Source organism: Pyrus communis, chromosome 17 (genome assembly GCF_041283825.1).
Source record: "Pyrus communis isolate YQ-2024b chromosome 17, ASM4128382v1, whole genome shotgun sequence".
NCBI classification, from domain to species: Eukaryota; Viridiplantae; Streptophyta; class Magnoliopsida; order Rosales; family Rosaceae; genus Pyrus; species Pyrus communis.
Genome location: NC_142581.1, coordinates 23523867 through 23664236, shown reverse-complemented (window position 1 = coordinate 23664236; position 140370 = coordinate 23523867). Strand labels below are relative to the sequence as shown.

Below are 140370 nucleotides of genomic sequence, written 5' to 3'. Positions count from 1 at the left end.
GAGATAATATCAAGTGGTGGTACTGTTCTTTTACCCTTGTCGACAAACGTCTCTTCAATTTCTGAGCAAACGGCTCTTCGATTTCTGAACGGACGCCCCTTCGATTTCTGCACAGGCGCCCCTTCGCTTTCTGAACGACACGTGGTAGTGCGGATGCGGCTCTGTCAGAGCTCTTTTGACAAAGTTGCACGCGTTTTCTGAAAAGCAAAGAAAGCGTCGCCGAAATTTACGCTTGTCGGCAAAAGTGTAGCTTCGATGATGACCTCCACGTGAACTTTTGACAAAGTTGAACGCGTTTTCTGAAAAGCAGAGAAAGCGTCGCCGAACTTCCGCCGGAAATTCCAGCGTTTTGAATCGGTGGACGCGTCGCCTTGGCTTCTTATAGAGGTATCGATCATCGCCAACAAACACACTCTGAAGATTTCCCATTCTTGAACATCGTCTCCGGCCCTTTGAAATTTTAACTCCATCCATCCCTTCTCTTTTGAACACTTTTAAAAAAAAATGGCAAACCCATCGAACCTTAGCTTAGAATTGAGTCTCAGCAGTGATACGGGCGCGCCGCGTCAAGGTAACGTATGGCGCCCTTCTTTCTTATCTTCTAACGGTCCTCTTACAGGTGAAGACTCTGTGATGCAGGACGCCACAACAGCTACAATAGTAGCTAGGAACCTCCTCACTCCAAAAGATAGTAGGCTGCTGTCAGGACGGTCCGATGAGTTGGCCGTTCAAGAGTCCCTCGCTCTCAGCGTTCAGTGTGCAGGCTCTGTGTCCAACATGGGCCAACGCCTACTTGCTCGCTCCCGTCAGGTGGAATCATTGATGGCAGAGGTGGAAAGTCTCAAGCAGGAGATCAAACTGCTTAAGCACGAGAATAGAAGTTTGCACGTGCTTGCCAACAACTATTCGACGGGTATGAAGAGGAAGCTTGATGAGCTGCAAGAATCCAATGGTCGGATGCAAAGTGACCGTCAAAGTGACCGTCAAAGGCTTGCGGCTTACTTCCAGAGGCACATTTTTCCTGGCTCGTCCAGCGTTTGGCCAAGTATTGAGGCCTGGAATGCTCCTGCTCCGATGCCTTCCGCTCTGATGCCTCCCGCATCTATGCCTTCCGCTTCTATGCCTTCCGCTTCTAGAGTTTTGCCCAGTAGTGGGGCTTCAAGCAAACAACCTCTGTGAAGGCTCCATCTTTCTCCATGTTTAGTATCTTTTTTTTTTTTTTTTTTTTTTTTTTTTTATGAACATGCTTTGTTTTATTCAGTGCATTGGGTTGCCTCCCAAGTAGCGCTTTCTTTTACGTCTTGCAGCCGGACGAAGAACCCAATCACTCCAGGATATGTTCACGAATCGGATGAGAACTCCGAGTCATAAACTAGTACCTAAAACAAGAAACAAAACAAGATTAAGAATCTGGAATAAAATAAAAACAAACGAAAATAAAACAATCCAAGGAATTAGCAAATTTTCTAATCCCCGGCAACGGCGCCAAAATTTGATGCGAAAATAGTTAAGCATACAAATTAACCCTCTTTTTGTCAATTGTAGTATAAGTATAAGTAGGGATCGTTCTGGACCGGGGATTAGGAGGGATTGTTAACCACTTGGATTTGACTCAAAAACGTAAAATAACAATATGAAACACTATACTAGACTCAAAGAATGCAAAACTAAACTTTAAAACACTAAGACAAACCAAAAGACTCAAAACAACACAAACATACTCAAATCTGCCTAAAAACCACTTTCTGGGCAGATTTGAGCACAAACACAAATTTGGACGAAATTAAGTAATAACTTGACTCAAGAACGTAAAAACACAAACTAAAACACTAAACTAACTCAAGGAATGTAAAACTAAACACTTAAAACATTAAAACAAACCAAAAGACTCAAACATCACCCAAAACACTCAAAACTGCCTTAAAATCACTTTCTGGGCAGTTTTGAGCACTTTGGTGAATTTGGACGAAATTGGGAAATAAAATGAATCAAAACACTCATAAACACAAACTAAATTGATTTATAACTAAATTGGACATTAAAGTAAAGGGGGATTTAGATTTATACGAAAATTGAAATAACAAAACAAGTTAATAAACTAAACAGATTGTAAAACGAATTTGATGGAATGGAATGAATGGATGATAGAATGGCTAAGGGATTCATCTCCATACATGTTATACTTGCATAATAAAATGATTTCCAATTGCATTTCAATAAACCATGAAACTCAACACCCCGGGTTAACCGTGATGCACTAATTAACCTTCAAATCTTCCTAACGTTATTGAATTGGATGGGTTAGCGCATACAACAATTCAAAACATTCCCCACAAGTCCTCAACATGAATGCATAGAAGAGATACAAGCAAGAATCATTACGCTCTATGAAAATTATAAGTGTTGACGAGGCATTCGTTACTATGGATTGCATGAAACTTATGCCAAGAATTCATTTAACGCGATTGTTTATAAGCAACCTCCACTACTTGTGAATATAAGTTCATAACGATTAGGTGAAACTCACTTATATTCTAGCGTCATATTCATGCATGAAAATTAAGTGTGCACTCTCAATGAACATACATAAATAAGTTATCAATCAAACAGTTAAACGAATTGAATCCACATCTTATGAAACGCAATTAGAAGTATTCAAATCAAAATGCAAGCATAAACATATATTCGAATCACCCCCTAACCAAGGGGGGTTTAGTTCCTCATGGTACAAAACAAAGAGAATCAAAGAAACACCTAAACATTCCAACAACTCAAACTTGAATTGTATGAACGTTTAGGCCCTCTTATCTTCCATTCCTCATTCGTACAAAACAAAGAGTATTGACATTAAACCTTGAAATCAAAGAAACACCTAAACATTCCAACAACTCAAACTTGAATTGTATGAACGTTTAGGCACTCTTCTCTTCCTCTTCGTTGTAGCACAAGGTCTAGGGATAGTTTGATGGTGTGAATGGTTTGGGGAGTGGTGGAAATGGAAGGATGGTGTTTGGATTGTAAGGGAGAGCACGGCACAAGGGAGTTTGATGGTCTACATTTCTGCAATGGATGAGTGTTTGAATGGAATGGATGGACTTTGTGAAGGGCACGGCCCCAAGGGACCAATTTCTGTTGTGAAATGAATTGTGAATGAATGAGTGTGAATGAATGAGTATTTATAGGTGAAATGGGGGGAACATGACAGCTAGGTTGCATGTGCTAATGCTGGAATGGTATGGTGAGTGAATGTGCATGGCAATGAGTGTTGTTGGTGCTGAAAATGCATGTGTGTGCATATGAAATCTGCCAAGATGCATGTGAAAGTGTATGAATGTGCACGGCATGGGATGTTTGTGGAGTGGATTGTGCATGTGGGTTGCTGGAACAAAGATGGAATGCATGTGATTAAAGGGTGGAATCAATGGAATGCAATCTGAAATGCATGTGAATTAAAACTAGAGTGATGATGATGAATGCATGTGCAAAGGAAGTGGATTTTCTGCAAATGCAAGGTGAATGTGCATGGCTGAAAATGCATGTGAAAACATGTGAATTAAATGGATGTGGGTGGAAATGTGGCTGCAATGATGAAGTGAATGCATGTGGAATGGATGCAAAGGGAATTAGGCTCGGCAATGATGGTGTTTTTCTGTGGTGAATGGTAATGCAATGTGTTTGCATGTGAATTAAAGCTATGTGAATGATTAGGGTGAGTGTGCATGTGCTTTGACAGCTAGGATGAATTAATTAAAGGAAGTGCATGTGATTGCAAAATGTGAATGATTATGAGTGTATGTGAGTGAATTAAAGGATGGAATGCATGTGAAATGAATGAAATGCAATCTGAAATGGGATAGGATGTGGGTGGAAATGCATGTGGGTGAATGTGTGGCTGCATGGATTAAAGAATGGGAGTGCATGTGTTGAATGATTAAAGTGCATGTGCAATGTTTTAAAGGATGGAATGATGGAGGAACAAGTGCATGTGAATGCATGGTGATAGCATGTGCACGGTTTTGATTGGAATGATGGCAGATTGTGTGGGTGAGTGATTAGGTTGGAAATGCATGTGCAATGGATAAAGGAAAGGTTTAAATGTCCTAGAACTAAAGGGAACAAGGTTCCAACACTTTGGTCTTCAATTTCGTCCAACACTTTGGCTCCAAGCATAGGCTATCCATCCTTAGCCCAAAAGTGCTCCAAAAGTCTCCAAAATGCATCTTTTTGCTCCTTTAGCCCTTTGGACCTACAAACACACGAATATAGCTTAAAGTACTAAAATAACTAAAGAAACATAACGTAAATGCACGAGAACAAGCCATTTAAGTCGCATGAATATGCTCCTATCACCCCCTTGCCGAGAACTTTATGGACGGCTATCACTTTCCAACCCATGGATTAACGTAAAACTTGGTTCCAAAACGTGAATCACACCTTAATTATAAGCTTAACTAATATAATTAAGAATGTGACATGAAATAAAAGCATGTATAACTCGCTTGGAATAAAATTAACTGAACAACATATCATTATTTGAAAGTTTCAGCCAAAATTACTAACTTATAAACTACTCAGAGTTCACACAAAAGTAGTTCTTTATTCAAACAAGAGAGCAAAAGCTAACAAGCTCATCTTTTTGTTTCTTTATACACAACTACACAACAGACAGCAAGCAAACTTTTAGGTTTCTGGTTCTGTACCTGTAAAATTTAGTTAGGGTGGCTTAAAAAGCTCAATAGTGACCTATACCTTCATTACTAAAATAATAAAGTACAATTAACATAGCAGAGTTTAAACCATAATCAGAATGATGCTTAAGAATGCAATGCAAATGCCTTAACTATACCCGTTAATCCACATAACTAAATGGCTAGACCTTGTACGTCTCATTCCGTACTTAGACCACTTGATCCCGAGTTTTTAAATATATGAACTAACCCTCATCCCTAAACACCCCCGAACTCCCCTTTTGTTAGTCATCTTGCCTAAACTCTTCGTCTCCAGTCCCGAATTAACCTTAAAGAATCTCTGCACTGTGGGCTCGCCTGAGACCTGGTACCTACTAAGAGTCTGGCTCAATTACACAAAAGCTAATAGTCACTACCTTAGATTCCTAAAGTTCTTTCCGACAATCCAACTTTACTCTCATATCATGGATCTAAATTGCATCTCAAACATTTATACACAAATAACCTTTAGAAACAATATTCATATTCAATTAGAATTCAATATGTATATCAAACTTGTATGTCTACTTAAGTAAGCAATAATTAAATTAATATATATAGAAGGCTTCCCAGAACCCCCTACCTTGAATTCGATTAATTTTGTTCCTCTGAAGAACCTAATCGGAACACAAAAGTACAACCAAAAGTATAAATACAAGTAACACACATTAGTAACCAAACTAAGAGTTTAATCACAAAATTAATATTATCTAAAGAAAATACATAAATTATGGCATCTTATAACTCAAATAATGTCACTCAAATAAAGTAAAGAAGACTAGAAAGGAATCTGGAAAAGAAATTAGGTGTGGTAAAAATAGTACTTTGCATCTCCACAAAATCTGCAGAAAAAACAACACTATTGACCAAGTTTAGGCTCCTTTTCGAACATTCAAAACTAAACAAAATCGTATAATGTTACATGGGTTTTGAAATTTGTGTTCTTACTTTTAAAAGCGTATAAAGTTTGTAGAAAACAGAGCTCTAAATTGGAAACCCAGTTTTCTAAAATGGAGTCTTGAAACTGGAAACCCAGTTTTCTGCTGTTGTTTGGCAGCTCGCGACCCAAGTTTCAATAAGGTTTTGATCAGCCAAAACTCAATGGAAAGAGTGAAAACAATTGGGTTACGATCATGGGCATATGTATTTTCAAAACACTAAAAATTTTCTCCAAATGAGCACATAAAGACCTATAAATTAAGAACAAAATAAGTCCACTCGAAACTTGAGTTTTCTCTGCAAAGAAATTAATTTTCTGCAACCTACATAACAGTACACTTCCAATTCATATAACATAACCCAAAATACTTCCAAGTAGTCCAAAAGTCATGTATACAACACCGAAATATAACGTGACTCAAAATTAACAAGAAATTAACCTTTTGAACCAAACCCTTGATCAAGAAATTTGATCTACACACCCAATCCAAATTACCCAACTCTAATTCAAGTTTAGATTGGTTCATTGAATGGTAGAGAACCCTAAATAAAACTAAAAACTCAAAATATATCATGGCAGTTTCAATTCAACTTAAGGAAATTAAATTCGAAAGAAATCAAAATAATCAAGGAACAAGAAATTTACCCTTCAAATCTTTGAATCCTTCCTTCACAAAGGGGGTGGGCACGGGCCGGGCCCAATTTTGAAGGGACCAGACCGAACCCGGGTTCAATGAACCTGGGTCGGGCCGGGCCTAGGATTACATACTCTAATACAAGAACCGGACCTTACCCAGCCCGGTTGAAATGGGCCGATTCGGGCTGGGTCCATGGGTCCTTGGTGTTTTTTTTCTTTCTTCTTTTTTTCTTCAACTCTCTGGATCATCGGGAACCGGACCACCACCTTCTTCCTGGACATCCTCGTGTAGTCATCTTCTTGCAGAGCTTCCTCGTCGTGGTTTTGAGCAGCGGTTTCGTGCAGTGGCGACGGATGCTGCAACATTAGTACTTGATGCTGAGTCCAAACTATGTCCCAAACTAGAAGAGCGCTCCCACCGCCACTCGTGGCTGTGCTGTTCGAAATCGAACACGAAGAGGCCTGCAACTGCCCATCTCTACTGCCAACTCTCCAGATCAATAATCATTCACCTTACATTAGCTTCACATCGATCAAACACAATAAATACCCAAATCGAAAAAAATTGAATTGCTAAAGATATAAAATTGCAAAAGAAAAATGAAAAACCCTAACCCATCGATCAAACCCCTAAATCAGTAACCCTAGGCGCTAAAACAACACATTGACCCCAATCCCAAAATCAAAAAAACTCTAACCTAACCAAATCCCAAATTATGAAACCCTAGAATCAAACCAAATTTTGATCCCAGGCCTTGAGATCGTCCTCGAATTTCTTCTCGTCGGGCTCGGCAGCGTCGACATGCTGTTGTCAGCACAATTGTCCTCGATCATGTACTTGATGGTCTACGACTCCAGTGCCATTGCCTCCTCAACCTCGAACGACTCGCCATCCAAGCTCTTGAGGGTGATCTTCTTCGACGACGACATGGTTGGTGATGGTGAGACTTGAAAGGGGTGATTGGTGAGATTGGGTTGTTGCTCCAGTCCTCGCAGCGCCAGCAATCGTCGATTGATTGGGTTGACGACATGGCACTGACTTTAGAAAGAGACATAATCGAATTCGAGAACTTGAGTCGAGTGACAGAGTCGAGGTCGAGGACGAGGAAACCTCAAAACTAACGGTTAAGATTAGATGGAGAGATGATCTCTTCAATCTCGTCCATCCATTTCAATCACAAACGGGCCGGTCCGGGTACCCGTAGTTCTTATACTTCAGGAACTAGCCCGAAACGAAAATTACAAAGGCCCGGCCCGTTTCTCTTTTTTTAAATTAAGAACCGGCCTGTACCCACCCTGAACCTTGATTATCCGCCCCGACCCGTGGTTCCTATACCTGCTTGCCTACCCCTACTTCACATTCACGTTCTCTAACTCTCAATTTCTCTACCCCTTTTTTTATTTATGATGTTTTACCACTTCTCTACAATCCTTTTTATAGTTTCTCTAATCCTACTCAATCCTATTATAGCCATGATGAAAACCTACCTTCCTAGGCCATCCACCTCCTGCTTATAGACCTCTGTGGCTCTTCTCAATTCATCATGTGCCGAACACCGTCCTTGGTGCAATAGGAGATGAACAATTTTGTATAACACACTCCTTTGATCAATCAAAGGTCGACCTATCACAAGATTTCCTAACCTTTATCCATTTTGAATGTGAAGAAAAAAGATTTTTTTTTTCTTTCTAAAGTTGTAGAAGAGCCACCTTCTCCCACCTTCTTTGTTTCCCTCGCACAGAAAAGAAGAACGTGAAAGAACGTTCTTTTCCTTTCTTTTGTAAATATATATATATATATATATATATATATATATTAAATACTACTTCATTGCTATACCAAAAATAAAAAAAATCCTTATTTGTACCCTAAAACAATAATAATAACAAAAATAAGAGATAAAAAGTATAGTATTAAAAGGTAATAAACAAATTAATAAAAACTAAGCAAACTAAAATTTTGAATAAAAATAATTATAATCACACTTCACTCTTACAGGCAACACAGTCTGCCAAACTAACTCTCCTTCACCGAACGTTTTGTGTCTGACTCGTTGGTTATAGGCTTGCTCGACAATCTTTTTCTGTGCCACCAACAAATTATAAGCATCAAGCTGAGCTTCCTCCAAGTCTTCTAACTCTTGTCCCATGGATTGATTGTATTCAGCGCTGAACATACTACTTTGTTCAATTACTCGCAACGAATTTATACCTAACTCGACTAGTAACATTGCGTCATGTCCATAAGTTAACGTATACGGGGTCGTCCCTATTGCCAAACGGAGCGAAGTCTGATATGTCTATAACCTCGTTTAATTTTAAATGCCACATACCAGGCTTCTCTTTTATCATTTTTTCAAGAATGCCGATCAACACTTTATTACTTCCTTCGGCCTATCCATTTACTTGTGGGTAAAGCGGCGTGGACCGTTCGAGCCGAATTTTTAAACTTGCTGTGTACTCTTTGAACTTGTCGAACGTAAAGATTGTACCATTGTTCGTTATGATTGTTTCTAGTACGCCGAATTTGGTTATGATATTTTCTTCCACAAAATTACAAACCTTTTTAGACCTTAACTCAACGTATGACTTTGCTTCGATCCATTTGGTGAAGTAGTCTATTATGACAAGTATCCATGCATGCTTAGTTGATCTAGAAGACGGTGTAATTTTGCTGATTACATCCATGGCCCATCCTTTGAACAACCAGGGTTTGGTGATCGAGTGAAGGAATTTGGCCGGGGCTCGTTGTATAGGCCCATGAATTTGACATTCTACACATTGTTGTGCGTGCTCGATACAATCTTTCAATATACTCGGCCAAAAATAGAAGTGTCGTCAAAGCAGCCAACGCATCTTGTGCCTATATTGATGAGCCCCACAAATTCCTTCATGTACTTCTGCAATTGCTTGGGCAACCTCTCGCGGGCTGAGGCATAATAACAATAAACCATCCTTACCTTTCCAGTACAACTCACTCTAATACAACACATAATTTGTGGCATGGACCCTTGTCCTGCGGTCGTGTTTATCACTGAGGTTATCAAGATATCGTATGACTGACCTTCTCAAGTCATTTGGTAATGTCTCGACAGCGCAGATGTCTACAAAGTCTCTTCGTTCTAACAACGAAGGTAAGGACATTACTCGTGTACGGATCATGTGATCATCGTTCTATAGATAGGGCTTCATATTCGGCCTAATTATTTGTACAATCAAAATCAAGCTTGAGAGAAAAATACCAGCGGTGTTGATCTGGGGATTGAATAACCAACACCAACCGAGGCTGAAGTACTGGAACCATCAAAATACATTGTCCAGCAATTGTCATGTGTTTCCACCATGCCGATTTTGACGTCATTGCCCCCGAAACCATATGGATAAGGATGTTGAGCTAAGAAATTGGCAAATGCTTACCCATTGACGGCTTTCTGTGGCATGTATTGCAAACTGAATTCAGACAGTGCCATTGCCCATTTCCCAATTCGGCCTTTGACCATTGGTCGAGTGAGCATATACCGAATAACATCAATATGGGCAATAACCTAAGTGACGACAAGAAGCATGTAATGCTGGAGTTTAGACGCAGCAAAAACAATGCTAGGCAGAGCTTTTCTACGGCTGAATAATTGATTTCAAGGGAGTTAAGATTCCAGCTGAGATAAAAGATAGCATGTTCACGCCCGACATCATTGACTTGTGCGAAAAGGCAACCAATAAACTCTTCGGTCGTCGAAATGTATAGCTTAAGAGGTTTACCACGTTGAGGTGGTACAAGGACGGGTGGGGTTGTAAGGGAAACCTTGATTTGTGTGAAAGCCGCTTGATGTTCTTCACGCAACTCAAACTTGTCCGAATCCTTGAGTTTCAAAAGGGTAGAGAACACCTTCATTTTTCTTGTTGAATTAGCTATGAATCGAATGAGAAAGTTTATCTGGCCGAGCAAATACTGAAGTTGCTTTTTGGTCGTCAGGGGTGGAGCGCCGATGATTGTGTGAGCTTTGTTTTCATCCACCTCTATGCCACAATGATGCAAAAGGAAACCTAAGAAATTACCAGCTGATATGCAGAAAGCGCATTTGGCTGGGTTCATTTTAAGGCCATGCTGGTGCATACGGAGAAAAGCTTGCCGAAGGTCATCTAAATGGGTTTGGCGGCATTTCAATTTGACAACTATGTTGTCGATATATACCTCTATGATTGTACCAATCAGGTCATGAAAGATGATATTCATGGCATGTTGGTGCGTGGCACCAACGTTTTTAAGGCCGAATTGCATGACTACCCATTCGTATGTCCCAAGTGCCCTCGGACAACGAAAGGCAGCTTTGTGAACATCAGCTTCGGAGATAAATATCTGATTGTAGCCAGCATGGCTGTCCATGAAGGACAACATTTCATGATTGACCGCGGCGTCAATTAACAAATCTGAAATTGGCATCGGATATTCATCTTTGGGGGTTGCCAGATTCAAATTACGAAAATCAATGCAAATGCGTACAGCACCGTTTTCTTTAACACTGGTAAAATATTTGCCAACCATTCGACGTATCGAACTATCCGAATGAACCCGCCTTTTAAAAGCCGAACTAGTTCTTCTTTTATGCCGAGTTGTACTTCAGTCGAAAATCACCGAGAGGGTTGGCGAAAAGGCTTATAACCAGCTTTTATGCATAATTCATGCTCGACAAGGGTTCGATTTAGACCAGGCATGGTAACTCCAAGCAAAACAATCTTTAAACTCATTGAGCAATTTACAAAGTTCAGTTTTCATGGATAGGGGTAACAATGCACTAACAAATAACGGTCGAGGGTAATCTACCGTTCCAACATTTATTTCCTCTAATGGGTCTTTGACTTGGGGCCAACTGTCTTCGAGCTTGGCCGGGGCAACTTGAACTTTATCAAAGGATAGGACAGGACCATTATCTCCTTCAATGAGAAACTCCACGAGGTTTACCCTCGGATTCGGCTGTTTGGAAATAGTATACCAGTAGGCCAGCAATCGTTCCATAGTAGATGAAACCGCAGCCCAACGTTCGGCGTGTTTGATATCAAACATCGGGATTGGTAATGAGGTTAGTGAACCTAAGTTTCGTTGAATCCTATTGAACAGTCTCAGGCCAACCTCGATGGCTTTTTGAATCGAAATCCGAGTCGGTCGTCCTTCATCGTTGAGACCGTGCAAGGTGATGTAGTCGACGTGGTCGTCGTAGTAACGTGCCTAGATCATGTTAGCTTCAAATGGCCGACTATCAGCCGGATGAACCACGACCAATTTGTCGTCTCATAATATGAGGACTTGATACAACGATGAAGGGATATATCTTGTGTGATGTATCCAATGCCGACCGAGCAATGCGTTATATTCAGTCTTCGAGTCAACGATGAAGAATGCAGTTATGGATTGCAACCTACAATATTGACTTCTAACGGAAATACCCTCTTGGTCTGGGATTTATCTCCGACGAAGCTACTCATGGTGACTCCTGATGGGATAAGTTCATTGTTAGAGTGACGTAGTGATTTCATGATGGAGATGGGCATGATGTTGACCGTTGCTCTGCAATCGATGAAGATTTTGGAGACTGGATATCCTTCGACGTGAGTTGTGACATACAACGACTTTAAATGATAGAGATTGGCTGAGGAAGAGCGGGGAAACAACTCGACAAGAGCTGCATTGAGTTTGTCTTCTTTGCTTACTTGCTCATCTTCCTCCATGAAGATAAAGTCGACTTGCGTTGCTTCTTTGGCAACCTCATCACCATCCAAGAAATTTGGTTGAGACGTGGTTGGCTGAAATTCAATAGGTAGAACATGGACCATGCTAATTTCTATGTTGTCGAGAACTGAATGGCCCATTAGGTTATGTTCATCGTCTACCGGACTATCAAGCAAAGTGTCATGTTTTGGAGTGTCCTCAACTTGATCATATTTCTTTTCAAGTAATTTTTCCTGTGGTGCATCCAACATTCCCGTTTCATTATGATTACTATCCCCGAGTTCACTCGACATTGGAGATCGATTTTATCCTTACGACGCCTTATGGGCATGCTCCTGATAGGCAATTCGGGCATCCCTCATGTCTAGGTAAGCATCTAGCCGTGCCACACGTTCTTTCTTATAGGTCGTCTGGCCAAAAAGAGACATGGCTGAGAAAACTTCAAAATGGTATCGTAAATATTGGAGGTCTTCGAGGGAGAAAAGAAGCTCGGTAGTATCTATATCAGTATATGGGTCGACTTCGAAACCAAGAACTCAAGCTTCTCATATATGCTGGAACCTGGCCTTCATTCCCGGATTAGTAGTATTTTGAATAATCTGCTTGGCATCAGGGCAAGTTAGTGCCAAGTCGAGAACCTCTTGACACACTTTTGGTAAACCATACAGGTTATTAGCGGAATATTTTTTGTGAAATTCCTACATGTACTCCAAGGCTTCACCGAGAAATAGGGGGTGTAGATTTCGTCGGACCTTTATTAATGGCTCGTGTGAAGGCAATTGAGGAAGTTTGTTTTCCACTTCCTTCCTAAGATGTTCCAAACGAGCCTTCATTTCCCCAGGCCGGAGAAGGAGTTTGATGCGCTTCTCAGACTCTTCTATCGTAGTCTCAAAATTTTGATCAACCGCCTTCTTTCCGTGAAGTAATTCGACCATGATTGCTCGGGGTTGTCGATCATCTTCGTTATCTGTTATTTCTTTCGTCTGCCATTTGGTAACCGAGGTAGCCTAAGCTGCTTGTCGACGGACCATGTAATTTATTCACTGGCATTGGCATTTCTACGATTTAGAGAGTGGGTTATACACGTCCGTAGCAGAATTATAACTATACCACCATTAGTCGCGTGGCTCGGGCAGCTTGAAGGTATTTTAGCTCAAAGAAGAACTCAAGCTGCTAGAGTTGCGCGTATAATAATCCTCGTTATAAAACGGTGTTTCGAAATCAAGGTGTCGTCCGGCTGAAGGTTGCTCATCGATCCGTGTCTGAGGGCCGAGCCTATCGAAAACTCTCTGGCGTTGTCCTGTGCCAAACACCCTTTGAGGCGTCGTTATAGCCATATGAGGCGGCCGTTGTATTATAGCCTGAGGTGGTTTTTCTTTTAGCTCAGTGAAGATGACATTTGTCTTACACCGACTACATAAAATCATCGGCCATCCGCTTCTTCTGAGCTGGAGTTTGACATGGGCTAGACGACAACTGGTCCTGAAAAATCTCTAAGTGGCTCGTTTAAAAATGAATCAATCTTGAGCCGTTGTCAAGAGTTCTACTTTGGGACATGTTGCATTGGAACAAACTCGGCATTTTCTTTGCCTTTGTCTTTAGGCAGATGAGCATTTACCACATTTATTATCACCGTAGGAAATGGGTCAATGTCGATGCCCATTTTCTTTTCTGAAAACTTGAGTTTACCATTATGAATCCAGCTTTAGATGACGTCTCGAAACATGACGCAGTTGTTTGTCGTGTGTTTATTCGGGTTTGGGGATATTATGCGCAGGCCGAAGTTTGATAATTTTGGCTAGTAGCAGGTGATCGAAGATGGTGTCAGCCTTAGTAATGTCGAAAGTATAAACTTTTGCTATTTTGACGGGAGACTCTTTAAGGGCCGAGCGAGTCTTGGCATCTTTGGGATTGGAATGAGCAAACGCCTTGCATATATATGGTTTGTCGATTATTATTTTGGCCATGTCTATACTAGCATATTCTTCAGCTTCGCTAACACATAACTGACCGGAGGGTTTTTGTAAATTGTTCCTCTGGACGGGGACTTCGAAGCCTTCTTTTCTCTGAGTAAATAATCGTATTGCTCGACATGTTGAGCTAGTTCATACATGTCACGAAAGTTTGCCCCTAAGAATTTCTTCTTGTACTCCACGTCCAACCTATTCAAAGCGAGCCTAACAAATTCGACTTCAGGGAGAGGTACTCGGCACCAATTTTTGGCCGATTTAAACCTTGTAAGATAATCCATAATGACTCATCAGATGCTTGAGCCATCTTGGCTAATGAAGAAACTGACATTTCCATCCCCGGTCGATAAAATTGCTCATGGAATTTTTTTACCAGTTCCTCCCAACTTTGGATGGAGTTAGGTGGGAGGTTGATGTACCACGCGAATGCCGAGCCTGTCAATGAAAAGTTGAATAGTTACAGTTTATGGAAGTTATTATTAACATCTCTGCATTGTGCAGTGAACTGAGTTATATGGTCTAACGAGGACAAAGACGATTCTCCAGCAAAAAGGCTGAAATTTGGGATCTTAAAGCCTTTAGGATATTTGAACTTCTCTACATAAGCTGGGTATGGATGGATGAATTTCAGAAACTTCGGCCTGTTTCAAGGCCAAATCGATCATTCTTTAGACCTTGATCATATCGACGGATGTTGTTTCTTCTCTTTGGTCGAATCCGTCTAATCTACTACTTGATCCTCCTTTTTTTCCCAAGTCGATTGTTTTGAGCCGAGCAGATCCTGTCTCGGCCTGTATTGTTAATAATGGATTACTTTAAGTGGAAGTTGTCGGGAACGATCAACGGGTCCACCTTCGTAAACTTTACTAACCAATAGTTCGAGCAATTTGTTGTGTGACTTGCCATTACTGCGTATTACCTTAAATATGCTTTTTACTTCTCGACTGAAATTCTGAGATTGCCTTTCAAGTCTTCTCCGGAGAAACTATCTAGTCGGTGGATCAGAACCTTCGCCACCATCCTCATCGCAGTCCTCGATTATTCCTTCGACAAAAATTGCTTTTGTCGCTCTAGTGGTGATCTTCGCATCACGAGCTTGTCCGCCAAGACTAACTTCCTTTTCTCGGCGTGTCGCACTTGTAGCTTTAGATGTGATGACAACAAGAGGATTCTGTGCTTGTAACACTCCAACCCCATTTTTGTTTAAAAGTGGGTTTTTAATTCTTAGTTGGTGTACTCAAGAGGGCCCATCTTCTGTTTTTATGTCCCCCATTCTCGTCACTCTTCCATCTCTCTCCCTATCCTTCTTCCCGATACCGTATGCCTTATTTTTTTCTTTCCTTCAACTCTTTGCACTTTCCCGTATCTCTCAAAACCCTCTCACCCCACGACCCACAACCGTGTTCATCCATCACCACACCACCCTCCCTGGTGTCAGCAGTGTCGTCATCATCATCATCATCATCATCCTGCCATCTCTCTCTCTCTCTTGTCGCATGCGAAGAACGGCGAAACCGAGGAGCACTCTGGCGATATTTTCTTATTGTTCCGGTTATGTAAGCCTTGGTTTTCTCTCTAATCCTTTTAGAGGAGGTATGGATGAGTTTTAATGAGTTTTATTTCGTCATTTCCAAGGTTTTTAGAGCAAGATCAACTCGAGAGAAAACTCACCCAACTCCGGCGAGCCCATAAGTGTTGAGAAGCTTTCCGTCTATCTTAGGTCGTTGCACGGCGAACCAAAGGTATAAAAACACTCATCTCGTCTAGTACTTCATTTTGGTGCCTAGATCGGAGCCAAAGTATACGTTTGCAGTCAGCCGGAGCTGTAGAAGCTCCGGCGTTCTTCTCCATTTGTTTCCGTCAGCATGCAGGTCCTTAAGGCTGTTCAGGACACCCACGGGCCTTGGGCCCGTAGACCTAACCCAACTCATTCTTGTCTTTTAATTAATTTTTATTATTTATTTTAATGACCCAAAGGGCTTTGGGCCATTTTTATTTAGAAATGGCTTAAAGCCCGGCCCCGTGTGTGAGGCCTTTGGGCTGTGCAGTGCGTGAGTGTGTGCGTGTGTATGTGGACTCTGTGTGTGTATGTGTATGCATGTCGTGCATGCATATACATGTTGTGCATGTATGTGTGTATGTGTGCCCGTGTGAGTGTGTGCACGTGTGTGAATGTGTGCACGTGTGTGAGTGTGTGCACGTGTGTGTGTGTGTGTTGTGCCGTGTGTGTGTATGTTTATGTGGGTTTGGGTTTAAGGCCCAAACCACCCCTTTTCACCCAACCCTTTTTAACCAAAAACCTTAGAACCCGAAAAACCCAAAATCTCTCCTAGACCAATTTTGATGTTCCGAATCCGTTTTTGGCGTCCATTTCCTAGAATTCTACCGTTTGGGCATAGTTTGATAAATTGTACATTTTTGTGCTTAGGTGAACTTGCTAGTAGGGATTTCCTTAATCCTTTTCCGCACAACTCTGCTGCTACAGAGTATCTGTGAGTGTACCCTTTTTAAAATTACATGATTTCATAGTTTAACTGCATAAATGAAAAGCATGCCTTACGAGTTTATGGATTGATTTTATGTTAAGCATGTTTATTGAAATGTTGATTATCATCTCGTTATTTTGTAAGGAATTAATTGTTGGCCTATATTGAGTTATATTTTTATATATCGTATTTTCTATAAAAACCATGAACTGGTAGACTATCTGATGGATGACAATAGGATGCTAGAACATTTTTGAGAAACCTCTCTTTATAGTATAGATGATGGATGACCTTATATTATGAAGTGGTTATTTATGAGAGGCGTAACTATTTGTGCGTACCTAGAGGACACTATGCCGCCTGGGGCGAGGATCTGGTGTTGGCAGTTAGGCCAGGAGAAATAATCCCTAGCTACAGGCTGAGGGACACGGAGCAGGCATTGGGCCGAGAATTGGTAATCTCTGGCTACGGGCGCAGAGACCACGGTGCTGGCATAAGGCCGGGAGTTATATTTATTCAATGATCTTACTAGCAGCACACCGCGCTTACGAGACGATCTGTGAGACGATTGATATTTTGATTTCCGCGATGTTTTTCCACGATATGTCTTTTGAGATGTTTTTGGCATGCTAGGGTTTTCAGTAAACCTATCACTTATTATGCTAGTAGTTTTCTTTATATAAACTGTGGGGGTTAGTATCTTGGTAACTGTTTTATTATTATTGTATATATAACTTGGTCCACTCACCTTTGTTTTGCGCCCCCATTCAGGTCTTAGAATCGAGGCACACAATCCCAGTGTCAAGGCACTTCAACGTCGGCATCTTCGAGCCGTCTCGGTGTAGGACCCACTCCTTTATTGATTCAATTTTATATTATTTCTTTTAGTGTTCTAATTAGCTATATGCTCTTAACACGTTCCTAAGTTGTTAATTCATTGTATTTCAATTCATAACCCTTATTTATTTCTCATTCTTAGCTTTTGTATCCATTAATGGCTTTCGTCACCCTCGGGTGTCGGCCAGCACGTGTCTATCCTGGTATTCAAGCAATATCAGGGTTGGGGCATGTCAGTGCTTATGACAGGCCATCATGATCTGGGTTTTGGACCATAGGTGGAAGGTTAGTCGCTGATTTACCCATCCCTATTTTCTTTTTTACTGACCGTGTCTCAATGGTCATGAACTTCGTAGCTTTAGTGCTGGGTCTCACCGGGCATGCCAAAATGTTGACTCTAAAAACTACCAAGCCTACGTGGCATGCAAGCCGAGTAATTAAAAAGCTAACTACGTCCTTCGATTGTTTACGGGGCATGCCAACTCGACGGCTGAGTTATGCCGGGGAGTAAAATATATTGATGTTGCGTTGAGTGCACCACTAACTTCTTGATCTTGCGACTGCGGTCGAGAAAGGAACACGTCTCGACCTTCGGGTTCTAAAGCCTGAAGACAAGGCTATTAGTCTTGTGAAGTTCACGGATCGTCGGCGCCGGGTTCGGTTACAGTGATTATATTCGTGAGAGTATAAGCACGCCGAATTAGCACCAGACTATACGAACACAAGTACTCAAAGAAGATATATGTCTTGATGGTAAATGTGGTTCGGCCTTCAGAATGCCAAACTCTAAAACTTACTTGTGAATATCTAATCATAAACAATTTTTTACTCGGCGTTCAATGTGCCGAGCCCAGTAATCTGTAACACCTCACTTCGCCAAGAAGGCTAATGAGATGACCTCTATCAACAACAACTCGAAAATCCTTCTTGGCCATGACTTAGGTAGATAACCAATCGGCCTCGACGTTGTGCTGTTTATCCAAACTGAAGGTGCTCCGGGGTTGGCTAATTCTGCGGCAACAGTGTTGTTTATCCAAACTGAAGATGTCACCGGTTGCCTTCACAATGCTGTTTATCCAAACTGAAGATCTATTGGCGGAAAAAGAAAATAAAAATCTCAAGGTTGTTGAGAGGTTTCGCATAGAGCGAGAGTTTGCGCAGGACAGTTTGTATGTTGAATTGAAGGGGCTTTGAATGGTGTGATCCCTCTTCTATTTATAATAGTGAACCTGCTCCTGGCCGAGTTAGAACCACACCCGGACTCGGACTCCTTATCCTAATCTAACTAGGACTCAGCTAGTCCTAATTCAATTGGGACTTTGAACCCACCTCCATAATGAACCAGATTCATTCCCTGACTCTCAGTGCCTTCAGCTTTAACACCTCTGGTGGTATAAGGATTCAACCTTCGCCTTTATCCGAATCAATCCTTCTCGCAAAAAAACTCGACCGAAAACCGACTAGACAACTCCTGGTGCCTAGCCGGCCCATGATACCCCCAGAAAACTGTTGGACCAAGAGTCTTGGCCCATTTTGTTACTCTTAGCCTCAAGTTGTCATTTTGGACCCTAACAGATACATGGCACAATGAGAGTTAGAAATTTGAGCCTAGATTTTTAATAAATAATGACATGTGGTGCACTGAGAGACGTTGAAAATCTAAGCCAATAATGTGACATGGATGATGAGATTTACTTAGACTATTTAAACAATTTTGATTTGTGTATAGTAACTGTCTGGGCAACTCATAAACTGGTGGAGTTTAGGTCTATAAAAAGGACCAAGCCACGATGAGGTGGCCCGAGCCTAACCCCATTTTTTAGGTTGTGGGTTGGCCTGACCCAGTCAGTTAAATATTGCAATAAATCAATTGTGATTATTGTTCATGCCCAACCCATTTTTCATTAGATGCAAGTTGAAAAAACATTCAAACGATAGAATGGAATTCACGAACAATCTCAAGGACATCTATAGTTGCTGAAAACATTTTAATCATGTTTACTGGAGTTACCAAGCGTCATCCCCACCGTGTATCACAAGATCGTTGAACTTTAGTTTCTTGGTTAACTTCTTTTTCCACATAAATGGTCTCTCTTCTTGATTGATTCAGCATCTGCATCTCTAAGCATGCACCAATTGGTCAATGTTGCAACGACATGAGAAACTAATGCAAAATTTGTTAATATATTTATTCTGTCGATAACTTTATAACCATACAATTGCAAAGGCAACGAATAAACTGGCTATTTTTGAACTCGTCAATTCTTTGTTATGCAGGTCACTTAATTTAGCAAGACAATACTTACAACGACTAGTTGCTGGTAATTAGTTGAACACATTCATACGACAGTCAATATGTTTTTGAACAGTAAGTCGCCATGATGATAGGTAAAATAAAATTAACCCAAGAGACTTGTGTAAAATCAAGTTTAAACAGAAGAAACTAATTCGTATTAAGTATGCTAGAAGGAGTAGTTAATTGGTTTGTGAGAGCATGTATGTTTTGCTTCCAAGGCAATGCCAACAGATGCCAGCACGAATTAAGTATACTAGTTAGAAACTGATCTCTAAGTTTAATAAAAAGCTTAATTGCTTAATTTCTGAGTATCTGAGTTTCTGAAACCAAGCTCAGCAGCTGGTTCAATTGTTTATTGGAGAGCTTTGAATTAATTAATTTTTTTGATGGAAATTAATTAAGAGAGAACTATTAGTTACTGTAATGTCGAGGATTGTTAGAGGGCACGGAGGAAAGAGAAAAGAGTCGGTGGCGGTGGCCATAGACAAGGACAAAGGAAGTGAACATGCCATCAAATGGGCAGTTGATCATCTTCTCACCAGAGGCCAGCCTCTCACATTGCTCCATGTTAACCAAACAGGCTCCGACCCCAAACAAACCCAAGGGCTCTTTCTTTCTTTCCGTTCCTTGTGCTCCAAAAAGAATGTAAGTGCTTTCCTGCCATATCTATGCCGCTTCATTAATTTCTATTTCCATCTTCTACGTGGTAATCATGCACCCGATATGTTTACTCACATGGAATGAGAATAGGTTAGTAGGCGAGAAAGAATTCGGAATTAGTATCTATCTCATTCAAGATTGAGAGGAGAGATACCACTAAGTCAGGATGACATTTTCGAAATGTCTATAACAACTTCCTTGTCATGTTTGAGACAGATAAAATGCAATGAAGTCGTAATCAAGGACACTGACATTCCAAACGCAATCATCGATTATGTTACGGCCAACACTGTTGAGATTTTGGTACTTGGCGCACCATCCAAAAGCGGCCTTTTCAGGTGATCATTAACTATTTCCTCATCATTTTCTCATACATCTGTTCGATATTTTTCTTCTGTATCTAATATATACACCTTAATCAGTTCTAATATTGGAGCCCTAATTGCATCAACTTTTTTTTCTTGTTTCTCTTCTTCCGTTTTTTGTTCCACAAAAGATTTAAGCTCACAGACGTTCCAAGCACAGTGTCAAAAGGGGCACCGGATTTTTGCTCTGTTTATGTGATTGGCAAAGGAAAGGTCTCGTACATGCGATGTGCTACTTCTGCACCCCAAAAATCTGCCCAACTTTATCAAGTACAACGCCAACCAAGCCCTAATTCTGAAGCCAGATCTTCAGGTTTGTTTTCCACCTCATGGTATCATAATATCGTGCTTTTCATTAGTTACTAATTAACTGAGTTTATTTGATGGATTCAGCATTGAATAGGATGCAGAACTATTCTGCTCGTAACCAGCCAGATGGTGACATCCAAATCAAGTAAGCCCTAATTTCTTGGTCCTATCCCACTTGAGTGAATAGGTATATCTATATTCTGGAAATGCGTGTGTATATATATGTATAAGTTGAGAGTTTATCCCTCATTGGCAACTAATTGGTTTTGGATTTGCATGCTTTAATTCTATTAAATACAATGCGTGGATGAGTTCTGTTAGGGTACTGTAGATATACAAACTCATGCTTTGCCCTTTCCAGCCGGAGTTCTAAAAGACTATATGTTTGTGTGAACTATGGAAAAGGGAATACATGTGTAATAAATGAGAGGGGCTAACCAAACAAAAATGATTTACAGGTCACCGTTCGCAAGAGGAAGACCCTCCATGGACAAATCATATGAGCTTTCACCAGAAACTGATATATCATTTGTAAGCAGTGGAAGGCCAAGCATTGATCGCATGTCACCTCGCTGTGACTTTGGTGTAGAATCAGGAATGAACTCTCGACTTTCAATCGGCTCAGACGGGGACAACAGAAGCTCCACATCGTCTTACTCAAGACACAAGTTTTTAGATATGGGCTCTTTACAATATGAAATGTCTTCATGCTCAACTGACAGTGGAAAATCATGGTCATCGTCAAAAAACATGGTACTTAAGATAATTTCCCGGGATATTTTGTAGACATTAGAATTTTCATGCCCACCTACTATAAACCTTTCATCAAAAGCTCATACGGTTCTCATTTGCATCGACAATAACAGGACGATGTGGAAGCTGAGATGAGGAGGCTCAAGCTAGAGCTTAAGCAAACAATGGAAATGTACAGTACAGCGTGCAAGGAAGCTCTGACAGCGAAAGACAAGGTATATATGATGTGGTACCTTATTCAAGCGTAGAATTAATTTTTGCATATGTTCTAACAACAAAATCATCACAGGAAAAAGAAATTAACAGGTGGAAATTGGAAGATGAACAAAGGCTAGAAGTGGCGCGACATGCTGAGGAAGCTGCTTTGGCACTTGTGGAGAGGGAAAAAGCAAAATGTAAGGCAGCCATTGAGGCAGCTAAAGCAGCTCAAAGGATTGCTGAATTGGAAGCACAAAAAAGAAAGGTTGCAGAAATGAAAGCCCATAAAGAATCCGAAGAGAAGAACAAGGCACTTCAAGCAAGGTCATATGATCCTAGGTACAGGAAATACACAATTGAGGAGATTGAATCGGCAACAAATGATTTCTCACAAGCTCGAAAAATCGGTGAAGGAGGCTATGGACCAGTGTACAGAGGTGAACTAGACCACACACGAGTGGCAATAAAAGTTCTACGTCCAGATGCAGCTCAAGGACAGTCGCAGTTCAAGCAGGAGGTGTGTGACGTGGAACATGATCAAGGCTTAACTATTATATATCTTCAAATATACAACAGTATCTTCATATGCTTAGATCATAAACAACACAACCAAGGGAAACTACTAATATTAAATTGTTGAGAGTGAACCCACATCGGAGAAAGAAGGGATCTTGCATGTGCTTATAAGTAGTTTAGCTACTTCCCATATTGCCAATTTGTTTTATGGTGGAAACTCAACTTTCCTTATGGTACTAGAGCAGGTTGTCCCATATGTGAAGCCCAGCTCCATGTTACCCGATTTGTGTTGTTCACATGAGGGGCATTGTAGACAACATGTTCTGATATCATGAAAAAAGTTGGAGTTCCACCATACTAGTAACAATATAGGGAGTAGCTTAATTTCTTATAAGCACATACAAAGTCTTTCATTCCCAATGTGGGATTCACTCTCAATAGCAATTACCATGTTGAATCTGATCATGAATGGATTAAAGATTACATTCAAACTTGTTTCCATAATGAGACCACATTGTTTGAAAATTAAAACGATCGGGTAGTGTTCTTGTGACAGAAGTAAAGGAAAACATAGATAATGTTAGAAAAATCTTAATAAACTAAATGAGAAAGAATATAATATGAACTTCGCTCGTATGAGTAGTTTCTCATGCAGTGACCCTCTTAGATCGCATTAGTTGAATTATAGATTATAGAATTATTGACGCTCATTAATCTCAATGGGGATTCAATCTTTTGATCATGTATTAGTGTGGATATTTATCTGACAGCCCTTAGTTTTGCAGGTTGAAGTATTAAGCAGTATACGACATCCAAACATGGTTCTCCTCCTTGGAGCTTGTCCAGAGTACGGTTGCTTGGTCTACGAGTACATGTCTAATGGGAGCTTGGAAGATCGTCTCTTCTGCAGAGGTAACACCCCAGTTATTCCTTGGCAGATAAGGTTCCGAATCGCTGCAGAAATCGGGACAGGGCTTTTGTTCTTTCATCAGGCCAAGCCAGAACCCCTTGTACATCGTGACCTAAAACCTGGAAACATCTTGCTAGACCATAACTATGTGAGCAAGATCAGTGATGTAGGTTTAGCTAGGCTTGTCCCTCCATCTGTAGCCAACTCTGTCACTCAGTATCACATGACATCAACAGCCGGAACATTTTGCTACATCGACCCAGAATATCAGCAAACTGGCATGCTTGGGACAAAATCTGATATCTACTCACTTGGCGTCATGCTTCTACAACTAATAACAGCCAAGCCACCAATGGGGTTGACTCATCATGTTGAGCGGGCTATTGAGACGGGAACTTTTGCTGAGATGCTTGACCCTGCTGTTCCTGATTGGCCAGTTGAGGAAGCCTTGAAGTTTGCCAAGCTTTGTTTACAATGTGCTGAAATGAGGCGAAAGGACAGACCAGATCTTGGCAAGGTTGTGTTGCCTGAACTTAACAGATTGAAAGCACTCGCAGACGAGAGCTTCAATTGTGTCATGTTTGGTGCTGGTGGAGTATTCTCACCGAGGCAACGCTCGAATCCCTCAATGCAAGTGAGTAACATAACATAAACATGAACTGCATACTTTTTTCTGTTTTCTTCAAGTTTATTTGTTTAATTCATTTTTTTCTTGTATTTAGGATGTGATAAGTCAACAATCCGGATGTGAAAGCTCAAGGAGCCGTTCAAGCACATCATCATTTCCTGGAAAGATGGAGTTCTCAAGTTGACAAAACATTCCTCATCCAAAGTGAAACAAATTCACATTATCTTAACCCTTATCATCTTGACTATCCCAGCTGCATAATTGGAGTTGTTCTTCAGTGCGTTATAAAGTTTTTATTGGAAGTTGTTTCACAAAAAGAGGAAAAGATTGTATGAAAGAGAAATCAACTGTGTATATTTGGAACTCATTGATAATTTGATGATACAGAAATTTTAATTTCATAAAGGCTTCATTTAGAGATTTCAAGTTTCTATATCTAACCTCTAGAACTCGTTTGGTGCCTACGAAATGGTATATATTCGATAACTCATTATATTCAAAGTATGTTGAAGGAAGAAATGAAGAAATTTGTCCGAGTTGTTGGTAGAATACAGATAACTCACCATATTCATGTTGAAGGAAGAAATGAAGAAATTTGTCCACGTTGTTGGTAGAATACAGATAACGCACCATATTCAAACTATGAAGACGATGACGCCGTACGTCAGGAGAGGCCACAGGGTAAGCAGCTCTGCTACAAGCACGCGGAGCAAATAGAAACATCATCGCCCTTAGATGCTTTGCTATTGCTACTCTCTCTCCTTCTGATAATAAATTAAAATTTGAATGTATCTTGTTGTCAGTGGCGGATCCACAGAGGGACCTGAGAGGTCCCAGGACCCTTCGACGACCCTAAATCGCTACTAGAAATTTTCTGAGGACCCCTCGTGCAGTGCAGGTTGCAGATACGACATCTTCTTGTCGGAGAAGATGACCGGAGAAGAAAGAAAATAATTGGCCCAAAACAACAGAGTTTTGGCCAATTGTTTTAAATTATTTTTTAAATCCCACCCAAAGTGTTTGCCCATTATTTTAAATCCCTCCCCTAACCCACATCATTCCCCACTGTCCCACCCTTCCCCCGTTTCCCGCTGTTCTGCTTCCCCCAATGCCCAATAACATATTCACCCAAATTTCTTTTCTGCTTCCCCCAATGCCCAGCTTTAACATATTCATCCAATTTCCAATCTCCAACTCCTCAGATTTCAAAACCCTAAAATTCTAAATCCCACACCCAATCCCATATTATAATTTTATTACTCTAATATCATACCTCCCCAAATCTCTAGGTCACCGCTATTTGGTTCACAATTCAAGTAAGTTTTTTGGTATTCTAATCTAATCTCAATTAAATTATATTAGATATTGATGAAGATTTTTAGTCTATTATTGATATGATTGTTGATATGTTTTATGTTTATACTCATTTGATCATTAGAATTTAGATGGAAATTTTGTTTATTGGGTAATTGGTATATGTTTGTATTTTTTGTTAAATGTGTAGTTTAGAAATAAGAAATAAGGAATTTTTGTTTATTGGTTGATTGGTATATGTTTTGTGTTTTTGGTTAAATGTGTAGTTTAGAAATAAGAAATATGGAAATATTTTTCAAGCCAAAGCCAATAGCACCATCTACTTGTTCGGGTAGTTCGAGCTCAAGACAAATTGAGTGTGACATTGATTTTAATAATCTTGAGAGAGACCCGGGAAAAAGAATTCGAATGAAGGACTATCCTTCTAATATTCAAGATGAGGTCCGCAGAGCATTTTCCGGTTGCAACTGCTTCAGTGGAGAGGGCATTTTCCGCTATGAATATCATTAAGGGTCCACTTCGCAACAAAATGGGAGATCAATGGTTGAGTGACAGCTTAGTTGTTTACATTGAGAAAGATGTTTTTTCATGTATTGGTAATGAAGCTATCATGGAACATTTTCAGACCATGAAACCTCGTCGTGAACGCTTGAATTAGGATTTTATAGCTTGTAATATTGTTATGCAAATGATTTTTGAATAAAATGTATTATATTTAATTTTTCAATGTTATTTTTGTCTATAAATTTTTTAACCTTTATTATTGGGACTCCCCGAGTTTAAAATCCTGGATCCGCCACTGCTTGTTGTGCTTGACAACATCAAAGTTATTAATTCAAATCAAAACCACATAAGTTAAATTAATGTGAGTTATTCTGCTTCAAACAATACAAAGAAATTGATAAAAGCCCAGCATGATGAGGTAGATGGCGACCATTGACTAGGTTGGTCGACAGATGGTGAAGGAAGAGGGAGGAGAGAATTATTGTCTACAAAACTCATGAAAAAGGGGCTTCAGACAACAAATTTTAAACTTATTTACGATCAGTCATTGTCTCCGACTTCAACTTATTTATGACATTGCCTTCAAACTGCAAACTTATTTACTGCCGCTGCCCCTTGTCAGTATTATTAATAAAAGAGTTTTTTTTTTTTCATTAAAAAAATTGTCAAATTTGAATGATTTTATGTATTCAATTGTTAAATTTATATCATCAAATCAGTTTATTTGCAAATACGCGATATGTGAATCCAATGGCGGGTGTATGATTCGAATTTTGGGAATTTCAGTGTTAAAGTTCTAAGTTTTTTAATTAGAAATAGAGCACAAAGGGCGTAAAATAAAAACTCAATTTATTCACTGAGAGTTTGAGACATTTGGTCAAAGATTTGGTAGGATTGTTGTCGTCAATCAAACCATGTTTCGCACATGTCACTAGATATCGACATATTCCCAAACAATCTGATGAGTGACATCAACATAATTCGTCTAGTGTTATACCTAGCAGGCATTACATCAACACATAATAGATAAAAAAAAATATTCAAAAGGTCGTTGGTGAAGAAAATTGAGATTCCACCATTAAACCAATTGGCAATATGGGGAGTAATTCAACCTCTTATAAGCCCATGCAAGGTTCTTCTCCTATCAATGTGGGACTCATTCTCAACATGCCCACTCAAGTGTGACGAATTTTCAAACTAAACACATGGACAACACAATGGGGTGACATGAAGTGCGTATGGTCATTTGACTTCACACGTGAGACAACCTGCTCTGATACCATGAAGAAAGTTGAGGTTCTACTATAAAACCAATTGGCAATATGGGAAGTAGCCCAACCTCTTATAAACCCATGTAAAATCATTTCTCCCATCAATGTAGGACTCATTTTCAACCGTTGGAAGACCTTCTGAGTATATTTTTCAGACTCCGAAAAATTTACGGGACCAACAACAAAGAAGAAAGGGATGTGCTATCCACACACCTCATTTTACTTCTCACACACCCCTTGATAATTTATGTCCGTTGATCTTTTTCAATTCATCCGATCCAATGGCCGAAAATTAAAAAAATATGTGAGAAGTAAAATAGGATGTGTGGATATTACACCCGAAAAGAAAAAGAGTTTTAATGAATCCTTGGAGGTCAACATCTTCTTTCCATAAAGTGATACACGACTTGGAGTATTCGATGGGTTAATTAAACCTAAGTGAAGACAAAACAGCAGCAGCAAATACTGATCATTTTGGAGTCTAACAAGCAGATTTCTTCATCAAATATAGGGTTGGCCTACAGTGGGTTGCCTATCCGGAAATGACAAACTTTTGTTGTTGAAATATTACAACTCATGTCACTGACCGCGCAGAAGATCTGTTCTATAAAAATTATCTTGGGTAAAAGGATGTTCATTTTAGTTGCAGAGATAGAAGTGTGAAGATGAAGAAGATTGAGGAAAATTATCCACGATATATTTATTAAGGGTACAAGTGTAATACGGTTAGAAATATAGTTATTAACTAAATAATGCCCGCGCGTTGCTGCGGGATTACAAATTGTAAGAATAATTATGTTTGAACGACTACCAAAGTTTAATCTAATATAGTCAGCTGATTTTTTATTTTCAGCTATATGAACACATGTTGGAAAAAAAAAATAATTAGTTGGTTTCATGAGAAAATGCAGCTGATTTTTTAATCTAATAATTACTTGGTGAATTACTAAATCATGAGAAAATGAAGGGTTTGCAATTAGATGCAACCAAACCCATTAGGCCAAAATGCTAAAACAATACTAAAAATACAAACCAGAGTTTTTAAATTTGATAAAAAAACGATTAACATCAGAAACAACAAACAACACATTCGAGTATATTTTGTAAATATGATGTTCTCCTTAAGTCTTAACTAAGACATCATTTTCAACTGCAAACAAACTCAATCAATGAATACCAAAGGATAGAAAAAACCTTGCAATCCTTTTCTGCAACTTTGGAGGTGATGTGTGTCAGCTACAAAGACTGGAAATGCATCAAACAAAATAAATAGCAAACTTAGTTATAAGCCTTGAGCTTTATCCAAGCTAAACAATAGTCAAAATTTAATTAGGCACTCCAAAAAATGAGAGAAAAATTAATGAGAGTAACATAATTTACACCAATAAACTACCATTGAATTTTAAGTTTGGAATGACTTTTCTCCATATTCTCCAGATCATTAAAACAATCTTATTTACATCATGTGAAAATCTATTTACAACCCTAAAAAGTGTTTTAACTACAGCATAACAAAAGCGTTTTGCAAGAATCTTAGTAGGAATTAACTAATTGAACTAATAAATGTATCTCTAAGTTTCCAAAAGTGTTTAAATTGAAACTAACATATCGATGACTTAGGTTTCAAAGTGCACTATAAAATTGATTAATTTAAACAGAACAAACTCAGCAAAGCAAACATTTTTATATCCTCCAGAAATTTATCTGTTCTGTTACCTACCAAAGCTAATTTGTTCCAAAAGATTGAAAGCAAATGGTTTTCAACTTTGAAATCCCACAGCATAAGTAGATTAAAGAAAGAGTTTCTCCAAAATCACAATAACAAAATTTGAACAGAAAATCTATTTATAAATCCAAATTACACTTTTAAAAACTTCGGCAGTTGCTGTTGTTTGTTTCATTTTGGTTTTGGTTTTGGTTTCGGTTTCGATCCACATCGAATATTTCATTCATTTAATTGGAGGTTCGCACATACTTAGGTCAATTAATTTCATCTTATGAAGTCACTTTTGGGATTATGTGTGAAGGTATTTTGATTAAATTTTAATTGCACTCTTGCAGTGGTTGCAAAGAGAAACAAAAGAGCTCTCTATGAAACTCTTGACAAACTGATCATATTTCTAAGACCCTGTCAAGAATCACTTAGTTGAGAACTCCATTGCTCAAATAAGAACATAAATTACGTACTTATCGGTTTCAAACAATTATAGTCATATAAATTCTTTTTCTTGGTCAATGTAGTTTTTGTTTTTTTTTTAACTTCAAAAAACTTGAAAAGGAAGGGCAATCATATTGCCTGTAAAGCAACCATCTGAATGTTCATATGATTTTCTATCTTTATGCAATAGGATTTCCACGTATTATCATGAGAGTCTTGGGTGAACCACCATTCTAGACCCACCAAAGCATCAATTTATTATATTAACGTTTCATAACCATCAATTATCATGATATTATCAAATTGACTTAACCTCTATTTGGATAAATATTATCATGATTCAGCAACATCCCTAAACTTTCAAAAACCCAAATAGAAACAAAAGCATTGGTGTAAATTAACTATCTAACTGAAGAAATCAAAACAAAAGTATATACCTCAAAATGTCAAGCAGCCAAATTCTTCCTCCAACGACCCAAAATTCTGAAAATTCCATGAAAAAGGTAAACCCATTAGCAATTCATAGATTTTATAATAGCTAAAAAATGGGACAATGGTAAAGACGTGGTGAGAACCATCCCTCTTTTTGCTTATGTATTTGAAAATATATTTTATAAGCAGTTTATAGAGTCATTTTGATCATGTTGCATGTAAATGCCTTTCCACAGAGTTTAAAAAATATGGCAGTTTATGGTATCAGTTGAACAACACGGTTGAAAGATTTAAAACGGATACATTCAATTTTTATGTCAAACTATAACATATAGCTAAAGATGTTGGGTCTATATACCCATATCAATCATGTGCTAATTAAAAGTTTATCGATGTAAATAGATGATTTCAATCATGTGATAATATAGTTTGCTTCAACCTAAATGCATGTGCATGCAGATGTTTGTTAATGCATCTCTAAGTAGATGGTTAATCAATTCAAAAGACTATTCTGTCAATTTGCTACTGAACTTTATGATCACTGTCACTTAAATTATTTTAATTAGCCAATTTACTCACTCTCCGTTAAATTTCTATACACTCCATCCATGTCAGTGTTAAAATTTTGCAGCAGCTCCAATTACTTGTGCAAAATGCCCAAAAATTTTCTGCAAACAAAAGATTCAAGTGTTAGACAATCGGTATGAGATAACCACGATGAAGTGTAAAGAAGAAAGTCAATTGGCAGATCCGTAAAATAGCATGGTCAAAATCAGCAAGATTGTTAAAGTTATTGGCTGAATTGAGTGTAATTGTACATGTAAAGTGAATGATTTCATGTGCAACTGTTTTTCAGCGAGGTTTAAGTAATCAGGCTTTAGAAAAATATTATTCCAAAAATTTCAACAAACATAATTAATTTGGTGATTAGCAATAGCCTGCATTGATAGAAACAGAACTTGAATTCCAATGTCATGATGATTCAGTTCCCATATGCAATTGTGATTCTTATATCATCTATGCGATCAAAATAAGATGAAGATTAATCCAGCCGGTTTCTTCACTCCTATAATGGAAGATCAAAATACCCACATCAGCACTACATAAGTCCTCTAATTTGTATGGAAAACTTGTATTTAACCAACCTACTCTTTTCAAATGGAATTTGGCGTATAAAAAAAATGAGAAAATCAAAAACTTTGCAGCAGAAATATAAAAAAAATAAATTAAAAAAAAACCTTACCATGTATTAAGACTTTAATTCCAATTGCCAATTCAAGATCCCTAGCTTTTGATCCATCATGGTCATACTCATAAAACCTTGAACATGAAACCAAAATCATTACTTTGACAAATAAATATAACCAACAACAAAAACAACTAAATTTTCAAATGCCAAAACTTACCAGCTGAGTTACTGAACACCACGATATCAGGTCTACCTCATCTCTCTTCCTCTTATGCTCCAACGCAGTTGAAATCCTGACCATTTCCACCCATCAAAACATAGAAATAATTAGATTTCATTTTTGCGTTTACGGAATCAATCAGATATCAATCAAACTAAAAAGGTTACAACAAAGCAAAGATTCTTTGGTTCTCACACATTGTCCCTGTCGAATCTTCCCACGAAAAGCCGGCTTTTGTGGCGATGGTGCTCTTTTCTTCCACACTATTGGAATACCATCTCATACTTGGCTTGCAAATTATTCTTCTCCATCTCCTTCGCATGTATCTTTTCCTCCAGTTTAGTATAGAACCGGCCAAAGTAATTGTAAACACGAAAAATTCCTGAAACAAGAAACAAGAATACGTGCACAAAATATATTTTTGTGTTTAATGATTTTGGGGTTACAATCTCTTTGTAATTTGATCCTCTGATTCTATCTTCGTAGGGTGTGGGTTTGTGGATGAGTTATTGATCCAAAAGGCCGTCGGGGCTTGATCTAAGGATGAACAGTTGATGAATGGATCTTCAAGGGGCGTTGGGCTTGATCTTGAAGAATGGGTGTATGAGTTTGTTGAGGTTGTTGATCCAAAGGGCCGTTGCGCCTTGATCTTAGGATGAACGATGAACACTTTCTTCAAGGGCCGTCGGGGCTTGATCTTGAATAATGGTTGTGTGGATTTCTTCAAGGGCTTTTGGGCTTGATCTTGAATGAACGGATGATGAACGATGAACACTTTCTTCAAGGGCCGTCGGGGCTTGATCTTGAATAATGGTTGTGTGGATTTCTTCAAGGGCTTTTGGGCTTGATCTTGAAGGTTGATGGATGAACGGATCTTCAAGGCTTTTGGGCTTAATCTTGAAGAACGATTGGATGTGTGGATTTGTTGAGGTTATTGATCCAAAGGGCCGTTGGGGCTTGATCTTAGGATGAACGGATGATGAATGATGAACACTTTCTTCAAGGGCCGTCGGGGCTTGATCTTGAATAATGGTTGTGTGGATTTCTTCAAGGGCCGTTGGGGCTTGACCTTGAAGGAGGATTTGACGAAGAACGAAGAGTGCTTTCTTGATCCTTCGGGATTTGCTTGAGAGCTTTAGAGTTTCAAGGCTTCAAGGTTTTGGTGTGATGTGAATTCCTTTCTTTTTTTCTTCTCTTCCTTCTTTCTTTTTTTCTTTTCTCCTCCCCAAAAAATGAATGCCTTGGCTTCCTATTTATAGAATTCCAAAACTTGATTTTTGGATTTAAATAATCAGATGAAATAAATCATTTCTGTCAGGTATTGACACGTGTCCTATTTGATGACTTTTCCAATTTATTTCAATTTTTCGTTGAGTCACACGCTACATGTAAAATTTATGTGACACGTGAGTGCTGAAATTTTAATTATTGGTCAACATTCATTTCACCGAAATTTTGATGTCTACAAATGCCCCCACTTCAAGGCGCGTCGTAGACATGTGTTTGTCACGTGTAGGAGATGCGTTTTGAAGTTCCTTAATGTAGATGTCAACCCAAGGGCCGTCGGGGCTTGATCTTGAATTGGGCTGGAAATTTCTTCAAGGGTCATCGAGGCTTGATCTTGAGTTCGACTGGAAGATTTTCTGGTTTCCTCCAATCGTTGATTTTCCACAAGCTTAATCTTGAACTGGGCTGGAAGATTCTTTTGGTCTCCTCCACTCGTTGATTTTCCTTTGTGCTACTCTTGAACTGAGCAGCAGGATTCTTTTGGTCTCCCCCCGAAGGTCTACGAGCGGTTTCAGGATATGGCAGGCAAGTACGAGGTGGAGGTGCTGACCTGTTTCTTTGTTCAATCTTTCCAATTTGTATTGAATACGAATCGGAAAGATTGAAGTTTCCTTGTCTCTTCTCTGGCAGTGTATCAACCGTTGAAGATGACTACTCGAGAGCAATACTAGGTAAGCAATCAGGAATAGATTCCAGGTAGTCGGTTCCAGATCGGAAGACTGACTCCAAGTGCCGCTGACTGCTCTCTTTCACTTTGCCATGCGAGTAATAACAAAGACAAAGGAAAAGACAGGGAAAAAGCATGATATGAGATACCTTTGCTTTCGCCCTTGATGATATGAGATACTTTTGCTTTTGAAGAAGCAGCGAATGAATCAGCACATATATTTGTTGCGCTTATCTCCACATGCTTCGATCTACCATTTCCTCCTGCCTCATCTGTACTCCAAGCATCTGGTATCTTCAAAGGTTGAATAGGTTTTCTCAAGGGAAGAAGAAGAATTGAGTATTTCGAGAGGCTTTGCTGGGAGTGCGCCCTCAGAGGTGAGGAAGAGTTGGGCATTTTCTTCAGGTCTGCCTTGCCATAAGAGACGAAGGTCGACACATATAGGGATTTCTTAATAGCAAGTGATGGTACCGTTCTTTTACCCTTGTCGACAAACGTCTCTTCGATATCTGAACGACGCCTCTTCGATTTCTGAACGACGCCTCTTCGATTTCTGAACGAGCGCCACTTTTGACAAAGTTGCACGCGTTTTCTGAAAAGCAGAGAAAGCGTCGCCGAACTTTGCGCTTGTCGGCTAAAGACGTGTAGTTGCGATGATGGCCTCCACGTGTTCTCGACTTTGTCAGATATCTTTTGACAAAGTTGAACGCGTTCTCTGAAAAGCCGCGAACGCGTCGCCGAACTTCACGCAGGAAAATCCGGATTTTTGAATCGGTGGTCGTGTCGCTTGGCTTTTTACAGAGGTATCGATCACTCCAACATACACACTCTGAAAATTGCCCATTCTTGAAAATCGTCTCCGGCCTTTTGAGAATTATCTCCATCCACCCCTTCTCTCTGAACACCTTTGAAAAATGACTAACTCATCGAACCTTTGCTTAGATTTGAGTCTCAGCAACGATCCGGTTGCACCCTGTCAAGGTAATGTATGGCGCCCTTCTTTTTTATCTTCTAACGGTCCTCTTACAGGTGAAGACTCCATGATGACGGATGCAACAACAGCTACGATAGTAGCTAGAAACCTCCTCACTCCTAAGGATAGTAGGCTGCTTTCAGGACGGTCCGATGAGTTGGCCGTTCAAGAGTCTCTCGCTCTCAGCGTTCAGTGTGCAGGCTCTGTGTCCAACATGGGCCAACGCCTACTTGCTCGCTCCCGTCAGGTTGAATCGTTGATGGCAGAGGTGGAAAGTCTCAAGCAAAAGATCAAGCAGCTGAAGTATGAGAATAGAAGTTTGCACGTGCTTGCAAACAACTATTCGACGGGCATGAAGAGGAAGCTTGATGAGCTGCAAGAGTCTGAAGGTCGGATTCAAAGTGACCGTCAAAGGTTTTCGTCTTTCCTCCAGAGGCACCTTTTTCCTGGGTCTTCCAGCGTTTGGCCAAGTATTGAGGCCTGGAATGCTCTAGCTTCAATGCCTCCCGCTCCGATGCCTTCTGCTCCGATGCCTTCCGCTTCTAGAGTTTTGCCAAGTAATGGGGTTTCACGTGAACATCCTTTGTGAAAGCTCCATCTTTTTTTTTTTTTTTTTTTTTTTTTTTTTGCACACTTGTAATTTCTTGGAGATTAATGGACATGCTTTATTTTATTCAGTGTATTGTGCTAAATACAGATAAAACATATACATCATCGTCCATCATCATTCCTTTTTATTTTATTTTATTATTTATTTTTTTACTTTTCTTTTGCTTTCGGTGGCACTGATCCACCAAGATAGATCCCTTTTTTTTTATTATATATTTTTTTCTTTGCTTTCGGTGGTGCTGATCCACCAAGATAGATCCCTTTTTTTTTTTTTTTTTTTTAATATTTTTTTTATATATATATTCCCCACATGGTGCAGGGAGGAAATGCAGAGGAGCTTGGAGTAGTAGGAGGTAAGAGACGGAGAAAGTCTTTGGGTGTGAGTTGGCAAACTTTAGTTTTTGTCAATCACATTCAAAGGCAACAGCAGAGGCAAGCAGATGTGAGTTGACAAACTTTGTTTTTGTTAATCACATTCAACAGGTAGCGACCATGGCGGAAGTGCAGAAGCAGCCAGAGCTTGAAGTAGTGCAAAGCGTCGAACTTCACGATCGGCTAGTCGTTTGACAGCGGTCACTAAAGTTCTTCGCCGATTTTGACCACGGTGGCCAGGATGACGAGCTCGAGGTTTGTTGGCAGCGTGAGGAGACAGAGGAAAAAAAACTCCACCATCACCATTACGATTCAAACCAATGCCGCCACCATAATCAATGCCATCAAAGCCATGAGCGTCCTCCTGTTCCCATCCGCAATCAATGTGCAGGCGCTGAATCCGATCACGAATGGGCTCCAAAGCCCGCAATGATGCGGCGGCATCCAAGTTCTTGCAACCAGAGATCCCAACATCCACTAAAGTCTTCTTCAACAAACAAGCCATCGTCCTCACCCCTTAACCGTAATTCTCTTACATCCAATGACTTCAAACTTGGCCAATCTACAGCACCCTCTCGCAATCTCAATCAGCCCCATGTCCGTCAAATCGGCCGAGTTCTTAATCGACAGCGACTCTAGCCCTGCACACAACGCAATGTCGTCGAGCTCGGACCCAATAGCTGAGCAAATCGCATGGAACTGGCCCAGCTTGAGCAGTCTCAGCCTGGGGCACTTGGACCCGAGCACTTCCAGCGCCAACCCACTGTCTCTCACGTTGTTACACACACCCAGCTCCAACTCTTCCAGAAGCGGAAGCCCCGAGAAGAAGTCGACTAACGCCGCCGTGATGGATTTGATCTCGTTGGCCTTGAAACCTTCGGTAAACGACGTCGTCAAGAGATTGAGCTTGGTGAGAGATCGAGCCACGCCGGGATGGATTTCGATGGTGTGGGTCCTCACGCCGTCGCCGATATTATCGGCTTCGGCGACGAATCGGAAGCAATCGGGATTCTCCTGGACCAGAACTTCAGTGTCGGACCGAAAGGGGAGCTCCAGGATCCGGCTGAAGACATGGGGGAGACGGCGGAGCTTCTTATGGGTCAGACCCAAAAGTGCCTGCGCTTCAGAAAGTGGGTTTCTTGATCTGTATTGGACGGTGATGTTGCGCTTCCTGGGCATGGGGTGGACCTTCATGGTTGGCGGCTTCAGTGACAGCTGCTGGGTAGATTTCTGCGCGTAATCCAATCCTACGGTGGGTGAAATGTGCTGGGTTTGAGGAAGAGAGATGTTGAAAAACTTCTTTAGACACCCAAGAGGCTGCAGGAAGCTGTGGGAATACGGTTTGCTGCTGTGTTTTTGTGAAATCTCCGCGCTAGAGAAGCTTGTCGACGTCAACAGCAGAGACGAAGAAGATGGAGTTGTTGAAGTAAAGGATCAGCGAGCAGGGGAATGAGTGCTTGGAGAGAAATCTTTGACGGCAAGAAAGAGAAAGTTCGATTGAAGATGAAGCCCATTTTGATCATGGTGGAGACCTCCCTCGATTTCAGCGTGTCCTTGGAAGTCATTGGAGATCCGAGAGCTCGATATCAGATTCAATTATCTCATTTTTCGACATGGACTTGAGCAGCTTCAGTATCCGTCATGTCGCCGTCATTCTCCTCTACCACATAGCTCTTCGATTTGGAATTGTCTTGCTTTTGAGCAGGGGCAGGGAAAGGTCGCCAGGGGTCGATAGAGCTGAGCTTTCTCTTTTTCGCCATTACAGGAGGGGAACAGGGATTTGGGACTTGGTGTGCAACATGTGGGCCTAGCTATTGGGTCGTGTTCCTTAGCTGGGGCTTGTGTGCGGATGGGCCTCATGCGAGGGACACATACATAACACATATACACATTTTTTATTTTATTTTATTTTATATTATCTTCTTTTTTTTTTTTTTCTTTTTTTTTTTTTTTTAATACAAAGTAATTTTTTTTTTCCTTGTAATAAAATTGACTTTTATTTGTAAGTCTTTAATAAAAACCCTTATTTATTTATTATTATTATTATTTTTAATGTAATGAAATTGACTTTCAATAGTCAAACATTTAATAAAACCCTTTTGTTTTTTTTTTTTTTTTGATGATGATTTTGCCGTACACAGTTTATGCTCTTGCGGGCCAGGAGCGTTTTGTTGTCACCTTTTATGCTCGTGCGGACAAGGAGCTTTGGTTGTCGCCTTTTAGGCTCGTGCGAACGAGGAGCGTTTGGAATTTGTCAAACGATCTTAGAGAGGCATTCCTTGCAATCTTTATAGCAAGGAGCCTTGACTGAGTGATTGAAGAAGTCTTCTGGGAAGAAATCGCGCATCGTAATGGCAACGGACGATCTTTGTGTCATAATTTCATCATCCTCAACATTTTCATGTAGCTTTGAAGGTTGACGGTAGCTGCTTTGCCCCCTTTTCGATTGGTGAACTTGTGGAGGAGACCTATGTTTCTTGTGCATTTTCTTTGGAGTGACATAAGTCCATCCTTCAACTTCACTTGACTTGACTGACATGGTTTTGGAGCATGCCCCCAGCGGTTGAGGTGAAGATTTTGAGTTCAAAGAGCCAGAAGTGATGGTGGTATAGTCTGACTTCACCACATCATTAAGATCTAGCTCGATGATCACTTTCTGAGCCAACTTCATGATGAGATCTTTTAGCACAAAGCACTTTTCCGTCGGATGACCAATGAAGCGGTGGAATTTACAGTACCTTGGACTGTCAGTACGGTTCATCTCTTCCGACCGTTTATACTCAGGTAGGTTGATCACCTTTTTTTCCAGCAAGTCATCTAACATGGCAACCACGTCAGAGTCGGGGAATGGATAAGTCTTCTCCTCAAGCTCCTTCAAAGTGCGTCTACGTATCTCTTGATCACGAAAAGCTTCGGTTTGAATCGCCTTGCCTCGTGTATGGGTTTTGACTGGAGTTGTGTTGAGCGTCATTGCTTCCTTGGTGGGTTTCCACGCAGCCTTATCCACCTTGGGCCCCAAAACTTTGTCATTCTTGTAGTCGGCGATCTGTTCTTTCTTCCCATGACGGGTGATGCTTAACTCCATATCATGGGCGCGGGTGGCTAACTCCTCAAATGTTCGTGGTTTGATGCCTTGAAGGATGTAGTGTAGTCCCCACTGCATGCCTTGAACGCACATCTCAATGGCAGAGGTTTCAGAAAGCCGATCTTTGCAATCCAGACTTAAGGAGCGCCATCTATTTATGTAGTCGACGACAGGTTCATCTCTCCACTGTTTCGTACTGGTCAGCTCTAGCATGCTTACAGTACGACGAGTGCTGTAGAAACGGTTGAGGAATTCCCTTTCTAGCTGGTCCCAACTGTTGATAGACTCAGGTTCGAGGTCAGTGTACCAGTCAAAAGCGTTACTTTTCAGCGAACGAACGAACTGTTTGACAAGGTAGTCCCCCTCTGTCCCAGCATTGTTGCAAGTTTCAATGAAATGGGCGACATGTTGCTTTGGGTTGCCTTTTCCATCGAACTGCACGAATTTTGGGGGCTGATAACCCCTTGGCATCTTCAAAGCATCAATCTTCTTGGAGTAAGGCTTTGAGTACAGTACGGAGTCATGCGAGCTTCCTTCGTACTGTGTCTTGACAGTGCTTGCGATCATCTCCTGTAGCTGCTGGATAGAGAGAGATCCCATGAATGCCGTTGCTTGGTCTAGCTTCGGCTTCTCTTCAACTTTCTCCACTGGTGGCTCCTCTTCTTCGTCGTCTTCTTTCTTTAATAGGCCAATATGTGGGTCGACTTTCACGTCGGGCAGCGCATCTAGTTGGTTGACAAGTGCGGCAATCTGCAAATCCTTCTCTTCCACAGTCTGTGTAAGCTTTGCAATTGCTTCGCTCATTTGAGCCAGTTGTTCTTCAACAGAGGTGACGCCGATGGTCATGACTTGTGCAGCCAATAGACATGACTTTCCTTCAGACATCCATAGTGCTGATGAAGAACCCCATTGGCTATTTTGGGGTGTCATCTTGTGTGCCTCAATAGCATGCTTTGGTGCCCCCAGCAAGGTCAGGTAGATGACCGACTCACGCCTTTGATGCTGCTCTTGCTTGCTTAGCAGTACCAACTTTGCAGCGGCATGTTGAGGAGTGGTTGTGGCACCAATGGATGCTCCATTTGTGGTGGAAGTGCTTATGCTTCTTCCCTTGGTGGTTGCAAGAACGGCTTGTCCCTTGCTTGATGCCATTGATTTTGGAGGTGTGCTTTGGTTGTTGTCAACTCCGTAACCATGCTCCTTCAACTTCTTTTGAGTTTTGGTGAGGTCGCGATCTTTGTCGTTGACGGTGTTTGAAACCTTCTTTCCAAGATTTGAAGAGGAAGCAAAGTCATGCCTAGCCTTTGACATGAGTTCGTAGGCATTTGGGTTGAAGCCTTCTTCGGTCCTCTTAGTTGGAAAAGAGCTTGGTTTCACTATGACACCATGTTGCGCCTCCAGACGGTTGATGAGTCCGGCGGTTTGCAAGTTTTTCTCCTCTGCAGTCTTTATCAGCCTTGCAATTGTTTCCTTCATCTGAACCAGCTGTTTTTCAATGGAGGTAGTGCCGATAGTCATGACTTGTTCTTTGTTTGAAGCCATGGACTGTGCTTGAATATCTTGAACGGAGACAGAGATGAGAGGTAGAGATGGTCCCACTGGGCGTGCCAAATTTGTAAACACGAAAAATTCCTGAAACAAGAAACAAGAATACGTGCACAAAATATATTTTTGTGTTTAATGATTTTGGGGTTACAATCTTTTTGTAATTTGATCCTCTGATTCTATCTTCGTAGGGTGTGGGTTTGTGGATGAGTTGTTGATCCAAAAGGCCGTCGGGGCTTGATCTAAGGATGAACAGTTGATGAATGGATCTTCAAGGGGCGTTGGGCTTGATCTTGAAGAATGGGTGTATGAGTTTGTTGAGGTTGTTGATCCAAAGGGCCGTTGCGGCTTGATCTTAGGATGAACGATGAACACTTTCTTCTAGGGCCGTCGGGGCTTGATCTTGAATAATGGTTGTGTGGATTTCTTCAAGGGCTTTTGGGCTTGATCTTGAATGAACGGATGATGAACGATGAACACTTTCTTCAAGGGCCGTCGGGGCTTGATCTTGAATAATGGTTGTGTGGATTTCTTCAAGGGCTTTTGGGCTTGATCTTGAAGGTTGATGGATGAACGGATCTTCAAGGCTTTTGGGTTTAATCTTGAAGAACGATTGGATGTGTGGATTTGTTGAGGTTATTGATCCAAAGGGCCGTTGGGGCTTGATCTTAGAATGAACGGATGATGAATGATGAACACTTTCTTCAAGGGCCGTCGGGGCTTGATCTTGAATAATGGTTGTGTGGATTTCTTCAAGGGCCGTTGGGGCTTGACCTTGAAGGAGGATTTGACGAAGAACGAAGAGTGTTTTCTTGATCCTTCGGGATTTGCTTGAGAGCTTTAGAGTTTCAAGGCTTCAAGGTTTTGGTGTGATGTGAATTCCTTTCTTTTTTTCTTCTCTTCCTTCTTTCTTTTTTTCTTTTCTCCTCCCCAAAAAATGAATGCCTTGGCTTCCTATTTATAGAATTCCAAAACTTGATTTTTGGATTTAAATAATCAGATGAAATAAATCATTTCTGCCAGGTATTGACACGTGTCCTATTTGATGACTTTTCCAATTTATTTCGATTTTTCGTTGAGTCACACGCTACATGTAAAATTTATGTGACACGTGAGCGCTGAAATTTTAATTATTGGTCAACATTCATTTCACCGAAATTTTGATGTCTACAGTAATTGTAAACGTTACTTCGCTAACAGATTAGCACACTGCAAAGGAAAAAATCAGAAAGATGCAAATGCAGAAACAACCACCCAAAAATTCAATATCCATTTTCCCTTCTGATGCTATTTTTAAGAAAACTATCATCTCCCTCAACAGATTTATTCATGAGATAATTTAAAAAATAAAATAACTTTCACCATTAACTGTGAATATCCTCATATGGTACCGATTCTCAAAATTAATCCCTACCTACCTCCCATCCAGGATTAAACTTAGTTTTCCAAAAACAAATTATACTGATTGATTAGTAGTTAGGAGCAATATGGGCATATGCAATAACACACTCATAATTTGTGAGTTTTATGTAAATGATCCATTAATTTTCTATCTTAACAGTTAAAACATAAGAAAAGCTAAAATATATTTACTCAGATTGATCAAATTGCTTAGTCTAATTCCCAAACTATGTAATGTCATGATCATCTTATACAATTATCATGGAACAAACCACAACCAAATTGGTGGATTTTAATTTAAAAATCAAAGGTCAAACATATGGTAAAAATTACACTATGTATGGACATTGCATTAAAAACAAAAAACAAAAAGAATGGATCACTTACCGTCCAGTTGATATTGGACTCTCTCATTACACTAATAAGGCCTTCTTCGTACTGCAGAGATAATAAACAAAGCTTAAGTCAACCAAACTTGAGGCAAAATAAGAAATAAATCATAATTAAAAAAATAAAAAACAAAAACAAAAAAGTCGATAAAATTTTGATCAAAGTGAACAGAAGATGATCTTACAATGCCATACCCTATGATCAATGATAATTTGATACAGTGTTGCATGTGGAAATTCCTCAGCCATCTACTGAAGACTGAATCTGTGAAAAAATAAGCTGCAGAAGAATAGTAAACCGAGCATAAGTTGAAAAAGAAAACTTGGTTGCAAATTACCAGATAGTTAAAAGTAAACTCATAACCAGGCCGTCTGCAAATGAACTGACTTTTCTCGATTGATTGAAGGCATAGTCTAGTGTCTGATTGATAGTAGACAGTCTGCATTGACATCATACTCAGACTACAAATTCAAATTCAAAACACAAAAGGAAAATTAAACACATAATTCACAACGCAAAATGATGCTTTCCAAAACCGATGTGTTATAACCCCACAATATTGACACATAATCTGTATTTGCGTGTAATCACAACATACCAAAAGGAGTAAATACTAAAGAAAATCTCCACAAACATATCCAAGAAAAGCTGTTTTTTTTTTCTTTCTCAATTTCCTTCCCCAGTTATTTTTATTATTAATTCAATAGAAAACAAATCTTCTCAAAAGAAAAGAAGGTGGACAGTGCAGCGGATAAGATATCAACTCAGCTAAGAAAACTATAATTGAATTCACTTACCCAGTCCATCAACTGATATCGCGAAACTACTTATCCATGAGTTCTAAAGAAATTGACACCCGTAATTATGCCCAGAAGTGTACCTGATGCAGAATAAGAAACCCGATCAGTTTCTTATTTTTTAAGATGTAAAAGAATTCACATGTTTATAACTATTGTTGTATGAAAAATAAACATGTTCAAAATATAATTAATGGGATTAAAAACTAATGAATGATACTAATATGGCAGACTCAGATATCAAAGCTTGTGATTTTAATGAAAAATTAAGCTGGTTCACCATCTGTTTAGGGAGCAGTCCAACTCATAGAGTTTGCTAACAAACAGCGACTAACATTTTTTCTAAATTATAATGCTTTTGTATTGTATAAAACTATGATTGAAGGGAGCATGACTGAGACCTGAATTGGTTCCTCTGCTTAGCCCAAATTTTTTTCAAGATTTACGGACAAAACCACAAATTCTAGCAAACCAAATAACAAACAGAGACAGAATCAGGAAGCAGCAGAGGCAGGAAACCATACCCAAAACAACTCATAATTTCCAGTGCCTAAAATCCAACCGAAACAGAAGATAGCAAACTAAACATATAAAGATGGTTCCAAATTCGTTGATTAAAAATAAAGCTAAGATCTCATTACAGCTTTGTAATCCACCACCTCACCAGCTAAATCTTACCCTCAAGTGCCGAGAAATGGTGCAGTGGCCAAGTTGTCCTTGTCTCTGTATAAACGAAACCTGCAAAACAAATGAATCAACCAAAAAAACCAAATCATAAATCTCAAAAAGGCCAATGAACAAAACCCATAACACGATCTGGGTTAAAAAATTCACACAAACAAAGATTTAACTTTTGATATTTTTATATGTAACAAAATCAAACCCGCAGTTTTGAACCAAAGAAAACTGAAAAGTTGAACAACCTTACACTGATTCGGTGCTTTCTGAGCAAACCAAGAGCCGCGAACGACAAAAAGCGGGATTTGAGAGCGACATAACACAAATTCGCGACCAACGGAAGCAAGGGTTTGAAAGGGAAAGAAAGTGAGGTCTAAAAGTGATAGAAAAGCAGAGACTAATATGGGAAGCAAAAGTAAAAATGGGAAGAATACGGGGGGAAAGGCAACAGCCTACGATGATCAACACGTGGGCTGGGCAAATGAATTGGAGTCACGCGTGGCCTAGAAGGGCAATGCCGTCATTTAACTGTGCAACAAAGAGAAAAAAGCTTGCTGGAAAACCAAACGGAGGGCATTTTCGCCACTCCACTGTCCGTGAACAGTATACTGGCGTTTGGGTTTTAGTATAGAAATAATATTGTTAGTAAGGTTGTTAGTATTTGGTTAAAGTAATTATGATTTCTCTGATAAAAACAATGTGTGTAATCTTCATTTAGATAGTTACTACAAACCCTATTTCTCTCTCTATACTCTCTCTCTAATATTTACGTGTTCATCCTTCCTTTCTTCTTGATTTTTCCTTCAATTCCCAAACATTTCAATGTAGTTAACATGGTATCAAAGCCACCAGGCTCATGCCTTTGATTCTGGTGGTTCCATTTCCCATTATTTTTCATTTGTTTCTAGTTTAGTTTCTCTTCAAACTTCCATTAGATTTTCAGTGCTTCCACGATTATTCTTGGGTTGATTTTTCTGCTATTATTGGGATCTCGATTGTTGTGATTGTTCTGGTTCATTGTTCTTGTTGGGTTGGTTGTTCTTGGGGCAGTAGTGTTGCGGCCTTGTTGACGACAGCCTTACCGTCGAGCCACTCGGTTTTGGCTATGCAGATAAAGAACTGAGATGCGTTGGTTTCGGAACCAGTGTTGGCCATGGACAAGATTCAGGGTCCGGTGTGCTTCTTGATGAAGGTCTTGTAGCCATAGCTAATTTCTTGGTGGTTTTCGTACGCATCGGAGTCCAGAACTAATGTCGGTGCTTCACACAAAAAGAAGTCAGCGTCTAAATGTGTATGCAATCAGCTTGTTATTTTCTGAGTATTTTGCATTTGTTGGTTATCTTAGTGGCAGGACAAAGACAAAGAAGTCGCCGTTGGAGACAACAAAAATGAAATCTTGAAGAATGGAAGTGGGGATATCTTCCAACTCTAATGTCTGACAAAGAATTTCAATATCCCTTAATTTTGCAAAGTAAGAGTACCTTTCTTTTTCAAAAAGGTCCACAAAGAGCTTGAGATCTGTAATCTCCTTAGACAAAGCCTAAACTTCTGAAGAATTAGCATCGCCTGCAGCTGCATAAGGTCTCCCTTGCTTTGGTCCTGAGGTCTTGTTAAGACCAACTGTATCTCCAAAGCCAGGGTTATGTAAATTGCTTGATTGCAGAGATTTTGAGATTTTCTGAGCACCTATGGGATGCCGATCCTTCCCACCCTTACTCCTTCGCTCCACAGGGTTATAGTTTTCATTCATCTTAGTGGTGTTTTGAGAGCAGTTTTCCGAATTCTATTTTTTGCGATTATGATCCGTGCTCTATTCTCTGGTATGGAAGAAATTTTAGACCTATGTGCAGCCTAAGTGTTTGACGAAATGCCCAGCTCAGAATTTTCATGTGAAGGTTAAGTTTTTCAGCCACTTCTTCTGAAATTCTTACGATGATTCTCTTAGTATTCTGTAAATCAATTAGTTTGTGGTTGTGGGCATGGAGTCATTCAATTTATATGTTAAGTAATAAAGAGCTCAGAGCCGTCTTTCTTGTGAAATTTTTCTAGGTTCTTCCAGTTGTTTGTGATATTTGCTTTCAAGATTCTTCATCTTATGATATTTGGGATATTTGGATTCAAGAATATTGGTCATTGCTGGATTGTGCAATTTGTATGGTGATGTCCAGTTCTTTCTCTACTTCACTGATATTCTGCAAGTTTATTGGGTTTGATCTTTCTGCAACTCTTGATATATTTTGGAGAAATGGGTGTGAATTCTTGCATTATGGCATGTATAATTTTGTGGTTGTTCGGATTATGGGTTGAGTAGGTAGACCACTTGCATGATCTTGGAGCCTTTACCACCTCTAATTCTTGAGCTTTCTCAACCTTTGTGTCTAGTTATCCAAGGTATCAATTGTATTGTTGTTTATGTCCTTTGCTCCCTCAGAATCAATCAAAGTGGGGTAGATTTCATGAATTGTTTGCTTAAAATTCATACCGAGAACCAAGCAGAGAGAGCTTATTATGTTTAGGTGGTCCATTATCAAATTCAAACGGTTTCTCTTCTCATCTTGATATTCAAGCAGCCGTCTACGCAATTCGTCTAGTCTCTTTAAAGACAATATGTTTTCCTATCACAGCCTATAATTTCAAAGTCTAACCAACTCAGTTGTTAGCATGAATCTACAGTAAATCCGGTTATATGATGAAGTTTGAAGAAGTTGTAAACGGTAAATCCCACGAAGGGTAATTCCGTGATGCGAATAGGTAAATCCCACGAAGGGTAGAAGCAGTTGTTAACGGTAAATCACATAAAGGGTAACCTGTGTTTTGAGTAGGTAAATCCCACGAAAGGTAATCCTACATACATGTTGATTTTCAATTGCTGAAATTGTGAAAACCGATGCCATTGTTCAAAGAAGTTGTTTTTTTTGTAAAATCCACAAAGGGCAATCCTGTGGTGCTATAGTTAAGGCCGATGATGCATTATAGTTTGTTAATTTTCTATTTTTGTAAATATTAAAGGCCGAAGCCAAGTTGAATGAGATTGTTAACGGTGAATCCCACGAAGGGTAATCTCGTATGAAGTTGTTATGCCAGCATGAGAGTGTGCTACAACTACTTTATAGAAGGTTGTTCTTGTGTAAAATTCCTGATAGAGGCAGATGAATACAGGGTGTCTTTATTTGAAAGGCAGTGGAAGAAATTTGGACAGACAGACAGAGGTTTTTGGTCAACAGCTACAAAGAGGTCATGGGGTACACTTGTTTGATTCAGGGCTCTGGGAAAGCTAGAAGCTTTGGTGATATGGTTTGAGTATATGCACTTACTCTCTGTTGTATGGTCATACATCTGCTTCAAGTTGTAAGAGATTCATTTGGAAATAAACCAATAGATGAATCTTATGCCAAGTCTTTTGAGCGTGCTTATCAAATGCTGACCAAACTAGAGGCACAATCAGTTATATCCCTTTTGTCTAATAATCCCGTTTTGCATAATTATTTTGTAGTGGAGATGGTTGTTTGGCTCGTTTTCTGCATGGCTTGCTGTTGAAGTGGTTTTGAAGTTAGCATTCACTGTGATGGTGTCTGAATAGTTACTTTTGTCAGATGGTGTTAGAGAATCTATCTGTTGATCAATGGAAGAAAGATCGTTATTTCAAAAACCTGTGTGAGAGCAGGTCTAGTTTTTCCAGCAAAATGAAGGATAATCAAGTCTTGTCTTTCTTGTTTGCAGCAGGCTAATCCAAAGTGGTGACTCTAGTCAAAGTGCTACATGTGGACAGATGTTTGGGTATCAATCCAATGGTGGTTTTCCTAAATCTACAATTTCAGTGCTACCATGTCTCAATTCTTCCAATCTCAAACTGAGTTTCCCCAGTTGAGATTGAGGGGGAGTATTAAGGGTACAAGTGTAATACAGTTAAAAATATAGTTAGTAAGGTTGTTAGTATTTGGTTAAAGTAGTTAGGATTTCTCTTATAAAAATAGTATGTGTAATCTTCATTTAGTTAGTTAATACAAATCCTATTTCTCTCTCTAAACTCTCTCTCTCTAATATTTCTATGTTCATCCTTCATTTCTTCTTAATTTTCCCTTCAATCCCCAAAAATTTCATTGTAGTTAACAATATTGACGATATAACAACCCATATGGATGATATACTCATAATATTTATGATATTTCAATACTATATATACACATGGATATCAATATGGACATTATATCAACAATATTCACCTATTTCAGTACTACAAGGACATCGTATTAGCAATATCTCAGTACTATATTTATACATGATTACTTTAGGCATTTCCTTATTTTATCTCTCTTTTTCAAACAAAATTAGCCACATATGCTCTCTGACCAAAATTGAATTCAATGGCCATTGATGAGTTAGGAATGGCATGTAAATTATACCTTTCAAAGCAACCAGTTCCTGCCAAAAAAGAAAAAAAAAAAACAAGCGTTCATATTTGTTTATTGTGCGATGTAGCGTAATAAATAAACATCCATGAGAGAGCATGGATAAATTCATTGTTATTCTAGAGTAATAAATATAATAGGATAGGAAGGATATCCAAACTGGAGGCAGAGAATCTGCCTCCAAGGTTTTAGTTTGAAATCGTGAGAAATAAAAAGGAAATAAAATGTTTATTTATTTTCTTGCAACAGAAATGAGCATCTGTTGCCTCATATGAATGACGCGTGTCCGCCCGCTGGTTTCAACCGAAAATGCAAAATGAATCAGTGCCAAGTGTCTATATATACATGCAATTGTATATCTATAGATCATCAAATTCTACTCACTCTTGTCGGAATTATTCCTTCAACTCAATCGGATCTCTCTCGCGCACACGCCCAAATCAAACCAATTAGTGAGTGTGATTCCTTCAATCCCTAGACCCTTTCTCATGTTGAATTTTCTCATCTTCTTGTCTATCAAATAATTATTAATAATTGCTTCACTCAGTTTAATTATTGTCATTCTGCTTGTGAGCCTGGAATTTGATTTTTTTATTATGTTTGAGTAATCTTTGTTGTTCGATTTGTTTGGTTGCCAAGAAAACGCGGGAAATTGTTTTGCTTCCAGTTGCACAAATTCAAGTGTTTAATCTCGATCCTGTACGGAAATTTCCTCCGTTTCAGCTGCATCATAGGAATTGGAAATGGTAGTTTAGTTATTGCGATTTCGATTTGGTTGCTAGATTTGGAAGAAGAAAAAAATTCATCAAGATGGTAGGCTTTTATTTTATGGATCATGAACTGATTGGGATATTTTTTATGAGAATTGCATAGCAAGCGAAGGATCCATTGATCAATTGATGTCGTCGTCTTCTGTGCATTTATTATTCTTGAGCCATTAATGCCGCCTGGGAATTAAGAAACTTTTGAATCTTGCAGTTTCTTCTGCGCCTACGTGCATGGACACGGTGGTATTCCCTCGTATCCCCGTGTCGTGTCATATTTCTTTGTGATCATACAGCAATTCTTCTTGTTAATTTGACGTATCCCCCTTGTCATATTGTATCCCCATGTCAGTGTCCGTGTGGATGCGTCGTAGTTCTGCGCAAATGGGTAGGGGATCTATGTACTATGTTGTCACAATATACATATATGTGAGCATGACCGCTCCCGTGCGTGTGGATTTGAAAATGACCTTGTTGTCCGATGATATGTATGATTGATGAGTTTGATAATGTTGTTGCAGCTGGAGATGGGAATATATCTCAGCGCTCCAAAAACTGATAAGGTCTCAGAAGATGGTGAGAATGACAGACTTCGATATGGGTCATCCTCCATGCAAGGGTGGCGTTCAACCATGGAAGATGCTGTAAGTAGGCTTTACGTTATTCTTCTTAATTTGCATACGCATTCCCTTTGATCAGGTTACTTGAGTAGTGAGATTTATATTTCACTTGCAATTGTCATACTTATTATCTCATGACATTTTGTCTGAACATGAAAGTGATATTCAGTTATTTATTGAGTATGCGGTATCCATATGCACCCGTTATATCCAATTCTATAAAATCCAATTATAGCATATCGGCATAACTTACATCCATATAGATACAGGTATATAATATATAGTGAATGCAGAGAGAGGAGGATTTTGCATGACTTGGTGGAAGTCGGTAACTTTATGACTGCTAGAAGTTTAGGCATCTAGCTAATGAGTGGAACCAGATATGCTCATTTTCATCTGATATATGTCCAAGGCTGTTCAAAGAATCGTAAGGATTCTTTTCAAACACGCCATGCTAAAAAGAGAGGAAGATAGTCTTTTATCCAGAGGGGTGTCTGGTGAACTAGTAGCTCTCAAATTTGCCATAGATTGTATACTGTTTTTCCCATTACCTACTAAAAGTTCTTGATTTTTGTTGTAGCATGCTGCTTATCCAGATTTTGACGGTTCAACATCTTTCTTTGGTGTTTATGATGGCCATGGAGGTTAGGTTTTTAAGTTTTGTAATTTAGCGTTTACTTTTTTATACTGTGATCTTTCATTTTGTAATTGGTTTTCATGTCCATGCTGGACTTCTCAAGTTGGTATACTCTTCATGATCACGTACTTGGAATCAACATTTATTTTGTGTTTTAGATAAACCTCCAAAACTAATCTAATCAATCTTGAACCAACACCTCCCCCACTCCCTTCTTCCCTCTCTTTTCTTTTCTCTACGTTGTTTCTTTGCCTTATGTTATCGGAAGCTAAAGACTTTATGGAAAGAAAGTTTAGGGTAGGAGTCAATAAAAAAAAGGTAATTGAAAATATGAAGATTACTTCAACATGCCTAACAGAGTATAGAGTATATTGCTAGGTTGTTGGTATGGTGTGCAGCCCAGCAATACGACCAAAACGAAAACAAGGCCACATAGGGTAACCATAAGTTGAAAACATACGGCAATACTATTCTCCCAATTCTCATTGAAAAAAGTTAAATGAAATAAATTCCAAAAAAAACTAATAAATTCCAACACCATGTGTGCGCAATACTTTGCATGAGGTTGGTAATAAAACCTAGTCCTGGAAATTTTGCTGTATATTTCTTGGATTTTCAGCTGCGAACCCTTCTTGAGTTGTCCCTTCCCACATCTTAGCCCTGCAGAAGAAGGGAGGTGTTGTTTAGCTAGACATGTTTGTGAGATGGGATTTCTTAATGTTTTAAGTTTTTATAGGTTGGTACCATGTGATGAGGCCTTATCATCACTAGTCCTGGATTTGCAGGTAAAGCAGTGGCAAATTTCTGCGCCAAGTATCTCCACCAACAAGTGCTCAAGGATGAAGCATATCTAGCTGGTGATTTAGGCAGTTCTCTGCAGAAAGCTTTCCTCAGGTGACTTAACCCCTTTGTATAATTAATGTTCACATCAGCAATTTCTAGCGCATGCATCTATGTTACCACTTTGTCCCAAAAACAAGGACGCAAGAACCTGTCTTTCTTCTGTATGTAATAAGTTGTAAGTCATCTTGCACCAATTCCCTAATATAGTTCATACTGACATACCATGTTCATTCTTTTACTTTTATTATTATCGAGTTTATAGGATGTTAAATGCTTGTGTACATTGATGGAGGAGCCAAGTTAAAATTTAATAAATGCAGTTTACACATGTAGTCTGCAAGTTCATTGTCTTTGAGTCTTTCTGTGTTACAATATTAATTTATTAGGTGTCATAAATTAGTCTTTAGAATTCCTAAGTATATTAATGTGGATCTTTCCTGATTCATGTACTAATTAGCCTATAAAAGGGCTACTTTGTAAGCTAAATAGTAGGGAAAAGAAATTCTGGGTTTCTTGCTTATGTGTGAGGCACAGCAACCTTGGAGTGATTCCAAGGAACTTTTGGTGTGAAGCTGAAGGCCCGTGAGATGCCGGAATTTTTAAAATTCTCAATTGGAGTGATTCCCATACACCTTTGGTGTGATGCCAAAGGCCGGAGTGAGTCTGGAATATGTTCTATATTTCCTATCCCTACCTATTGTCTACATCATTCATGTATAATAAAAGTCCCAAAACTAAAGAGATGGCAACCACATTCGGGGGCATGTAATTCTTATGAAGTTGTAATGTCAAATTCTATCGCAACATATGGGTGAAGCTTCATTTTGAATCGACTTCTAAAATTTACAATCTAATGATGGAAGACAATAAGTGGAAGAAAGTTGTAATTAGGGGTAGGAATAATTTGTATATTTTGTCATCTTAAATTGCTTTTAACTGAGGCAGGATGGATGAGATGATGCGTGGACAAAGAGGCTGGAGAGAATTAGCCATACTGGGAGATAAGATAGACAAAGTTTCTGGTCTTATAGAAGGGTTCATTTTTTCTCCGAAGAGTGTTGAAGCTAAGAGTAGTGCATTCAACGACCATGTTGATCAGTGGTCTTCTGAGGAGGTACTCTTTACACATCAGCTGCATTTAGCAATTGTACTATATTCTCCATTTCTTTTGGTAACCATATCACCAGATGCACAAATGTTTTAGTGGAGACTGGAGACAGATTTGGCTTGTAACTGAGAATGTTTTTTTTCTTGTTGTATAAGAGTTTGAGATCTCTTGTCCTAGTTCTTCTAAATTTTATGACTCTTGAAAATCTTCCTTATCAAATTATAGAAGTACTTCTTATAGTATGGAAGTCATCATGGCAAGGTTTTCACAAGCTTTGAAGGCCTTCACGAAAATTTTCATCTAATTTCTTCAGTTTAACATGATACACTTATCAAACTCAAGATGAGGTGAACAACAATCTATATGGCAGCGGGAGGGAGTGAATCATCATTAACTACCTGCCATTGACAGTTTGAGATGTTAGCCTTAATCCTATGATAAATATATCTGGAATTTAATTGGTGTTCTTAATTATTTTAAAATTTTAATATGTAACCGTATTTCATTAAGAAAAGTTTTTGGGTTTTACATCAGGGACCTCATTCTGATTTTGATGGACCAAATTCTGGAAGTACAGCTTGTGTTGCTATTATCCGAAACAAACAACTTCTTGTTGCCAATGCTGGTGATTCTCGCTGCGTAATATCCAGGAAGGGTGAGGTATGCTGCAGTTTCAATGAAATTTTTTACCTATGGAATATATGTAATGATGTGTATTATGAGGCAGCTTTGTTCGCTTTTTTGTAATATACTGTCGTAGTTATTTCAGTTCCCTTACGCAATACTCAAAGCTACATAGTTGTCTTTACTAGAGACTAGAGTGAAGTTTTGTCTCTTTTTCCTTAGCTCCTTAAGCTCCAATATCTTCCTCTCGTTCTCAAATCCCCTTACAATCTTCTTCCTTTAGTTTGCTCCTTAAGGTATCCATGAAACCTGAGGTTGGATTTTAACTCGTCATATAATCAATAGATGTTTTGGAAAGCCTCAATGTGTTCTTCCACCATCGCATTGTCCAAGCTATAATTGTTTCCAACTGTGTTTCCACCCATAAAGCATTTGGGGGCAGGTTTTGATTCTGTACTATCTCTGTGTGTGAGATGCCTGCTGTTCAAAATGTATTTTCAAGAGGTGTCAAACAAAGGATGGAAGATACCACAAAGTTACTTTTCTTTGTTAGTGAGTATAATAGGAATGGGGTACAATCAAAGTGTACCAGCTGTTATTAGACATAAAACAGATCAGCTAACTTAAAATGTTTGACACGGCAGCATCCTTCTAGACATTAAACTCAAACAAAAGCCTCCCAAACCACAATCAGGGAAATCGCCGAATGCAAAGGACGCTGAACCCAAAGATAGGAGAAAAACTTCAGTAGCGCAAGTGGGCCCTTGTTTTTGCCTCACTCTCTCTCACAAACCCCTGCAGCCGGCCCCCGGTGTCATGTTGATGTGTCAACTTCTTAGTGGCTTCCCCTATATGCCCGACCATGTAGCTCCTCTACCAAAGTTTCTCTCCATAGATAGGACCCAAAATGTAGCCTTATTTCATTTACAGTCCCCAATGTCTCCAACTTTTCCCTCAAACATCAGCTCAAAAGGATGGGTATAATCCCCCATCTGCTGCACTTTTCACTTCTGTAAAACTTCCTTAACAAACTTCCCCTGACCCCAACTTTTGTACCAAGGTTGTAGGAATAGATCAAATGAGTTTCTGCCATTCTGTTGCTTTACTGCTGAACCGCTGATCTTTATTAGGAATTTTGCCTGTGATTCCTTATTCAAGTTTTAAGTGCAGGCTTATAATTTGTCTAAAGATCATAAGCCTGACATTGAGAATGAGAAAGAAAGAATTTTGAAGGCTGGTGGATTTATCCAAGTTGGAAGGGTCAATGGAAGTTTGAACTTGGCAAGAGCAATTGGTACAAAAAACTTCCTTGCCCTTTGAAAGGAGAAACTGGGAAATAACCTCTTTTTTTTGTTTTTCATTTGAATTTCATGTATTTAATTGCTGTTGCTTGCAGGGGATGCGGAATTCAAGCAAAACAAGCAGTTGCCCGTTGAAAAGCAGATTGTGACTGCCAATCCAGACATAAATAGCGTATGCAGCATTTCATTTCAGTACTAAATGATGTGAACTTTGGATGAGAAATTTGAACCGTATATACTTACAATACAACCAATCTTATAAACAAAACCAAATTGTTTTTTTTTTAGGAGAAGTATTCCTGTCATCCAAGATATATAGTCTAGATGCTAGTCAGACTTCCAAAGTTAAAGAAAGAAAGTGCTCTGTTTGATTTTATTTCTTTTTTGTTTTTATTATTTTGACTTTGAATAATATTTTCATATAGACCTTTCTTCAGAACTTGCTTCAGTTTCACTAATTTATGTTTTTAATTAAAAATTCCCTTTCGTGTAGGTTGAGCTTTGCGATGATGATGAGTTTCTGGTCATAGCTTGTGATGGGATATGGTAAATTTTTCTGTGTAATACTTTCATATCAGAAAAATAAGTTCCTGTTGATTACAGTGTACATTTTATCTCCATCCGATATGTTCTCTAAAGGATATAGGGGTAAAACTAGAAATATTGGAAACGTCGAAGTACTTTATGGAGCGCAAATTAAGATGGAGTGTTGCTAAAAACTTAGCTAGAGGTACATCCTGGGGAACAACCAATCACTGTTTTATTTGGGATGAAGAATGAATTTAACGTATAGTCCAATGCCTGATGACAGTTGTCGTATATGAACAATTGTTGCAAGTCAGTTATGGTTATAAATGTACGAATAACCTGGTGAGCTTTTTGTTTGTCATAGGTTTTCCTTCAGAGTTTTTTTTTCATCTTCTTCAACTTGATACATTAAGATAATAACAGGCACACGTAGACTTTACATTCTGCTACTTTGTTGAAACGCTGATGCACGCTCTCTCCAGGGACTGCATGTCAAGTCAACAACTTGTGGACTATGTCCGGGAACAATTAAAACACGTAAGTTGACAAACTTCACTGAGATTTCCAAATATATACCAATTTGAGTGACATATGTTTTCGTACGACATTGCAGGAAAGTAAACTGTCAGTGGTTTGCGAGAGAGTGTTTGAAAGGTGCTTGGCGCCATCATCTGGTGGAGAGGGATGTGACAACATGACAATGATCCTGGTTCAGTTTAACAAACCTGTTGCTTCAGCTGCATCTGTTGGGAACCAGCCCGTCGCGTCTAATCTGCCATCCGAGAAGGAAAAAACCGCAGCAAACTAAATAAATCTTCTGGTGGCCCTAAAATGATGACTATATAGAATGACTGCATTTCTGCAAGTTATTCGAAGTTTGTTCAGATTAGGATGGCGTTCACATGACAGTACACGTTCATAGTATTTGTCAAATAGCAGTATAGCTTTGAGTTATGTACATGCCCGGGAGTTTGTCTTTCGGTTCTCTCCACAGGTTGAAATTTATAGGACGGAACATTTTCTTTGGATTGTAACCTGACCAAACAAAGATGATGAATGATATTCGTTTTTTCTTGTATTGCTTGTGAAGTTTGAGCAATAATTCATTGTGATCATGCAGTGGTTGCACTTTAAGTGCTTTTGCAACTTAAAAATATTTTCTCTAAACCAGTCAGGTTTTAGAAATATTGATCTATTATGCCAATAAATTCTTCATATAAGAGGGACCTTCAATTGAGGGACAGAGGGCTCACTATGTTTTTTGTATTTCAATGTTCCAACTGTCCAGTTTTTAGGTGTTCGCTCTCACATATTCTTGAAAAAAATCACTCAAATCTAAAACTGTTTGACTAGTCGATTACACAGCTGTCATTTTAGTGTTTTCTAGAAGTATCGTGCTTGTCTATTTTCCTAATTGTAATTAAATGGCTTGACGGTTTATGAAGAAGTTGAGGTTTTATCATAAAATCAGTTAAAAATAACCACAAAATATTAAACGGGAGAATTTAGCCTACACATTTAAGCGCAGTTATTGGCCTACGCACGGTAAGTCAGTAACATTTAAATTAAATTTTGTAAACTATATAGCGCAGTTATTGATGATTGAATTATTACTAAATATTGATTAACATGCTTATTTTCTATTAATGTCACGTTATATGATTTACAAATTTGGTCTGAAAAACTGGTCTACCTGACATTATCCGATTTGTTTTGACCCAAAAAACAAAACAAGAGAAATGGCAAGGAACCTTCTCGAAGTGAGAGGTTTTCTATAAATTTTCTGTCACCTCACAGTTTAACATCAATTTTCACGTTAATATGAAAAGCATTATGCAAAACACATGAGATAACAAATAATTCATTAAAAATCTCAATTTTGAGAGAATCTTGTTAGCATCTCTCAACAAAACAATAATTTGGTAACAAAACACTGCAATTATGTAAATTCAATTTGGAAGGTGGCCAGTGTGTGAATCCTCGTCCCAGCATCCCTTAAATTGAAGGGCAGCCTAGGATCCAAATGGAGGGCGGACCTCATTTGGTGCCACGCCTACATATCTTAATATCCACTCGTTTAAAACGGACGACTTCCTGCGCTGTGGACTCTGTCTTCGTCCGTTAATAAAAAATCGGACTCCAATATTACGGAGGCAGATTGCCCTCCTGTTGAGGAGAAAAACTTGTGTGGGGCTTGACATGCCACTAGACAATGCTGAGTGGTAGTTCCATACCATTCATAACTTGCCATGTGTTAAATATTGTTGCATTAGTATAATTTCTTATTTTTATTTTATATCATAATTCAAAATTTAATTAATAAAATATATATATGGAAAAGTAAATTGTTAGAAGGCCTGAACTTCAAGGACGCCACAATCACACGGTAAGAGAGGAATGCAGATCCGGGTGAAGTGCAGCTACGGAGAGGATTGTCGGGAATGGGCGATGGTGGAATTGCAAGGGGCGGTGGAAATTCAGCCACAATTTCAAGACCACCTCTTTTCGCAGCACCTGCCCTGGAAAACTGAGGCAGTTTCAACTCTTCCAGGAGTGATGGAATCGAAACAAATGTATTCGAATTTTGAATAATCGAATGTGTTTATGTATGTGACTCATGATTCACATAAAAAATAATCACAAGCTTATCTCTCTCTCACGGCCTTGCATGGCTGCTGGGAAATTGTGTAGATTTTAGGTAATTACTGGTTCAAAGGTTTATTAATCCATCAAAGCTGGATTAAGTTTCTGACTAACCTCATTATTTCAATTCAATAAAAAAAAAATCTCATTATTTCAATGTATTATCAAATTATTATTAAGGAAGGGCATATAAATTCTGGAGAAGAACCCAATTCTCAAAGCCAACTTCGTTCACCAGTAGTTTATCGTTTCCAATTTTCAAATATTAATAGACTATAGATGTAAAATTGAACGAGTTATAAGTAATTATTAGAGAGAGTTGAGAGATGGGAGATGAGAAACTTAATAAAGGGAGAGCCTGAAGAGCAAGGAAGAATTGACAGCGTTGTAGATCATTGGTGCCGACGAGAGAAAAGAGGCAGGTTCGCAGATGGAGGTAGATTTAACTGGGATTGTGAATTTTGTTTTTACCATTTTAGTTTTTTAAGAAATAATGATTTAAGTTTTTAATTTTATTTTCATATAAAACTAAAAATAAGAAATCATATTTAAGTTTAACACATGTCAATTTATGAGTGGCGTGTAGTGCCACTCAACATCATCCAGTGGCATGTCAAGCCCCACACAAGTTTTTCTCCCTGTTGAGGTACCCTTTCCATTTCTTTTTATTTTGTACGATCATGGTTAAACTACGTCAATATTTTATATTTTTTTTATAAAAATAATAAAACAGAAAATAATAAAAATATAAAATATTAACGTAACTTAACGGTGGCTGCACAAATAGAAAATGATGAGTAAGCTAGCCAAACAGTGCAGACAATCTGCCTCCCAATATTATCCAACCCCCTCTTACATTAATTTACGAGCCACGAGGTGAAATACTGCGTGCCTTTAGTATCGCCACAGAAATGTTGCCACGTGTCCATATGCAAGAATAATTTAAACTTTATGCCCCTTGATTCTTTCTCAATTCTGTTTGCTCCCCACTGGTTCTTGTTCTTCTCTGGTAACACCCCTAGATTTTTTGTTCTTCACAAACAAGAAGCAAGTGCGGTGTGACCTTTTCGTTTACGCCACCTGATTTTAGATAAATAATATTTTAATCCTTCCAAGTTGTAAATTTCAATCTTTGGTCCTCAATAACGATGGGTATATATTTTTTAATTAGGATGAGATATGGATTTGGTAAAATAACAAAGTTAAGCAAGGTTGATGATGACATATGATTGTGAAATATTAACTATATAACATAAATAATACAAGAATCATCCAAGGCTTGAGAGTTGAGTCTTGACATATTAACTGTATAACATAAATAATTATAATACAAGAACAATAAGTCAATCACCTTGCCCTAAACTGAAAGGGTACCATAAAAGTTAAATTACTACGTTATAAGTAAGAAGAGAAATGAGTTTCGAACTCGGAATGTAATGATTGAAAAGGCAAAACATTTTTCAATCAGAGCTAATAAAAAAGGTCAATTAATCAATTGTTGGTAAAAATTAAAATTTTAAACTAATTTAAATGTGACAAGAAAACAAAAAGGTCTAGTTAATATAAAAAATGTACATTTAGATGGTGAAATCATAACTCGAGCACGAGAGATTTTTCAGTGTATCAATACATACATCATATGTTATTATATAAGTAAAGGGACACTTGAAAAAAAAAATTATCTAATTGTATAAATTTATAATAACATATAGCGTACCGTTCCGTGTTTTAACGACATTGAAAAATCTCTCCTCGAGCACAAAGAATGAAGTTAAATTGACTTTACTATGGGCGTTAGAAATATAGTCATCTACCCATCTCTTTAGAAACGATATTTAACGAGTCGCACACTACAATTTGATAATTAAATATTCATTTGTGTAGAAAAATAGCAACCATTATTCAAATAAAAAAAATAAGAAAAAGGAGATGTAAGAATGAGAACATTTAGTCATTTATGCATGGCAAACAAATTGACGATCATTGTAACAAGTAGCATCATTGTGATGAGTCGTTTATGCTTGATGCATATAGATAACTAAAGGATTTTCAAATTTAGTGATATTTTGAAGAGATGATTTTTAGGTGATGGTAAAGCAAATGAATAGTTCAATTACAATACTTGTACAATGAAAACATGTTAATCACAAGAGGCCGAAAAAGTTGAATGTGATATGAACTACACTTGTTTCAGTTTGTCATACAAACTTAAATTTTCATGCGAATTGTCTTCTCAATTTCAGAAATTATTAATATGTTATCTCATACTAACTAAAATTTCATACAAACTTTTCGTCCAAAATAACTTATGTGCAAACTTAGTCGGAATCCTCGGCTCCTTTTCATAAGTTCTCTACTTATTTTTTGTATGATACCTTAGTTTCTCATTACTTTCAAGTTCAATTACACAAATTCTTTAAAATAGTTGAAAAGATTGGAATAACGCTGATCACAAGTCATGTGCAAGAGGCATGGGTTATTTTTTTAACAAAGTTGGTGTGAGATGACAAATTAATAATTTTGGAACATTGAGATGATAAACTACTTAAAATTTTAGTACGTATGACACAACAACTACGGGACTCGATATTACCACTTGGTTTTGAAACCTACACGTTGATGCTCACGATTTTAATAGTCGTACCACTGATTTGGAGAAGATCTTTCAAAATGTATTTAGTGTCCATTTTGGTCAACTCTCCAATAATGGTGAGGCCGAACACGGCTGTGGCTTATTTGGCATTACATCACAATTCATTCATTCTCGGACATAACTGTTTCATAATTTAGAATTTCTCAAGCAGTACGAGGAGAATGTACGAGGATAAAACTTCTTACAAGTTTCAAAACGTGGCACGAACATCTGCTGGCGGCCTGAGTCTCACATCTGAGGGAAAAACGTGTATAGTTTCATATGATAATTCAAAAATTTCCAAAAAAAAAAAGGGTCATGGACCACATTAAAAGATTATGAGAATGAAAGGTACCCATCAACAATAAATAGAAAAATTGGATTTGGTCAAATAAGATGCAGGAGGAAAATGCAAAAATTCTAAAATAGTGGGTAGCCAAAGAAGAATAACTCATAAACGAATATTCTCCAAATACGACTCGGATAAAACCAGATAAGCATCGCAAAGAGGTAGGAAGGAGGACCCTCTCTCCTCCTCTTCCTCCTCCTATCTTTTTATCCACAAAACAACACAATACACGTCACCCCTTGAAACGGACCCCGTGGGTTGATGGATAAGGACCCGCCTCCCTCTCCCTTCCCTCTATATATACACGCACCTTCCCCCTCCCTTTCTAAAAAACGAGTCCTCTTTCCCCAGTACCTCCATTTTTTTTATTCTGCAAATTGCAATCGTTGAGTTTCAAGGAAAAAGCTTCTGATTTTATTGATTGGGTCGCGTTCCCAACTCAAGAGGATCATTGGGTTTTCTTTAAATAGCCGGAGGATTGTTGGGTTTTCTGAGATTTTTGGAATGGCTTGCGTTGGAGCTGGTTTGATCGGGGGCAGTGGGTCGTCCTGGAATCTGTTGAAGGATAATAAGGCGAGGAGGAAGAAGATGGTGAATGATAAGAGGGGGATGGTTTCTTGTGTTGCTTCTTCTTCTTCTGTGATGGATCCTTACCGGACCTTGAAGATTCAACCTGGTGCCTCTGAATCTGAGGTCAGGAAGGCCTTCAGACAACTTGCTTTGAAGGTTTGTATTTTTTTTCTTTCTAAATCTGATATCTAATCTGTATTTTTTTCGTTTTTAGTTTTTTTTTTCCTATGTTTTATATAATTATAATTAATTAACTTTTGTGTATTTATAGAATTTTAAGGGATTTTTGTGGGACTTTTTTGGCTGATTGGGTTTTGATGAATTGCAGTATCATCCAGATGTATGCAGAGGAAACAATTGTAGAGTTCAGTTTCACCAGATCAATGAAGCCTATGATGTATGTAATTATATTCCCTCGTGTCTTATATTGTTTTTTTTTTTTTTTTTATATATTAAGCTTACTATTTATTTTTAGATACTAATCATGCTAGTTTAGACGAAAACTGGTTTTTCTTGTGTTGGATTATCAGAGAATTAAGGGTCCGTCCAGTAACATCTTACAAAACGATTTTTGAAAAACTCTTGTAAAACGAAAATGACAAATAAAATTTTACGTTTCTATGATTTGAAAATGCATCTGGTATTTTAGTCGAAAATGATTTAAAAAAAAAAAAAAAAAAAAAAAAAAAAAAAAAAAAACAAAAACTGTATTGGGTAGTAATGGTGGTAGGTATGCAGGTGACAATGAAGGTGTTAGTAGTGGTGGAATGTAGTAGGTGACAATAGCTTCAGGGAGCTATGATATAAACTGTGAATAAGATTAAATTACATACTAATAAAGTCTAATGAGTGCTTAGGCACTAAGCTAGTGGATATATAATAATTAATAGGACATATGTCATTAGTCCCTTGGCATTTGTCTGAAATTGTTTTCTGATGAATAAAACTTTGAAATTTAATGAAGAATGTTATTTAGTATTATGGTCTAGTAGGATTTCTTTTCATTTGTAAGTAAGCAGTCTTAAGTTCATTTCTCGTTAAAGGCGAATTTGAACTACATTATTACAATGTTAGCTGATTGTGAAGTTGAGCTACTCATTCCCCTTTAGTGTAGATAATATCGTTTGCTTTTTAAAAAAATGAAGAATTTGCAGCATCTTTGTGAATTGTGTTTGTTTTCAATGATGATATGTAATGGGGTTACATCTCACATTGAATTATATAGGCATCTTTTGAGATATTCGCAAGAAAGTCTCTGGTATTAGGTTCCGGGATAAGCCTCTGATTGAGATATTTCACCAAAGACTTATAACCAAAATGGTCATTGAGATGGACATCTTTGTTTTTTGAGATTAAAAAAGTGAAAAATCTCCGTTAAATGGAAAAATAAGGGACCACTTATATCGATTTTACCAAATACTCTTAAGTTAACGGAGATTTTCATGGAATGATCAGAATGATTGATAGTAGACAAAGTCAGGGACCATTTATATCGATTTTCAATCTCAATGATCAAATTGAGGAGTTACGCCAAATCTACCATTTTAGCTAAATAAAACCATCTCAAATGGTATGGTCCCATTACAATGTTTTGTGCACACCTGAATAATTATCTGATATATTTCTTTTGTCGATATGTCTGGTGCAGATTGTTATGAGCGATTTGAGAGGAGAGACAACGACTCCATCGCAGATGTATGAGACGTACGACGAAGGGGATGACGAGCCGATGAGGGGAATGAACGATCCAGATTGGGACATGTGGGAGGAATGGATGGGATGGGAAGGAGCTGGAATTAGGGACTACACATCTCACATTAATCCTTATATTTGAAGGGAAAGTTGTATTTAATCAATCGATACATGGGTTTAAAGCAAAATTAGTCCCATTGCAACCTAAAAATGGTTGTTCTTGTATACATGATGGAACTGAGGATCTAGTTGTCCTTTTTGTACATAGCTCTCTGAAGCCGAGCAATGCCTTGGCAAATCAAATGAAGAGTGTCGAGATTTCTCGTCTTACTATTGCAAATTGTGTTTATTTCTCTTTTTTTTTTTTTTTTTTTTTTTGAATGAACGATATTAATATTCTAAGCTAAATTAAAAGAATGAGAAAGTTATCAACTTGGATGTAAGTTTGTCATCTGCAAAAAGAATCTTTTGTGACAGATGTACACAACACACGATTCTGCTAACTTCATCCCACATTATATTTTGTTTCGAGAAGGATTCAAATTTACTAACCGTTTATTTTGTAAGTCTTCCTTTAAAGATTGTGTTTACAAAAAGAGGCTAAATAGCCAAAATGGTTTCTGAGATTTTCATAACTCATCACTTTGGTCATTGACATTGTCCATCATCCATCATTTTGATCATTCAGTTAAAAACTCGTTGGGCAATTTTCAAAGCTTCATAACTCAATCGTTTCTTAACCAAATTCGACCCATAATATATCAAAATGAAGATAGGAAAGTGTATAACAAGATTATACCTACTTGGAAGTCCAATGGTTGCCGGAGATGGCCGGAAAATAGCCTCAAAAGTGACTGGTCTGCGAGAAAACTGGAAAACTCGCCGGAAACTGGGTAAATTTAAACGTTCATAACTTCTTCAATACTGAATGAAATTGAGTGATTCAAAAACGAAAATCATACTTCTCTATGAGACGAAGAGAATGGTACATTTCTTGATTGCTAATTCACTGTGGGGTGCCCGGAAAACGGCTCGAAACTGGCTAACCATTTTCGAGTTAGCCACTTTCGAGTCATTTTCTGGCCAACCCATAGCCAGTTAGCTGTCAAGAAAGATACCATTCTCTTTGTCTCGTCGAGAAGTATGATTTTTGTTTTTGAATCACTCAATTTCGTTGATTATGGAAGAAGTTATGAACATTTAAAGTTTACCCAGTTTCTAGCGAGTTTTTCAGTTTTCCGGCTGACCAGTCACCTTTGAGGCTTTTTTCCCGCAACCTCCGACAACCATTGGGCTTCCAAATTGTATAATCTTTTTCTACACTTTCCTATCTTCATTTTGATATATTATGGGTCGAATTTGGTTAAGAAACGATTGAGTTACGAAGCTTTGAAAATTGCCCAAAGAGTTTTTAATGGAAGGACCAAAATGATGGATGATGGACAATCTCAGGGACCATTTCTATTGATTTTCAATCTCAGGAACCAAAGTGATGAGCTATGCAAATCTCATGGACCATTTTGGCTATTTAGCCTTACAAAAAATTATTCACATTTGAAACTATGTGGTTATTCGATTAAGGGCTTAGAGTTCTTTGTAAAACCGTATTTGTTTATTTTCTTTACTATAAACAAATGTCTTAATAAATTTATATTTGTCTAATTTTTTTAGGATAATCTATCAATAATGTTTAAAAAAATAAATGATTCAGATTATTGAAATACATAAAGAAGTGGATCATATAAAAACTTGTGTAAAAAAATTATGTAAAAAAATAGTATCACGAATCAAGCGGCTTCTAAAATTATGTTTTCAATATACAAACTGGAAATATAGTAGTATCTATTCTCTAGGAGGATTCGTTGCATATTTCGATAACTTGTTTTTTTGGGGGAGGGGGGGGGGGGGGGGGGGCGGAATTAGAGGTCGTTATATTCGCACTCTTAGTATCTCTATAAATAAATAATTAGATGCTCTCGAACTTCTCTTGCTTCCAATGCTTTTTGTTTAATAATATTTGGATGCTTTGTCACGGCATACATGTGCCACACCTGCGCCTGCATGCTTTGGCGTGAAGCACTCTCGTATTTTAAATGAAAATATTTAAAATAATTTATGATTGCATGATTTTTTATAAACGGATACGATTTGATGGGTGTAAGTTGACTTCACAAGTAGAGTTGGACCAAACAATTCCTCTCCTCAATTAAGTTTGAATTTCTAATTGTCCATTTTGTAGTGGCACATCCTCATCAGACTTGATTCTTTATTCGGGAGTTGCTAGTAACTTTCTTATTTCAACCGTCTTACTTTTATTTGGGTCACGTGTATTCCACCAGCATGCAAAATTAAAATTTTAAATAATTTTTAGCTGACAAACTAAAGTTTTGATAATACTAACAAAGAAAAACAAATAATGAAATTTTAATATGATTAAAATTTTAGATTTGTGTGATAGTAGTACACGTGACATGAGAAAAGATGTAAAATTTACTCTAAATGGCTTAATAGACTCTTTAAAAAAGTTTGAATTTCTTGTACATGCTATTTGGACACCCACAGGGAACATGATCTTAGAGAATATGTTCATCAAGATGGTCAACTTGAGGTTAGGATGCAGTACAGGACGATTTCGTTTTGCGCGCTGCAAAAAATATAAAGAGAAACATTTGACTTTCATACAAACTGTCATTTTGTCCTCTTTGGGTTCGTGGTGGTGGTGGTGATGGGGATGGGGATGGGGATGGCGGTGCAACCGTTTTTCTTGCCATCACTACGACCAACTCCGGCTGGAGGAATCGTTGGTGGCTCTTGGTACTTTTATGTTGGTTTTGGGGTGTGGAGCGTTCCGACGACTACGGTGGCACTGGCTGGATCTTCCTCCCCACCTCTCTGAGCTCGTCTCCGCTACAGCTGGCCGTTCACTCCTCCCGACATTCCTACAGGTGCCTCTGCCTTTGATACCCATACCTACTGCCAACTTGCAGCTGCATCTCCTTGTGGATCCATCACATGTCACCCTGTTCTTTTGTTTTTCAGTCTAGTTTTTATGACTATTCAGTGCTACTTCGGTAATTGGTTTGTGTCGCTGTTGCGATTTTGTAGCCTCGCTGTCTAGCATAGGTTTTGGTGAATGTTTCGGTGCTTAATATGCCATTTATGGGTCATATCAATCTCGGGACTTCTCATTGTAGTGGTGTGTTTTGAGTGATTGTCATACATGGGTTTTAAAATAATTTGTAATTTGTGCTCATTACCTATAGATCAAGAAATTGATCACTGGAGTTTATGTACCCATCTGGCATCCTTGTAAGTAGATGGCTTTGGTATCCTTGTAAGTGGTTGGTTATTAATGAAATTCTATCGTTTATTTCAACAAATGAAAAAAAGAAATACGAGTGTTTAGACAAAAAAAAAGGAGTATAGAAATGAGAATAGTAATGAATATGAATTATATCCATTACTCCTTCTAATTGATCAAATTCCTAGTCCGATAACGAATTTTAAAGCGAAACCTATATACTTTACGAATCCTTTATGTTTTTAAGCATGAAAAAGTCGGAAATTAGAATCATTTTTCTTTCTTTTCCTGTACTCATTCCTAATGAGTAAATATGTTAGAAAAAAAAATTAGTAAAGACACTTAATCAAAACAAAAGAAATGAAGAAGAAGAAAACAATTCAGTTGGATTGGGTATGGATGTTTTGTGTAGGCTTGCAAATGGGTCGCGTTAGTCGGGTCCGTGTCGTTTTTGTGTCATACTCGTTATCTTAAAAGGTCGTGTCGTATCTTACCCATTATCTTAACAAATTCTTAACATGTAACTAAATAACGACCCAATTCGTTAACGGGTCATGTCGTTTTGTGTTGAGTTAACGAGTCATGCAAGAAATTCTCATGTCTAACCTCTATATCCGACAAACAAAATTTTATCAAATTCTTAACGATTTCCCAATAACGACTTGACACGTTAACGAATTCTTAACGAATTTCCTGATAACGACCCCAACTTTTTAATAGGTTGATCCGAAATCCATTATCTTTGAATTGTCTAGCGTCCGATTAACGGATCGTCTAAAAAAATTGTCAGGCCTAGTTTTGGCTTTCATTTAAGGCCCGATTGACCCATTAAGCAGTTGAAGTAGGATCCAGAAAAAACGGGTAGAAACAAAAGCAGACAAAACTCACTCACATTCTTCCTACTTTCTACTCTGCACAAAACAAAACAAAACCATTAAATATTGATTTTATATTCAGAAAAAGAATTATTAATTTATTAATTATTTTAACCCTTTTGAAAGTAGAGGATTTTGTTTCCAGGACGTTGCCCTCCCATCCCATGATTCTTTTGGTTCCTCCTCCAACGAACCGGTAGACAAACCACCTGATACGCCCTCCGCGAATTTCAGTTAGCATCTCGATTGGGCATGCTGAAATCCTCTCGATTTCTGAATCTAGGGTTCTGATTCTTATTCAGGCCAATCGATTCTTCAATTTCGTCCGTAAGAATTGTTCAATTGTGAGCTGAGCTGCTGACGATCATCAACAACCACCAGCTTTTTGCAGCAACCGACATTTTATATCTCTTTACAGGTGATTTTCTTCTGCTCTATATTATGTGGGTGTGCTTGTTTACGTGTTTTTATGGTGTGGAAACTGGGATAGTGGACTTTGAGCCACCAAGCTTGTAGCTTTTGGATTTCTGATGCTTTCGTTTTTGTTTTGGTGGAAATGGGATTGGAGTTCATAGAATTTTGGTTTTAGATTTCCATGCTTTGTTGAATCATATGCTTATATCCCATAATTTATTTTCTTGAAATTTTGATGAATTGGGTCTCTTTATTTTAGTTTAAGATATATTCTTCAGCAGATAACAATCATATTTAGCACACATGAACTATAGAAAGTATTTTCCCTTATGGTGGAAATGATTTTCACACACCCCTGTTTATTTCTGGGACCGAAAATGGCTGTGAGGAATTTATTTCCCTTTATTTTAATCAAGAAGTTGTGCAATCGTTGGCCCTGGAATTGTATGCATGTAGATATAGACAAGTGTTACATCAAAATTAAAGTCGTTTGTTTTTTAACGTTGCAGCATTGAGAGCTCATACGTAATGGAGGACCTCAAAGAGAGGCTGCTTCCACCAAAAGTCCCAAAACCTGCATCAGCTGTAAACCTTCGCGAAGCATCTTATCGATCATCTGCCTTTGGAAGGCAACCTTTTCAAGGAGTAGATGTTCTGGGGCTGAAGAAGCGGGGCCAGGGCCTTCGGTCTTGGATTCGCGTTGATACGTCTGGCAATTCTCAGATCATTGAGGTTGATAAGTTCACCATGATGCGTCGTTGTGATCTTCCTGCTCGTGATCTACGCCTGCTTGATCCTTTATTTGTTTACCCTTCCACCATCCTTGGAAGAGAGAAAGCTATTGTGGTTAATCTAGAGCAGATTCGATGTATTATTACGGCCGATGAGGTTCTGCTTTTGAATTCCCTTGATAGCTATGTATTGCAGTATGTGGTGGAGCTTCAGAGAAGATTGACAACAAATGGAGTGGGTGATGTTTGGCAGTCTGATGGTTCTGGCTTGAGTCGGCAGAGAGGAAATAGAAATTTTGATAGTGTGTTTGGGAGCACATCACCTGATTATTTGCCATTTGAGTTTAGGGCTTTAGAAGTTGCTCTGGAGGCTGCCTGTACATTTCTCGATTCTCAGGTATGTAAGGGAACACAAGAATTTAGGATCTCTATCATTGCTCATTACTAGATGTGGACGATGACTGTTATTTCTGCAAGGACATATTTCTAAAAGTATTTTGATAACCTTGCAAGAGGACCGGTAAATACTTAATAGGTTTTGAAGACTTGTAAGTAATACAAAAAAGTGGAGTGCATAACCTAATAACCATATCTGTCACATTTTGTTTAGCTCAAGTACCACAGATGCTTGAGCTGGCATTGAGACATGGTGCAAAATTGGCTATAGAACCTCAGTGGATTTGTACAGTCCATTACGTAAGGATTTATATAGTTTTGAGTTCAGTTCCTTATTGGTGACTGATAATGATACTTGCCGCGTTGCCACAGCCGGTTATGTTGTTAAATTTTTTTTTCGTGATGATTGGAGCTAAGGACTTGGTTCCTTGTTGCTTTGAGGACCTTGTGCCCCTTACGTTTTATTCATCAAGCACTCAACATAGTGGTATCTTTGGTGTGGTGTTTGAAATTGAAAACATGAGGCTTTAGACAGTGAAGAACACTGATGGTTGAATAATCTTTTTGTCATTGATATTAGGATGATTTACGGTCATCATAATAGTGTTCCATTTACTCCCAGTTGTTTTGTATGGTATTGCTTCTACAATCCATGTCTGCTTAAGTGATCATATTGGAGTTCTTTAGCGGATTAAATAGAAAAATATGTGCTGTGATATCTGAATTGATAACACAACTTCTATCTTTTTGTAAGTACATGATGGGATTATAGGACCAAATAATTATCATGCCTTGTGTACCTGTTACTTGCAGTTATGCAATTACTGCGCACCTTTTCAGTTCTGTTGGTTACTTTAAGTTTTAAATAAATTGGTAAGTTATTGGAGGTAGAGTGAACCTTTTCGAATTAAATCAGCAGCACCCTTTTCTAGTTTTGGTAAGTGGGCACGAGACAGTGCAGACTTAGTTGGGGAAAAAGAAATGAGTTTATTCATTTCTCCCCCAATATTTTACTTGTAGTTCAACATTTTGCATCTCCTTTTACATTTTATTTCCGCACTCTTAGGATTTAGAGCCGTATCCTCATGGAAATTCCGCAGGGAGTAGTATACAGAACGTTGATGGATGCTATTAATTACAAAGTTCCTTTGATTATTGTTGTTGATTACAGCAGTTGCCATTTAGCCAAAAGAGAGATTGCATTCATTTGTACATTGATGTTTTATTTTTTTAATTTTTTGCATCATTTTTAATCACGTCAGAGTTCAAGAAATGCCCCAATATTGCTATTTTTTATGCTTAGAGAGTTGTTTTTGTCAAAACAAAATTACATCTTTTAGTTTCTTAGCTTCTAACTTCAGTATTCAGCAGACTTCTTGTCGTCTGTTTTGTATTCTTGCGAGATTAATCAATTTTAATAATATATTGTTTCTCTAAAAAGTAAAATATACATGGATTTGTTATATTTACAGTATGCCCGTTGATTATTAATGCTCTACACAATTTTGAAGACACCATCCGTAGTTTGAAGTATGAACTTGGATCATGTTCTTGGTGGCTAAACATTCTCCAAGTTAGTAACTCATTTATTAACGGTGTATTGTATAGGCAGCCGAACTAGAAATTGAAGCATATCCATTACTGGATGAGCTCACGTCAAAAATCAGTACACTAAACTTGGAACGTGCACGTCGTTTGAAAAGCAGACTTCTTGCCTTGACTCGGAGAGTTCAGAAGGTATTGTATTTTTATCTACTAATTAGCTTCATCCTGCTTAAGCCACCATGACAACCAAAACTGTATTCCAACGTTTGAGCTGCCTCTGTTTAGGTTCGGGATGAAATAGAGCAGCTCATGGATGATGATGGAGATATGGCTGAGATGTATCTCACTGAGAAGAAAAGTCGCATGGAGTCAGCATTTTATGGTGATCAATCTATGATGGGGTACAGATCGACCGACGGTCCATCTCTTTCTGCTCCTGTTTCTCCTGTTTCTTCACCTCCCGATGGCCGAAAGCTTGAGAAAAGCCTGAGCATTGCAAGGAGTAGACATGAAAGCATGAGGAGTTCAGAAAGTGCTAAGGAGAGTATAGAAGAGCTTGAGATGTTGCTGGAAGCATACTTTGTTGTCATTGATAGCACCCTCAATAAGCTGACATCGGTAAGCATAGAACTTGTTTTTTAAATTGGCACCACTATATGTATATCGATGACTATATCTAAACATTCCCTGGTCATATTAACTCGAGAAGAATACAAGCTTATGTTATTTCTGTCCCATGTCTCAGTTGAAAGAGTACATTGACGACACCGAAGATTTCATTAACATTCAGCTGGTAAGTGCCTTGTTATCCTGAATAAATTTCTCTGCCTGGTTTCATTGAACTTTCCTTGTATTGGTGGAACCGAATTTTAACACGAGGAAGTTTTTGCGCTCAGGATAACGTTCGAAACCAGCTGATTCAATTTGAGTTACTACTCACGACAGCAACGTTTGTTGTTGCCATATTTGGGGTTGTGGCAGGAATATTTGGGATGAATTTCGAAATAGCATTGTTTGATGAGCCTGCTGCATTTAAGTGGGTACTTATAATTACAGGAGTAACTGGCTTTTGCATATTCTCTGCATTTGTGTGGTTCTTCAAGTACCGAAGACTGATGCCACTTTAGATGTAAACTTAAACCTCAATCAAGGAATATTTGTTGCTATTTTATTTGTACCGTCTCAGATTAATCGAAAGTTGGCTCGATGCTTCAATTCTTTCGATATGATTCAGAAGTCTATTTGATCCGTGTAAGCTCGTTTCCATGTATACGAAATGTTCTCCCGGTCTTGATGAACAAGGGTGGAGACCGAAGAAGAAGAAGGTGTTGTATGTTCCGGGCAATGGAAAACTTTAGGTGTCACAAGTACGTCTTACATCCTTCTTGAAAGAAAGTGACACCAAGCAATGAAGGGCCTGTTGCCACGTTAAAAACATCTACATCAACCGATCAACAAATTGGACATTCACACAAAGGCGTCTTTGTTTTGGTTCGACAATCAAGACACCGGAGTTTTTAACCGAATGTTACCGAACAATCCAAGCTCAAGATGATGGATGCACCTCAACATGACAAGAAACACAAGTTCGGTTCTGCCTAATTATTCAAAACGATACCTCATAAGCGGTACATTTGTACCTATCGAAAAGAAAATAAGCAACAAAGATAGATTGCACCTTCCAAACATTATGGAAAACCAGAGGAAAGTTACACCCTTCAACATAAAAACTCCTGAAATCAATTAGCAGCGGCAGGTGCCCCGGAAGAAAGTCTTTGACTCCTTGCCTTATCAGCTTTTTCCAAGTAATCTTGATGAGATCGATGCCTTGCCCCTACAGGAGAGAGGATGAATTTTATTAGACTTGGCCGATGAGGAAACAGAGACGGGTAAAATGGTTAACACTTCCAACAGGTAACGGAAACAAAATCCCATAACGGAGTCTCAACTCCATCGGACAAAGCTTTACACTCAGATAACAACAAAAGAAACTGCCACGAAATCGATAACCTATATTTCGCTACAATAAGGTGGAATCAAAGTGGCATAATGCTGTGGAAAACAGTCCTTGTTGGCCCTGTTGTTCCTGTGGTTTTTGTGGTGGAAATGAAATCTTCGTTCAACTTCAAGGTTTGCAACCTTTTCACGAAGCTCCCTTTTGTTTTTGTCAATATTTCTCTTCACTGTCATTTAATTCATGTATAATTACAGCTAAACAATTTCTTTATCGTGGACCTTGTGATGCAGTTTAAGTGAGTTGGTACGATGGATGGGAGTGAAGGCGGAAGAGTTGGGGTAGAAATATATCCAGGCTTTGCTGCTATTGAGGTGTTCCTGTAACTTTCTTCCTGCTGTTGCTCAATGTACTGTACATTAGATACTTTTTTACAAGTTATCAAATTTGTCAGATATTATATGATACAAACGACACGGTTGTTGGCATTGGAACTAATAAAATGGGAATTGCCAAAGATGGTTCAAAGAAGGAAAACTTCCAGCGTGGCATAGAATTGAAAGGTAGCTCTCTCTCTCTCTCTCTCTCTCTCTCTCACACACACACACACACTATTCTGATTCTACCTTTATGGTCTCAGGTTTGGGAAATTGATGAAGGTTGGCCCCTGGATCCAAAGACATACGGGGGTTCATTTTTATACCACATGAAAGATAGACAGGTAGCCAAACTTTTTGATGAATAATTATCTATTTTGTAGCGTTGCTAATGTATTCTCTTTCGTACTCAGTAAAACAAGGTGATACTTCTTATATAGGGAGTGCAATATTAATGGGTTTCTTGCTTAACTTTTCAGATTTCTATTGGCTTTGTGGTTGCTTTGAATTAGCATAACCCTTTCTTGAACCCTTATGAAGAATTACAGGTAATTAAATCAGCGGTTCTTCTGAATGATCTAAATGCATCTGTTGCCCTTGGATCATATAATGCATCTCTCTTAATTGATCAAGGGTTTTGCACCATTTTTAGGTACTCAGAAATCAGAATTTTAGTGTTTCTAAATGTTTGTTCTGTACATGCGATTGGAGAAGTGATACACGGAGTTTAAACTTTCATTATTTTTTTTGCTGACTGTTTAGTGAATACAATACTTCCAAGTTCTTTGTCATTTATCTGACCTGAAAAAAATACTCGGTCCTAGTCCTAGGCTCACATTTATTGATTTTTTTTCATTCCTGATAGAAATTCAATCATAGTAATTTCATGTAATTCCTGATAGAAATTCAATCATAGTAATTCCTGATAGGAGGCTTTAAGAATAGAGTTTCCCATAGCTGGATCTCATTGTTGTCAATCATAGTAATTTCATGTAAGATGTAGTTAAAGCACGCTACAAGCAGAAGTAGACAATTTGTAATCCTTCTTCTCCTTGGTTTCTCAACTTTTGAATATATAGTGTAATGCCCTATTGCCAGACATTCTAGCGACATAGGCGCTTATGTTGCCAGACAGTGTATAGGGACCACACATTCAGGCAAAAGTTTACTTGATCAATGGTTTAGATTTACAGTTTGCATATGTGGTCAGACTATCATTCTGAACCATTGATAAGATGGGTGTTTGCTTAACGTGTGGTGCCAGATTTATAGTCTTGCGACATGGCTGCTATATTATAAGAGAACGGTACTCTCTCCGCTTCCTCTCTGCGTATTTATAATTATATAGACGTGTTCGTAACTATGTATGTATTTTTTTTTTCTGTTATACATGTTATACAAGTAGAAATACGATGATAGTTAAATTTCAGTCTATCCCGTATCCACTTTTCCCTGGAGAAGCCCTTATTGGATGTTCAGCTGGCTTTTTAAATGTACCCAAAATAAAAGGACTCGTACTGCAATGAAATCAGGTATCATTCACCAAATAGTTGTTCATCTGGTTTATGTTTTATCTTACTTCTATTCAGTATGCCTAATTATGTGAAAATAATTCAGCATGCTCAAAATTTTATTTGTTACAACAAATGCTGGTAGATGATATTTGTTAAGTTACGTTATACCTATTCACGGTTGATTGTTTCTGTTGGGAAGTCAAGTGGCCAAATGGTCCAGCTCATGGTACATATTTTTCATGGTGAAGCATGTATTAGTATTATGAATTGGAAAAATCAGAATTTTTTTATGCGTTACATAAGTGCCTGTACTTCTAAATTGCTTTTAAGTTCATGAAGATATCTAACTTATTAGTTATATTTCTACAGGCATGCTAGCTGCAGAAGCTACATTCAGTCTCCTTCATGAAGGCTCAAGCATGGTTAAATATTGGGATGCTTTAAGGAATTCTTGGATATGGGAAGAACTGTAGAGAGCTCGGAACTTCCGACCAGTTAGTATAAAAATCCATTTCTTTCTCCTTTGTTTATGGTTTCGGAGTTTATCTACTCCCTATTTTTGCCCTACAGTTCTGCAGTTGATAGGTTTTTATTGTAATCATTGGGGGATACCTAACTGCTTATCTAAGCGTATCACAGATTCACATTAGCAAAGAAAATAATCCATTAATCAAAGCGGAACTTTCTGTATGTTTATCTAACAAATAAAACATAAATCTCTACACATGTTAGAGCATAAAGGCATGAAGAATAGCTTGACTATGACCTTTAAATCTTCTTGGTAAGAATGTCAACTGAATACTGAAATCAATAATTCCTTTCTATACCATGTACCAGAAAACTAATTAGCCCCAGGCATTGGCTCCACTTAGAACTAGAGATTAGAGAAACCAAATGCCGGTGATTATTAAAGAGACCCTTCTATATTTCAACAAGTTCAAAAGAATAATTCACTACGGGTTCCTTCTCATAGCTAGCAGTTACATGATGAAACACATGGTGAAGCATAAGGGGTTCTTTTACGAAACAAAATCGCCTAGTAATGAGCCGCTAACATTTCAAAATATGCACACTCGGATGCGGTTGGTAAATATTAACACATAAACAAGAAACAAAAACATAGAACACAAATACCTACTCACAATGTAACCACAAAGAAAGGATGTTGAGTTTAAGTTTGGGTCATTTACTCTGTAGATTTACAACCAAAACACAAACATACCACTAATCAAATACAATTCCCAAGCACAAGTTAAACCAGAGAAACCAAGAAAACTAACTTATTTTCTCATAATGTTTGGATCCAAATTTACATCATCGGCCCGTGCAATCAAGGCCGTTGAGTGAGCATAACTCTCAATCGTCGGATGGAAAAGTGGAGATAATTTTTTATCAATATTAAAGGATAATATTATGGTTTTTATCATAATAATGATCTTTTAATATGAATTATCCTAGTATCTTTTTAAACTAGATAAATAGGTTGCGAATTACATCCCGAAGCAAGTGGAATAGTCCGATTTAATTTGGATTTGTTAGCAATGTACCGTGTGGATTAGAGCCACTCGGCTTGAATTCTGAACACGTAGCACAACATGGGATTTGCAAGGCTTGGATAATGGTGAGATGAGAAACCTAGGTAGGCTAGGTTTTTAATGCATGGTGATGGTGCATTAAGATGAGGTTTGAATAGTCAAGATGCATGGTTTTGGGATAATGTTGAAGTCAAGATAATGATGCAAATTGGAATGTCATTGGTACATGGAATTTGGATGACAGAGATCCACGGCATTTAAATATTATAACCAATCTTTGGATTAGATTGGTGTTCTGCAAAGATGAAGGGAGCACACGACATTGACCCGAGGAATCTTGACTTTAAGGGATATTATCAAAAAGGTTCTTTATCACAATATATGGACGCTAAGAGTTAGAATGGAACTGGAATACTTTATTTCAGTGGTTGAGCATTACAAAATCTATAAATATAAGCAGTGGCAACGACAAAAAGGACCTTCAATTCAACACACAACTGCCCTGCGCAAAACCTCTCAAACATCTTGAGATTTTTTTATTTTCTTTTTCCTGCTCACACATTTTCAGTTTGGATAAACAACACTGTGAAGGCAACCGGCGAACACCTTCAGTTTGGATAAACAACATTGTTGCCGTAGAATCAGTTGATCCAGGAACACCTTCAGTTTGGATAAACAGCACTACGTTGAGGCCGACTGGTTACCTATCCAAGTCTCGGTCGAGAAGGGTTTCCGAATCCTTATTTGCAGATGTCATCTTATTAGCCTTCTGGGCGAAGTAAAGTGTTACGAGTTACGACATTCGGCGCATTGAACGCCGAGTGATTTTATGATTGGATACTCATATGTGAGTTTCAGAGTTCGGCATTCTGACAGCCGAACCACATTCACCATCTAGACATACATCACCTTTGAATACTTATGTTCGTACAGTCTGGTGTCGATTCGACGTGCTTATACTTTCATGAATATAATCACTGTCAACGAATCTGGCGCCGACAATTTGTGAACTTCGCAGAACTAGCAGCCTTGTCTTCAAGCTCGAGAATCCAAAGGTTGAGATTTGTTCCTTCCTCAATTGCAGTCGCAAGATAAAGAAGTCAGCAACGCGCTCAACGCAACATCAACAAATTTTACTCTTCGGCCGAGCTCGGCCAACGAGTTGGCACGCCCCGCATCAACCGAATGACGTAGTTAGCTCATTAGTTACTCGGTCTGCGCGCCACGTAGGTTTTGTAATTTTTAAAGTCAACATTTTGGCACGCCCAATGGGACCCAGTGCTAAAACTACGAAGTTCATATGATATATCAAGATGTCAATCCGGCTCCATTTAGCCGATTGCACGAGCTTCTTGTGCAATTGAAAAGAACCAGAGTGGAGAATACACAACACCTTAAGGAGAATAGAAATCGCTTTGAGGAGGATAAAAAATCGTGGGAAGCGATAAAACTTCTTCATGGCGTGAGAGCCAGGTTGAGAATAAAAGCTCCTATTACCTTACAAGAGCAATGGGTAAACGAAGACAATGCTCGATTTAATGCCTGACTAGATGAAGAACATTTTCCTTACGTTTCTGATTACAGATCAATTCCATTTGAAAAATGGTTAAGTCCTAGGGTCCCGGGAGGGGGGGCAATTATTCGCTCCAGCCACAATCAAAATTCGGTCTCAGGAAACTGCCAATGCGGCCGAAGAAACACCTAGGTCACTTGTTGTCTCGGTTGAAACTGAAAGTGTGGTAGGCCTAGAAGAAAATGTTCAATTTTCTGAGCTAAAAATTGACTCAGAAAATGATTCATCAGAAGAGTATTCCAATGACGAACAAGATCGATACACAGCTTTAAACCATAAAACCACATCGATTGATATGGTAATTGGAGATACGGTCTTGGACGCCGAAACCATGACAGTCGATATGGTATTTGGCGATACAGCCGATATGGAGCAATCCCGTTCGGCTTAGTTGTTCGGGTTAAAAGCCGAAATTGGCGAAATTATTATGCCTGGGGGGCATAATAATTGTCCAACACATTCGGCAGCCGAAAATGAAAAATATTTTGCCGAGTCAAAAATCTTTGGAGAAAATTCTTTATTCGGCCTAGAGCAAAATCAATTTGAAAATTTTGTTATTACACGATCTCGACTTGGAATAAAGTATCGTTGGCCTCCTCCTGACTATGGTTCGGCCACTTTTCTTTTCGTTTGTTAATTATATGTTATTTTCTTAAACATACAGCTATGCAAGCCGATGTAAAAAAATGGGGGGCAGACTTTATAGGCCAAGTCTCAATAAGCTCCTCCTCGGTGACATTTAAGCAGTGAAGGCCTGATGCTTGGTGCAGTACTCGCCTGATGTTGTGCAGTGTGCAATTTGTTTGAAAGTTAAAGCCAACATCATTATGGCCCGATGCCGTGTGTGTATGTACATATCCTAAATGGTAGGCCACTTTTTAGTGGTCATTCAGCGCCATGATGTCCACTGTTGTTGCATCATTTCTCAGGGTAGGAAAGAGAGAATTAATGCAACTGAAATATGATAATGTTATCATTCGGTGGAATAGTCTCGGCCCCCAGCCAAAAAGAAAAGGTGACAGAAATATGCATGCCCGACAACATCATTCCAAGGCCAATAGGCCAAGTTTTGATTTTGTTTTTTTGTGGCTTTGGATATATATATATATATATATATATACGGCCACTTTAAGACCTCGGCCAACGATGAAGTTCCTCAGCTACCAGGCACATATAGCTAATGATTCTCGGACACTCTATATAAGACCTCGGCCAGCGAGGATGTTCTTCGGCCAATTTTTTGCCGATATATGTTAGCCAAAAAGTTTGGTCAATAATAGAAACTGGTCGTGGTCATTCGGCGGAATTATGAATTTCAAGGCCATCTAGCCGAAGTTGGGGAAAATTTTGATACCCGTTGACAAATAATTTCCTTGACCATTTGGCTCCTCGGCCGATGCTTAAGATGATAAAGAGGGTTGCGGAACATCCCATGCATCACAGTCGAGAGTCTATGTGATTGACGGTCTGGTAGTTCAATTCACACTAGGCGTGTTTAAATAAAAGTGGTTTTGCTGAGCTGAGGAACATCCCGTGCTCTGCCTATGTATATATCACATATGCCGAGCTCGGTGAACTGGTACTCGGCATGGGCCCAAATATATAGGCAGGCCGAGGCAATCATGTTATATATATGTATATAGGCAGGTCGAGCTCGGCCAAAGTTTGATTATCATGCTGAGCCAATATAAAACATATCATTTGCTCGACCCCAGTTTTTCTCTCGGCCCAGCTTTCTCGGTCCCATGCAGGCCACCATGTCCCAACCAAATCATCCACCAATTATACCAGGAATCAAGTTCTTCTCGGTGGGACTTCATGAAGGCCTGCACGCCACATGGTAGGCAAATTGGAATCTCGACCAACAAAGGGTAGCATGCAAAAAGGATATATCATGGCATGCGAAGGTTTTGTTAGCAATGGTCAAAGTCAGCGCATGTGAACTAAAGAACAAGCTTGGTGGAGGCCATTCAAATGCACAATATATATATGTTAACTGCATGTACAAATGTGTCACATCAAGTTTATATATATATATATAGGCAGGTCGAGCTCAGGAATGATTTTTATTGACCTTGACTCCAATTACTCTCGACCTCGGCCCCGTTTTACAACATTGGCAAAACAGAGATGGCTTTAATGCTGAGGAACAAAATTTGTTTCGGCAATACGATGAAATGTTGTTGGCGACGAACGGTTAGTTTCCTTAGACATTCGGCTTACGGGCCGAAGTTCAAGGAAACTGGGGGGCAATGTTTGGATCCAAATTTACACCATTAGCCCGTGCAATCAAGACCGTTGAGTGAGCATACCTCTCAATCGTTGGATGGAAAAGTGGAGATAATTTTTTATCATTATTAAAGGATAATATTATTATTTTTATCATAATCATTATCTTTTAATATGAATTATCCTAGCATCTTTTTCAACCAAATAAATAGGGTGCAAATTATATCCCGAAGCAAATGAAATAGTCCGATTTAATTTGGATTTGTTAGCAGTGTATTGTGTGAATTAGAGCAACTCGGCTTGGATTCTGAACACGTAGCATAGCATGAGATTTGCAAGGCTTGGATAATGGTGAGATGAGAAACCTAGGTAGGCTAGGTTTTTAATGCATGGTGATGGTGCATTAAGATGAGGTTTGAATAGTCAAGATGCATGGTTTTGGGATAATGTTGAAGTCAAGATAATGATGCAAATTGGAATGTCATTGCTACATGGAATTTGGATGACAGAGATACACGACATTTAAATATTATAACCAATCTTTAAATTAGATTGGTGTTCTGCAAAGATGAAGGGAGCACACAAAATTGACCCGAGGAATCTTGACTTTGAGGGATATTATCAAAAAGGTTCTTTATCACAATATATGGACGCTGAGAGTTAAAATGGAACTGGAATACTTTATTTCAATGCTTGAGCATTACAAAATCTATAAATAGAGGCAGTGGCAACGACAAAAAGGACCTCCAATTAAACACACAACTGCCCTGCGCAAAACCTCTCAAATATCTTGAGATTTTTTATTTTCTTTGTCCCGCTGACACATCTTCAATTTGGATAAATAGCACTGTGAAGGCAACCGGCGAATACCTTCACTTTGGATAAACAGCACTGTTGCCGTAGAATCAGCCGACCCAGGAGTATCTTCAGTTTGGATAAACAGCACTGCATCGAGGCCAACTGGTTACCTATTCAAGTCTCGGTCGAGAAGGGTTTCAGAATCCTTATTGGCAGATGTCATATTATTAGCCTTCTCGGTGAAGTAAGGTGTTACGAGTTATGACATTCGGCGCATTAAACGCCGAGTGATTTTATGATTGAATACTCACAGGTGAGTTTCAGAGTTCAACATTCTGACAACCGAACCACATTCACCATCAAGACATACATCATCTTTGAATACTTGCGTTCGTACAGTCTGGTGTCGATTCGACATGCTTATACTCTCACGAATATAATCTCTGTGATTGAATCCGGCGCCGACGATTTGTGAACTTCGCATAACTAATAGTCTTGTTTTCAGGCTCGAGAATCCAAAGGCCGAGATTTGTTCCTTCCTCGATCACAGTCGCAAGATAAAGAAGTCAACAACGCGTTCAACGCAACATTAACAAATTTTACTCCTCAGCCGAGCTCGGCCGATGAGTTGGCACGCCCCACATCAACCGAATGACGTAGTTAGCTCATTAGTTACTCGGCATGCATGCCACGTAAGTTTTGTAATTTTTAGAGTCAACACATAATCATCCTATTTTCCATGGAAAAATCAAGAAAACGAAAAAGTAAAACCCAATAAAAAAAGCAAAATTAAAGATTTATAGAGATCAAGACCGAACCTGGAGATGCAGCGGTTACGGGATAAGATCGAGATCGAACCTGGAGATGCAGCTGCTACGGGAGAGGATGAGGAGGAAGGCTACGGGAAAAGGCAGCGGCAGAGAAGATGAGAGTCATAACCAAACACTAGTACTGTTTATTTAACATTTTTACTCTAAAAATCACTTATAGTAAGTACTATTCACTTACAACACGTTTTTATCTTTCGTTAAAACTCAAAGTTTTCAAACTTTTTCATTAGTTTGCTTAAAATTTTAGGATTTGTTTTATGATTTGAATGGTGTAAATGTTGAAAAAGATTAGGGACATTTTTGTCTTAAAATGTTATAATTTTGTGTTCGACGGGGGTGGAACGAGTTGTTCTAGGGGGAAGGTGAAACAAAAATTCAGCCAAAACTCGTTCTGTGGGATAGCGCGTCGCACTGTCTTTGACGCACCAAACATGAAACGAGAGCATTCCGCCCCCATCCCACTTACCACATGGTACCTTACGGAACCACAACACTTTACCGTAGCCCTGTAGAAAATTGGAGCGAACGAAAAATCACTTTGTAATCTCTACTAATAGGAACGAAACATAAGATTTATTAGACTAAAACACCCCTCAAAAACAAAACAAAAAAATTACAATGGAAATGACCGAAAGAAAATTTCGAACTTAACCCTAATTTAAGAAGATGTATTCCATTGAGATATTAAGAGATTTTAATAAATTTATAAATTTATGAATTTTTCTAAAATTTAATTAATTTGTAGAAATTTTATGAAAATATTTTATTCAATTTTCTCAAAATCTCATAAGAAGATATGAGATTTGTGAGCGTTTAAAATACACAACAAAATCCTTTCAATTCCTTCAAATTTCTTAACTTTTTAAAATTCTTCAGAACAAATTCGCAATTAAATACATCTAAAATGTTATAAAATTCTACATCATTTAATGATGAAATTTAATGTATATACATCACATTGGATAGGATTGTTGGGCGTTCCAAATCGCTTGTGATTAGTACATAATCGGCCACATTGCTTATTATTTAGGGGTTTTTTTTAACTTTAATCTTTTAAGAAGATTTAAATTTAAAATAAACTTAGTGGTAGATTACATATTGATTATAATCTCTTGATGTGTCATTAATTCGAAATAATTAATGTGCATTTTATTTAATGTCTCCTATAAATATTTAAAGTTATTAATATATATATATATATATATATTTAAAAAAATTGACCAAAAAAGAGTTTTTTAATTTATTAATTTTATTTAACATTCTTGAAACTTGAAAGACTCAATTAATATATATAAATGTTAGTACAGAAATATATTATATTGAACTAATGTATTTAAATGTTAGTATATGTACCGAAATATATGTACCAAAATGTGTTATATTAAATTAATGTATCTAAATATGTGTACCAAAATGTATTATATTGAATTAATGTACCTAAATATTTGTATCGAAATGTGTGTATTTAAATGTATGCATTGAAATATATTATAATGAATTTAATGTACCTAAATGAAGAAAACAAAGTACATCAAAATATATTATATAACAAAAATTAATTTATCTGAAGATTTACAAAAAAATAAATTACGATAAATGAAATGAAAACGAAGACACTCGGCACATCTTATCGTGACTGATACCGAGTTTTTGACTTTGTTGCCGGATTTAATCAACCCAGGATATTTGGCAGTCAGGATGGAGCCGGGTACTAATGAGAGGAAGGTGATCAGGCGGGTTGATTGTAGCCGTGGACCGGCTCCGGGTTGGGTGCACTCTTTCCCTGTGACCGAGCACTCAATCATTGTGCCCGAGATGCCACTGAGGTATTGTGCTAGGAATTTGCTCAAGGCCGAACCCACTCCCTTGTACAAGTTTGAGTGGCACCCTGACTCCAAGGCGTTTATGCATGTTATGTTTAAAGCTAGTGGCAACATTGTAAGTTCCTACCAATCTGATGTTTTGGGTACTAACTAGTTTTCTTTTTGTTCTTCTTTTGATTTATTAATTGTATACAATTTCTTTGTATTGAAGGTGGCGAGTGTGGAAGTTCCATTATACATTACGTTCCATTTCATTAATGCTTATGAAGAGACAGATGAGGATGGTAAGCAGATTGTTGCGAACACAACGCTAACACAACGATTCTGGACAAGCTTAAGATACAAAATCTTCGGTCATATACTGGCAAAGATGTACTACCAGATACTCAGTACGTTAATGACATGAATATCTATCTAACATGAAAGCAAGAAAAAAGTTATATTGCTGAATTTTTATCATGTTTATTATTGGCAATCGAAAAATCTAGTTGTGCACTCCAAACTCTCTATTTTTACAAAGAAAAATACTATTTATGAGAAGTGCACAACTAGATTTTTGGAATGCTAATAATAATTCTCTATCATTTTTTAGAATAAAAAGCACAAAATTAACTCAATATGTGACCTAAATTCACTGACAAAAAAAATTGTGTATTCAATTTAACGTGAAGCTAGCGATTAATTTGCTGGGTAATGCTAAGGAGACTAAATGTGTAAACTATATAAATTTTGTAAACTAATTTGTTGTTGTTCTTTTGATGGAAAACACAGGGTTGGTAGATTCGAATACAACTGGATTGGAGTCCATATGGAAAATTGGAGGCAGCACTAGACCCAAATGAGCATGGAAGAGGGATGGACATGTGCAGCATAAACCCCGCTTTTCTGGGCCAAAAATACGGATACGCTTATGCTTGCGGAGCTCAGCGCCCATGCAACTTTCCTAACACCCTCACCAAGGTATAGTTAATTAGTTAAAGTTACAAAATTACATGCCCTACTTCCATTTTCCACTTTGTATTATATCATACCGATTTCGAGCTAGTTTCTTATTCAAATTCTTTGAATATATATTTGCAGATTGATCTGGTAGAGAAGAAAGCTAAGAATTGGTACGATGAAGGGGCAGTGCCATCCGAACCGTTCTTTGTTGTCCGTCCTGGGGCAACTGAAGAAGATGATGGTGAGATTACTTTACTGAAAACTAAAAATTAAACTAATTAAAATTTTGAAAACTCAAAAAAGTTTTTTTTTTTTTAGTTTCGTTTTTGTCTTGTGTCGTTTTTTTTTTCTTGGAATTATTGATTGAAATGTGTTAATAAATTTAATTTTTATTAATTTTATTGTTATAAAATTGACACGTATCTTAATTAAAATTTAAACTGAATATATCTGATTTAAAAAAACAGGCCACATCAAAGATGCATATAATTGATTAAAAAAAAGTCAAATATTGAAGGAAAACTAAATGAATTTTTAACTCATTCTACACAGTAATACTGAAAAGATGTAAAGCTTTAAACTCCAAGTGAAAACAAATAGTTTGTTGTACTTATTGAAATCACTAAACTTTAAGCCAAACTAATAATTAATGATTAGATAACATAAAACTAAACGGTTACAAATCGAATAAAATTTTCTAAAGATGATATGAAGATGACTTTATTACCAACAAAAAGAAATTTACAAGAAAGCGGCTTAATTGCAATAAGCACACAACATAGATATGTACCCCGAAACCTAAATAACGAACGGAGAAGAAAATTATGTGGTACCGTAAACAAGTGTCAATAAAAACAAACAGAAAAAAGAAAGTGGTGTCAACACTCGAACAGCAAGAAAATCGAAAGCTCTAGGCACCTTCCTGGGAGTTGATTCGAAAGGCAAACACTTAAGCTGAAAATACGAGATTGAACACTATTTTGGACACACGTGAAACATTATTATAAAATTGGGCAACGGTATATTTGATATCTTTCTCATTCCATTCCTTTTTCCTGTTTGGTCTACGTTGCTTTTTTTTTTTTTTTTTTTTTTGGGTCAATGTTTCTCATTCCTTTTTTCTAATGGGTATTTTCTTGTACAAATATATCTTCCCCTGTCCTAACTTTCCTACCCTTTTCCATTCTTTCTTGTTAGTCAAGCTACAGCTCCGATCATGGCTGATGCACTCGCCTTGGTCTCCAGACTCATAGACCAGCTCCAAGAAAAACACAGATTCCCAGAGCTCGCCAGAATCCTCCGCGACATCGGACCCGTTCTCGATGACGCCGAGAAGAGGCGAGTGAAGGAGGAGCCAGTCAGAGCGTGGTTGGACAAGCTCAAAGACGCCAGCTGCGACATCGAGGACATGCTCGATGAGTGCTGCAGCGCTGCCGTCCCTGAATCAGAAGGTACCCAGAAGGAAGAAGAAGAAGAAAGTCGTGGAATATCGAAAGCTTTTAGCTTTGTGAAGGTATGCTTTTCCCAACTCACCTCGTGCTTTTGTTGCACTGATATAGTCGATTGGGTTCGAATTGCAAAGAGGATAAAGTGTTTGAGGGAAAGACTGAGTGAGATTGCAACTGAGAGACATAGGTTCAAGTTTAATTCTGTAAAAAATAGAGAGGTTGAACAATCCGGGAGACTAGGAATTGGAACTGCCACTTATAAGTTAATTGAAGAAGTAGAGTCCGCAATCTATGGCCGAGACGAAGATACGAAGATTTTGATAAGCAAATTGGTACCTGAGAGGAGTGAAGGGTGTTGGGGGAATGGTGTAATCTCAATTGTTGGGGTGGGTGGGATGGGGAAAACCACTCTTGCCCGGTTAGCATATAATGATCAAAGTGTCAGAACCCATTTCGATTTGAGGATTTGGGGGTGTGACTCTGTTTCGCCTGATGGGACGAGGGTTGCCAGAGAAATTCTTGAAGCTATCCCTCGTAAGAGTGGAACGTTAAACTTTGTTGAACGGGAAGCTTTGTTTGAGAGTATTCGTGCATCGATTGGTGGAAAGAAGTTCCTTCTAGTCCTTGATAATGCGTGGGATCTCCGGGATGGAGACTTCTCAAAGGGGTATGTTCTTTGGAAGCTTTTGCGTTTTGGTGCAGCAGGGAGTAGGATTTTGGTGACTGCAAGAACTAGCAACATTGCTAAGATGATGGGAGCTACTAGTGTAATTGCTCTAAGCGCATTGTCGCATGAAGATGCGTGGTTAATGTTTAGACACAGAGCTTTTTTTGGAAGGGATGCAAGTGAGTGCAAACAAATCGAAAGAATTGGTCAGAAAATTGTAAAGAAGTGCTATGGCTTGCCTCTTGCGATAAAGACCTTGGCGGGTCTCATGCACTTTAAGAATACCAGAGGACAGTGGGAATCTGTTTTGCGAGAAATGATGTGGGAATTGGGACATGCCAACAACATAACCACTTTTGACCTGCTTCTGTTTAGCTATCATGATCTGCCACCTGTGCTTAGATGTTGTTTCTCATATTGTGCGATATTTCCGAAAGGTCACGTCATTGAGAGAGACAATTTGATCAAAATGTGGATGTCGCAAGGTTATCTTGGTTTCAATGTCGACAGAAATAAAGAGAAGGAAATATTAGGCCAAGAATGCTTTATGAATTTAGCGATGCGGTCTTTCTTCCAAGACTTTGAAACAGACTATAAAGGAAGCATTGTAAAATGCAAGATGCATGAAGAAGTGCATCGCTTGGTCCAATATGTCACAAGGTATGACTGCTTTATCACGGGTATTGATTGTGTTGAAGAGTCTGGCAGTGGAGGCACCTGCGACTCTTCTTTTGTCCTAGCACCTGGGGCTGACCTCGGAGAGGCAAATATTGAAGTAGCCCGTCATTCTACTTTTGTCCTTGCACCTGGGGCTGCATTTCCTAACTCAGCTTGCAACGGAAAAGGACTGCGTACACTCTTCGCATTGAGTTCAATGAACATTGCGATAAACCCTGATATACTCTTGCATCTAACATGTCTGAGAACACTAAATCTGAGTCGCTGCTGGTTCAAAGAACTACCGGAGGAGGTTGGAAAGTTTATACATTTGAGATATCTCAATTTATCTAGCAACGACGAGCTGGAAAGGTTGCCTGAGACGCTGTGTGATTTATCTAACTTGCAAACTTTGTTGATCAACGATTGTATGCGAATTAGAAAACTACCAGAGAGGATGGGGATGCTATTGAACTTAAGACACCTTCATATTGATTGTTCTTTTAATCTAGAGAGTTTGCCCAAGGGAATTGCAAAACTGACTTCTCTACAGACACTAGATATGCTCGTCCTACCACAGTATGACAACGAAGAAGCATTTAAGCTGGGAGATTTGAAAAATTTGAACAAGCTTGAAGGGTATCTTCATATATGTAGGTGTGGGAACCTAGAAGATGTGAATGAGGCTGAGAAAGCGGAACTCGTAAACAGGGGAAACCTTGTTGATTTGACTCTAGATTTTGATGGGAGTGAAGAGAGGGGACACGAAGATAAAATTATACTTGAAGCTTTACAACCACATCCGAATTTGGAATCTTTAGAGATTCGGAAGTATACAGGCAGAACCGTGTCTCCAGATTGGATGATGAGTTTAACGAATTTGAGAAGGCTTATCCTGCATTCCTGCCTGGATTGTGAGTCTCTACCTCCTTTGGGGAAACTCCTGTCCCTTGAATCACTCGAAATATGTCATATGAAAAGCATGAAAAAGGTGGGGTGCGAGTTTTTGGGGATAGAAACCGGTGGTGCAGAAAAGTGCTGTTTAGTTTCATTCCCGAAACTGAGGGAACTTCGTTTTTCTTCCTTGTTCAAGTGGAATGCATGGGTAGGGGCATCACAGTCCAAGAAAGAAGATAGTTCGATCCAAATAATGCCATGTCTCATGTCCTTAGAGATTGACTCCTGCTTTTGCGTAAAGACTTTGCCACACTTCTTGAAAGAGATACCGCTGCAGAATTTGACGATCAGCAAGTGTAAGATCCTCCAAAAACATTGCCAAATGTCGAAAGGAAAAGAGTGGTCTAAGATTTCTCACATCCCGAATATCAAATTTAACGTTTGATGCTTGCATTCGAACAGGACACCTCTTGAGTTACTCTTTCAGACTCTCAGGCATTGCAGATTTGATGAACTTTCCCTTCAGACATTTTTTTTCCTTTTCAAGGATAAGTGTTTGTCATAGTTCGTTATTGCTTGTTCTCCTTCAAGTATTACTACATGAATGGAAGAAATGTACATACATTAGCAGTTAGATAACAAATTTTCGGGTTTGTATATATATTTGCTGGATCGATTTTGGATACATTAGCAGTCGGTAACAAATTTAAGCGTATAACGATTAATGGAGTGGAGAGCGGAGGCTTGAAGATGAAATAATACTGGAATGCTTACAGCCACATTCAAATTTAGAAGCCTTAGAGATACGGAAGTACAGAGGCACCACCATTTCTCCGGATTGGATGATGTCCTTAACTAATTTGAGAAGGCTTGTCTTGTATTCCTGCCATTATTCTGAGGCTTTGCCTCCTCTGGGAAAACTTCCATCCCTTGAATCACTTGAAATATGTCTTATGAAAAGTGTGAAAAATGTGGGGCTTGAGTTTTTGGGCATAGGAACTGATGGTGCAGAAATATCATCATTTGTTTCATTCCCAAAATTAAGTGAACTTCGGTTTTCTTCCTTGGCAAAGTGGAAAGTGTGGGAAGGGAGCTTAAGGTCTACGGAAGAAGATATTTCGTGTAGAATAATGCCATGTCTTCTTTCCTTAGAGATTAACTCCTGCTTTTGCTTAGACGTGCTGCCAAACTTCCTGAAAAAGACACCACTACAGAATTTGACGATCACTGACTCTAAAGTTCTCCAAGACCATTGCATTGTGGGGACTGGCAAGGAGTGGGATAAGATTTCCCACATTCCAAATATCAAGTTTAATTTTGAAAGCGTTCAAAGAGACGACCTCTGAGTTCACCTGCTTGTGAAGAGCATGAAGCTGAATAACTCTTGGTTCAACAGATGTGGCTCAACTAATCTCATCTAGCAGTTCTGGTAACTTCCTATCCTGAAATCTTTTCCTTCTTCCTTTCCTTCTTCCTGCCCTTGATCTGTGCCTGCTTTATCCAATATTTTACTTGTAGTTCAACATTTTGCATCTCCTTTTACATTTTCCCCTTATATTTCAGCACTATTTAGAATTTAGAGTTGGATCCTCGTGGAAATTCCACAGGAAAGTAATGTTCAGAACGTTGACGGATGCTGTTAATTACAAAAGTCCTTTGTTTATTGTTGTTGATTACAGCAGTTGCCATTTCACCAAAAGAGAGATTGCATTCATTTGCACGTTGACGTTTTATTTTCTCAGTTTTTTTGCATCATTTTTAGTCTCTTTAGACGAAGCAGGTCTAACATCTACATCTTCATACGACAACAGCTGATTAATTGACTGTCAGTCCCCTGTCAAGACTGAAATGGTGGGAAAGACGTTACGAATGCATCAGACGTCCTCCTCCAAGGAACTTGAGTACAATTTCCTGTTTCGTCTCCTGCATTCTTCCTTTAATGCAAAGTGCACTTTCAATTGTTGTAAGTACACTTTAGCCTTTGGCAACTATTGAGATTTCAAGACGTTGCTTCAGTTCATTGTTTTGTCGCTTAATCTGTTTTGTTTTGGAATGATTTGAACTGATTATCGATCTCTGGTTTGGTAGTTTTAGATTTTGACGGTCGGAAAAAGTGAAATTTCGATTTTGGACGAGAAGTTTTGGTCGTGAAGAGTGTTTGGCCCTGGTGTGCCAAACACTTCTCTTGTTGTTTAGTTGGCCACTGTCGAATAATTCTCATAGTGTTCCGATGTGCCTGCTGAACATTTTTATTTTTATATTTCAAATTGTTTTTCAATCATTCACTGCCGAACAACTCTCTTGTTGTTAGTTTTGGTTTGTCGAACAAGCTGCCAACTCAAAATTTTAAAAATCGTGAAAAAATTAGTATATCTCCAAGGAAAGTGTTGGCATACCTCATCTGGAGCTCCCCAAACGATGCTTTCGTTATCCACCATTTTTTTTTTTTTTTTATCAATTTATCAAGTAATGTGAAAGAGGAGAAATTTTTCAGTATACGAGGAAACGGCTCGGTACACTAATTGTCACAATACAAATGGTTGAAATTTGTTTTTTAGTATCCAACTACTTGTATTAGGACACTTAGGATACCGGGCCGTGTTCCGACACACTGAAATTTCTCTCTCACAATTATGAGCCTAAGCTCATTTTAGTTTTTTGGATTTAGTCTGTTAACATGACACAAACAAGTACAAAAGTTTAGTGTTTCATTGGAGTCTTAACGAATCGGGTTGATGGCAAGTGGATCTGTTAATGACCAAGCCAAAGTGAAAGCAATTAAGGCCATCTCCAATCGAAGGGTCCAGAGGGCCGAAAATAACTCGAAAATCGTCTCCAATCGAGGACCCCACAGAATCGGAAAGGGCTAGAGAGCTGGAGGGCTAGCCAGAAAATAGAGTATTCCTGTCGGTTATAACCGACAGGATTGGTTAAAAAAAATTTGAATACAACGGCTAGTCAGCCAGCCGTTGTATTCATTTTTTTTTAAATTCTTTAAAATTCTAATTTTTTTTTTCCTATAAATACCTAAACCATTCATTAAATTTAAGTTCTAATTTTTTTGGTTTTTTGGGTCAGTTATCGTTGTAGTTTTTAAATTTAAGTTGCTGGATTTGAATTTAAGTTGTTGTAGTTTTTAAATTTAAATAATAAATTATGTTTGGCCCTTTGGCCGTCGGTTGGAGACGGAGGCAAATATTGTCATGTACTGTTTATTAAAATATTAATATCTTGGAGGCCCAGAGGGCTAAAACGAGCTCTCTGGCTAGACCATCTCCAACCGAAAGGTCCAGAGGGCTGTGGAATCTGAGAGGGCCCCACGGAATCAGAGAGGGTTGGATGGCTGGCCAAAAAAAATCATCTTTCTTGTCGGTTATAACCGACAAGAATGCTTAAGAAAAAAATTCAAATGCAACGGCTAGGTGACCTCAGTTAGCCATTGCATTTGAATTTTTTTTTTTAAAGTTTTATTATTATTATTTATTTACAAAATTTTTCCTGTAACTTCTATTTTTCATATTTTTTTTTAAATTCTATCTTTTTCCTATAACTTTTATTTTACAAAATTTGTTTCATATTTTTTTTTAAATTCCATTTTTTCCTATAATTTCTATTTCACAAAATTTGTTTTATTTTATTTTAAATTCTATTTTTATCCTATAACTTCTATTTCACAAAATTTGTTTCATATTTTTTTTAAATTATATATATTTTTTTCCTATAACTTCTATTTTACAAAATTTGTTTCATATTTTTTTTTAAATTATATTTTTTTTCCACTTCCTAAGCCGTTATACAACATTCAATTAAATTAAGTAATAAATTATGTTGACATCACTTAGTCGTTGGATTTGAATTTAAGTTGTAGTTTTTAAATATTAAATTATGCTTGGCCCTTTGGCCCTCGATTGGAGATGATTTTTTGTGACAGGGCTAAAACGAGTCATCTGGCCCTCTGGCCCTTGGTTGGAGACGGAGGCAAATATGGTCATGTACTGTTCATTAAAATATTAATATCTTGGAGGATCTTGGAGGGCCAGAGGGCTAAAACGAGCTCTCTGGCCAACCCTCGGTTGGAAATGGCCTAAGTCACATGCTCCAACACCATATTTCTTGTTCCACTAATGTTGGGTAAATTGACGCGAATGTCCAGTCAAGACTGCAATGACTTTAGTGGTAAATTTTTGGCTCCACCACATTTGATTTAATTTTCTTTTATAGCTCATAAGTTAGTTTTCATGCATGTAGGATACGTGACTAAGTAACTCGGGTTTGCCTTCAGTAGTTCGACTCTTTATCCATTAAATTAGCAAGTAAGAAAAATAGTATTTCTTCAATTCAATCATGACCGTTCATTTTTCGTATTACTGAGTAGTCCGGACTATTAAAAAAAAGTAACTCATCACACAACTTTTGTGTTTGCCAAACAGCCTGAAATTACACTTAGAGGGCAAGAAATGTGTTGTAAATTCAAGTGCGGCAGTTTCATTGATGGCTTGGTTGTGTTTTGTGTATGTGATCATGCCAACAGATCAAATTGCTCGTATTGTTAGACAGCATGAAAACTAAGACAGCATCTCCATAACATCCTCAACTTTCTTTGGACTGCAATGTGCCAATTAGAAAAACCAAACCTCGACCTTCATAACGACGACACCACTGCACCTCCGGACGCTTTCCCCCGAATAAGACCTTCTCAGCTCAATTAAACTATGAACAAGATGCAGCAGAATTAGCAACTTTCTCTTCCACATATTATCTTGCAAGTTTTCACATGGCTAAATCTACTTGCTGCGAGGGGTCGGAGACTACTTGTAAGGCAATATGAGATCATCGCCACCATCATCATCCTTATTATCGTTCCAGGCGATTAAGATTGTTATTCAAAGCACAAAATGGTCAGCACTCTTTACATCTGAAATCAGATTGCTTTCCTCTTGAAATAAATAGAAGTAACAAAAAGTACAACCATGGATTGTAGTTACAAAGTGCAGATGATGCATATGGAACAAAAGAGTAAGGGAAAAGAAGCGAAAGAGAAATCCGGACTCTCTGAACTCCGGTATCACAGCTAACACATTGATCATGTGATGCAGAGGTACTCAATGACAATGAATACAAGATTACATAACAACAAGCCTAAATACATGTGTAAAGTTGCACTTATGAAATGAAAATTACCATGAACATGGCTCCTGCATCATAAACCGCTTACTTATATTGTCTGAAACAAGGGAGGAAAGCCTTCTTATCATCTTCACTCTCCCAAAGGAGCATATTCCACCATTCTTGTTCTCCAGTGATCACAAGATCACGTTTTGCGGCGCTGCGAAGGTTGAGGGGAAGCTTCTTTAAATTTCGACAGCCACGGGTTTCGATTCTCTTCAGATACGGAAAGGGCAAGGTTTTGTCTCCGTATATGCTCTCCAACTGTGGTAGGCTTACCAATATCAATTCATCAAGATTTGAAAATTGATTCATCTCATCTACTTGGGCAATTTCACCCAAATTTTCAAGTCGGATTATTTCTGTCATTTTGGAGCATGAGCGTATGGATAATGTCTTGAGCTTTGGAGCAAAGACGAGCCATGTCAAGTCCGACAAGTTGGGGCAATCATGTACATCCACAGCTTTAAGGTGTTCGAAGGAACTTTGGCTTAAAACATCTAAGTTGTACTCCACACGACCACACCTGTTAATAATAAGAGAATATGCACGTTTCATATATGCCAACGGTGATATATCAAGCAAGCTTAAACCGTCAAGGCATAGAAAACGAGTGCAGCTCATTAGCTTGTTGGAGGCGAAAAACCTTTTGGAAATAAGAACAGTTTGTATGGTAAAGGTTAGCATATCCAAGTGCTTCAAACCTTGCAATTCACTTTCCAGGTCCAAGTGCTTCAAACCTTGCAATTCACTTTCCAGGTGCGCATTATCCCCAAGAATGCTTTTGCAAGTACCGCTATTATATAGTTTCAAAACTCTGAGTTTCGAGAAGCTAGAGAGTAAATTCTGCGGAATCACATCAAGTTCACTGGTATGCTCCAAGTTCAGATATATTAGCTTCACCAATGCCTTTAACTCAATTGGAAGCGCTGCTATGCATGTCTCTGAAAGATCAAGATATAGTAAAGAAACCAATTTCGATATTCCTGATGGCAGCTGGGCTAAATCCTTGTTCTTGGACAAATCCAAAACTTGTAGGGTGGACATAGAATTGAAGAAATTGTGATCGATCATCTTCAGACGATTATTACTGAGATACAAGGTATGTAGATTGGGGCATGAAGGTATTGTGTCAAGATTTTCAATGTCATTGGCCATCAATGACATTCTTTTCACACCGTCCCATTTTTCAACATTCGGTATTTCCTTCAAAAGATGGCCAGCTTGAACCATAAAATTGTCTTTCGTTTCTTCGAGTTCACAAGCTAACCACAATGCCATATCACGAATCACATCATGCATTTTTACATGGCCTCTTATATCTTCCAACAGACAAGAACGAACAAGAGTACCGATGATAGTGTAACCCTTGTTTAGAGCTCCATCTACATCGGCATACTCTTTCAATATTTCCTCACCCATCCATTTGTATATCAACTCATCTTTATGAATAGCAAAATCTTCCGGAAATAACGCACAATACAAGAAACAAGCCTTGACTTCGTCGCTAGATAAATTGTCGTAGCTAAGCTTAAGAAGAGGGAGAACTTCTTCCATACCTTCAAATCTCGAAGCCGATGTCCTCAAAACATCAATTGCATCTTTCCATTCTCTTGCTGTCTTCTTGCAAGACATTGCCCTGCCAACTATTTTCAGAGCAAGAGGCAAACCGGCGCACTTTCTTGCCACAATCTTAGCCAGGCCAGGGATTTCGGGATCAAGAGAAAGCACATCTTCCGCAACGTTAACATTCATCCTAAACAACTTCCATGCTTCATCCTCCTCCAGACACTTGACTCTTTTCTTGCAACCACCCATTTTGCTGCACACTTGCTCGTCGCGAGTAGTGAATATCAGTTTCGACCGGTTTGTTTCGTTGGGGATTGGAATTCCAACCTTGGTCAGATCTACCTGCTCCCACACATCGTCCAAAAGCAACACAAAGTTCTTTCTCCGCAATGCCTTGAAGATCTCGCAAGCCTTTTGCTCCTTCTCTTTGTTCTTCCATCTGTCACTAAAACACCCGATTTCGCTCCCAATCTCGTTCTGAATTTTCTCAATCCTGTGATTTCTTGAAATCGGAATCCAGATTATGAAATCGAAATCATTCGTGCCGAGGTACTTGTTGTGGATCTGATTAAGCAGTGTAGTTTTCCCCACCCCTCCCATTCCGTACAACCCAACAATTCGCACTTCTGGCTCCTCAAGTTGCCTCCATAGCTCAACAATCATGGACTCCATGGACTCCATCCCCAAAGTGTGGTCCATCTGTCGCATCTCCGGTAGCGGCGGAGCGTCCGTGGCTACCTCATCGAAAGTCCTTCCCTGCGAACTCAAATCACCGACTTCCCTCAACTTCTCGGTCACTTTTTTCCCGTATTCGTAGCTTGAATTGCAGCTACTCGAGCAGTACCCTCCTGCACATAACTTCTGAAGCTCCTGATCTTTGTCTCTCAACAATTCGTCGACTTCCACTTGGATTTCTGCAACCTTCGACATCCACAACTGGATTTGTGCTAACCTCCTCTGTCCTTGTGCCTCGGCCCTGTCGACTTTGTCCTTGACGTCGTTCTTCAGCGCTTTCAATTCTTCCAACGCGTTTGTGAGAGATTTGAGATTTTCTTCCATGAAACAAAGGTAGGATGCTCGTCCGAAGGTGCAGTCCAGGCAGCGATTGATGAGGGCGTCGCATTGCAGAGTGACTGAGCAGCAATTCCCCATCTTTGCGGCAAGAGAGGATCAATTCAGAAAGAAAACTGACAGCAAGAAATATTCTCAAAAGAATTGTGTAAATGAAACTGGAGATCTATCGCAGCACCACCAGTTTCCCATCTTCACCACTTGACTCCAATAGCATTTTGCAGTCAACGGACAAGTTGCTTCTAAATCTAATCATTCTACGTTTTCAATCATTAGGGGTATATTAGTATTTTTATATTAACTTTGGCTATAATTATCATAACTTTACAAGAGTGGTTATAATTTAATACGGATTTCAAATTTTGGTTATTTTTCTAAATATTTTCATTATTTTTAGTTACAACATTACAAAATAATAAGAATATTATTAAATACAAAAAATAGCTATAAAACACATAAATGCTACATTGTGACTAATTTCTTTTCAACTAAATAACAAGCATGTTATTTATAATAAACCAACCACAACCCTAGAAGGTAAGAAACCAGCACGAAAAGCACATCCATCACAAATAAAAGAAAATTTGAGTGGGACATAATAGCACGAAAATATTCGCAACCCTATTATAAGTAAGTCACAAATAATGTTGACAATCGCAATATTTATTTTGGGTTCGCTAAAGGTGAATTTAAACCAAATCATTGTTAGCCCATTGTGTGGCTAAGCTCACCCCCTCCTCTTTAACGCAGATAATATCATTTATTAAAATAAAAAAAAAGTGTTTTTAGTCATTTAAAAGTACTTTTCAAATGAGTCATAAGTATCATAGTAATTCAACTTCAAAATTTGCACTCACTAACGCTCTGTTTGGATGAAAAAATTTTAAATTACTAAGAAATTTTAAAATGATGGAAATTCAAATGATAGAATTTTATTGTCTAGAATTTGTGAATTTTCTTATTTGGTTAACCTAAAAGAACAATGAAATTTGAATACGGAATTTGTTATTCTTAAATTTTCACGCATAGATGTAAAAACCCGTCCCGAAAATTTACAGAACGAATTGACATTTTTGTAATTTCACTAAGTTTGGGTTTTTATTTAAAAATTGTTGTTGGATCTTAATGTGTGTGCCGGTGGGGCCCACTTGCTTTTGGTTTGTCTCCCCCCGGCGGGCCAAACGCCCTTTCTTTCTCTCTGTCTCTTTCTATCTCACTCTCGCTATCTCTCTCCCTCGCTGCATCACTCTCCCCCGAACTCTCTCTTTTAGATCTCACTCCTCTCTGCACCGTTGCACCACTCACACCACCATCCTTCGGCCCTTCCTGCATCCTTCAAACCCGACGAAGACGCACGGACCCTTTGAGCCCATACCTTCCCGGGCTTCCCGGTGACAACAATCGTGATCGTTACAAGCGATCCTCAGCCCTCTCCGATCACCTATTCTTCACAAGTGAGGTAGTTTCGACTTCGTCGTCTTGTTATCTTCTTTGTGGGTCTAAATTTAGAGTAAAATAGTGGAAGATTCGAGCTCCATCGAAGCTCGGGAATTTCCCGGCTAAACTCCGGCCTTCTCCCTCGCAAAATCGAGCCGAGACCCAAAACAAAACCTTGGGCCCTTGTGGAACCCAACCCAAAACCCTTGAAGTCCTAAACCCAATCTAACCTAACTACCTAGGCCGGTTACTAAACCCTTTAACCCCCGGCCCAAAACATTGGCCCTTTATGCTAATCCCAACCCCTTTTGAACCCGTCCAATCAAGTGGGCCGGGCCTTAGGCCCAAGCCCAAGACCATAGGAACCGGCCCAAAGTTTAGTCCCAGAAACGGTTGGACCGGCCCAACCCAAATGGAATATTCCATTAGAGGAACATTCTTTGGAATATTCTCGTGTTGACTTTTTCAAAATTTACCTGAACCCTTCTTTGGGTAATTCAACGTTTTAGATCCATTTTTTAAGTTTGTTTTCCAAAATTCAATCGTTTGAATAGATTTTTATTAATTGGACCCTTTATGTGTTTATGGGCAATTATTTGTGACGTTTTTGTCTTTGCTAGTTTGCATGGTTTTTCGATAGCAAAGTATCTGTGAGTGGATCCTTTTTAAAATACATGTTTTAATAGTAGAAATGCATACATGAAAATCATGATTTAATGATTACGTTTTATGAGATATTATGCTTAGTGAGAGTATTTTGGAATATCATATTTTATCAAACTAATGTTCTTTGTAATATATATGATGGATGACTATATGCTATGAAGATGTTTTGAGATATATGTACACATATGTTTGGAAAAACTATGTTCAATGATTTTGCGTTTCTAGTGGTCACTGTTCTGCTTATGGATGAGGGAGATATATGGCTGACAGGAGATATATGTAGATGGCTTCGGGCCGAGAGATACTAATACCGACACTACTAGTTAGTACATTATATACAATATATGTTTTGGAAAGGTTTTATGGCATGCTAGGGTTTTCAGAAAACCTATTACATATTGTACTATTGATGTTTTTATGAAACTTTGGGGGTTAGTATGTTTGATGTATAACTGTTTTATTTTATATATATATATATATATATACATATATATATATATCAATTTTATCCACTTATGTTTGTTTTGCGTCCCCTCAGGACTTATAATCGAGGTGTACAATCATGTCGTCAATGCACTTTCGCATCGGCATCTTTGAGTCCTCGGTGTAGGGCCCACTCCTTTGTTCATTCAATTTTTATATTATTCCTTTCTAGTATTAGGTTTTAGTTGTATGCTCTAAACATATTCCTCATTTGCATATTAATTATATTTAAATTTATAAGTCTTATTTATTTTTTGTTCTCATGCATTCTAATATGGCTTCGTCACATTCGGGTGGTGACCAGCACTTGCCTACTCTGGTGTTCAGGGAATATCGAGGTCTAGCGTGTCAATAGAAATTTGGAAATGACACCTATTTACATGAAATTTAAACTTGGGAATTGGAAGTCTCAAATTCCAAGTTTTTTTTTCTTCATGGAAATTCTAAATTTCTATGTTTATGAATCCAAATAACGAATTGGTGCATGTGAATTTATAATTTCTTTTCAAATTTATTTTCTTCGTCCAAACATATAGTAAGTCACTTCCAGTTTCATTTTTTTTAACACAAATGATAAGTAATTGCTAAAGCATTTAAACCCTAAATCTAAAGAGTGAAGTCAAGTCTTGCCTAAATACGTACATCACAAGTGTCTCCATATCATCTAATATTTGTTGTCAAAACTTAAATAACACTACACGTGAGGAAATTTGAATTTGTAAGTATAGAGCGAAACACACTACTATAACTAACTTTTTCAAACCACGTATACTTTAAAAAAGTAATTTCAACACACTATTTTTTTTCCTTGTACACTCCCATTTCTTTTTTAACCTTAAATTAAATTAATCAAAATAAAATTTAGAAAAAAAGTAAACATAATCATGTCCTTTGGTCATGCTCGACTTTTTTTCTTTTTCCTTTTCTTTCCAATGTTTGCATCGAACATATTAAATTAATACAAAATGACAATGAAGGTCATCCAATAATTAAAAACCTTTAACAAACTTTCCTATGAAATGACAATAAGGACAACACACTCAATGACTCAAACTCCCTCCCTTCCAACCCTTATGACAAGAATTCTGCTCTGTATTTTAGACACATCCAAAAATTTCTTCATAATTAAATACGAACTGAAATGAATTTGATCCGGTACAATCCAATTTAACTCAATTTTTGTGATGAATATTTATAAGAACCGAAGAAATCAAATCGTAACTTTTTTTCGATTTCAATTGTGATTTTAGAGGTGAACGGAGCGTTCTCACCCTTAAATTTGATGTAATTTTGGTCGGGTCAGGATTGTCCAGGCAGAATCCTATGCCATTTTAGTTATCACGTTTCAATTTTCAATCTCTTTTCCTAATGCCACTGTTTACGCCCATGCTGTTTCTGGTGTGGTGAACTGATGGCACTTCCCGCCATCGCAAGAAGACTGCGAAGCAAACATTCCCAGCTCTTCCTATCACACACCCTACTCCCATCCATTTCTGATTCACCGTCTCCGCCTCGTTCCTCACAACTTCTCCTCCGCGATCTCTGTCAGACGTTTCATCGAACACTTCTCGTGCTCCCTCAAACCCCTCGCCATTTCTCTACTCTCCAACCCTTCTCAGCCCAAACTCTCAACGACCCCTTGGGCTTCAATGGCCAACGATTCAACACAAACCACCCCCGCGACTCGGGTTTCACCCAATTTCTCGAATTGCTCAAACGCGCCGCCGATTTTGCCTCAGAAGCCGAGACCATGGCTTTTCTCGACGAGTCGGGCATGAAGGTGGATCGAGAAGCGGTGCTTTTGGCGATTTGGGAGTTGAGGAAAGATTGGAAATCGGCGTTTTTGGCTTTCCAATGGGGTGAGAAGTGGGGCTGTTGCAACGAAGAGGCTTGTAGTCTGATGGTATGGATTCTGGGGAGTCACAAAAAGTTCAGTACTGCTTGGTGTTTGATACGAGACTTGCATCGGGCTTTGATGGATACGCGGCGTGCAATGCTTATTATGATTGATAGGTATGCTTGTGCTTTGCTTTTGATTTTTTAATTTTTGATTGAATGTTGGTTATGGTTTGAATTGAAATTATATATGGTGTTTGAAAAGAGGTTTCATTTAGCTAGAGTGTTTGGTTATTAGAACTAGACATGGTTATAAATTTTCTGCATTCTATTTTTTTGTTTCATACTCTTAAAAGTTTGAAATTTGATATCTATTGTTTCAATGGTTGCTCCAATTCTTGTTTTTGTGCAATCAAACAAGATGCTTTAACTTCATGAAACTCCGAAAATCAAACGATTTTTTCTTTTTAAAGTAGGAATCTTTACAGAATTAGTTCTTGTTCATTTTTTCTGGCTTCAGGATATTTGAATTTTTGTTTCAGGATGATAGATGATGAGTTTAGTTTAGAATTTAGGGATCTTAGTCTTGAGCTGTGGTTTATACGATAAATGTGAGACGAATCTGAAACAATAAAAACTCGACTTTATTTACACCCCTAATCTCTCTATTTGAGTATGTAGGTGTTGGATGCTTGTAACTGAAAGCTATCCAAATGTTTTTCAATGAGGTCTTGGAAACATGCCCAACAACACTATTGGACTGTTATGTGTTCCAGATACTCATTGGATTTTTATACATAATTTTTGCTGGCGAAGTATTGTGACTAAAATTATTGAAAGTAAATGACACTGTTGTAGCTATTATTTAAAGTAAAGATTGCTTGTAATTAGTAGCTTACTATTAGTTATGTTTATGTATGTTCAGAGAGAGAGAGAGAGAGAGAGAGAGAGAGAGAGAGAGGAGTTCATAAATTTTAAAAAGGAGGTAGTGGCTTAAATACTTGTAGACATCGAAATTTGAAATTCGTTTTTAAGTATTATCTAAGCTTTGTCCATTTCTTGGAGTTTATTTGTTAGCATCCCTGAGCTTATGCTTTCTCAAACTCATACAGGGTTTACAAGTCCTGATAAAAAATCATAATCTTTCCTTATTTCTCCTTTGTCGTTAATCAGATATGCATCTGCGAATGATCCGTGTAAGGCCATCAAGACATTCCACGTAATGGACAAGTTCAGATTGACTCCTGATCAAGAAGCATTCCACATCCTCTTGAATGCTCTCTGTAAATATGGAAACATCGAAGAAGCTGAAGAGTTCATGCTTGTAAATAAGAAGCTTTTCCCACTGGAGACTGAGAGCTTTAACATTATTCTGAATGGGTGGTGTAACATATCTGTTGATATTTTTGAAGCCAAGAGAGTTTGGAGAGAAATGTCAAAATGTTGTGTTACACCAGATGCAACTTCTTATACGCACTTGATCTCCTGCTTCTCAAAGGTTGGGAAACTATTTGACTCCCTTAGGCTCTATGATGAAATGAAGAAGAGGGGTTGGATCCCTGGGATCAGCGTTTATAACTCATTAATTTATGTTCTAACTTGTGAAAATTGTTTTAAAGAAGCTCTCAAAATACTGGACAAATTGAAAGAAGAGGGTTTGCAGGCAGATGCTACCACGTATAACTCAATGATATGTCCTTTATGTGAATCAGAAAAGCTAGAGGAGGCGAGGCAGATGTTGAGCGCTATGATAGCCGATAATCTCAGCCCGACCACTGAGACTTACAATGCGTTTCTCCAGAGCACAGGTTTAGAGGGAACTCTTGAAATTCTTAATCGGATGAAGAAAGCTAATTTAGGTCCCAGTAGCAGTACCTTTCTTATGATTCTTGGAAAGTTCTTCAGATTAGAGCAACCTGAAATGGCATTGAAGATGTGGACGGAAATGAAGCAGTATGGAGCAGTGCCTGATTCTGCACATTACACAGTAATGGTACAAGGGCTGGCAGCTTGTCGGTTGTTAATTAAGGCCAAGGAAATATTTTCTGAGATGAAGACTAACGGATTTGTAGAAGATCCAAAGCTTAAGAGGCTTTTGGAGGAGCCAGGTAGTCGTGTTAAAGGAAAACGGAGACCGAAACCAGTCAAGCAGGGAACAAAGGTTAATCAAAAGCAAGGCAGTACAAAGAGATGGAATAGTCTGCGCCAATCAAGAAAGAAAAAGGCATCAATTGAATAGTTTAATCTCAAATTCGACTGCATGCGGAACATTTCTAAAAGATATGGGTTGTAGTTATTGGCCAAGTCATTGAGGAAGCTGCTTCTGCAAACATCGACTCATAGAAACAGTACCACTTATGCTATCTGGTTTTCATCCGTGGCAGCTGATTAAGACAAAAATTGATCTGGCATTGAGAAAGGAGCTCAGCTTCTTCAATAATGCAAAAAGTTTATCAAAGAGCATTTAATTCACAGTTTTCTGGTATATTCGGGAATCATTGCTGTTGTTTCTCGATGTTCCTGGTATGTTTTCTACTTGATCCCTCGTGTTCATATTGTACTTCTGGCAGATGACTCCAACTTTGGTCAATTAGTTCATGAACGTGATTAGTTTATCGTGGTTTCCATGATTTGGAAGCACACTATTTTCCTCTTTTCTTTGTTGCTTTTGTTTGCTCATACTGAACAAAGACTTGTTAACATTTGGTGAACGAAGACTTGTTTGGAAGTATAGTATTTTTTTTCTTCTGCAGCTTCTCAGTCATCTATGCTGGTGGAACCTACTATCTGTAGATTTAGCGATTCCAGTTCGGTTTAAAAGGAAGAGAAGAATGAAAAACCCTCTGTTCTATAACTCATAACTGTAAACAACTCTTCATGTAAGAAATTTTATGTTTTCAATCCTACTGTAATAGTGCGAAAAAACGAGAATCTGATTGTGGCACTCATCATTTGTTTTGTGAGCACTGGATAGCGATATGGGGAAATTTTCTAGCAGTCCGTAGGCAGGGGCATAAGTTTCGTTTTCAAGATGGGCACGCACACCGTCGTGTATATGTTTCTTGGCGACTTTGAAAACATACATTTACCACCATGATTGAGCATTATCCTCTTTGAACAAGAAGGGTAGATCTCTTAGCATTAGCAGCTGCCACGGATGAAAACCAGGCAGCATAAGTGGTAAGGTTTCTATTATCCTCTTGGTTAGATCTCTTAGTATTAGCACGTTTTTCTTCCCGAAGGACCTTCAAGTGTTTTTTCAAAAATCAACAAAGAAAAATGACAATTAAAGTTCCACCTGTAGAGGCGTTAGAGGCCCCATATCCGGACCCACTCCATTTTGGGCCCATTCACTTGATGCCACGTGTAATTTGTTTACCATAATATGATGCATCTCCTCCTCCGACGCAGGGACAAAGGTGATAGAGATTAAGATTCTTTTCACTGGTTAAAAAGTCATTTCAAGTAAATTTTCTAGAACCCTCTGCTTGAATCTAGAAATATATAGAAATAAACATGTCATGGAGTGCATCTAAAATGGGTCCTCTCCGATTTCGGTTAAACCTGACAAACCTACATGACCAATTAACGTACAAAGGAAAATTAAAATTTGCCAGTTTCAAAGTTCAAAAGGTTAATACGACGATATCTTAAAGTTCATCTTAAGAATATGTGAATTACATTTTGCATTTGTGCATTCTTCAGTTGTTTATAATAAATAGATTTTCGGCTATTAATGCAAGATCGCATCAACAGTTCACAATCACGTACGCATGCTTAAGTGATCGATGCTCTAACAAAGTTAAAGTTGTATCATATAACCAATACAATACGAGCCCTTATCCTAGGTGAGTAGGTCACTTGATAGTGCTAATGTAGTATTCACTTATATTTGATGCTTTAAAGAAAAATTAATGAAAATAGCTTGAAAATTTTGAGTTTTAACGATAAGGAAAAAATAAAGGGTAAAATGAATAATATCATGATTGACTTTAGTATAAAAATATAATTTTTCGTTAAAATATAAAACTTTTTGTTAAATTTACTGTGCTTTAATTCAAATCTATATCCTCCCAAAGACTAAACAGTGGACCAGTCTGTCAACATTGTTGGACTGGACCCCCATATTAATATAATTGTCGTGTTGTGTGGCTCCCACACAACCCAGATAATTCAACTTTTGAATCGTATATCCAGACTCCACTAGAGTGATATTGTAGTGAGTACTGGGAAGCTGAAGGGGGGAGAGAGAGAGAGAGAGAAAGAGAGAGAGAGAGAGAGGTGAAGGAAGAGATGTCCAAGTCCTCCTCCAACTCCAACTCCAATGACCACATCTTGCTTCTCGTTTTCATCATCTCGGGGCTTGCAGTGCTCACTCCAATCCTTGCCACTGACCACATTGTTGGAGCCAACCGTGGCTGGAATCCTGGCCAAAACTACACCCTCTGGGCCAACAACCAAACTTTCTATGTTGGGGACCTTATTTGTAAGATAACAATCTCTCCCTCTCTCTCTCTCTATGTATGTGTTTCTGTCATATGTTTTAACCGTTAGATTTGATTTCCTAAACTGTTTATTTTAGTTTTAGCCATTTGTTTAAATCTATACCATTGGAAAAATTGCTTATTTTTTGTTGATGTAAAAAAAATTAAAGAGAAATGAGAAATGCCATATTATTGTACACTGAATTGAAACTAGCACAGACATTTTGATAATCTTTAAGCTATGTTTGGGTGAGGGACTTTCAAATTCTAAGGCCATCAGTAAAATGAAGAAGAAATGGATCACAAAAAATTAGATATGAGGAATTAGAAAATGCACCACATGAACATTACAAATATACCTAATTCCCTTAGGATTTGGAAGTTTCTTACCCAAACATAACCTAAAGTTTGCCTCAGTTTCTATCTGAGAAAGTTTTCTTGCATAAATTTCATAGCTCATGAACCATCATCTTGTTCTTTGAATGTTGCCATTTGTGTATAGGGTTGGGTTTGGTACGGTTACCATACCAAAATCCCGGTACCAATACCACATTAAACTTTTGGTATAGCATTTATTACCATTACTGTGTCAAACTTTTGGTATACCTAATGATTTTGATTACCAATATCATTACCAATTGGTACAACATTAGTATGGTATGGTAATTCAGTAAAAAAGTCCACCCTATTTGTGCAGTGTCACAATTTAAATCTTTTGGGGAAAATCAAACAATTTATCTTTTGTGCAAGTTTTTCTTATTTATCCATGTTTTTGGTTTTGTTCTCAAAGTGTAGTTTTTGTTAAATTGCAGCGTTTAGGTACCAAAAGAACCAGTACAATGTGTTCGAAGTGAACCAAACAGGGTATGACAACTGCACCTTGGACGGTGCAGTTGGGAACTGGAGCAGTGGCAAAGACTTCATCCCCCTCAATCAGGCCAAGAGGTATTACTTCATTTGTGGCAATGGTCTGTGCTACAATGGCATGAAGGTCTCTGTCCTTGTCCATCCTCTGCCTTCCCCCCCAAAGGCCGCCGTTAGTGCTCATAACTCTTCATCAGATGCTGCTGTCCTGGTGGTTCCTCAACAGGGATTTCGGGCTTTGGCGGTTTCCTTGGCAATGCTGTGCTTTGGATTTGGATGGGTGTAGTGCTTGTGGTATAACTCAGGGAAGTGTACAATTTATTTGTTTTGAGTTCTTAATGTATGCTCATCAGACTTTCACGTTATGTGATTTAGGCTGAAGTGTTCTGAGGTTTTTCCTTTCTCCTCTCAACTGTGTTACCTGAACTTTATTTTTCAAATGACTAGATTTCGAGGGCCCTTCGACTATTTTCAACTCCTGTAGTTTATAGTTTTGATCGTTTGAGCTATTTCTAGGCATCGAGGCATTCACACTAGTTTTATAGCAGCGTAGGCCGTCACTGTTAAGACCATATACTTGGCAGGGAGTCGGTGACTACATTCATTTGCCTTCCAAGAGTAGGCTAGCTATAACCCCATCAACTGTTTTCCATTTTCAGTTGCTATTGATGTAGGCAGTTCTTGAGCTGCATCTACTTCGACATGAGGTGTAGGAAAACCGATCCTTCTGCTCATACGAATTTGATGATCAGTCCATTTGAATTAGGTCACAATTTCCATCAAAAGAATGTATGAGTAGCTTCAACCTCGCAGCTCCATTCCGCAGAAAGTATCATTTTTGCTCTTTTTTTGTGGTTTCTGAAGAGTGATTGCATATTGGTTTCCGTTGGGTTTAGCTCCAGTCTTTTGGCCCTGTTCAGAAAGTCAGCCAAACTGGGGCTTAACGCAGTCAAGTTGGCTAGAGAAGTGTGCCCTCCTCACCAAGTTCGGTTCCCCTCCCCTCCCCTCCCCTCCCCGTAATTTAAAGTAGATTATTACCCAATTTAATTTAATTATTTAATTGTCTTCAATTTTTAACTTGAAGACTTATCGAAGGGCCAGTCCCATTTCAAAGTCTTCAAGACTTTTTCAAAGTAAACGATAGTCGTGAAGAGAAATTTAATCACACTTTCGATGTTTTGCGCGTTAAGCCCCAAATAAAGTTGTGACTTCGGCAACTGAAAAGCATATCTTCCAATATGCTATCAAGATTCAGAAACAACAAATACAACAGGGAAAATAAGGGCTGCTTCTTGAAGAATGGAGCTGCTATGTTGGAACAGCTCATACATTCTTTCGATGGGAGTTGTAATCCGATTCGGATGTACTCCGAACAAGACCTCAACAAGGCAACGAATGACTACGGCTGGGATGGAATGATACATAGGGATTGGAATTCTCGACTGTACAAAGGAGTTCATGAAGAACGCCAGATTTTGGTTAAGAAGTTCGAAGCAGACTCGAGTAGTTACATGGATCCTCTGGAATTGGTTGCGAATGAAGTAGCAATTGCCTCGAACATGAGCAAGCACAAGAATGTTTTGAAGCTGTTGGGTTGCTGCCTTGAGAGCGAGTTGCCTACACTAATTTATGAATTCCCAACAAAAGGTAATCTCTCCCACCACATCTATGGAGATGGTGAATCACCACCGTGGCCGATCAGGTTAAAGATTGCAATTGAAGTAGCAGGTGCAGTTGCTTATCTCCACTATGGCATGCCGAAGATGATCATCCATCGAGATATAAAGACTGGACATGTCTTCTTAGACCAAGACTATGTCGCCAAGCTGTCCGAGTTCCGAACCTCAGTACCAATTCCTTTTGGTAAAACTCATGTAGATGTTGAAGTGATTACCGGAACTCACGGGTGCCTGCCTCCTGAATATGCTATATCCGGACGTACTTCAGAAAAGAGCGATGTCCACAGCTTTGGAGTTCTATTATGTGAGATCTTTGCAGGAAAGAGATGGAGTGATTTACTAAATTGGTCTATGGAGAATGATTACAATGCCGGTCCAAGCTCATATAACGAGCTCGAGTTTATGGAGTCAGCAAATCTTTGCAAAACCTACTTAGAGGCCGAGGTATTGGAAGAAGAAAACAAGAAGCAAGTAGTGGAATGTGCCAAGCTCATAGGGAGGTGTCTCAAAACAAATCCGGACGAGAGGCCGATCATGACGGAGGTAGCACAATCACTGAGAGTGATCAAAAGCTTGTGAGATTCACATCACTCAGTCTCAGAGTGGTCAAAAGTTTATAAGATTGTTGCTACTGTATTCTAGTTATGATATTGATTAAATGAACCAGTGTTGAAGAAAATGACGCGAATGAGCAACTGTGTGTTTTTTCTTGATCAAATAATTCAATTTAAACTTATTGAGAATCTAGAGTACAGTCGGAAATATAAATCATGCAATCTAACCACAACTGCAAAACTTACACTGAGCTAAACCACCTGTGTGGGACGACTTTCTGTAACGTTTCATGTTGCATGCTGCTATAGCAATAAGATTTTTACAGCAAAATAGCGAAATCGAAGAACTCTTGAGAACGAGGAATTTACCTGACCTAAAAAAGAACAATAAACAACAACTCTAAAGCCTTATCCCACTAAGTAGGATCGGCTATATGAATCCTAGAACGCAATTGTAGTCGGTTTTGTATCATGTCTTCCGTTAGATCCAAGTCGTCCAAGTCTTTTCCTAGAGTCTCTTTGCAAGTCTTCCTAGGTCTTTCTCTACCCTTTGGTCCTGAGCCTCTGTCTCGTACTCGCATCTTCTAACCGAAGTGTGTGTAGGTCTTTGTTTCACATGTCCAAACCATCTTAACCGATTTTCTCTCATCTTATCTTCAATTTTGGCTACTCCTAATTTACCTTTGATATCATCGTTCCTAATCTTGTCCCTTCTTGTACCCCACATCCAACGAAGCATTCTCACCTCCGCTACACTTATTTTGTCTACATGTTGATACTTCACCGCCTAACATTCCATGACATAAAGCATTGTTGTCATCAATAAACAATAAACGGAAAGAGAAAAAAGAAGAGCAGCAGTAGAAACTTAGAGACCTGTGATCAAGCTGATATAATTGACTCAACACATTTAACAGCAGATCGATAAAAGCCGGGCCCGTAAGTACAGAGCGTAAAGGATCAGAAGAACACGATGATGGAACAGAAATTCGATTTCAGATCTCATCTCAGTATAGTTTGATTAAAAGTAAGATAATCGACACGCGATCAACGTACTAATATGTATTCATTGATTCATTCCATTGTGCCTTGTAGTACTAGTAGTGGCATGTCGCACTAGTTACAGCCTACAGGTAAGATTGACTTGAAGTGTGTTAAGCCTGATCTTTAAGGCTAGACAGAATTTGAGCATACATGTAGCTTGGACTTCCGTAGGGTTCACAATATCGTCGGCTTGACGATCATCAACAAGTCCAGTCTCAACAGCTTCTAGTACTTGGTGATCATCATCCGTTTGGCACGATTTATATGTGCTTGGCCCATGTTTCGCTTACTCTTGATCTTTTACTTATTTCATCATGAAGATAGAAAAAATTAGCAACGGTAAGCCATTTGATAACTATCTCATTTTAAGTTTTCATTATTTTTTTCACTTAAAGAAAAGAAAAAAGACTGAAATTTACTTCTTTTTTTTTTTTTACTTTTTAAAATTTGGCTTTACAAGTAGTTACTAAATCAAATTTTTTTTTTAAAATGAAAACTGAAAACTAAATACGAAATGGTTATCAAACGGCCTCTTAAATATGTATCTCTTTCGATCAAAAATGTATAATATGTATTTTGAGTAATGTTGGATTGCAGAAGCTTGTGACTTCTTTCTCCATTCAAGTGGATGACAATTGAGTGAAATCCAGTTATACCTAGTTTAGCCCAATATTATGGTACATCATTGATTTGATGAGGACGGATGGCACCTTTCTCATATACTTCAAAAATATCTTCTGATATTGCTGCAATAAGATGAAAAGTAAATAGTATGAAATGTCTTACATGTGATCTAATATCGTAGTAGATAAGATGTTGGATTTCTACTCATGCGTCTTAGGCTCAAAACTTCCCCCCCCCCTAAAAAAATTAGTATAAAATGTCTTGCAACAAGAGAAAAATGTCATTAGGACCGAAACCACCATAACATCCAAAGCAAAAACTCATGGTTTAAAATTCTAACGTTTAGAATTGCTGTCACATGATTAATTTCTAATATCTGACCAGGCAAAAAGAATCCAAGAACAAATTTAAAGTGAACTACACCATATTCATAAAGTTTACTAAATATGCTTTATTTGAAAATAGTATTATTTAATCATCAATAAAACGCTACCGTTTTCCTGAAAAAGTATACCACATTGCCATCCAGCAATAGTCCCACCAAAATGATGCTTTCAACTGATGGCAGGAAAAAAAAAATGATTATGGTAAAAGATTTCAGAAGGGAAAAAAATTTAGGAGTAAATTGTAACAATAATCCTTTAATCTTAACTTAATTGGAGTAATGATCTCTCAACTAAAAATTCATTACCATTGGTCACTCAACTTTAATTCAACTAGAGAAATGATCCCTTAGCTTTAACTCAACTGAAGAAATGATCCCTCAGCTTTAACCCAATTGGAGCAATGGTCATTCCAACATAACTCTTTCTGACAAAATTCTGACGAAGTTGACAAAAATGACCATAGCTACACGTTTTGATGAGTTGAGGGATCCCAATTGTAGCAATGGTCCTTCTAACATAACTTATTTTGACAAAATTCTAACGAAGTTGACAAAAATGACCATAGCTACACGTTTTGATGAGTTGAGGGATCCCAATTGTAGCAATGGTCCTTCTAACATAACTTATTTTGACAAAATTCTAACGAAGTTGACAAAAAGGACCATAGCTACACATTTTGATGAATTAAGGGATCAATAGCAATAGATTTTTAGTTGATGAATCATTACTCTAATTTGATTAAAGTTGAGGGACCATTGCTACAATTTACTCAAAATCCTAGTGCAACCTAAGACTGTTAGAAAGAGTCACAAAACACATTAGTGTTTCAAGATTTATGTAGTAGATAAATTAAATCAAACTCATATGACGGTAATCTATGAAGTGATGAGCATCACCATCATTAAATAGTGCTGAACAAAAATATTTTCCCTTTTCTTTTTCCACTACTTTTTGTGATCATTTTCTTTCGTTCAGCTTGACAAAGAAAATTAAAGGATTTCTACACTCATCTCTTCCTTCTGTACACTTTTCTGTTCTTTTTTTCCTAGCATTTGAATTTACGAAGAGGAGAAATAAGATAGAGAAATGTGGAAGAAGAAAATAGGAGTCTGAAAATCATTATTTTAAAGAACGCAAATATTACTTCCAAGAGATGTCCCCCTAAGTTCACATCTATTTTTAGCTTGCAAAGGCCCCAAGACACGGAGCAACGTCCTTTTTTCCTTCTCTTCTTTCTAGGAAAGCAAAATAACAATGATAATTCAGCAGAAAAAAATTAGTGGAAAAATATTTCTATGACTTTATGGCACATCCTTTTGTTTTGAGTGAGTAACGTTAAGCCTCTCGTGGGTTAATCATTCACACTTTAGTAGTACTCAAAACAGCTTTGGCCCATGACTACGACTCGAGTGCTTCATGGCTCACAAAAATTAGCTCCAACCGAATTTAAGCGACGAGGGCTTCTCTAAAAAAATGAAAATTTCTATGAATTTTTATCGTTTTATATTTGTAAAATAATATTTTATAATATTAATATGAAAACTAAAATAAAACTGTAAGGTGACAAAGTATCAATAAAAAATCAAAATTTGAGAAAATTCCATTAGCATTTCTCTTAAACAATCAATCACTTTCTATGTCTGTCAAAGTTTACCTAACCAGGGTTTTTTTTTTATATGTGGCGGATAAAGCCCTTTTTTAATAAATTACACATGAGAACGATCCTTTCAGTCTCGTTTCCAGCCTTTGATTGGATTGAGTGGTTCACTAGATTCAATGTGCATCGAAGGAAAAATTGAAAACCGACAGTCAAATTTTGTCCAAATTAACGATGGAAAACGAATTAGTCAGCCCCAAATTTTATAAAGAATGTACAATTTGTGGGAAAAGTCCCTGCAATTGTTTGAAGGCAGAACCAGAAAAACCATGCATGCCTGACAAGTCCATGGATAAAACTGAGGGCCTATAAAATCCACTGCATAAATTCAAGGAGTCTTTGGTTTGTCATGGTTGAAAATTCTGGTTTACATGAAACAACAAGGGGAAGTCAGGTGTACTTGAACATGAACCCATTTAATGGAAAAAAGAAAACAGAAGCATCTACCTAATGTACATACAACAATATGATCCTCATGCTACACATCTTTCAGGCTTCTCAAACGATTTCGGATCATCTCTTATATATTACAATTACCATAACCCCGGCGAGGAATGATCAAGGAGAAGTAAAATGAAGAATGTGTTACAGTGCCTAATCTGCAGAGGCGGTACGTTTTCTCCTTGACCTGCTGTATAACTTTGAAGGCGGGGAGGGAGAGAACTCGAACGGAAGTGGTGGGAGATCCATCTCCCCTCTCAAGATCTTAACAATCTCCCCAATTTCCGGACGCAACTCTGGCATCTTCTGTAAGCAAGCGAGAGCCAAATTTATGCACAAATTAGCCTGGTCCTTATTGTACTCATCTTTCAATCTCTCATCTACAAGCTCAAGTATGTTTCCTGCTTGCGCCAACTGTCGACACCAGCTTATTAAATTCGCCTTTTCGAGCTTCATGGGCGATGCAAGAACATGCAATGGTCTTCTACCGGACACAACCACGAGGATTAGAACTCCGAGACTGTAAATGTCAGCCTTCTCCATCAAGTATCCACAGCCACCATATTCTGGTGCAACATAGCACAAAGTTCCTCTCATGCTTGTTGTGCTGCTGAGTTCACGACTAAATATATCGCCACTGTGGACGTCACTACCAACGGAATGTGCATTCTTTTTCTTCCATCCCCTCCTGAAACTGAACTCCCCATTTTGATCACATCCATCTTGACTCTGCTCCCTGAAATTCTTTCGTCTGTGAAGGTAAAGCCATTTTCCAAGATCAAAACGCGGCATTTTGAAGCCCTTCTTCCACTTAGTTTCAAGATTTTTTAGCTTACTACCCTTCTTGCTAATCTCAGCAAGGTGCTCTTCTTTCCACCACTCTTGCATCTTCCTCGGTTTCCTTTTACGATTTTTCCTGCCCTTCGATTCTCTTTTCTCAAATCCCTTATTGAGGTTTTCGAACATAAATTCTTGCAAACGGGGCTCATATGCATTTTCTGATTTATCCACCGGAGTCGACACATCCAAGTCACTCTTCTCGGGAATGCTCTTCTTTTCATCATCCCAGTCAGGATTCGAAGATGGGCAAATCTGACTCCCTATCCACTCTGTAACATAATCTTTACTGCACAATTCACCACTTCCATCCTGCTTCCACCACCAATCCTTCCCCCACTGTTTCGTATCCTCTGCGTCATCGACACCATTGCAGGCAATAGCATTCAACTCCTTACTGTGATCAATGCTACTAAGCTCGTCATCGTAAGGCACAAACCTATTATTCCAATCATCCCCCCCAAAATCTACACTCGAAACCTCTTTCCCCTTAGCATGACTACTCTTAACATCACTCTCACAAGCAATGTTGGCATTATAATTCACAGAATTCAAGTTCAAGGCCTTAACATTACAACTTTTTTTACTATTTTTCGACGAAGAAGAAGCTTGCAAAGCAAGAGCAAAATCTACTTCGCTAGCACTCTCCACGGGGGTACCGATTGCTGGAGTTTCCGCCGCCAAGTTCCCAGACAGATCCTGACTCTTCCACAGCTCCTGACTCTTACCCAAGTCCTGGCTGAACATATCAACCCCGAACTCACCCTCCACCTTAATCCTTGACAGCCCAAAATCCGAAATCCTTGCCCGATAATCGAAATCAAGCAAAATGTTACTCGGCTTAATATCACCATGAATAACAGGAGGATCACATCCCAAATGCAAGAACTCAAGCGCCCTGGCAACATCTAAAACAATCTCGAACCTCCTCTCCCAACCCAAACTCAAAAGCCCTTCTCCAAAAAGTGATTCCTGGAGACTCCTATTGGGCATATACTCATAAACCAGAATCCTGTTATTCTTTTCCACACAATAACCCAAAAGGGTCACCAAAAATGGCGATCTCAACCCACCAAGAATCTGCAACTCGTTCTGAAACTCCCTCTCGGACTGCAAATTCAAAGCATCCAATCTCTTGACAGCAATCAACTTACCACACTTGAGAATGCCTCTGAAGACGGTGCCGGAGCCTCCTTTCCCGATAACGTTGGCAGCATCGAAGTCACTCGTTGCATTCTTGAGCTCTTTGTATTGGAATCTCTCAAGCTTGAGAGGATCACTGGAGTCAAATGGGATTGTCTTGTTTCTGTTGACAAGTGAGTGCCAAAAATGGTAGAGAAAATAGATGATGGATGAGATTATCACCAAAGTGGCTGAGATTGTGAGGGCCAAAAATAAGATCCTGGTTTTTGTCAAGAAACTGGGTGGCCTCAGAGCCGTCGGAGGTAAGTGTCTTGAAGGCATGGTGGTGGTTTTTGCTTCTTCTGGGTCTTTAGGGTTTGTGGGTTTGGCTTCAAAAGTGATGCACAAGAAGATTGAGAGATATGGGGATGCTCATGATATGCATTGCTGCAATTTCTTTTGCTTTTTTTTCTTTCTTCTTTGTGTTTGAGCAGCATCCAATGTTGGCGGGTTTGCTTTACAGTTGGATAATCTATGGAGATTGTTGCTAATCACTGTTGTTTTTTTATGATAATTGTGTTTTGATTGCTGAATTTTTCATTTTTTACTTTTTATGTTGTTGTGATTGAGATTTGAGAATTTGGATTATAAAAATGGAGTGCGACTGGGAGTGGTGTGGAAGACAGGGTCCCAAGGTGGAGGTGCTTTTGACTAAAGAGAAATGCTTTGCAGAAAAAGTCGTATGTATCTAGCAGAATTTCAGATAACAAAACAAACACAAAAGAAAAAAATTGGAGGGAAACATGGGTTCCAGTTGGGCTGGTGAATTTTGAGAATTTTAAGATGGGTTTCTATTTTTTTTTTTTTTTTTTTTTTACTATTTAACCTAAATAGAAATTTTGGGCCGAAAGAAATAAATAACCGTAATTTGTCATCAATTATCTCATTTCTTAAAAAATAAAATAAAATAAAAAATAAAACCTAAATAGAAACCCACCTTTTGACCATTATTGCAATTTATTTGTAATGTAAAAAGGTAGCACAAAGTGAATTGCAAACACAAAAGTTCAGTATTCAACATATAAGAGCATCTCCAATATGAAATGCAAAATACCTTGAAATCAGCGTTCGATATTTTTTTGTTGGCCAAAAAACTCTCCAGAACGATATAAAATATCTATCTTTGTTGAAAAATGTTAGTTAAAATGTAAATGTATCCTAAATTAGAAAGTGGACTCTGTACATAGAGAAAATTAAATGAGATCCTAAATATGTATCTCCTCCCTCCACAAGAGTAAAATTCATAGTTACATTTTCCGTAGATACAAAATGAGATATAAATGTAGTTTTTACATCTTAAATTCGCATATATCCACTGTAAATACTCTAAAGATAGGGTTACGACCTAACAATAGAAAATCAAATTTTGGATCTCAATTTCTCTACTATTTTGGAGGCGTCTCTCACTCTTCATCTTAACTTTTTTCTATCAAAAACTCAAATAGTGTGTTACATACGGTGAAGACCTTGTTATTGCAGCATAAAATACTCCCAAGGCCAGCCCATAAGTGCCAACAGTTGTAATTACGAATTTTGTTGATCCCAACGGTCCATAAACGCATTCCCCAAAACATGTACATCATTATTTTATTATTTGCACGCTTTTCTTGATATGTAACAGTTTTAAAAAAAAATAAGAAGAATCGGAAAATTTATAAATAGTCTCACCTTGAGAGAATTTTCTTAGGCCATCTTCAAAGAAGATGTCAAAAATGTCATGTAGACATATAATAGTAACAAATGACATACGATTTTCTCCAACCGAGATGTCAAAAGCTAACATGGAAAAGAAGGATACTCTGACATGGACAAAGAGATGTCGAATTTGAAGCTGCATTCAAATATGATTTTTGCTATCTCCACAGGTATTCCACTTACCTTGCCTTAAATGCTAGAACATGTATGTATTATTTTATTATTTTTAAACCAATAACAACCCAACTTTTATTATTTTTGTTTAAAAAAAACATAAATGAAGCAATAAATTTTGGCATATCAAGTGGAAGGAAAATATTGATAGTGTGTCAAATTGCCAAGTCAGCTATCAAATTGAATTTTGATATTTTGAATTTGACGTCTCGTTTGGAGATACTCTTAGCATTTCTCTTGTAGTCAATTAAGTGATAAAACATATAAGAATGTGCAGAATTTGAAAATAGTTAAGAAAAATGATAAACACACGCTATTTTGCTTTTTCTTACATTTTTGTTTAATTATGTTCTTTATTTTTATTTGATTTGGTGTGTGTAAAAAAAAAATTATATATATATATATATATATATATATATGTGATTGTCATTTTCTAATAGATATGTACTAATCATTTCCCATCTTCTAAAGGTAGTAATTTGGTATAGTGATGTGTGAGCAATAATTTTATTCATTAAATTGAAATAATAATAAAAGGATCTAAACCATAATATAGTTTGTTTAAAAAATGAATAATTACATATGGATGGGAGTAATATGAGGCAGACCATAAAATTAAATCATATTTATAAAACATATAACGTGATTATTAATGATTGAATTATTACTTAAGTATTGATTAACATATATAGTTTGTATTAATAACCCATCACATGATTTACAAATTTGTTCTAAAAAGTGAGAATGCTAAGGGGACTCTTTCAAAAGTGAGACTCTTCATGAACCCTCTGTCACCTCAAAGTTTAACGTCAATCCTTGTACAATCATTATAAAATAATGTGCCAAAAACATGAGGTGACAGAGAGTCTAGGGAGAGCCTCAGTATTGAAAGAGTCCTTTAGCATTTCTCTTAAAAAATTGATCTACTTAGCATTACTCATATAGATAAGTCATCTGTTGCATGTTGTCTAATATCTTAATGTATAGAGTATTGAATTTTTAATTATACGTTCCGAATTCGAAACTCCCCCTCATCTAAATTATGTAATAGTTTCGATTTTTTTTTTTTTTTCCTTAATGTATTCAATACCGTCAATAGTCGGTATAGGTGGGAATGTTTCTTTAATTTGGAGTAGTCTTACGGACAGGCCATGATTGGTGGGCCAGGATAGTGTATATTACTTTTTTTTTTTATTGGATTATTTGACAGTGCAGGTTCACACTTCACATGTTTGGTCTTCATCACTCCGTGTACACATGGCACTGACAAGTGAGATTCCTGTTTTTTCAATCATTCCCATTTGTGAACTTAGAATATTCAACTCTCATCCTAATTTTTCTATGTATTAATCACTTTTGTGTTAGTATGACCAAATAATAAGTACCAACTTTTACGTAATTAGTCTACGTATATGCGTTCTGTCAATCTGGAATGAGTTCACCCCGAGTAGTTAGGGTCTTCTTTTTCTAACATATACTGTGTCTCGAATTTAGATAAGTGTATTGTATATTGTGAATAAGTACTGATTTGGTACTGATATGCTTTCATAAAAAATGAGTATAAAAAAAGTTGAGCTAAAAAAAGTGTTTGGTAAACATTTAAAAATAACTTATTTTCACAGTTTTAGGTGAAAAAAAGCTGAAAACGTGAAGCAGTAAAAATGAGCTTATTTTCACAGCACAACAAAAGTAATTTTTATTTTTATTTTCAAAGCACAGTAATACTAAACCAGCTCTAAATCGAACGTAAGTATTTAGGAGGCACATTCAAAACCTGCATGTCTAAATCATTCATGAGTTATCTATTTTTAAGATTAGAATTGAATAATATTCCAAAAGAAACAATTCTTGTTTTGTTACGAGGAAAAACTTCATCTTCAAAGTTGGCACTGACAGAAGTAAAACAAATTTCATGAATTAGATGGTTTATGAATTTGTGTTGATTCATGTATCCCTTTAGTGATTCCTGTATATATGTTTTAAGTTCATGCACTCTTCAAGAAAAGAGAATCATTTTTATTTTATTTTTAAAATTTTGATGATTCGGATGAAATGAAAAAGAAAAAGAACCTGTTTTTGTGTATTTTCCAATAGGAGCTTACAAGTTGATAAATTCTAATGCCCAACAATCACATCACATGGTTGTGTGACTGCATACACAAATTTGTGCTCATGTATTAGAAATTTAATTTCTAGTTAAATTGCTTGTGAAAGAGGCTACTTGAGGCTGACAATACACAAGAATTTCCCCTACCGAGTCATGCGTGGAGTGTACATATGCATGACCTTAATCCTTAGGGTAGGTGTCACATCTAAGGGACGGCCTCACTTTAAAGGCATAATAAATAGCAACTCTAGAAGCCTTCAAATTATGGACAGTTCACACGCGCATAGAGAGGACATGCGCCGTGTTCTTTTCATGATATGGAAAAGGAAGAAGAAGAAAGAAATGAGGTTATGGCCTACGGTTGGTGCAATGTTGCTATTGTGGTCATGTCGTCTACTGCACACAGTTTGCTTTTGTATGCTTAGCATATAGTGGCAGTGAGTGAGCTAACAGAACATGGATGGTGGTGGTTCGTGGGACCTGTCCACCAGATCCATATGGGAGGAGGGAGATATCATGGTGGCATTTTGATGGGGGATGGGATATATCCTTTCACCTCTCACAAATCTTTCTTAATTTTGTAGCGTCAAATAGAAAAAATTGAAGATGATCAAGCTATCTTCAACCGAAGGAGGGCCAGATGGCTCTCTTTAACCCTATAACCCTTCAAGAAATTATATTTTAATGAACAACGTCAGACCATATTTCATACCATCACCAACTGAAGGGATCAAGGGGCCATAGGCAAACATAACCCTGTGACAAAAAATCATCTCCAACCAAGGGGGCCAAAAGGTCATAGGCCAAACATAATTTATTATTTTAATTGAATTATTATAGTTAATTAAATTAAAATACCATATTAAAATAAGATTTTCAGATATATTGGAAGATTATTGAAAGAGGTGGCCATTTGAAAAATTATTGAAAAAATTGAAGGAAAAATTATTGGAAGAGAATAGAATGTGAAGAATTGAAATAAAATTAGGTAAGATAGTATGGAATGATGAAAAATACGTGAGAAATGGTGTAGGAAAAAAATTACATTTTTTTTTTAAATTCGTTCAAAAAAAAAAAAGTGGGCTGGGCTCTTCAAGCTAGCTGGCTAGCTGGAGATGGCCAGCTCGCTGACTTGATTCGGTGGTTTTGGCCCGGTGTGGCCCACAAGCCCTTTCGCCTAGCCTTCGGTTGGAGACGGTTATTGTGTCATTTTGAGCTATTTTTAGCCCTATAACCCTTTGGCCGGATCGATTGGAGATGGCCTCAAAGAACCAAATTAACAAGAGGCGTGTGAGAGTTAAAAATGAGCATGCGGATAGAACTACCGAGTATTTTCTTTGAGGCACCATGCCTCCATAAGTTACGGATTTTGTAATTATCTCATATTTTAGAAAATGAAAAAGAAAATGATCCATCTCATATTTTTATTTGGTTTTTTATGCTGAAAAGAAATATATTTATTTGTTGTGTTATGTGTGTTTGTTGCAATTATGCATTTATAACAAGAGTTTCTTCCGACTAAAAGTCAGTACGTTTATCAATAATTCATGGTCTTGTATCTTTGAAATTAATAATAAAAGTTGAGATTAAAACACGGGTGTTTGTTGCATCAGAGAGACTTGGTTTGGACTAATTGCAGGACTAATTTGAATAAACTTGGCATGGTCTTATTTAAGGCTCGCATTTTAAATGGCTTAAAATGTATCATGTAAGTGAGGGTCTAATGCTAGTACATCTAGTTTTTTAATTAACTTCATGTTTTGTCCAGGATTAGATTGGTCTAAACAATCAAGCACTCTTAAAACACATTTATTTATTCTCCACTCTTCCTATCAAATTTAAAAATAAGTGATCATGCATTATTTGGTCACCCAATAACCAAGAAAATATCTGTCTTGTAACATAATGTCGAAGAGAAAAAAAAAAAAAAAAAAGAAGTTATGCAATTATAATATGTTGTAGGGATGGAGAGGCCAAAAAAAAGTAGAAGGCAACAAGATGGGGCAGGTTCGATATGTCAGTTCCCATTGTGGTAACAAAAAATCAACGCCCATGAGGGGACGACACATGAACTGACCTTGATTGACGAACTGCCTTTAAGAGTAATTCCGTCGGGAAACAAATAGACCAGCACCCAGCCAAATTATTGACCCGGCACCCAGCCATTCCACTCCAGTCCAACAGATAGGCTAGCACCCAGCCCAAGTTGGTCTCCACGCCAGCCCAAAATTGACAGAACCATGGACTGCCCCGTATAATGTCAACAAGCTGAAATCCTAATATTAAAAAATAGCCTAGTACTCTTCTTTTCTTCTTCTGTAAAACGCTATGAGTGTGGCGGTGTTGGGAAGAAGCTTCATTCTTTCAAATAAGTACTGCTTGACCAAGTAGCCCAACACAGACACATACCTAGAAGGCAAAAGCATCGACTCTGCGAACGACTCGGCGAAGGATTTGAAGGTGAAACGGTCTGATTTGGGGAAAGTGGAAAGTGGGTACTTGGGGAGAATAGTTAAGGAGGTAGAGGGAGTGAGGGGAAGGTTTTGGTGGGGTTTGAACTGGTCGGTGGAGTAGAAGAGATGGCAGTGGTGGTGGTACTGCCGTGGATCTAAAGAGAAAGAGAGCGAAACAGTTGCAGCCATGAAAGCAGATGAGAAAGCAAAACAGTTGCTCAATGTTTACTTGCTTGCTTGTCAGAAATTAAAAATAATAATATTTTAATAAAATTGACTAGGCTATTTTTTTTAAGGATTGAGATGCATTTGATCTATTACTGTTCATTGAGTGGATTAAATGGGCTGAGTGCTAACACATTTTTTTAGAGGTGGAACTGCTCTAAAACATTTGTGAGATTTCAAGCCTGGGCATGGAAGTATTAAGAATGGACGAGACACCACGTCCAGAATCTCGCTCGACAGTGGAGACAACTCTATTGTGCTAACATGTTAGACAAACCAGTGACGAATTCAAGATTTAAATTTTGGGGGTCCTCAAAAAAAAAAAATGTACACGAAAAATTGAATTGAGCGACGCGAGGTGAGCGGCTAAAGGCGATAGACTGGGTGGTGACGGCACAGCAACAAGTGGTGGGGTTTGGGGTTAGGGTTGGGACTTGAAGTTTGCATGTTTATAATGCAAGACAGCCTCTACTAAGTCTTTATTTACAAGGGTTGAAAGTTTCCTATATCCAACAATGAGTGTAAAGCTTTTTGAACCCAAAAAAAAAAAAAAAAAAAAGAGTCCTTTCTCAATTTTTCTCTATTAATTTTTGGTTATTATAAATAAAATGTCAACTAAGTGGGATTAATCCTTTTAGATTTGATAGAGTAAATGATTCCACGTGGATCCCTATGTGGATCCGCCTCTTGACACACCTCATACGTTGGATACGTGCATTGTTGGAAACATTTATTATTCATAGAGGCATGTGAGACTAACCTTCAACCGTTGAAGGAAAATGCTCTATTATATGTTATGATTCAAGAGTCTCTTGTCATAACACATGAACATGATTTAGGAGGTATGTTCCAAATCACATTCACAATAATGATATAGATAAGATAATCATAACGACTAATAGACATGATTAAACTGTCAACCTATCAATATGAACAAGAATATTGATATATAAAAGGACCTTATTACATCATAATTCCAACTGATTATGTTCTCCACTTTTTTTTGCTTAGCTTAGGTAGCCATGACATACTGCTAGGTATCACTCATGACTTATGTAAGTTCTAAAGATTAGCCATTTCTCACCATCGCACACTGCCTCGCTAATCAGAACTAATGGATCACATACCGTGTATGATAAAGATTGAAGAATACCATGGAATTAAGTAAAAGCAGTTAAAAATTCTAATTGTTTATGAATTATGGCTAGGATAAAATTAAAAGTTATCCAATCAAACAAATAAGTTTGAATTGGCCCTTAAGTTGGTTCGAGTTTCAGCACCCAACGAGCCTTGATCAATAAAGCCGACAAGTTAAACGGTTTAACTTAAAACTAAAATTCCCAAAGTCCCACTAACACTAGTGAGGTAATGTTAAGTTTTTTCCTTCGTTAGGGTTTTGTTTGGAGAAACTGGAGAAGCATTACTCTCCATTTTCTCTCAACCCTATGTCACTCATCTCCTCTTCTCATCTCTGCTTGGTTTTAATATCGAAGTTCAAAACTTCATATCTCTTTCCTCTAATATCGCTTGTATAAAAAAAAATAAAAAAATAAAAAAAAAATCCTTTTATGTGCTTTTGAAGATGCGATACCTCAAAGCCTGCTAAGTATCGGGCTGTAAACATGGGCCTGCCACCGACCTCGTAACCAATACAAACACACAAGAGCTCAGATTCGATGAGCCAGCCAGAGCCACCCATGAAAGGAATCGTTTTCCAGAGAAAGTGAGAGAAAATTAGGTGAGAAGGAGAAAAAAGAAAAATGGGGATAGTAGCAGCAATAGGAGTGCTTTCACCCTTCCCATTCTACTATTGGCTATGGAGTTACCCACAAACATGGGTAGAGCTGTGTGGGAAGGGGCGTGACCCATGCAAAGTGATGGCCTATGTGTCTCATTTCCTGAAGCTGATTCAGTTCCTTTCTCTTTTCTCGGTCTCTACCTTCTCTTGGCCTCCCCCTCTTTACTTCTGGCCCCTCATTGCCTTTGGCCAGTTCCTCAACTTCAGGTTAGTCCTTTTTATAGATGTTTTATTTGTTGTTTTGAGACATGGGTACTTCCCAGTTTTCAGTTTTATTTGGATGTGTTTTTATGTTATGGAATTTGGGTTCATTGATTAGGTAGTCGGCGTGGTGAGCTTTTAATTGTTTGATTAGTCAATTGATTTACATGTCCTGAATCTGTATGACACTAAGTTGGATTGATAAATTCTTTCTAATCATGCTTAATTAGTTCATGTTCTAGAACTGATGGACTTGAGGGAAAATGGTTTTCATTTTTCATGTTGGTCATAGTTATATGTCATGCTGCACAGCTGCAGGCTATGGTAGTTTGGCTGCTCTTAAACTGATTATCTCTTTTGGGTATTGGCGACGCGTATAGTTTTCATGGAGGATGTGGAGAACAGGGTGCATTTTAATCCAAAGGAAATGTGGTGCAGCTCGTATTTTGTGATGCTAGTATAGATACACTGATGTGAGATCTGTCATCATTGCTATGAATATCCTTTTTCAAATTGTACTTAAATGTTAACGGGGCACATTGCAAGCCCATCTTTCGTATTCTGCATCTATAGACGGGTCTTCCTAGTTAATGGGAAACGAGGCGCTTATAGGTAGAAATCCTGACAGAGGAAAAAGATGCATTGAATGTATGAAATCATATAATTCATAGGAGTGAAATTATTTTACTTCATGGTGTAATGGGAAAAGGAAGAGTGGGATTGAGACAAAAATAATGTCTGTTAGAAAAATTAATGTGCTAGAACTGGTGTTTAGTTCATCGCCCCTAGCTTGATGTCTAGTTCCTTTTGATGTTCCCTTGGTGTATTCCGTCATGGTAAACATCTGGTTGATTGAACCTCAAATAATTTGTGTTAACATCCTTGTTAGTTAAAACTTTAAGGTAATTTTTATGTTCCCTATCCCAATGGAGCAAAGAGGGAGATAAGGAGAAGAGAGTACTGAGTTTCTTCTTGTCAAAATTATTCTTGACTATAATGATAAATAGGGCATTGCAAACCTTTACCACCACTTGATAAACTATTTCAGCTTTTTGTTCTGAAATTTCTGTTGATAACAACATGCTTTTGCATTTCAACCAAATAATTGGAGCAAATTGGAGCACACCGGTGCTGTATGCATTATTGTGCAGTCATCACACTGAAAATTATCTGCAGTAGTTGAAATAGATGAAGTCTGCAGAATGGGAAGCATAATGAGAATAAACCTAGGACCTTGTAAGATAGTCCCGACGGTGGACTTATTAATATTTCCATTGGATTTTAAGTACAATGAAAATGTGCTTGATATAATTGTAGCCTACGTTTCAGTTGTATGTGACAAGAACCAGAAGCGTTGAATGTTTAAAAGAACTTTGCGATCAATTTACTCTCTTAACCATTCAGTGTAACTGTGATTTATGTCAGACCAAGAGTTCTGCAGTTGGGGATTTGATTGTTCGCTTTTCTCTTTGATAAATCGATTGTTTGAAATATATAAGTGACAATTTGCATGCGTATCGTGGGTGACAGAATTTCCATTTGATTATTTGTAGGGTCTATCAGTTGCTCGGTGAATCTGGTACGTATTATGGAGTGCGTTTTGGGAAGAACATTCCCTGGGTGACAGAATTTCCATTTGGGTACGTAAAAGATCCTCAGTATGTGGGAAGCATTTTAAGTCTTTTTGCATGCGTATCGTGGGTACCATTTCAGTACATTTCGTTGTGGACGTTGGGTTATGTTGCAATGATATATTTGGAGTCGAAGGAAGATCCTGCAACTCGCGCAAAACCACGCTCATAATTCAACGTTCGAATTAGACCAGAGAATCAGAATCAGTCAAGATTCGAACATCAAATATTCTTCAATTGAGATTGCAGTGATTTTGTTGAATTTGGTTTTTGTATCCTTCGTAATATACTCTCTTTTCTTTTCTTTTGGAGAAGTGCTTGTATCCCTGATTTTTTCCCGAACAATTTCAATGGCATTACCGGTACCTAAATTGTTGAGTTAACCATGCCAACTACGATGATCACGGATGATTTCAACATGATAAGATGGGATGATGCATCCCTTTTCTTTGATCTGTTCTCTGTAAATTTTACGCACTCTCGTAATAACTTCTACTGTTATCTTATGACCTTGAAATCAATGACCTCAAGAAATTTTCAAAAGAAATTCTCGCTCATTTTTATTCGAACGTAGCGGAAAGTAGAGAAAACCCTTAGTCCAGCGTCTAAAACCGGGAACACAAGAATTGGAATCCAAAAGTCTGAAATTTGTGATGATATTAGCAGACAACTAGGCTGCTTTAGTCACTGCCAGCCTTGGTATCTCAATGGCATTTCAGGGTTGGCCCTTGCTCAAGAAACTGGGAATGTGATTTCATGTCAAATGACGTTAGAAACCCACCGAAAGCAGTCCCACTTGTGAAAAGAGCTGGAACGATGCACCTGCATTATCCACTTGTTTGAGCTGCAGTTCTTGCTGATGCTGGAACATGTGTTACTTGTGTAACTCAACAGGATGCTACTTTTGCGAGGAACTGATATGGAAAACCTTCAGCGCCAGATACCCGTACTCATGGAAGCAAGAACAGCCGATTGTCTCATAGCAACCAGCATTGTTGCTCGGACAGCAAGCTACAGAGGTGTGTAAACATCAAATGTGTTCTCAGAGTTCTGGAACAGGATGCCGGCCTAGTCCTTTTAGTTCAAGCTCACCGAACAATGTGAACCCGTCATCAGGAAAAGAACTGGTTCTGATGTTTTGTCCTCTCTTAATGTACCCTTATTGTAGGATTGTCCTTGAACTATTTTGGTGTGGGATTCATACTTGTGTATGGAATTCCCTTGTGCGTTTAAACGATTTGGGAATATGTTAACACTCAGAACGTCGATAGCAGAAAAAATATATCCTGATTTTATTAATCAACATTGGCTTAATGGACTGCTATACAAACTGGGGTAAAGATAACGTATTAAAACAACAAGAACAAAAGTAATTAAATCACCAATCAGGGTGAGCTGTAACCCCTTTTAGACTAGAGCTAGGGACACATTGAAAATTGGAAGTGCATTTTTAACAGCTTCAGTGTCAATGTCCTTTAACATTTTTGTCTTGGATGAAACAATAACACAGTTCTTCTCCTCTTCGTTGGGAACGAATAGTTTCCCCTTCTCTGCAGAGCCAAATAATGCAATGCTGCAAAACAATGACATTATGAGTTCAAGGGTATCAATATGTTTAGAATCAACTGATTTGAAAATCAAAATCCAATGGTGAGAAAAAATAGATCCCACGAAAAAAACGAAATGGAGAACATACGGATATGCTCAAACAAGTACTTATCTAACACAAGAAAACTAGTATTCACATATGTCATTTACCAGGGTTTTTGGCGTGCATTTGCCAGTTGAATAGCTGCGGTATTTGTAGTTATCACACCAGCCGAGTCATTGATAAGAGCGGCAAGCTAAAGAAGATAAAAAGGAAAGCCATTAGAAGTCGATCATGCTTCATTCATTGACTATTTTGCAGGCAAGGCCGCAAACGTCCTTGATAAAATTTAACCATTGCTCTGAATGAAAGAGGATTGAGATCACGAAACAAAAGTGGTTTCATTTTTCCAGCAGGAGACATTGGTAAGGTAAAGCACCGGAAAAGTATTTGTATGGCAGATGGTTTTCCAACCCATCCATCTCTTTACAATAATATTTACTCGAAAGTTTTGTATGTATAGTTCTCCAAGCTGTTTTGTTTTCGTGCAAAAAGTGTGGGAAATTAGTGAAGTAATTTATCCGTACCTGCCCAGGGGTTGTTATGAACACAATGCTGGTATCTTCTCCAACTATTTCCTCCACATTTTCCCTTTCCTTCTCATGTGGAATGACAAAAACTGGCCTAAATTCCCTGTCGGCATTAGAACAACAAATGCAGCTCTAGATCAATACTTACAAAAACTTCCTGGCCAACTATAAATTAAACATTCTCATTCAGTAGGGTCAATGCATATAAACTTTTATATTCCTTGTGTGTGTGTGTGTGTGTAGGTTTGTGTTGTATGTTTCTGGAAGAACCTTCAGAACGGAAATTCCATAAATTTCTTACCTTATACCGCGGACTATTGCAGCCCAAGTTTCGATGGGTAGCAAGCTATCACTATCCCCCTTAGACTGCATCGAGGCTTTTGAATCCGACTCCAACCCGTGAATCACAATATACTTTCCTTTATCTACACCTGCTTTCTTGTATTTTGACTCTACAGTCTGCTTTAGCTTCTTTGAAACTGATATTTTAAGCGGGGGCAAAGCTTGTCGTGGCACATCCCGCACAGGTCTCCCCAACCAATCCACCATCTGGTGATACCTAAATTGAAAATCACGTGTATAATTTTTCTAAATACAGAATTAGTGTCAAAACGCAGCGTAATAATTTTACCAATACTTGTTCCAGCTATCCCTGCAGAACAATTTTCTGCTTCAAATAAAAGCTCTCACTATGCATCCAAGGAGGTGATCATTTTTCCTAGGAAGTATCAAAATCATCTGTGTTGTATTATTATAAACTCACATGTTATACCCGCCTTCAGCGAGATTCATACCATTCGGTCTAAATGTTTCAGATAGAAACAATCCAGCTCCTGCAGCGTTTACATTTGGATAAATGTAGCTCACCCTCTCTCTGGCTGTTGTCATGAACAAAAATATTCCATGGCCGAGACCTGCTAGCTTGGTTGATAAGATCATGTCATAGTACCTACTCTGTGACAGTTAACGCAATTGGTTATAAATTTAAATCAAGTAGGAAACTCATTAAGTATGAAGTTTAACAAGATGAATCCCTTATGGCCAAAAACCAAGAGCATTCTCAAATAGGCACTTAATAATTTCGTTCCAGTTTACTCGAGTACGAAGCTGCCTTACTAAATCTTTAATTGCTCACATGCCTCGTTGCAGAAAAGAACTGTAAAGATCATTCTTGTCGATAAATTTCTTTGCATTATTGTTCTGTGATTCAAGAAGCTGGAATCATTCCGCTACTTTTGAAGTCGTTTGGATGCAAATTTGGAAAAACATTATCTTCTATCCAAGTAGTGAAACCCTTCTTGTATGAGAAGCCGAGTTTGTAAGGAAGACACTGAAAGAGAACATCTCCACGAACGATCGAAACTGCAACATTTTGAATCTTGAAAATGCAAATCCATTTTCTCGTTATCATTTTTATGAAAATATTCTCCAAAAACGTTACCAGACGGGCCCTAATCCTTTTACTTAACATAGAGATAAACGAATTGCCCAAATGATTTTAAAGAAGAATAATAGAGATATTTGCACCAACCAACCTTAAGGAGTCCAACCATGTCAGTATACTCAGCAGGCTCAGGAAAATGATCATCAGGATCATACACGTCAGCCCATCTCACATTCTTATTCAACTCATAAGCTTGCTTCCCTCTAGCCGAAGCCACCGCATCCACTTGCACGCCGGGATACCGGTCCTTAAGCAACTGAATTACCGGAAAAAACAGCAAATTCTCATACACACCACCAGAAACCACACAGCAGCACCTCCTAACATCCCCCCTCACTTTCAATGCCAGTGATGCCACTTCCACACTGTACCCCATTGGGAACTTCAAGAACCCGTATGGATTATCCGGGTTTTCGGGTGGCCTATCATCCTCGTCCTGCTTCCCGTCCGCGAAGAGGGATCCGTACTCCATGTCAGGGTCCTCCCCATCATCAAAAGGGTCGAGCCAGGGGTTCTTCTTCTTGGCATTTGTTTGAAGGTTAGGCCTTTTTGTGCAATGGGGGTGGTCCTGTGGGTTGAAAGACGAGAGCTTGGTGAAAAGGGTTGATGGGAATGAAGGTGCGTTGGTGAGAAATGGTGGGAAGGATTTGGGAAGCAGAGAAGTTGTAGTGGCCATGACTTAGGGCTGCCAAGTGCCAAGTTTGTTTCTGGTATTATTGTTAGGTTTAACCAGAGGACATATGAAGGTTGCCATTTGAATGTATGGAAGGTGGTTGGATAAGTGGCGCCCATTAGTTGGATAGGTGGGGTCTTTCTTTTGATCCTATTTATTCTTGCTCTTGGGAATTCTTAAAGGTGGTGCTATCCACATGTCAATTTTAATTTCTCATGCATTTTTTAGTTTTTTAATTTTTGACCTTTGAATTGGATGAAATGAAAAAGATTAATGGACAAAAATTAATAAGGATGTACAAAATAAAAAAGGTGTGTGAATAACATTACTTAATGAAATTTTACTCTGCAATGTGTACCGAATTTTCTCATGATTATAGTTTTTTCCCTAGTTACATACAAGACAAGAAATTACAAGGCAAAGTAAGGTAAAATTGCACATGATTGGTGAAATTATTCTCAACTTCCAATGAATCCACATTTTCTGCTCAATCTTGTTTAATCAACTCCCTCCCTTGGTGAAAGTAAGGTAAAATTGCACATGATTGGTGAAATTATTCTCAACTTCAATGCGTCATTCCAACCCCTAAACAATCTACCCAACAACAACCCACTTAAATGGCAAACCACCTGATGGTCGACTGCGAATCAGTGTGATGGCAGCTTTATCGCTGCTCGAATGAAACGGTTCTCCGACGTTTCTTCGCCCCTTCACATTGAAGCCCTAGCGGCTCGTGAAGGTCTTCTGTTGGCTGCGGAAAGGGGTTTTCTAAATTTTTCTCTTGATAGTGATTCACTCCTGATCATGAAGGCTTTGAACTTGTCTACTCCGGATCTCTCCCATGTGGGACCTGTGGTGGACGATACAAGGGATTTGCAACTCAAGATCAATGGAGCATTTGCTTCCCACACGTGCCAACAAGCAAACGAAGCTGCCCATCGTCTTGCTCACTACGCACTTACCAGCTCCATTAAGGTTTCTTGGTTTGAAGAACTTCCAGACATTTTACTTGATGTTTTGTTTATAGACTGTAATCCTTAAAGTGGCTAGATTTTTTCCTGGCCAGCTCCATTAAGGTTTCTTGGTTTGAAGAACTTCCAGACATTTTACTTGATGTTTTGTTTATAGACTGTAATCCTTAAAGTGGCTAGATTTTTTCCTGGCCAGCTTACAAAAAAAAAAAAAAAAAAAAAAAAAAAAAGAAAAGAAAAGACTCCCTCCCTTGACTTGTAACATTATGGAAATGAAGATTGAGGATATAATTCGTGGGTATTTAGGAAATGATCATAGAATTATATGTATATAACACCGATTAATTATAAGGAAAACTAACCAAAAAGACCTAAAAACTTTAAATTTTAACCAAAAACCACCTAATAATTTTATTTAATAGTTATGACAAAACTCAATATCAAACCAGCCCAACAAAATTAGCCCAAAAAAAGTAATTTATCGAACTTCCAATTTTGCCCTTAACGTCATGGCTTTCCCGTTTATTTGGTCCGTTTCGCGAGAGGAGAAAGGTATACAGATCTCAAATTTATTTCTCCGTGATGTCTGTAATTTTCTCTGTGATGTCTATAGATCTTCTGCTCCGTCAAATCAACGAGCTCCCATTTTACTTGATTCTTTGGTTTTCCAACTGACCAGGTAATTTTCTCTTCCAACTAAATTAAGATTCAACTCCTCTCTGTCTTCCCTCTCCAATTCCAACACACGCATCAACAACCACCAACTCTGAAAAATGGCAGTGGAAACCTGATGCATGTGATGAACAGATGCAGATTGCGCTTCGGAAAGAAGCGGAGATGTCGTTGTACGACCTAGATGACACGCCCTTACCGAATCTACCTTCCGCCGAAGAAACCTAGCGGAGTTGGATCATGGCCGCCGTTCCTAAGGTGCAAGAATTGCAAAGGGTGGCTTCTGGGCGTTCGGACGCTTACTTGCGTCTTCTGACTGTAAGGACATCCCTCCCGACCCCATCAATTTCCAGGATACTTTTGGGTAGATAGATATGAGAATTGATTTTCTATCTTATGTTTGATTGATGAGAAAATTGAGATTAATTAAGATAGGAAATAAAAGCTTTCACTATGTAGCATTCTTCAACTCCCAAGCCATTTGACACTGCCTTTGACAAACCTTTTAAAATCCCTTGCAAGTTCGCAACCCTTTGAAATCATCAAGTGCTATCTAGTTTTCTATGCATGTATAAATCTGTGTTTTGTTTCCTTAATTTTAATTTAGAACAGAGGATCAGATCGAACATGTGAGGTATAATACTATTATTTTATAGCTCTGCACTTTACTAACAAGTTTATTTTTTTCTTTCTTTCTTTTAGTTGAATTAAATATTACGTAATGGATTGATCTTGCTCAAAGTTTTGTCTAGCTTGGTAATTACAAATTTTAATTGTTCATGCAGGTACTACTTGTGCTACAATCTTGACCAAGGCTATTTATACCGATTGTCTTATTTTTTTCCCCTATATTTTTAATTTCATTCACCGTAAAAAGTTAAAAAATTGAAATGTTATTTCTCCACTCACTATTTTTTTATATGGTTATGTCTGAAACTGGACACGAGTACTATTTCTAAAACTAAACATGGATACTATATTATTTCTTAAATAGACTATTTCTGAAATTGAACACGGATACTAAACTATTTCTTAAATTGAATACTGACTATTTTTGAATACTAAACACGGGTACTATCACTATTTGTTAAATTGAACACTGATTATTTCTTAAATTGACCATTTATGAAACTAACACGGGTACTACACTATTTATTATTTATGAAACCACTATTTATTAAACTGGCTGACTGACTATTTATTAAACTGATACTGGTACTACACTATTTATTAAGTTGACTGACTATTTATAAAATTGACACATGTACTACACTATTTATTAAACTCATTATTTATGAAACTGACGCGGGTACTACACTATTTATTAAACTAACTGACTATTTATGAAACTGACGCGGGTACTACACTATTTATTAAACTAACTGACTATTTATGAAACTGACACAAGTACTACACTATTTATTAAACTGACTGACTATTTATGAAACTTAATACTGATTATTTATGAAACTAACACAGGTACTACGCTATTTATTAAACTCACTATGTATAAAACTGACACGGGTACTACATTATTTATTAAACTGACTGACTATTTATGAAACTTAATACTGATTATTTATGAAACTAACACGGGTACTACGCTATTTATTAAACTCACTATTTATAAAACTAACATGGGTACTACACTATTTATTAAATTGACTTACTATTTATAAAACTAACACAGGTACTACACTATTTATTAAATTGACTGACTATTTATGAAACTGACACATGTACTACACTATTTATTAAACTGACTGACTATTTATGAAACTGACATGGGTACTACATTATTTATTAAACTGACTGACTATTTATGAAAATGACACAGGTACTACACTATTATTAAATTGACTGACTATTTATGAAACTGAATGCTGACTATTTTTATAAATTGGAGTTCATGCATGTTTGTGTGCCTTTCTAATTAATAGAGGATAATGCTAAAGAAAATCAAATTTTAAACTAAATTTGCAAACCAAATGATAAGCACATTAATTAATGCTTAATTAATAATTCAATCATCAACATTTACATCATTTGATTTACAAAATTTGGTAAAAATTTGGTCTTTATAGTATTAACAAATAGAAAACGAGTGTGTTAATAATTGATTGGCACATATATAATTAAGCATGCATGGTAAGGAAGGAAGAAGGTCGACTCGGGGCTCGGAGTACCAATCAGTGACAACCAACAGTACTTAAATCGAAGATAAATATTAGTTGTTGCCTCCAAATTCAACTTCAACTTCAACTTCAAATTCAAGAAGTACATCTAAAGAAGCTTAGTTAAAAGAATTTAGTTTTTTATTTTTCTTATTTTGTTTATATTATATTGTTATTTAAAAGAAGATTGAGGGAGAGGGATGTGGAACAAGGCACACAGAGATGGTGTCAGTCTCACAGACACGCATCAACCATGCATGGTACCTGCCAGTGCAGAGTTTAATAATTTATTAACTTTTCGATGAACAAATAAAAAGCTCAAATCCCATCTCTCTCTGCTGTACTTAATTGACTTTTACATCAATTGGGTTCTTGTTACTTGCATTTTTTTTTTGAAGTGCCAAATAGAGAAACTGTCATCGGTTGGAAGAAAGCCAATACCACAATATCAATGCCTGGACCTTTCAAATCACAGCGCGACAGACAATCACATTTTAAGAATAACATTGACAAGGTTACTAATCCTCTTCTTTAGGGAAGGAAGTCTACGAGGATCACATAAAGCTTGGGGATAACTTCCATTGAAAGCCCAAGGCGAACTTCCATTGCATGATGTGTCCACAAGCCGTAAGGTTTCAGATTCCCAGGGGGTCATTTAGGTAATCCTCAAAGCCAAAATCATCCAATCTTCCAGTCATAGCTTCTAAACCCAGCATTGAAGAAGGAATTGGTTTGGCAGGCCTTTAGAATCGAGAAGGGAATCCATCTTCAGTGGAAACGCACTTCCATAAGTGTACCCCAAGATTTTCGTATTTATCTGCTCTTGAGTTAACTTTGCCAATTCCAAAGCAGATTTGAGAGGGTGAGCGCCGATGAGGTCGCTCTTGTCACTGTGAAGTCCGAACCAAAGGGCGTTGTTTTGGATTCCTACGATTTGGTGCCTCGTTGTCTTCAGTGCCTCCATTTTGCTTTCTCTATTTGTACCTTTCCTCCTTCCTGTGTCTTTCATCTCGATTTGAATACCAAACACATTAATTTTTGTCTGGTGGATTAATGAGGTAGTGGCATACTTGTAAATAAAATGAAGTTTATTTGTAACATAATTAGATGACAGATTGGGTTCCGTTAGGGGCAAGGCCTAGAAAAAAAAATTATTTTGTTTTGGGCTTTTGGTTCAACCCATGTATGTTCAATGTTTGTAAGGTTTGGTATAGATTAGTCTTGTCTTTATGATTAAATATGAAGCCCCTTTGGTTAAAGAAAAGTGCATGGTGGTTTTTGGTTAAATTAAACTTAGTCCAAACCCTTTTCATTAAAACTCTCTTAATTATATGGGTTGCCAGGCTTGTTGTATGCTTCGGTCCGGACAAACTTTTTATTTTGATTTTTGAGAAAACCTCGACAGTACGAGGAAAATAAATTGATTAAAATGAAGAAAAAAAAAGTTGCACCTAGTAGGAGGGACAAAACCTTACCCCTCATAAAGTAAGAACAAGAAAAGAGCGGGGGCATACACCTTACCTCTCTTGAAAAAGAAAATATAAGAAAAAGGAGGACTAGACCCCAATCCTCTTGAAAAAAGAAAATACAAGAAAAAAAGGAAGTGGACATAGGGCCAAAGCTCTCTAAAATAAAACCTAAAATGTAAGAACCTACAAGTCTTATCCTTGATGGTCTCTTCCCTTGATTTTTTGAACAATTTGCCATCACTGAAGCTGCTTGCGGAGTTTCCATTCACTGCTTCATTCATGATATTGTTACTGTTGGTGGTGGTGTTGTGGCTGCTTTCAGACTTTCTTTTCTTTGAAATTGGGCTAAGCTCCTTCTCAGGGTTCTTGCTTATGTACTCCGACAGTTGGCTTCTCAAAGCATTGTAGTTCTCTCCCACCGTCAATATTTTGGTTAACTTTTTGTTCTCTACACTCACCGTCAATTCTTGTCTCTGTGAATCAAAGCCGATCATAAAACATTTTGGCCATGCAACCCAAGCATTTATACTTCATGATATCAAACTATATATGCTCTGAAGCCTCTGATACCATGTTAAGCTTTCAAATAGACGCTTCAGCTGCCTACTACTGATTAAGCATTTATATTTTATGGTAGCAAACTATGCTCATAGACCATCTCCAATGGTTGGGCTAAAAGCCAAATATTTTAGCCCGAAAAATTTAGCTTTTAGCCCAGAAACAACTTTTCTGCTCCAACCATTCTAGCCTAAAATTGTAGCCCGGGATTATTAAAGAATGAACTTAGGCTATTTTTTTTGTTAAATTATTATTTTTTAAATAAATATGTAGACTATCGTAAATTAATTTTATGAACATTTTAATCTAAAAAAATTTAAATTCCGATAAATATTGGGTGGAGTCCACTCCGATTTTTGGGCTAAATTTTGAGGGGAATTTGGTATTGGTTTAGCATTTAACATTTAGCCTAAATTTTCCCCTTGGGTTGGAGTGGGTTTGGGGGTTTTTGAGGGGTAATTTGGCTTTTAGCCCACCATTGGAATTGGTCTCGGTAATGCCATGTCTACACTTCTTAGAGATTGACTCCAGTTTTTGCGTAAAAGTCCTGCCGGACTTCCTGAAAACGATACCACTGCAGAATTTGGCAATCAATGATTGTAAAATTCTTGAAGAACACTGTAGAATGGGGATAGGAAAGGAGTGGGGCAAGATTCCTCACATCCCAAGTATCAAAATCAATTTCAAAAAACTTTCAATGAGATGGCCTTGAGTTCACAAATACATTGATTTATAGAAGAGAAGTTTCTGGACACTTTTCAACTACACCGCATGCTTGGTGAATTTTGCCAGCTAATGAAGGGAAACTGCAAAAATGTGACGCGCTTCAACTTTCAGTTCCACAAGCATCATCCTAGTGTTCTGGTAACCTCTCCTTCCTCTTACTCTACTTAATCCTGACATTTACTTACATGTTTAAATCTGTTTCCTACGTTTCCTTCTATGTTTGAAATAGTCGTGTAGTGTCAGACCTGAATTTTTTTCAAAATCACATTGGAGGATAATTTTATCGGTTTTGAAAAAACTTATTGTTAGTGTGCAATTGCCAAAATAGTGGAGAATATCTTCGGTAGGAGTAATCGAAAATTTTTATGTTATAGTTGTCATGAGTATGGTATTTAACTGTACTAAATAGAATAAGGGAATATTACCAAACTTATTTTACACCCTCATTGAATCTTTACTTTACTTTGAAACCTCTCAGTCTAGTCCTCAGTAAACGTTAATCTTTAAAGCATTTAAAAGTCACACCATACTTCTAGAACCAGTCATCATTTTTATGTCAAAGTAATTCATTTGCGCCGTCCTTATTATTTTGCTTTCCTAATTTTTTTTCATGTCATATGTATTCGTTACGTGTAGTTATTTTTGAATTAATTATGCAGAGTAAAAGCAAACAAAACTGTTATACATTGTACATTGAAGCAAAATAGATGGTGATAATTGTTCTAAACCAGACATCTATTGAGGAAGTAAGTTATGGAATATTGATGGACATGGACAGACAAGTCAGTAGAAAATTTTGCCATGGACCTGGCCGTATCCTTTTGCTTGGTGAAATCATTAACTGATTCTGGTTACATTCAGTCAAGTTTCCATGGAGCTGGGGGAATTATCGTACCACCAGTTGCTTCCACTTCAGGAGTTTCATGGCAGAAGCAGTTGAAAGAGATGCAGTTTCGAGTCTAAAGGTGAACTGCGGGAGCCAACCCTAGCCACAATATCTATGGATATATGTATGAAGTCTTTAGGTACTCCAGTAGGCTGGAGTCATAGACTGCTCTTCTGTATATAAAACATGTTGAATCAATTCTGTTGGTTTATACGTATTATTATTAGTGAAGTTGTTTTTGTTATCAGCTTTCCTAGTTTAGCTCAACTGCCTCATTGTTTTCCCTATTTCTTTTGACTCAAAACTGCAATGGTAATGGTAGGCTATGTCAAAGACACTTTTCTCTTTTTGAAAGCCTCCTTTGTCTGTCATTGACCAAGAAATAAACACCGACTGACTGTCCGTTGTTGAATTCAATTAGGAAATGAATCTCATAATAGTCACAGTGGTTGAAACTCTTTCTGATCTAATTAGTTGAATACATCAAACATATGAACTCAAATTCCGTTTTGGCAACTCAAGCCCCTCTCTCTCTTGTTGGATTAATGATGAAATATTGTTGGTGCGGGAAAGTATATTTTGGTGCAGGAAAGATGAATGATGTTGGAAATTTGAGTTGCTACAGCAGAGATCTTGTATTTCTTATTTTCTTATGATTACAATTGATAAGCCAAAGGCTTTATAAAGAAAATAAAAAAGACGAGAGTTCTTACTAGACAACTGAACAGACATAGCTTAGGAACTTTAATACAATAACTTGCTAGAAATGTCTAAGACTCTTAACGTTAAAGTTCCTGGGAATAAGGAAGTGCATTGATTCCAACATCTCTATAGAAATATGGCCTATGCTAAATTTGATATACAACAAGTATAGAAAAATTTTAGGAGGAAAACTAGTAAAGCCAAAAGCCGTTTCTGCTCATTTTTACAATTATGCAGATCAATGCGTCTTAGCTGAACTAGTAGCCACTAAATAAGCTGCAAATTGCAGTCCAAGTTTCGAAGAAACCTTGCCCCTGAAGCGGATTGAATTAGAAAAGTTGTGTCCTTTTTTCCAGTTTGTATTTACAAATGCACCTAATCTTCAAAAACAGTCTAACAAGTGAAACACCAGTGCTCTTAATTGAAATTCACCATTTGGATGGTTTTAGTATGTATTGTGTTGAAGTATTCTTCCCGATATGGCTGTTGCAAGTGCTTTTGTGAAATCGGGATCCTTCGTCAAGGAAGAAGCCATCTGCTCAACCAAAAATTTGCGAACTTCGGGTGTTTCAGTTCTTGTTTTTGTGCTCTCGGCATCAGCAGTACTGGACTTGGATTTGGTCAAGTCAAGAGTAATTGTTGGTCCAGATGAACCGAGGGAGGTTGAGTAAGGGACCGATCCTATGGTCATGCGGTTTGAGCCCGATGTTGCTTCAATTTGGGAAGGGTTGGGGTGGTTGTGTTCACCTTCATAAGTTCCCACCAAAATAGTTTGGTCCTCAACACTTCTTTGAACCTGAAGAGAAAATTATGGAAAAAATTAACATTTAATTAATAAGAAAAATAAAAAGCAAATTTGACTCCGTCTATTTACAATAAGTTTTAAGCAAAAAGAAGGAAGGTTAGGGAATTTGGACTCACCTTCTTTTTGACAGGGCAGCTTGGAGCAAAAGAGCATTTGAAGTAAGCTCTAGGACAAGGATTATCCCTCGTAACTTTTTGGCCATATTTTCTCCATTGATATCCATCTTTCACAACCTAAAAAATGCGCATAAAATTCCTCAATACAACACCTTGAATAAATAAAATGAGTTCACTGTAAGTATGTGACATTGATTATGGATTGAGGACTAACTAATTACCAGGCTTGTTGTATCAGATGCTTCGGTCCGGACATAAATCCTTGAAACCTTTGCCTTGATGGTCTCTTCCCTTGGTTTCTTGAACGATTCGCCATCACTGGAGCTGCTTTCGGAGTTTCCATTCACTGCTCCATTCATCATATTGTTACTGTTGGTGTTGTTGTTGCTGCTTTCAGACTTTCTTTTCTTTGAAATTGGGCTAAGCTCCTTCTCTGGGTTCTTGCTCATGTACTCCAACAGTTGGCTTCTCAAAGCATTGTAGTTCTCTCCCATCACGGTTAACATTTCGGTTAGCTTCTTGTTCTCTGCACTCACCCTGTGCAATTCTTCCAATAGACGACCACTCTGTGAACCAAAGCAGATCATAAAACCTTTTAGCCATGCAACCCAAGTGTTTTATTTCATGATATCAAACTAAATATGCTCTGATACCATGTTAAGCTTTTCAAATAGCCACTTCAGCGACTTACTACTAATTAAGCATTTATATTACTTCGTAGCGAACCGTGCTCCTAGTCCTAGACACCTCAGCGGCCTACTAGTATATGTGTGTGTGTGTGTGTGTGTGTGTGTGTGTGTGTGTGTGTGTGTGTAATACTTATGTTTATATAAATGTATATTTAGATTTCATGTTTCAAGTGTTAAAGAGGTTGGATATCGAAGTTTTATAAGCCATAGATTGGTTCTTCCTAAAGAAAAAAATTGCGAAATAAGTAATAAAAAATATCCTTATAAGCCATGAGGGCAGGCCTTAATTGGCAACCACAAAACAAGAAGATAGAGAAGGTAAGGTGGAAAAAACTAAGAAACCAACCTCTTCTGTAGGGGAAAGCTGCCTCCCAAAGTCGATCGATATTTTGTTATGCACCTCTTGTTTAATAATCTGAAATTAATCAAAGTAAATATTAAAACTTCTATTAAGTTCATGAGCAACTTTTATAAACAATTAAGCAAAGTGATGTTAAGTGTAACTATATATTAGAGAGATTTTATTACATTTCGACTTACCGGAGTATCATCGAAAAGTCTGAGAGGCCTGGAATTAAGATCCAAGGAAGTATCATCATCATATGCAGCTGAATGGTCCATTTCCCTTGAAAGTAACGACACTAGTTCTTCCTTCCTTGAAATAATCCTCAAGAAATCTCTCAAGCTCTCAAGTTTGATCCAAATCTTGACCAAGTAGTTGTGTGGAACTGTCTGAGTTTTGCCAAATGAAAGGCAGATTATATATTATATAGAACCAGAAAAAGCTTTTCGTCCAGAAAAAAATAAAAAGAACCAGAAAAAGGTCTTTAGAGTTATAAGGAAACTGGGTCGAAAGAGAACGAGGGAGGGAGAGAGAGAGAGAGAGAGAGAGATGAGATGAGTAGTGTCAGTGAAGAGCTGGCATGAGATTTCAGTTGCATCTATATAGACTGGGTTTTGGCGTGCGTTTATAAGAAGAATATTATATAAAGGACTGCAAGTTGTACGACATATCGGTGGTCATGGAGTTCGAATTTCCTTCTACTTGATTTTTCTAGTCAAGCACGCCATATCAAAAATTAAATAAACCTTTGAATTGTGTTGTGTATGCTATTGAATTTTATTGAATTTTTTTTATTTTTATAATATTATTTTAGGAATAGTGAAAGGGCAATAGAAGTTCTATTTTGACCCGGATCTGCGTCCATACTATTATATAAGGTCTTACTTTTTTTGTTTTTCTAGTGGGGTTAGTGACTATCAATGAATAATATTATGGGCTTTGCTTTTCTGGCACGTTTAGAACTTTGAAGCATTTTTTCCACGTTACATGAATGTAGGTATTCTTTTTTGTATTCACATTGATGAAAAATGTATATATCTTTTTCTGTTTTTGTTTTGTAAGTCCGAAACTGTCAACGCACTTGTTTTACAAATGTACAAACTTCTGTTTATCAACAAATTTAGCTGTGACAACTTAAACCTGAAATTGGTATAATTAATTGGAAACGATACTATAGTTCTCGTTAAATTGAATATTCATAAATCATCGATAAAAGATCTACATCGGATATCAGATAATGTAGAACTTGACCATAGAGTGGATCACCATCCAGCAAAACTAACATTCTTCATTCTCCCTGCACCCAACTTTTACAACTTTTTTGTGCATATGCATGTGGCAGTGGCATACATGTTTTACCGATGACATCAGTTTGTTTTTTTTTCAAATGAGGATGATGAAAGATTAGGCAAATTAAACTACTCATAAGGTTAGCTTGTGGTACTTTTTAAGAAGGAAAAATAAGGGTAGCAGTATCTTTTGTTTTGAATGGTGATTTTGTAACGCAATCACATCCATGTCTAACATTTTATCTTGTATTAGGACATTTCCAACATAAATACCTATCTTATTGCAGTAATAACAATGTCATTATTATGTGTTATTACTACATAAGAATCACTATTATGTAATTATAGGTTGTAAGTTTTTGGGGGTAAATTACAAAAACTATCTCAATTATTGGGTCATTAACAATTTCATACATCGTCTTTAAAAAGTTTTAATGTCATACCTTATCTTCGAATTTGTTGCAATGTCATACCTTCCATCAGTTGACTATCAGTTCCTCAGATAAATGCTGACGTGGCATGAGGCGGGGCCCACATTTTATTAAAAACTTAATAAATATTACTAAAAACTTAAAAAAAATCATTTAATATTTTTTAAATATTAAAATAATAATTAATTTAAAAAAAAAAACAAAAACAAAAAAACAAACCATTAGTTTCGTCTACCCTTCCCCCCTCCTCTTCTTCTCTTCTCCCCCATCTTCAACTTCTTCCCCGACCCCCTACCTGCACCTAGTTCATCTTCCCCCCGCACCCGCACCCGCACCCACCCTCCCTCCGCACCTACCCTCGCATCCACATCTGCACCTGCACCCACCCTCTTCCCTTCTCTACACACCCCACTTCTTAAATCCACACCTATTCCTCCCATTTTCTCCGCACCCAGGTTCTCCACCCGCAGAATCGGCTTGGCGAAGGGGGTTTCTTGATTCCACCTCACGAACCCGGCGATGGTGTTAGACGGGATCTAGGTTTTTGTTTTGTTTTTTTTTTTTTTTTTTCCTTCTGGGTTGCAGGTAGGGGGTCGAGGGAAGAAGATGAAGATGGGGGAGAAGAGAGGAGGAGGAGGAGGGGGGAAGACAAATTTTTTAATTCTTCTGGGTTGCAAGGGGAAGAAGATGAAGATGGGGGAGAAGAGAGGAGGAGAAGGAGGAGAAGACGAAATGATGGGCTCTTTTTTTTTTATTTTTTTATTTGGGTTGCAGGTGGGGGTGGGGTCGGGGGAAGAAGATGAAGATGGGGGAGAAGAGAAGAAGGGGGACGGGGGTAGACGACTGATGGTTTGTGTTTTTTGTTTTTTTAATAATTAATTATTAAATGATTTTTTTTTTAAGTTTTTAATAATTTTTTAATAAAAAGTGTGCCCCGTCTCATGCCACGTCAACATTTAATTGAGGAACTGACAATCAACTGATGAAAGGTATGACATTGCAACAAATTCGAAGATAAGGTATAAAACTGTTAATGATCTAATAGTTGAGGTAGTTTTTTGTAATTTACCCTAAACTTTAATGATTCTTATGTAACCTTAGGTTGTAAACTTTGATGATTAGAACCGAAGAACCTGTTACCAAATGGTGACATTCAAGGGAACGTCAATGCTACATGAAAGGGTTTCCGAGTGTCGGGTTGAAAGCACATGAAGGAAGGGGAAACCGAAGGGAGATTTTTCATTTTTGTTTTCTGATCTTTTATTAGCAAGCCTTTTGTTTCCAGTTCATGTTTGTAAAATTTTATGGATTGGAATTGTCAAGCCTCTTTTGTTCATATGAACATTTTTTTGTTATTCAACATCACCTTAATAGCTAGATTCCTATAATATACAAATTTGGGACGTTGAATGTTAATATCTTTTTGAAACTTCGTTAAACATGAACGCTAACATCAATAGATCAATAGTCTTATTTAATTCAAGGGTATCTGAAGCTCAAAATGCTTCATAGAATTTAACCAATGGGGGAGGGGAGACTATCTCATCCTAAGGTCAAGGCATACTACAAGCTTCTTGGAGGACTTATAGAGAAGGTCTTAGTTTTTTTTATTTTTTTTATTTTTTTTAAATTGCCCATTAAAAGATATTGCCAATAACGAAATTCGAACCTAAGTTTTGGTCCAACGAAGAAAATTATAAGAAAAGAAGCTCTTTTATTATTTCTTTTCTTAATGAGAAAGGAATACAACTCAGTTTATATACATTTGTCTAATTAGGCTTAGTAACTAATTATACTTAATTTAATCTCTTAACACAGAGATTAGTTACAAGACTATTATAACCAAAAAATTACAGTTGTAGCTATTAACTAAGTGGTATCCCTTTACACCCCCTCAAGTTAAGCGGTG

The 140370-nt window shown here is 37.9% G+C and overlaps 15 protein-coding genes, 2 long non-coding RNA genes and 3 pseudogenes across 35 annotated transcripts; 13 read left to right on the top strand and 7 right to left on the bottom strand.

Annotated features, from left to right (window-relative positions):
• The first annotated feature begins 21817 nt into the window (after window positions 1-21817).
• Window positions 21818-24267, top strand: LOC137708927 (U-box domain-containing protein 52-like). Its single transcript, XM_088689563.1, has 4 exons — window positions 21818-21919; window positions 21994-22419; window positions 23204-23962; window positions 24051-24267. Exons 1-4 carry the CDS (start codon window positions 21836-21838, stop codon window positions 24138-24140), a joined length of 1359 nt encoding a protein of 452 aa, XP_088545689.1. The 5' UTR covers window positions 21818-21835; the 3' UTR covers window positions 24141-24267.
• A 3732-nt stretch (window positions 24268-27999) lies between these two features.
• Window positions 28000-36197, bottom strand: LOC148689646 (F-box protein MAX2 homolog A pseudogene; annotated as a pseudogene). 3 transcript variants are annotated; one of them, XR_015958575.1, is made up of 6 exons: window positions 31240-36197; window positions 31042-31117; window positions 30879-30955; window positions 30215-30303; window positions 29641-29686; window positions 28000-28290 (listed from the first exon to the last, which is right to left on the bottom strand). The product of XR_015958575.1 is annotated as an F-box protein MAX2 homolog A pseudogene, transcript variant X1 (transcript). The 3 variants fall into 3 exon arrangements; XR_015958576.1 differs by lacking the exon at window positions 30215-30303; XR_015958577.1 differs by lacking the exon at window positions 30879-30955.
• Window positions 36198-36980: 783 nt separating this feature from the next.
• LOC148689645 (uncharacterized) lies at window positions 36981-43477 on the bottom strand. 8 transcript variants are annotated; one of them, XM_088689369.1, is made up of 8 exons: window positions 43051-43477; window positions 42846-42905; window positions 42569-42630; window positions 42168-42250; window positions 41758-41809; window positions 41565-41649; window positions 41368-41418; window positions 36981-40533 (listed from the first exon to the last, which is right to left on the bottom strand). In XM_088689369.1, the coding sequence occupies exon 8, from the start codon at window positions 39574-39576 to the stop codon at window positions 37207-37209; it is 2370 nt and encodes a 789-aa protein (XP_088545495.1). In that variant the 5' UTR covers window positions 39577-40533; window positions 41368-41418; window positions 41565-41649; window positions 41758-41809; window positions 42168-42250; window positions 42569-42630; window positions 42846-42905; window positions 43051-43477; the 3' UTR covers window positions 36981-37206. The 8 variants fall into 8 exon arrangements, 1 of the variants encoding a protein (XP_088545495.1); XR_015958572.1 differs by lacking the exons at window positions 36981-40533; window positions 42569-42630 and adding an exon at window positions 40749-40772 and having other exon boundaries at window positions 41555-41649; window positions 43091-43471; XR_015958571.1 differs by lacking the exons at window positions 36981-40533; window positions 42569-42630 and adding an exon at window positions 40751-40788 and having other exon boundaries at window positions 41565-41634; window positions 41708-41809; window positions 43091-43472.
• A 4097-nt stretch (window positions 43478-47574) lies between these two features.
• LOC137708135 (putative protein phosphatase 2C 60) lies at window positions 47575-54757 on the top strand. 8 transcript variants are annotated; one of them, XR_015958539.1, is made up of 14 exons: window positions 48238-48264; window positions 48371-48447; window positions 48540-48662; window positions 49219-49282; window positions 50061-50169; window positions 51064-51232; window positions 51761-51886; window positions 53021-53144; window positions 53247-53323; window positions 53645-53697; window positions 53791-53881; window positions 53963-54021; window positions 54103-54216; window positions 54293-54757. XR_015958539.1 is itself a non-coding variant. In XM_068447133.2 (13 exons), exons 3-13 carry the CDS (start codon window positions 48382-48384, stop codon window positions 54485-54487), a joined length of 1161 nt encoding a protein of 386 aa, XP_068303234.2. In that variant the 5' UTR covers window positions 47778-48000; window positions 48128-48264; window positions 48371-48381; the 3' UTR covers window positions 54488-54757. The 8 variants fall into 8 exon arrangements, 4 of the variants coding, with proteins under 4 accessions (XP_068303235.1, XP_068303234.2, XP_088545464.1 ...); XR_015958541.1 differs by lacking the exons at window positions 48238-48264; window positions 48371-48447 and adding an exon at window positions 47575-47706; XM_068447133.2 differs by lacking the exons at window positions 53791-53881; window positions 53963-54021 and adding an exon at window positions 47778-48000 and having other exon boundaries at window positions 48128-48264; window positions 54162-54216.
• A 4877-nt stretch (window positions 54758-59634) lies between these two features.
• On the top strand, window positions 59635-61895 carry J8 (Chaperone DnaJ-domain superfamily protein). The gene is made up of 3 exons (XM_068446972.2): window positions 59635-60029; window positions 60202-60270; window positions 61522-61895. The coding sequence occupies exons 1-3, from the start codon at window positions 59808-59810 to the stop codon at window positions 61705-61707; spliced, it is 477 nt and encodes a 158-aa protein (XP_068303073.2). The 5' UTR covers window positions 59635-59807; the 3' UTR covers window positions 61708-61895.
• A 3863-nt stretch (window positions 61896-65758) lies between these two features.
• On the top strand, window positions 65759-70053 carry MGT1 (magnesium transporter 1). The gene is made up of 6 exons (XM_068446984.2): window positions 65759-66159; window positions 66665-67283; window positions 68891-69019; window positions 69113-69445; window positions 69573-69620; window positions 69724-70053. The coding sequence occupies exons 2-6, from the start codon at window positions 66684-66686 to the stop codon at window positions 69952-69954; spliced, it is 1341 nt and encodes a 446-aa protein (XP_068303085.1). The 5' UTR covers window positions 65759-66159; window positions 66665-66683; the 3' UTR covers window positions 69955-70053.
• Window positions 70054-79631: 9578 nt separating this feature from the next.
• On the top strand, window positions 79632-82675 carry LOC148689644 (carotenoid cleavage dioxygenase 8 homolog B, chloroplastic-like; annotated as a pseudogene).
• Window positions 82676-83519: 844 nt separating this feature from the next.
• Window positions 83520-86796, top strand: LOC148689643 (putative disease resistance protein RGA3). The gene has a single exon (XM_088688622.1). The coding sequence runs from the start codon at window positions 83619-83621 to the stop codon at window positions 86514-86516; it is 2898 nt and encodes a 965-aa protein (XP_088544748.1). The 5' UTR covers window positions 83520-83618; the 3' UTR covers window positions 86517-86796.
• A 6-nt stretch (window positions 86797-86802) lies between these two features.
• On the top strand, window positions 86803-88162 carry LOC148689642 (disease resistance RPP8-like protein 3). The gene is made up of 2 exons (XM_088688623.1): window positions 86803-87500; window positions 87883-88162. Exon 1 carries the CDS (start codon window positions 86914-86916, stop codon window positions 87415-87417), a length of 504 nt encoding a protein of 167 aa, XP_088544749.1. The 5' UTR covers window positions 86803-86913; the 3' UTR covers window positions 87418-87500; window positions 87883-88162.
• Window positions 88163-91024: 2862 nt separating this feature from the next.
• On the bottom strand, window positions 91025-94098 carry LOC137708240 (disease resistance protein RPS5). The gene is made up of 2 exons (XM_088689756.1): window positions 91997-94098; window positions 91025-91960 (listed from the first exon to the last, which is right to left on the bottom strand). Exons 1-2 carry the CDS (start codon window positions 93956-93958, stop codon window positions 91283-91285), a joined length of 2640 nt encoding a protein of 879 aa, XP_088545882.1. The 5' UTR covers window positions 93959-94098; the 3' UTR covers window positions 91025-91282.
• A 1006-nt stretch (window positions 94099-95104) lies between these two features.
• LOC148689641 (uncharacterized) lies at window positions 95105-96709 on the top strand. The gene is made up of 2 exons (XR_015958855.1): window positions 95105-95336; window positions 96519-96709. It is a non-coding gene; the product is annotated as an uncharacterized LOC148689641 (long non-coding RNA).
• Window positions 96710-97551: 842 nt separating this feature from the next.
• LOC137708551 (Tetratricopeptide repeat (TPR)-like superfamily protein) lies at window positions 97552-101247 on the top strand. Of its 2 annotated transcripts, XR_015958608.1 has the most exons (3): window positions 97552-98476; window positions 99473-101019; window positions 101093-101247. XR_015958608.1 is itself a non-coding variant. In XM_068447650.2 (2 exons), the coding sequence occupies exons 1-2, from the start codon at window positions 97875-97877 to the stop codon at window positions 100536-100538; spliced, it is 1668 nt and encodes a 555-aa protein (XP_068303751.2). In that variant the 5' UTR covers window positions 97552-97874; the 3' UTR covers window positions 100539-101047. The 2 variants fall into 2 exon arrangements, 1 of the variants encoding a protein (XP_068303751.2); XM_068447650.2 differs by lacking the exon at window positions 101093-101247 and having other exon boundaries at window positions 99473-101047.
• Window positions 101248-102514: 1267 nt separating this feature from the next.
• Window positions 102515-104115, top strand: LOC137708502 (early nodulin-like protein 17). Its single transcript, XM_068447593.2, has 2 exons — window positions 102515-102785; window positions 103596-104115. The coding sequence occupies exons 1-2, from the start codon at window positions 102593-102595 to the stop codon at window positions 103931-103933; spliced, it is 531 nt and encodes a 176-aa protein (XP_068303694.2). The 5' UTR covers window positions 102515-102592; the 3' UTR covers window positions 103934-104115.
• A 117-nt stretch (window positions 104116-104232) lies between these two features.
• LOC137708929 (serine/threonine-protein kinase ZRK7) lies at window positions 104233-106069 on the top strand. The gene has a single exon (XM_068448088.2). It carries the CDS (start codon window positions 104886-104888, stop codon window positions 105903-105905), a length of 1020 nt encoding a protein of 339 aa, XP_068304189.2. The 5' UTR covers window positions 104233-104885; the 3' UTR covers window positions 105906-106069.
• A 3821-nt stretch (window positions 106070-109890) lies between these two features.
• On the bottom strand, window positions 109891-112699 carry LOC137708441 (Protein kinase superfamily protein). The gene has a single exon (XM_068447523.2). It carries the CDS (start codon window positions 112331-112333, stop codon window positions 110186-110188), a length of 2148 nt encoding a protein of 715 aa, XP_068303624.2. The 5' UTR covers window positions 112334-112699; the 3' UTR covers window positions 109891-110185.
• A 7674-nt stretch (window positions 112700-120373) lies between these two features.
• PLMT (phospholipid N-methyltransferase) lies at window positions 120374-122706 on the top strand. Its single transcript, XM_068446857.2, has 2 exons — window positions 120374-120710; window positions 122258-122706. The coding sequence occupies exons 1-2, from the start codon at window positions 120466-120468 to the stop codon at window positions 122505-122507; spliced, it is 495 nt and encodes a 164-aa protein (XP_068302958.2). The 5' UTR covers window positions 120374-120465; the 3' UTR covers window positions 122508-122706.
• An 897-nt stretch (window positions 122707-123603) lies between these two features.
• Window positions 123604-127682, bottom strand: PNSB1 (NDH-dependent cyclic electron flow 1). The gene is made up of 6 exons (XM_068446856.2): window positions 126049-127682; window positions 125277-125467; window positions 124815-125072; window positions 124511-124616; window positions 124094-124179; window positions 123604-123908 (listed from the first exon to the last, which is right to left on the bottom strand). The coding sequence occupies exons 1-6, from the start codon at window positions 126631-126633 to the stop codon at window positions 123743-123745; spliced, it is 1392 nt and encodes a 463-aa protein (XP_068302957.2). The 5' UTR covers window positions 126634-127682; the 3' UTR covers window positions 123604-123742.
• A 3296-nt stretch (window positions 127683-130978) lies between these two features.
• On the bottom strand, window positions 130979-131411 carry LOC137708930 (cyclin-B1-2-like; annotated as a pseudogene).
• Window positions 131412-132965: 1554 nt separating this feature from the next.
• Window positions 132966-134419, top strand: LOC148689640 (uncharacterized). The gene is made up of 2 exons (XR_015958822.1): window positions 132966-133338; window positions 133860-134419. It is a non-coding gene; the product is annotated as an uncharacterized LOC148689640 (long non-coding RNA).
• A 283-nt stretch (window positions 134420-134702) lies between these two features.
• On the bottom strand, window positions 134703-137388 carry WRKY40 (WRKY DNA-binding protein 40). Its single transcript, XM_068447872.2, has 5 exons — window positions 136939-137388; window positions 136745-136813; window positions 135931-136275; window positions 135710-135826; window positions 134703-135584 (listed from the first exon to the last, which is right to left on the bottom strand). The coding sequence occupies exons 1-5, from the start codon at window positions 137017-137019 to the stop codon at window positions 135234-135236; spliced, it is 963 nt and encodes a 320-aa protein (XP_068303973.2). The 5' UTR covers window positions 137020-137388; the 3' UTR covers window positions 134703-135233.
• Window positions 137389-140370: the final 2982 nt, after the last annotated feature.

Coding starts and splice junctions, on each gene's coding strand:
- LOC137708927 (XM_088689563.1), top strand. CDS start 21,836: ATGAGGAGGCTCAAGCTAGAGCTTAAGCAAACAATGGAAATGTACAGT. Junction 21,920..21,993: donor CTCTGACAGCGAAAGACAAG/GTATATATGATG, acceptor AAATCATCACAG/GAAAAAGAAATTAACAGGTG. Junction 23,963..24,050: donor GCTCGAATCCCTCAATGCAA/GTGAGTAACATA, acceptor TCTTGTATTTAG/GATGTGATAAGTCAACAATC.
- WRKY40 (XM_068447872.2), bottom strand. CDS start 137,019: ATGGACCATTCAGCTGCATATGATGATGATACTTCCTTGGATCTTAAT. Junction 136,814..136,938: donor GACTTTTCGATGATACTCCG/GTAAGTCGAAAT, acceptor GATTAATTTCAG/ATTATTAAACAAGAGGTGCA. Junction 136,276..136,744: donor AGCTTTCCCCTACAGAAGAG/GTTGGTTTCTTA, acceptor TTTGGTTCACAG/AGTGGTCGTCTATTGGAAGA.
- LOC137708240 (XM_088689756.1), bottom strand. CDS start 93,958: ATGGGGAATTGCTGCTCAGTCACTCTGCAATGCGACGCCCTCATCAAT. Junction 91,961..91,996: donor TTCTTGGGGATAATGCGCAC/CTGGAAAGTGAA, acceptor AAGCACTTGGAC/CTGGAAAGTGAATTGCAAGG.
- J8 (XM_068446972.2), top strand. CDS start 59,808: ATGGCTTGCGTTGGAGCTGGTTTGATCGGGGGCAGTGGGTCGTCCTGG. Junction 60,030..60,201: donor TCAGACAACTTGCTTTGAAG/GTTTGTATTTTT, acceptor GATGAATTGCAG/TATCATCCAGATGTATGCAG. Junction 60,271..61,521: donor AGATCAATGAAGCCTATGAT/GTATGTAATTAT, acceptor TGTCTGGTGCAG/ATTGTTATGAGCGATTTGAG.
- LOC137708929 (XM_068448088.2), top strand. CDS start 104,886: ATGCTATCAAGATTCAGAAACAACAAATACAACAGGGAAAATAAGGGC.
- LOC137708551 (XM_068447650.2), top strand. CDS start 97,875: ATGGCACTTCCCGCCATCGCAAGAAGACTGCGAAGCAAACATTCCCAG. Junction 98,477..99,472: donor ATGCTTATTATGATTGATAG/GTATGCTTGTGC, acceptor GTCGTTAATCAG/ATATGCATCTGCGAATGATC.
- LOC148689642 (XM_088688623.1), top strand. CDS start 86,914: ATGATGTCCTTAACTAATTTGAGAAGGCTTGTCTTGTATTCCTGCCAT.
- LOC148689643 (XM_088688622.1), top strand. CDS start 83,619: ATGGCTGATGCACTCGCCTTGGTCTCCAGACTCATAGACCAGCTCCAA.
- LOC137708502 (XM_068447593.2), top strand. CDS start 102,593: ATGTCCAAGTCCTCCTCCAACTCCAACTCCAATGACCACATCTTGCTT. Junction 102,786..103,595: donor CTATGTTGGGGACCTTATTT/GTAAGATAACAA, acceptor GTTAAATTGCAG/CGTTTAGGTACCAAAAGAAC.
- LOC137708135 (XM_068447133.2), top strand. CDS start 48,382: ATGCGTCGTAGTTCTGCGCAAATGGGTAGGGGATCTATGTACTATGTT. Junction 48,663..49,218: donor GTTCAACCATGGAAGATGCT/GTAAGTAGGCTT, acceptor TTTTTGTTGTAG/CATGCTGCTTATCCAGATTT. Junction 51,887..53,020: donor TAATATCCAGGAAGGGTGAG/GTATGCTGCAGT, acceptor TTTTAAGTGCAG/GCTTATAATTTGTCTAAAGA.
- LOC137708441 (XM_068447523.2), bottom strand. CDS start 112,333: ATGCCTTCAAGACACTTACCTCCGACGGCTCTGAGGCCACCCAGTTTC.
- PNSB1 (XM_068446856.2), bottom strand. CDS start 126,633: ATGGCCACTACAACTTCTCTGCTTCCCAAATCCTTCCCACCATTTCTC. Junction 125,468..126,048: donor ACATGGTTGGACTCCTTAAG/GTTGGTTGGTGC, acceptor TAACTGTCACAG/AGTAGGTACTATGACATGAT. Junction 124,180..124,510: donor TCATAACAACCCCTGGGCAG/GTACGGATAAAT, acceptor TATCTTCTTTAG/CTTGCCGCTCTTATCAATGA.
- PLMT (XM_068446857.2), top strand. CDS start 120,466: ATGGGGATAGTAGCAGCAATAGGAGTGCTTTCACCCTTCCCATTCTAC. Junction 120,711..122,257: donor GGCCAGTTCCTCAACTTCAG/GTTAGTCCTTTT, acceptor GATTATTTGTAG/GGTCTATCAGTTGCTCGGTG.
- LOC148689645 (XM_088689369.1), bottom strand. CDS start 39,576: ATGGCTTCAAACAAAGAACAAGTCATGACTATCGGCACTACCTCCATT.
- MGT1 (XM_068446984.2), top strand. CDS start 66,684: ATGGAGGACCTCAAAGAGAGGCTGCTTCCACCAAAAGTCCCAAAACCT. Junction 69,020..69,112: donor TGACTCGGAGAGTTCAGAAG/GTATTGTATTTT, acceptor GCCTCTGTTTAG/GTTCGGGATGAAATAGAGCA. Junction 69,621..69,723: donor ATTTCATTAACATTCAGCTG/GTAAGTGCCTTG, acceptor TTTTGCGCTCAG/GATAACGTTCGAAACCAGCT.